Raw genomic sequence first — 144179 nt, 5'->3', positions numbered from 1 at the left:
ACTAATGAAAACATCCCTAAAAGTAGCTTGAACTTACTAAAAACTACCTAAAAACAATGCCAAAAAGCGTATAAATTATCCGCTCATCACAACACCAAACTTAAATTGTTGCTTGTCCCCAAGAAACTGAAAATCAAATAGGATAAAAAGAAGAGAATATACTATAAATTCCAGAATATCAATGAATATTAATTATAATTAGAAGAGCGAGACTTGTAGCTTTTTGCTTCTGAACAGTTTTGGCATCTCACTTTTTCCTTTGAAGTTTAGAATGATTGGCTTCTCTAGGAACTTAGAATTTCAGATAGTGTTATTGAATTTCCTAGTTAATTATGTTGATTCTTGAACACAGCTACTTATGAGTCTTGGCCGTGGCCCTAAGCACCTTGTTTTCCAGTATTACCACCGGATACATAAATGCCACAGACACATGACTGGGTGAACCTTTTCAGATTGTGACTCAGCTTTGCTAGAGTCCTCAGTTAGAGGTGTCCAGATCTCTTAAGCACACTCTTTTTGCTTTGGATCATGACTTTAACCACTCAGTCTCAAGCTTTTCACTTGGACCTGCATGCCACAAGCACATGGTTAGGGACAGCTTTGATTTAGCTGCTTAAGCCTGGATTTTATTTCCTTGGGCCCTTCTATCCATTGATGCTCAAAGCCTTGGATCCTTGTTACCCTTGCCTTTTGGTTTTAAGGGCTGTTGGCTTTTTCTGCTTGTTTTTTTTTTCGCCATTTTCTTCTTTTTTTTTTTCGCAAGCTTCTTCTTTTTCACTGCTTTTTCTTGCTTCAAGAATCAATTTCATGATTTTTCAGATTATCAATAACATTCTCTTTGTTCATCATTCTTTCAAGAGCCAACAGTTTTAACATTCATAAACAACAAGATCAAAAATATGCACTATTTAAGCATTCATTCAGAAAACAAAAAGTATTGTCACCACATCAATATAATTAAATTAAATTCAAGGATAAATTTGAAACTCATGTACTTCTTGTTCTTTTGAATTAAAATATTTTTCATTTAAGAGTGGTAAAGGATTTAATGGAATTATTCATAACTTTAAGACATAGTTACTAACTACTAATGATCATGAAGTAGAGACACAAAACATAGATGAACATATAATATAAAAACCGAAAAGCAGAGAGAAATAAGAACAAGGAATGAATCCACCTTAGTGGCGTCTTCTTCTTGAAGGACCAACAATGTCCTTAAGCTCTTCTATGTCCCTTCCTTGCCTTTGTTGCTCCTCCCTCATTGCTCTTTGATCTTCTCTTATTTCATGGAGAATGATCTTCTCTTATTTCATGGAGAATGATGGAGTGCTCATGATGTTCCACCCTTAATTGTTCCACATTGTAGCTCAAATCTTCTAGGGAAGTGTTGAGTTGTTCCCAATAGTTGTTGGGAGGAAAGTGCATCCCTTGAGGCATCTCAGGAATTTCTTGATGATGAGCTTCCTCATGCATCTTTTGAGATCCGTGGAGGGTCTCTCTTGCTTGCTCCATCCTCTTCTTGGTGATGGGCTTATCCTCTTCAATGAGGATGTCTCCTTCTATGATAACTCCAGCTGAGTAACATAGATGGAAAATAAGGTAAGGAAAAGCTAGCCTTGCCATGGTGGAGGACTTATCGGCTATTTTGTAGATTTCATGGGAGATGACTTCATGAACTTCTACTTCCTCTCCAATAATGATGCTATGAATCATGATGGCCCGATCCACAGTAACTTCAGATCGGTTGCTAGTGGGGATGATGGAGCATTGAATGAACTCTAACCACCCTCTAGCTACAGGCTTGAGGTCCAGTCTTCTCAGTTGAACTGGCTTGCCTTTGGAGTCTCTTTTCCATTGAGCTCCTTCCACACATATGTCCATAAGGACTTGGTCCAACCTTTGATTAAAGTTGACCCTTCTAGTATAGGAGCGTTCATCTCCTTGCATCATGGGCAAGTGGAATGCCAACCTCACATTTTCTGGACTAAAATCTAAGTATTTCCCCCGAACCATTGTGAGATAATTCTTTGGACTCGGATTCACACTTTGATCATGGTTCCTAGTGATCCATGCATTGGCATAGAACTCTTGAACCATTAAGATTCTGACTTGTTGCATGGGGTTGGTTAGGACTTCCCAACATCTTCTTCGGATTTCATGTCGGATCTCCGGATACTCATTTTTCTTGAGTTTGAAGGGGACCTCAGGGATCACCTTCTTCTTTGCCACAACATCATAGAAGTGGTCTTGATGGCTTTTGGAGACAAAAGCTTCCATCTCCCATGACTCGGAGATGGAAGCTTTTGTCTTCCCTTTTCCTTTTCTAGAGGATTCTCTGGCCTTAGGTGCCATTGATGGTAATGGAAAAACAAAAAGATTATGTTTTGACCACACCAAACTTAAAATATTGCTCGCCCTCGAGCAAGAGAAGAAAGAAGAGAAGGAGAAGAAGAAGAAAATATGGAGGAGAGTGAGGGAAGGTATTTCGGCCAAGGTGTAGAAGAGGGGGTTTGTGTTGTGTGAAAATGAAGTAGAATGGAAGGGTATATATAGGGAGGGGAGTGGGTGTAGTTTCGGTCATATAGGGTGGGTTTGGGTGGGAAAGATCTTTGAATTTTGAAGGTAGGTGGGGTTTATGGGGAAGAGTGGATGGATGTGAGTAGAGGGGAGAATATGTTAGGTGGGAATCCTGTGGGGTCCACGGATCCTGAGATGATCCTGTGGGGTCTACAGATCCTGTGGTGTCAAGGATTTACATCCCTGCACCAATTAGGCATGTAAAATGCCTTTGCACACCATTCTGGCATTTAAACGCTGAAGTGATGCACACTCTGGGTGTTCAACGCCCATGTGTAGCATGTTTCTGGCGTTGAACGCCAGTTCCATGCTTGTTACTGGCGTTCAGCGCCAGCTTTCCTCAAGGCACATTCCTAGCGTTCAAACGCCAGGATGTTGCTTGTTTCTGGCGTTCAGCGCCAGAAACATGCTCTGTTCTGGCGTTGAACGCCAGCCAGATGCACCTTACTGGCGTTTAAACGCCAGTAAGTCCTTCCTCCAGGGTGTGATTTTTCTTCTGCTGTTTTTGATTCTGTTTTTAATTTTAATAATTTTTTTTTCGTGACTCCACATGATCATGAACCTAATAAAACACAAAATAACAATAAAATAAAATCAAAATTAGATAAATAAAAATTGGGTTGCCTCCCAACAAGTGCTCTTTTAATGTCACTAGCTTGACAGTGGCCTCTCATGGAGCCACAAAGGTGATCAGGTCAATGTTGTATAATCCCAACACCAAACTTAGAGTTTGGTTATGGGGATTCAACACCAAACTTAGAGTTTGGTTGTGGCCTCCCAACACCAAACTTAGAGTTTGACTGTGGGGGCTCTTCTTGACTCTATACTGAGAGAAGCTTTTCATGCTTCCTCTCCATGGTTGCAGAGAAAGGTCCTTGAGCTTTAAACACAAGGTAGTCCCCATTCAATTGAAGGACTAATTCTCCTCTGTTAACATCAATCACAGCTTCTGCTGTGGCTAGGAAGGGTCTTCCAAGGATGATGCATTCATCTTCTTCCTTCCTAGTGTCCAAGACTATGAAATCAGCAGGGATGTAAAGGCCTTCAACCTTTACTAACACGTCCTCTACTAATCCATAAGGTTGTCTTACTGACTTGTCTGCCAATTGTAATGAGAATAAGGTAGGCTGTACCTCAATGATCCCTAGTTTCTCCATTATAGAGAGTGGCATAAGATTTATGCCTGACCCCAGGTCACACAGAGCCTTATTAAAGGTCATGGTGCCTATAGTACAGGGTATTAAGAATTTACCAGGATCTTGTTTCTTTTGAGGTAAAGTTTTCTGAATCCATGTATCTAGTTCACTAATGAGCAAGGGAGGTTCACCTTCCCAAGTCTCATTACCAAACAACTTGGCATTCAGCTTCATGATAACTCCTAGATATTGAGCAACTTGCTCTCCAATCACATCTTCATCCTCTTCTGAGGAAGAATAGTCTTCAGAGCTCATGAATGGTAGAAGGAGATTTAGTGGAATCTCTATGGTCTCTATATGAGCCTCGGATTCCTTTAGGTCCTCAATGGGGAACTCCTTCTTATTTGAGAAACGTCCCAGGAGGTCTTTCTCACTAGGATTTTTGTCCTCCTCCTCCCTTGTGCATTCGGCCATATTGATTACATCAATGGCCTTGCACTTTCCTTTTGGATTCTCTTCTGTATTGCTTGGGAGAATACTGGGAGGAGTTTCAATGATTTTCTTACTCAGCTGGCTCACTTGTGCCTCCAGATTCCTAATGGAGGATCTTATTTCACTCATGAAACTTAAAGTGGCCTTTGACAGATCAGAGACTAAGTTTGCCAAATTAGAGGGGCTCTGTTTAGAATCCTCTGTCTGTTGCTGAGAAGATGATGGAAAAGGCTTGTTATTACTGAGCCTATTTCTTCCACCATTATTAAAGCCTTGTTGAGGCTTTTGTTGATCCTTCCATGAGAAATTTGAATGATTTCTCCATGATGAGTTATAGGTGTTTCCATAAGGTTCACCCATGTAATTAACCTCTGCCATTGTAGGGCTTTCAGGATCATAAGCTTCTTCAGAAGCTGCCTCTTTAGTACTGTTGGATGCATTTTGCCATCCATTCAGACTTTGAGAGATCATGTTGACTTGCTGAGTCAACACTTTATTCTGAGCCAATATGGCATTTAGAGAATCAATTTCAAGAACTCCCTTCCTCTGAGGTGTCCCATTATTCACGGAATTCCTCTCAGAAGTGTACATGAATTGGTTATTTGCAACCATGTCAGATAGACCATAATAGAATGGATCCACCTGCAGAATGGTCCAATGACATTTTCGAAAATTCAGATAGACCATAATAGAATATATCTAATATGGTCCATTCTGAAAACATGTCAGATGGACACCTTTTGGTCAGCTGCTTATATCTTTCCCAAGCTTCATAGAGGGATTCACCATCTTTTTGCTTGAAGGTCTGAACATCCACTCTAAGCTTGCTCAGCTTTTGAGGAGGAAAGAATTTATCCAAGAAGGCCGTGACCAGCTTATCCCAGGAGTCCAGGCTATCTTTAGGTTGTGAGTCTAACCATGTTCTAGCTCTGTCTCTTACAGCAAAAGGGAAAAGCATAAGCCTGTAGACTTCAGGATCTACTCCATTCGTCTTAATAGTCTCACAAATCTGCAAGAACTCAGTTAAAAACTGGTAAGGATCTTCAGATGGAAGTCCATAAAACTTGCAGTTTTGTTGCATTAAAACTTGCAGTTTTTGTTGCATTAAGTCCAATGGCAGGAATAGAGATGCTTCTTCCATCAAATTTGGACGTGGGTTTAGTAAAGTCACCCAGCATCCTCCTTGCATTATTATTATTTTCGGTTGCCATCTCCTTCTCTTGTTCGAAAATTTCTGAAAGGTTGTTTTTGGATTGTTGTAATTTAGCTTCTCTTAGTTTCCTCTTCAGATTCCTTTCAGGTTCTGGATCAGCTTCAACAAGAGTGTCTTTTTCCTTGTTCCTGCTCAAATAGGGAAGAAGAGAACAAGAAAAGAAAGAGGAATCCTCTATGTCATAGTAAAAAGGTTCCTTATTGTTAGTAGAAGAAGAAAGGGAAGAAGAGTGAAGAAGAATGGGTAAGAATAGAGGTGGTGATCTGAGATGAAGAGAGATGTGTTAGTGAATAAATAAATAAATAGAAGGAGAAGAGAAATAGAATTCGAAAATTACTTTAAAAAGAAGTTAATAATTTTAAAAATTAGAGATAAGATATAATTAAAATTAAAATTTAAAAGAATTTTTTTGAAAAAGAGAGAGGTATTTTCGAAAATTAGAGAGGGATAGGTAGTTAGTTGGTTTTGAAAAAGATAAGAAACAAACAAAAAGTCAAATAGTTAGTTGAAAAAGAAATTAAAATTAAATTTGAAAAGATAAGAAGATAAGAAGTTAGATAAGATATTTTTTTAAATCAAATTTTTGAAAAAGATAAAATTTTGAAAAAGATATGATAAAAAAATAAGATAAGAAGATAAGATAAAAGATATGATAAAGAGATAAGATTTTTAAGAAAAAGATATTTTGAAAAAGATTTAATTTTTAAAATTAAAATTAATTGCTTAACTAACAAGAAACTAAAGATAAGATTCTAGAATTTAAAGATTGAACCTTTCTTAACAAGAAAGTAACAAACTTCAAATTTTTGAATCAATCACATTAATTGTTAGTGTAATTTCGAAAACATGATATAAAGATAAGAAGACGATTTTGAAAAATATTTTTGAAATTTTTCGAAAATAATAAAAAGGATGAAAAAAATATGATTTAAAAATTTTTTTTAAAAAGATAAGATTTTTAAAATTGAAAATTTGACTTGACTTGTGAGAAACAACTAATTTTTTAAAAAATTTTGACCAAGTCAACCCAAAATTTTGAAAATTTGAAGGAAAATAAGGAAAAGATATTTTTTTGATTTTTTTGAATTTTTAATGATGAGAGAGAAAAACAACAAAAATGACTCACAACATGAAAATTATGAATCAAAACTCATGATGCATGCAAGAACACTATGAATGTCAAGATGAACACCAAGAACACTTTGAAGATCATTATGAACATCAAGAACATAATTTTGAAAAATTTTTGATGCAAAGAAAATATGCAAGACACCAAACTTAGAATTCTTTAATGCATGTACTCTAACAAACGAAGAATGCATATGAAAAACAACAAACAACACAAAACAAGAAAACATCAAGATCAAACAAGAAGACTTACCAATAACAACTTGAAGATCATGAAGAACACTATGAATGCATGTAATTTTCAAAAAAAATAATGCATAAATTTTAAAACATGCAATTGACACCAAACTTAAAAATTGACTCAAGACTCAAACAAGAACACAAAATATTTTTGGTTTTTATGATTTTATGATTTTTTTATATTTTTATTAGTTTTTTTCGAAAATATTCTTTAGGAAAATGAAAATAAAGAAAATTTTTTTTGAAAACTTTTTGAAAAGAAAATTACCTAATCTGAGCAACAAAATGAACCGTCAGTTGTCCATACTCGAACTATCCCCGGCAATGGCGCCAAAAACTTGGTAGACGAAATTGTGATCATCAATGTTGTATTCTTTGTTGTTGTATGGAATAATTATAATAGCTCTTTACTATGTGTGGTCACAACTCCGTTCAACTAACCAGCAAGTGTACTGGGTCGTCCAAGTAATATGGAGATTTTTGTGAGTAAGGGTCGATCCCACAGAGATTGTTGGTATGAAGCAAGCTATGGTCATCTTGTAAATCTCAGTCAGGCGGATTATAATTGATTATGGATTTTCGAATAATAATAAATAATAAGCAGAAAATAAAGATAAATAACATAGGATAGAAATACTTATGTAAATTAATGGTGGGAATTTCAGATAAGCATATGGAGATACTGTGCCCTTTCTTTTTCTACTTTCCTACTTCTTCCTTCAATCCTTCTTACTCCTTTCCATGGCAAGCTGTATGTAGGGCATCACCGTTGTCAATGGCTACATCCCATCCTCTCAGTGAAAAAGGTCCAAATGCTCTGTCACAGCACGGCTAATCATCTGTCGGTTCTCAATCAGGTTGGAATAGAATCCCTTGATTCTTTTGCGTCTGTCACTAACACCCAACTTTCAGGAGTTTGAAGCTCGTCACAGTCATTCAATCCCGGAATCCTACTCGGAATACCACAGACAAGGTTAGACTTTCCGGATTCCCATGAATGCCGCCATCAATCTAGCTTATACCACGAAGATTCTGTTTAAGGAATCCAAGAGATATGCGCCTGATGAGCGGATATTTTATACGCTTTTTAGGGGTAATTTCATGTAGATTTTAGTATGTTTTAATTAGTTTTTAGTAGAATATTATTAGTTTTTAGGCAAAAATCATATTTCTGGACTTTACTATGAGTTTGTGTGTTTTTCTATGATTTCAGGTAATTTCTGGCTGAAATTGAGGGAGCTGAGCAAAAATCTGAGTTAGGCTGAAAAAGGACTGCTGATGCTGTTGGATCCTGACCTCCCTGCACTCAGAATGGATTTTTTGGAGCTACAGAAGTCCAATTGGCGCGATCTTAACGGCGTTGGAAAGTAGACATCCAGGGCTTTCCAGCAATATATAATAGTCCATACTTTGCGCGAAGATAAATGACGTAACTTGGCGTTGAACGCCAAGTACATGCTGCTGTCTGGAGTTAAACGCCAGAAACACGTCATGATCCGGAGTTGAACGCCCAAAACACGTTATAACTTGGAGTTCAACTCCAAGAAAGGCCTTAACTCGTGGATAGCTTTAGTCTCAGCCCCAGCACACACCAAGTGGGCCCCAGAAGTGGATTTCTGCACCAATTATCTTAGTTTACTCATATTCTGTAAACCTAGGGTACTAGTTTTCTATTTAAACAACTTTTAGAGATTTATCTTGTACCTCATGACATTTTCAGATCTGAATTACATACTTTTTGACGGCATGAGTCTCTAAACTCCATTGTTGGGGGTGAGGAGCTCTGCGGCGTCTCGATGAATTAATACAATTCCTTTGTTTTCCATTCAAACACGCTTGTTCTTATCTAAGATGTTCATTCGCGCTTAATTATGGAGAAGGTGATGATCCGTGACACTCATCACCTTCCTCAATCCATGAACGTGTGTCTGACAACCACCTCCGTTCTACATCAGATTGAATGAGTATCTCTTAGATTCCTTAATCAGAATCTTCGTGGTATAAGCCGGATTGATGGCGGCATTCATGAGAATCCGGAAAGTCTAAACCTTGTCTGTGGTATTCCGAGTAGGATTCTGGGATTGAATGACTGTGACGAGCTTCAAACTTCTGAAGGCTGTGCGTTAGTGACAGACGCAAAAGAATCAATGGATTCTATTCCAACCTGATTGAGATCCGACAGATGATTAGCCGTGCTGTGACAGAGCATAGGAACGTTTTCACTGAGAGGATGGGAAGTAGCCATTGACAACGGTGACACCCTACATAGAGCTTGCCATGGAAGGAACCTTGCGTGTGGAAAAGGATTTCAAGGAAGACTTGAAATTCAGAGGACAAAGCATCTCCAAAACTCCAACATATTCTCCATTATTAAAGTAATAACTATTTATTTTATGCCCTTTTCTTTATTAAAATACGAGGCTAAAGAACCCTATTGGTATCCTGACTAAGATTAATAAAATAAACATTGCTTGCTTCAATCCAACAATCTCCATGGGATTCGACCCTTACTCACGTAAGGTATTACTTGGACGACCCAGTGCACTTGCTGGTTAGTTGTGCGGATTACAAATTCGTGCACCAAGTTTTTGGCGCCGTTGCCGGGGATTATTGAGTTTGAACAATTGAAGGCATATTTTATTTCTTAGATTAGGAATAATTTATTTCTGTTATTATAGAGTCATTAAATTCTGATAGGATAATTTCTTTCAAAAAAATTTTCAAAAAAAAATTATTATTTTTCTTTATCAATTTTTTATTTTTTTCGTAAGTTTAGTGTCCTGTTCTAAGTTTGGTGTCAATCGCATAAATTGTATGCACTTGAAAATTTTTAAAATCAACATTGAAGTTGCTGCCCATTTTTGCTGGAGCTTTAGTAGTTGTTCTTGATAATTGGGTATCTTCTTTAAAATCTTTTTCAAAAAATAATTTTTCTTGATTTAATCTTGTGCCAAACTTTAAGTTTGGTGTTTTCTTGTTAATCTTTCCATAATTTTCGAAAATTTATGTTGGTTTTCTAAAAATTTTAAGTTTGGTGTTCTTTATTTTGTTCTTGGTGTTCTTGAGTCTTTTTTATGTTTTGATCTTAAAATTTTTAAGTTTGGTGTTCCTTGGTGTTTTCCCTCCAAAATTTTCGAAAATAAGGAGCATTGGATCTAAAAATTTTAAGTCTTGTGTCTTTTGTGTGTTTTTCTCTTTCATCAAAAAAAAAAATTTTTCAAAATTCAAAAAATATCCTTCCTAACTAATTTTTAAACTATTTTTTTCGAAAATTTTATATAAAGATTCAGATTTCAATTTCAAAATATTTTCAATTTCTTTTATTTGTTTCGTTTTTATTTTATTTTATAAAAATTAATTTTTATAAAATAAATAATATCAACATACATATCATCTCTTTTATTCCATCATGGAATTAAGGGGGAATGAACAGTCCAGGAGGACTCTGGGGTCATATGCTAACCCCACTACTGCTTCATATGGGAGTAGTATCTGTATCCCCTCCATTGGGGTTAGTAGATTTGAGTTGAATCCTCAGCTCATTATCATGGTGCAGCAAAGCTGCCAGTATTCCGGTCTTCCACAGGAAGAACCTACAGAATTTTTGGCACAATTTTTGCAAATTGCTGACACAGTACATGATAAGGAAGTAGATCAGGATGTCTACAGATTATTACTGTTTCCATTTGCTGTAAAAGATCAAGCTAAGAGGTGGTTAAATAACCAGCCTAAGAACAGCATAAAAACATGGAAACAGCTGTCAGAAAAATTTTTGAATCACTATTTCCCTCCAAAACGGATGACACAGCTAAGGCTAAGCATCCAAGGCTTCAAACAAGGAGATAATGAATCCCTTTATGATGCCTGGGAAAGATACAGAGAGATGCTAAGAAAATGCCCCTCTGAAATATTTTCAGAGTGGGTGCAATTAGACATCTTCTACTACGGGCTTACAGAAAAAGCTCAGATCTCTCTAGACCACTCAGCTGGTGGATCTATACATATGAGAAAAACAATTGAAGAAGCTCAAGAGCTTATTGATACAGTTGCCAGAAATCAGCATCTGTACCTAAGCAGTGAATCTTCCATGAAAAAAGAAGCTAAAACAGTAACTGTTGAACTCAGTCCTGTAGATCAGGCTAATGAATTCAATCAGCAATTAGACTTTCTAACTCAGCAGCTAGCCGAATTCAAGGAAATACTACAGGAAACAAGAATGGCTAACAGGAATATGGAAGTACAGTTAAGGCAAACAGAAAAGCAACTGTCAAAACAAATAGCAGAAGAATGCCAAGCAGTTCAATTAAGAAGTGGGAAAACATTAAATACCTCACTTCAAAGCAGCAGGAAGCCAAGAAATGAACAAATGGCTACTCAAAATCCCTCTGAGGACAATCAGAGCCCAGAGAGGAATAATGCTGGCGCTGAACGCCCAGCCCATGCTCATTCCTGGCGTTCAACGCCAGAAACAAGCATGAATCCGGCGTTGAACGCCCAAAGGGAACATAGTTCTGGCGTTCAGACGCCAGCAACAAATGGGGAGATGGCGTCTAACGCCACTCCAGCTTCCACCCCTGGCATTCAAATGCCAGTGGGAGATCAGTCACATACAGGTGCTGATGACAACCCTTCTAAAAAGGCTTCCCAACCCAATTCTGTAGGTAATAAACCTGCAGCAACTAAGATTGATGAATACAAAGCCAAAATGCCTTATCCTCAAAAACTCCGCCAAGCGGAACAGGATAAGCAATTTGCCCGCTTTGCAGACTATCTCAGGACTCTTGAAATAAAGATTCCGTTTGCAGAAGCACTTGAGCAAATACCCTCTTATGCTAAGTTTATGAAAGAGATCTTAAGTCATAAGAATGATTGGAGGGAAACTGAAAAAGTTTACTTCACTGAAGAATGCAGTGCAGTCATTCTGAAAAGCTTACCTGAGAAGCTTAAAGATCCTGGGAGCTTTATGATACCATGCACATTAGAGGGTACTTGTACCAAGCAAGCTTTATGTGATCTTGGGGCAAGTATCAACCTAATACCTGCATCTACTATCAGAAAGCTTGGTTTAACTAAAGAAATCAAACCAACCAGGATATGTCTTCAACTTGCTGATGGCTCCATTAAATACCCATCAGGAGTGATTGAAGACATGATTGTCAAGGTTGGGCCATTCGCCTTTCCTACTGACTTTGTGGTGCTGGAAATGGAGGAGCACAAGAGTGCAACTCTCATTCTAGGAAGACCTTTCCTAGCAACTGGCCAAACCCTCATTGATGTCCAAAAAGGGGAAGTAACCTTGAGAGTCAATGAGGAAGAGTTCAAGTTGAATGTTGTCAAAGCCATGCAACATCCAGACACCCCAAATGACTGTATGAGTGTTGATATTATTGACTCTCTGGTAAGAGAAGTCAATATGGCTGAGAGTCTCGAATCAGAGCTAGAGGACATATTTAAAGATGTTCAGCTTGACCTGGAGGAATCAGAGAGAATAGTAGAACCTCTGAAAATCCCTCAGGAAGAGGAGAAACCTCCTAAACCCGAGCTCAAACCATTACCACCATCCCTGAAATATGCATTTCTGGGAGAAGGTGATACCTTTCCTGTAATTATAAGCTCTATCTTAGAGCCACAGGAAGAGGAAGCACTAATTCAAGTGCTAAGGACACACAAGACAGCTCTTGGGTGGTCCATCAGTGATCTTAAGGGCATTAGTCCAGCCAGATGTATGCACAAGATCCTATTGGAGGGTGACGCCAAGCCTGTGGTCCAACCACAAAGGCGGCTGAACCCAGCCATGAAGGAAGTGGTGCAAAAGGAGGTCACTAAATTACTAGAGGCTGGGATTATTTATCCTATTTCTGATAGCCCCTGAGTAAGCCCTGTCCAAGTCGTCCCTAAAAAGGGAGGCATGACAGTGGTTCACAATGAAAAAAATGAACTGGTTCCTACAAGAACAGTTACAGGGTGGCGTATGTGTATTGATTATAGAAGGCTCAATACAGCCACCAGAAAGGATCATTTTCCTTTACCATTCATAGACCAAATGCTAGAAAGACTAGCAGGTCATGAATACTACTGCTTCCTGGATGGATATTCAGGTTATAATCAAATTGCAGTAGATCCCCAGGATCAGGAGAAAACGGCATTCACCTGCCCATCTGGAGTATTTGCATACAGAAGGATGCCATTTGGCCTGTGCAATGCACCTGCAACTTTTCAGAGGTGCATGCTCTCAATTTTCTCTGATATGGTGGAAAAATTCCTGGAAGTCTTCATGGATGACTTTTCAGTATTTGGAGACTCATTCAGCTCCTGCCTTAACCATTTAGCACTTGTTCTAAAGAGATGCCAAGAGACTAACCTGGTTTTAAACTGGGAGAAGTGTCACTTTATGGTGACTGAAGGAATTGTCCTTGGGCACAAAATCTCGAACAAGGGGATAGAGGTGGATCAAGCTAAGGTAGAGGTAATTGAAAAATTACCACCACCTGCCAATGTTAAGGCAATCAGAAGTTTTCTGGGGCATGCAGGATTCTATAGGAGGTTTATAAAGGATTTTTCAAAAATTGCCAAACCTCTGAGCAACCTGCTAGCTACTGACACGCCATTTATCTTTGATAAAGAGTGTCTGCAGGCATTTGAGACTCTGAAAGCTAAATTGGTTACAGCACCAATCATCTCTGCACCAGACTGGACATTACCATTTGAATTGATGTGTGATGCCAGTGACCATGCCATTGGTGCAGTATTGGGACAAAGGCATGACAAGCTCCTGCACGTCATTTACTATGCCAACCGTGTTTTAAATGACGCACAGAAGAATTACACAACCACAGAAAAAGAGCTACTTGCAGTGGTTTATGCCATTGACAAATTCAGATCCTATTTAGTAGGATCAAAAGTGATTGTGTATACTGATCATGCTGCTCTTAAATATCTACTCACAAAGCAGGATTCAAAGCCCAGACTTATAAGATGGGTGTTGCTTCTGCAAGAGTTTGATATAGAAATAAGAGACAGAAAAGGGACAGAGAATCAAGTAGCAGACCACCTGTCCCGAATAGAACCAGTAGAAGGGGCGTCCCTCCCTCTCACTGAGATCTCTGAAACCTTTCCGGATGAGCAACTCTTTGCCATCCAGGAAGTGCCGTGGTTTGCAGACATTGCAAACTACAAGGCAGTGAGATTCATACCCAAAGAGTACAGTAGACAGCAATCAAAGAAGCTGATCACAGATGCAAAGTATTATCTTTGGGATGAGCCATATCTCTTTAAGAGATGTGCAGACGGAGTAATCCGTAGATGTGTGCCTAAAGAAGAAGCGCAAAAGATCCTTTGGCATTGCCATGGATCACAGTATGGAGGACATTTTGGAAGTGAGCGAACAGCCACAAGAGTCCTCCAAAGTGGCTTCTACTGGCCTACTCTCTATAAAGATTCCCGAGCGTTTGTGCTTAATTGTGACAGTTGCCAAAGATCAGGCAATCTACCTCACAGTTATGCCATGCCTCAACAAGGGATCTTGGAGATTGAGTTGTTTGATGTATGGGGCATTGACTTCATGGGACCTTTCCCACCATCATACTCGAACACTTATATTCTGGTGGCAGTGGATTATGTATCCAAATGGGTGGAGGCTATTGCAACACCCACTAATGACACTAAAACAGTGTTAAAATTCCTCCAGAAACACATCTTCAGCAGATTTGGTATCCCTAGAGTATTAATCAGTGATGGGGGCACTCATTTCTGCAATAAACAGCTTTACTCTGCTCTGGTACGTTATGGAGTTAGCCACAGGGTAGCCACTCCATATCACCCACAAACTAATGGGCAAGCTGAAGTCTCAAATAGAGAACTCAAAAGAATCCTGGAACGGACTGTAATTAACCGTAGAAAGGATTGGGCAAGAAGCTTGGATGATGCTCTGTGGGCATACAGAACAGCATTCAAGACCCCTATAGGGACCTCTCCATACCAGCTTGTGTATGGAAAGGCATGTCACTTGCCAGTGGAACTGGAACACAAGGCCTATTGGGCAACCAGATTCCTGAACCTTGATGCCAAGTTAGCTGGAGAAAAACGTTTGCTCCAGTTAAATGAGCTAGAGGAATTTAGACTCAATGCTTTCGAGAATGCAAAAATATACAAAGAGAAAGCGAAAAGATGGCATGATAAGAAATTGTCATCCAGAGTCTTTGAGCCAGGGCAGAAAGTTCTGCTATTTAATTCTAGGCTCAAATTATTCCCTGGGAAATTAAAATCCCGGTGGAGAGGTCCATATGTAATTACAAGTGTATCACCATATGGATACGTAGAGCTTCAGGATAATGAATCTAACAAAAAGTTCATTGTTAATGGACAGAGAGTTAAACATTATCTTGAAGGCAATTTTGAGCAAGAATGCTCAAAACTGAGACTTGATTAAAAGCTCAGTAATAGTTCAGCTAATGACATTAAAGAAGCGCTTGCTGGGAGGCAACCCAGCCATTCACAAAATTTAATTTTATTTGTTTTTTTCTAATTGATTAAGTTTTACAGGTAGATGCCAGAGTATCTTCAAAAGGTGAAATAGCAATTGATTGAAGTCACAGAGTTACAGGGAAATTTGGAAAGCTTACTGGCATCAAAAAGCCAGTAAGAAACGTTTTGAGCGTTGAACGCCCAAAAGAAGCACCCACTGGGCGTTCAACGCCAGTAAGGGTAGCCACATGGGCGTTAAATGCCAGAAGGGAGCATTTTCTGGGCGTTGAACGCCAGAAAGAAGCACCTTCTGGGCGTTTAACGCCAGATTGATAGCATCCTGGGCGTTTAGAAAAACGCCCAGTGACAAAGGACTTCCTGGCGTTCAACGCCAGAAAGAAGCAACAGCCGGGCGTTGAACGCCCAGGAGAAGCATCAATTGGGCGTTAAACGCCCAAAACATGCAGCATTTAGGCGTTTAACGCCAGAATGGTGGGGAGGAGGTAAAATTCGTTTTTCTTCACAAATTTTCTAATTTTTATGTTTCAATTCATAATTTCTTGCATAAACATGTTTTAAAATATCATCCTTCAATTCCAAAAATTTTAATCCTAATTTCTAAAAACACTAATTTCTAAAATCCCTTTTTCAAAAATATCAAATATATCTTAATCCATAAACCCAAATCTTTTTCCAATCCAACTCTTTTTCAAATCTTTTGCAAACTCATCATATCTTTTGAATTTCGAAATTGCCTCTCCCTCTATTCCTCTCCTATCCTTTCTTTTGCTTGAGGACAAGCAAACATCTAAGTTTGGTGTGATTTGCCATGATCACTGAGCTAAAACTCATCAAGATCATGGCACCTAAGGGAACAGGAAGAGCAAGGATGTGACTTGAAGGAACTGAAGCGCCAGAAGCTATTCCTTGAAGGACCAAGCACCCCACAGACTAGAGGAACATCCACTTCCCAAAATAAAGGTCGTTGAGTTCAAATCTTTGCCTTAACTCTGTGATAACTGTTCTTATTAGAAATTTACCTTATAAGTTATATATTAGTAGTAGTAATTATTATCTCTACCTTGATTTTAATTCCAATTAAGTTATAATTTATTTTTCTCATCATCATCAAACATGAATAAAATAGTATATTTTTAGAATAAAGAGGCAATATTTTTTTCGAGTTCTTAATAAGAAAAATTCTAATTATTTATATGTGGTGGCAATACTTTTTGTCTTCTGAATGAATGCTTGAACAGTGCATATTTTTTATATTGAATTTTATGAATGTTAAAATTGTTGGCTCCTGAAAGAATGATGAACAAGAGAAATGTTATTGATGATCTGAAAAATCATGAAAGTGATTCTTGAAGCAAGAAAAAGCAGTGAAAAAGCAAAAGCTTGTGCGAAAAAAAAAAGGAATAAAATAGAAAGAAAAAGAAAAAGCAAGCAGAAAAAGCCAATAGCCCTTAAAACCAAAAGGCAGGGGTAAAAAGGATCCAAGGCTTTGAGCATCAATGGATAGGAGGGCCCAAGGAAATAAATCCATGCCTAAGCGGCTAAATCAAGCTGTCCCTAACCATGTGCTTGTGGCATGCAGGTCCAAGTGAAAAGCTTGAGACTGAGTGGTTAAAGTCGTGATCCAAAGCAAAAAGAGTGTGCTTAAGAGCTCTGGACACCTCTAACTGGGGACTCTAGCAAAGCTGAGTCACAATCTGAAAAGGTTCACCTACTCATGTGTCTGTCGCATTTATGTATCCGGTGGTAATACTGGAAAACAAAGTGCTTAGGGCCACGACCAAGACTCATAAAGTAACTGTGTTCAAGAATCAACATACTACACTAGGAGAATCAATAATACTATCTGAATTCTGAGTTCCTATGGATGCCAATCATTCTGAATTTCAAAGGATAAAGGGAGATGCCAAAACTGTTCAGAAACAAAAAGCTACTAGCCCCGCTCATCTAAATTAGAATCTGAGCTTCACTTAAAACTCGGAGATTTTATTACTCCTTAAATTCTTTTTATCCTATTTTATTCATCTAGTTGCTTGGGGACAAGCAACAGTTTAAGTTTGGTGTTGTGATGAGCGGATATTTTATACGCTTTTTGGGGGTAATTTCATGTAGATTTTAGTATGTTTTAATTAGTTTTTAGTAGAATATTATTAGTTTTTAGGCAAAAATCATATTTCTGGACTTTACTATGAGTTTGTGTGTTTTTCTGTGATTTCAGGTAATTTCTGGCTGAAATTGAGGGAGCTGAGCAAAAATCTGAGTTAGGCTGAAAAAGGACTGCTGATGCTGTTGGATCCTGACCTCCCTGCACTCAGAATGGATTTTTTGGAGCTACAAGAGTCCAATTGGCGCGCTCTTAATGTTGTTGGAAAGTAGACATCCAGGGCTTTCCATCAATATATAATAGTCCATACTTTGCGCGAAGATAAACGACGTAACTTGGCGTTGAACGCCAAGTACATGCTGCTGTCTGGAGTTAAACGCCAGAAACACGTCATGATCCGGAGTTGAACGCCCAAAACACGTTATAACTTGGAGTTCAACTCCAAGAAAGGCCTTAACTCGTGGATAGCTTTAGTCTCAGCCCTAGCATATACCAAGTGGGCCCCAGAAGTGGATTTCTGCACCAATTATCTTAGTTTACTCATATTCTGTAAACCTAGGGTACTAGTTTTCTATTTAAACAACTTTTAGAGATTTATCTTGTACCTCATGACATTTTCAGATCTGAATTACATACTTTTTGACGGCATGAGTCTCTAAACTCCATTGTTGGGGGTGAGGAGCTCTGCGGCGTCTCGATGAATTAATACAATTCCTTTGTTTTCCATTCAAACACGCTTGTTCTTATCTAAGATGTTCATTCGCGCTTAATTATGGAGAAGGTGATGATCCGTGACACTCATCACCTTCCTCAATCCATGAACATGTGTCTGACAACCACCTCCGTTCTACATCAGATTGAATGAATATCTCTTAGATTCCTTAATCAGAATCTTCGTGGTATAAGCCGGATTGATGGCGGCATTCATGAGAATCCGGAAAGTCTAAACCTTGTCTGTGGTATTCCGAGTAGGATTCTGGGATTGAATGACTGTGACGAGCTTCAAACTCCTGAAGGCTGGGCGTTAGTGACAGACGCAAAAGAATCAATGGATTCTATTCCAACCTGATTGAGAACTGACAGATGATTAGCCGTGCTGTGACAGAGCATAGGAACGTTTTCACTGAAAGGATGGGAAGTAGCCATTGACAACGGTGACACCCTACATAGAGCTTGCCATGGAAGGAACCTTGCGTGTGGAAAAGGATTTCAAGGAAGAGTTGAAATTCAGAGGACAAAACATCTCCAAAACTCCAACATATTCTCCATTATTAAAGTAATAACTATTTATTTTATGCCCTTTTCTTTATTAAAATACGAGGCTAAAGAACCCTATTGGTATCCTGACTAAGATTAATAAAATAAACATTGCTTGCTTCAATCCAACAATCTCCGTGGGATTCGACCCTTACTCACGTAAGGTATTACTTGGACGACCCAGTGCACTTGCTGGTTAGTTGTGCGGATTACAGCACCAGCGCTCGGCCTAAGGTAGAACGGAAGTGGTTGTCAGTCACGCGCGTTCATAGGTGAGAATGATGATGAGTGTCACGGATCATCACATTCATCAAGTTGAAGTGCAACAAATATCTTAGAATAGGAATAAAGAGAATTGAATAGAAACAGTAGTAATTGTATTAAAACTTGAGGTACAGCAGAGCTCCACACCCTTAATCTATGGTGTGTAGAAACTCCACCGTTGAAAATACATAAGTGAAAGGTTCAGGCATGGCCGAATGGCCAGCCCCCAAAACCTGATCAATAGTCTCCTAAGATGAAGAATAAAACAAAACTGAGACCAAAGATGTCTAATACAATAGTAAATTATCCTATTTATACTATACTAGCTACTAGGGTTTACATGAGTAAGTAATTGATGCATAAATCCACTTCCGGGGCCCATTTGGTGTATGTTTGGGCTGAGCTTGATCTATCCACGAGCTGAGGCTTCTCTTGGAGTTGAACGCCAAGTTATAACGTGTTTTGGGCGTTCAACTCCGGGTCGTGACGTGTTTCTGGCGTTTTACTCCAGACAGCAGCATGGAACTGGCGTTGAGCGCCAGTTTACGTCGTCAATTCCCGAATAAAATATAGACTATTATATATTGCTGGAAAGCTCTGGATGTCTACTTTCCAACACTGTTGAGAGCGCGCCATTTAAAGTTCTGTAGCTCCAGAAAATCCATTTCGCGTGCAGGGAGGTCAGATTCCAACAGCATCAGCAGTCCTTTGTCAGCCTCCTATCAGAATTTTGCTCAAGTCCCTCAATTTCAGCCAGAAATTACCTGAAATCACAGAAAAACACACAAACTCATAGTAAAGTCCAGAAATGTGAATTTAACATAAAAACTAATGAAAACATCCCTAAAAGTAGCTTCAACTTACTAAAAACTACCTAAAAACAATGCCAAAAAGCGTATAAATTATCCGCTCATCACAAATCCAAAACATAAATTAAAATAGAAAAAGTAATAAAATCAATCCATACAAATAGACAGAGCTCCTAACCTTGACAGTGGAGGATTAGTTGCTCATGGAATGTAGAATGTAAATTTGTATAGAATTCCCTAATGGAATCCCCCTAATGTAATCTAATGTCTGAATAGAAGAGAAGTCTCCCCTATATATAACTAATCCTAATTAATTGAAAATCTAATTATCTAAAAATAAAAATAATATCTTTCCCTAAAAGATAAGATTTGAATTTAAATTCGAATTAATTTACAGATCTTCAGTTGATGGGTGGGGACCACTTGCTTTGTCCATTCTGCAGCTTCTAATCTTTGTTTTCTGGGCTAGAAAGTGGGTCAAAACAGCCCAGGAATCACCCCCAGCATTTTCTGTATTATTGCAGATCGCGTATGTGACGCGTCCGCGTTGTCCACGCGCTCGCGTCATTTGTGCAGATTCCAGTCCACGCGTTCGCGTCAGGCACGCGATCACGACATTGCGATTTCTCCATTCTGCGCGGTCGCGTGAGCTATGCGTCCGCGTCGGTCTTCGCTGGTCATCTCTTTGGTTTCTTTTTTTCCTCTGTAGCAACTTCATAAAATCCCTCCGAATGCTACCTAAAATAAATAAAATTGCACAAAACTCAAAATAGCAGCCATAATGGCTAAAATATAATTAATTCTTAATTAAACTCAACAATATTAGATGCAAATTCACTAGAAAAAGATAGACAAGATGCTTACGCATCAGTTGCAAGAATGAGGCGAGAGATATGTTCATTGGTGCGACAACATCAAACACCCCCAGTGGGTGTTGGCATTTGACGAGGGGCATCGATGGGGTCACATGACGATGAACCTTGTCGAGTGCGTCAATTTGGTGTTGAAGGGTGCTCAAAATCTTCCTATCTTGGCACTCGTCTGAGCAACATATAATCGATTGAACGAGTTGTTTACGCGGAAGAGTACTGCAACTTACTAGTGCAAGGGTGTTGGATTTACTTTCTCTGAGTTTGCCACTCAGCGGATAGAGGCAAACATGCAGCGTGCAGGAAACATCATTGTGCACCAATTTGATAGAAGAAATGAGGTGTTTGAGGTGTGCAAAATGCCTAGTGAAAAAGTGTTAGTTGTTGAACTTGGGAACGGAAGTTTGATTGTGGGCATTTTCAGGTGGAGCGACTTCCATGTCACCATGCTATTGCTTGTTGTGCTAACTAGCAACTAGATTGGTAGGTGTATGTCAGTTATGTATACAAGATGTTAGAGATTTACAAGGCCTACAAAGTTGAGTTTGTCCCGTTGGGCAACTTGGAGACATGGCCTAATTACCCGGGACCGACGATGGCCGCGAATCCTACCTTGAGACGAAAGTCAAAAGGTCATCCTAAATCGACTCGCTATCTGAATAAAATGGATTCACGGAAAATGCGTGGTCCCCGGGTATGCCGTCTTTGCGGGAGACAGGGTCATAGTCATAGTAGATGTCCTCAACGTGCTAGACCAAGTGGGGTTGGTGGCAGTGGTGGTTCGTAGGGTTTTGTTTCCAGTGGTGGTTCGTAAGGTCATAGTCGTAGTAATTTTAATATCTATGTAATTCGAGTTAATGTATTTCAATTCTGAATTTCAATGTAGTAATTTTTAGTTAATGTATTTCAATTTTGAATTTCAATATCTATGTAATTTTAAGTTAATGTATTTGATTTAATGCATTCAATTCTAAGTTTGACTCAAATTGAAAGTTAATACAACAAATAGAACGATGAAATCAACAAAGTTCAACTAACTGAAAATTAAAACATGAATTACAACGATGAAATAAACAAAGTTTAACTAAACTGAAAACTAATACAACAAATGCAATGATGAAATCAACAAAGTTTGACTAACAGCTTATGACTTCTTCTTAAAATATCCCATCGCCTTGTTTACTATCCCTTTAACACTTGACGGTGTTAACCTGGTTGGTGGACAGACACCTGTCCGCCGGTTGTACTGATGGCCCGACCAACTTCCTGTCCCTCTGTTGGACCAAACCCAACTCCCTCTGCCTGTCCCTCTACTGAATCGGACCCACCTGTCGGGGTGGAAGGACCAGGGACATACTCGCCAACAAGCTCCTATGTCGGCTCATTTAAGTCCAGACCGATCGGCGACTATCTGCGAGCATTCATACGACCCTGATCGATCCCAATATGCGACTTGATGCATATACTGGCTCGACTATTAGATGTCTCCGGTTGATGGGTTTGATGAGACGAACCGTCTACCAATGCCCAGTGGGATTGCGACAACTACTGTGATGGGATGGCTAGGATGAAAACATCATCAAGAACAAGACCACCGCTATCAAAGAATCGATGGATGATGTAAGGACCCGCGTTTTCATGTAAAACCGTTTTAAAAATAATTTGAGTGCCCGAGATGGATTCAAAATTTAGAAGTTTTAATTTGAAAATATAAAGGTGAAATTTGGTTTCAATGAATTTTTCTGAGTCAGAAAATGTATTTTCTGAGAAAAACCGAGAAAAGCTGCGAACCGCAGCCGAACCAGTTGAATCGGTTTAAGTCTGTCCGGTGCTATGTTTTTAGAAAAATAAGATTTTGGAAAATTGTTTTATTGTTTTAAAAGGACAAAAATAATTTTTGAATTGAAAACCGGACACTAATCTTAAAGGTGTTGGCCCAAAGTGGGCCAAACGGACAAAAAACGCTAACGAGTTGGACCGAACCCAAACCGGGCTCAAGGTCCAACATATATAAGATCACTTAATGAGCTTTTCAGCTCATTCATGCCCTAATTTGATGAGAGGGGCGCAGCTGCCACGAGAGAAGAGGGAGAAGAGAAAACACTATTCACTCTCACCTTCTTTTGCTTGTAACTTGAGCTATGGACCTCCGATTGACGAGCTGTTTGTGGCCACGCAAAGCTCTTGACGAGCTCTTCCTTTCTATCTAAAGAAATCTGGTAAGGGCTCGCACCTCAATCTCCAGTTTTGTGCCCTAAGTTTCTGCACGTTTTTTGTCAAGAGTTTTGAGTAAATTTTGTGGTTTTGCTTGTTTAGGTGATCTCTAGTAGCGGGTAATTATTGGATTTTATCCCTACTCTCGTTGGATAAGGTAAGGTTTCACTAAACCCTTGTGTTTAGTTGTTTTATGTATCTTGGGTTGTGATTTTGGTGATATATGTGTTGTTAGTTTGAGCCTTGGTGTTTGTTGGTGTTGGTTGAGGCTTTAAATCAAGTTTGGTGGCTTCATTTTGGTGTTTGGTGCGTTTGGAAATCAACCAAGGTATGGTTTCGGATTTCTTTATGTAATATGTAATGTTCATGGATACTTAGACTAGTGGCCCATAGGATAGGATTGAATTGGAAATGTGGTTGTTGTGGTATATGTATTATGATGGTGATTGTTGAGGATTATTGGTGATAATGATGTATTATGATGTTGGTTAATGTTAGTTATTGTTTGGTGATAAATTGTTGGAATTGATGAGGATTTATAGTGGTTGTTGATGTTGGTTGTTTGATGATGCTTGATGAATTGATTTTTGTAAATGTTGTTAAATAATGATATTGAGGTATGAGGTATATTGAATTTTGATGAGTGTTGAAGGGGTTGATAATTTGAGATATTAAATGTTGGATGTGGTATAGTTGAATGATGATGAAAGTAGTGAGAAGTCATGTTGATGTTAATAAGGTTAATTGGAATTTGGAAAATGTGAATTAGATTGGATTTAGAATTGTTGGATGGTTTAGAAGGTTATGTGAGTAAGAAAATGGTTGAGGTAGTGTTTGTATAAAATTTGGACTATTTTGGTATAGTTGGTATGTGATTGAATTGGTATTGGACTGAGGTTTGGTTAAAATTGAGGTTATGTGGTTTTTGGATAAAAATGGATTTTTGGTGAACTTTGTCTGATCATAACTTTTGCCTCGGTTTTCAAAATTTGTTGAATTTGGTTTAGAATTAAAGACTATTGAAAACGCTTCGATTTGATATAAAGTTTGTAAAATTTGGAATTTTTTAGAGGAAGTAATGATCATTCAAAGTTGGTGTTGACAACTTGAAATTCTGCAAAGTTACAGAATTCTGAGTTTTCTAGTATGTGCGCACGCACAGCCTTGTGCGCACGCACACTTTGCGAAAATTGTGACCTGTGCGCACGCACAGACCTGTGCGTCCACACACGCAGAGGCAGGCAATTTGCTTGCAGTGCTAGCACAGCTGGTGCGCGCGCACACCAATGGGAAATTGCAACCTGTGCGTACGCACAGACCTGTGCGCATGCACACGTTGGGAAGGCCAGTCTGTTGGGGGCGCTAGCAAACCTTGTACGAGCGCACATACCTTATAAAAATTTGTACCTATGCATACGCACACCCCTCTGCGTATGCACACTTTGAAAATTTTCCTGGACGTGTGCACGCACACACCCTATTTCATAATTTTAAACCTTGTTTTCAACTATCTCACCTTCCCAACAAGGTTGTAAGCTTTTATAACACCATTTTTAAGACTTTTGGGCTTAGATTTGAGTATGAGAATAAGGGAAATAGGTTAAGGGCTTTAGTTGATGATTATATTGAAATGTTAGAGAACGGAGGTTTAGGTTTCTGATGTATTGATGTTGAGTTTGGTTGAGAGAGAAGGAAGAGTAGTGAACTTGGTGATTGCTGATGATGAATTGAGAAACTGATGAACCAATGAGTTCAGAATGGAATATTTAAGATATTGATGATGGTTGTGAAGAGTTGAAAACTTGGAAAGGAATGATTATGGTTAATGGAATGAGTATGAGTGAAAGGGTGCTATGAGCACTAGCCTCTGAGATTGAATATGTGATTATGATATGCATTGTGTCCCGTCGTAGGGGCTATGGAAATATCTTACCTACGTTCGGATATGAGGCGTGAAGTTGGGCTTCTCACTCATATGTGTTGCTCAAGAGGAAGGTGGTAGGGCACTCTCCCTTGGAACGTTTTCCTCTGAAAGGAGAAGGTGGTAGGGCACTCTCCCTCAGAATTTTCCACCTGAGCATGGGTTATTTGTAACACCCTACCATACAGAGTCTTATGCTTAAGTCATAATTCAGAGATGGCAAGGTATTACGACCTCTAAAATAAAAATTTAGTACGAATAGTATTGTGAAAAATGATTATAACTAGGAGCCTTTTTAAGAAAAAGGGGTAAACAAAAATCGTAACTCGAAAAGGGCAACACTCCGATTGATAACGTAGCAAACAAGAATAAACTAACGTGGGGTTATATATATACAAAAGAGTGCCAAAAATAGGAATATCAAAACTCAAAATCCGGTTGCGAAGATAACCGGTCCGAGTATAGCAACATATATATACAAGTAAATAAAATAAGGAAACCCCAAGGAAACCCAAAGGGACACAAAGACAGATAACCTATTCTCCAAAATCTCCTATAAGAGGAGTCATCACAGTTTGTATTATTCAATGGAGATAAAGTATCTAAGAGAAATCATAAAATCAAAACAGAGTCCCGAGAACAAAGGATCTTCGCTAATCCAAAAGTCTCCAGCATGCCTCAGCGAGAAACCTCACGTCCTGCATTTGAAAAACCATAAAATCCGCATGGGTGAGAACTAGAGGTTCCCAGCATGGTAACAGCTTCCACATATACAATATATAATAATAGAGAAAAGCCGAAGGCAATCCTAGAACTCCCTCCAGATAAAATCAAAGCTTATAAACAAGCTAAACCATAAAGGGCATCTGACTAAAGATTCTTCAGTCTAACTAATACTTCCCTTTCCAATTCCTTCAGACCTCCTAACCACCAGCAGGAGTATAATATAGCAAACACAGCTATATCAGACAAGAGATATACAAATAGGAACAAATAAGGCATTTAGACAAATAGCAAGTAATATGCAGTCAAATAGGTAATCTCAATCAATTCACATAGTATGCATATGATGAATGCTTCAGCCTATTCTTGTTCTAAGATATTCATTCGCACCCAAGAACATGACGAATATGATGATTATGTGACACTCATCATCATTCTCACTTATGAACGAGTGCCTGACAACCACTTCTGTTCTACAAGCAAACAAGGCTTGAATGTTTATCTCTTGGATCCCTTAATCGGAATCTTCGTGGTATAAGCTAGAATTGATGGCGGCATTCAAGAGAATCCGGAAGGTCTAAACCTTGTCTGTGGTATTCTGAGTAGGATTCAATGATTGAATGACTGTGACGAGCTTCAAACTCGCGATTGTGGGGCGTTAGTGACAGACGCAAAAGAATCACTGGATTCTATTCCGACATGATCGAGAACCGACAGCTGAATAGCCGTGCCGTGACAGGGTGCGTTGAACATTTTCACTGAGAGGATGGGAGGTAGCCACTGACAACGGTGAAACCCTACATACATCTTGCCATGGAAAGGAGTAAGAAGGATTGGATGAAGATAGTAGGAAAGCAGAGAGACGGGAGGGACAAAGCATCTTCATACGCTTATCTGAAATTCCTACCAATGAATTACATAAGTATCTCTATCTTTATCTTTACGTTTTATTCATCATTCATAACCATTTGAGTTTGCCTGACTAAGATTTACAAGATGACCATAGCTTGCTTCATACCAACAATCTCTGTGGGATCGACCCTTACTCGCGTAAGGTTTATTACTTGGACGACCCAGTACACTTGCTGGTTAGTTGTGCGAATTTTGTGATAAAAGAGTTGAGATTACAATTGTGCGTACCATGTTGATGGCACCATTGATGATCACAATTTCGTGCACCAGCTTCATACCAACAATCTCCGTGGGATCGACCTTTACTCACGTAAGGTATTACTTGGACGACCCAGTGCACTTGCTGGTTAGTTGTGCGGATTGCAAAAGTGTGATTGCAATTTCGTGCACCATATATAACTACATATATCTTGTTATCTTACATAGTGGATCTTGCCGTTTACGCTTGTGGCTTCGTGTGAATGTTCGCGCTTTGTAATTTCGTATTTGAGCTTATTTTCTTCATCGGGCTTCTAGAATTATTATTTCTTTCTATATATATTTATGTATAAGCTTTAGGATTGTCGTAACCTCTTATTAACCATTGCTTTACGGCTAGAAGTAAGGCCTAGGATAATTAGGGTGTTACATTTAGTGGTATCAGAGTGGTTTGTCCTCGTGAGTCTGAGAGATGGACCGATTGTGCTTTATTACATACTCTGGGTCATTTCTCTTTCATTCTATTTAGGTTATCTACTTGATATTGCATAGCATGCTTGTTTGTGAGTGCCTTTTCGGATAATTGAAGCACTAGGCTTTTGATATTGAGACTGATCACCTTGATATCGATTGTGTGGTGTTGACAGAAACCCTAATGGCTACTCACAAACAAGGTCGTACTCGTACCCAGGGAGGAACTAAGAATGACCAACCAACCGATAACCATGCCGAGTTTATGGCGGCGATGGCTAACTTGCCTAATACCATGGAAGCGAATGCTGCTGCAACTTTGCAAGCTGTGCAGAGATTGGGTCAATCGGCGGGAAACGGAAACAAAATTGGGGATGGAAATGGAAATGGAGACAGAAACGGTAACAACTTAGGGGTGCTCCAATGACCTTGGCTCGTTTTTGAAAGTTCACCCACCGACTTTCAGAGGTTCAAACAATCCTACTGAGGCGGATAATTGGTTCCAAGCTATGGAGTGTGCATTGCAAGCTCAGCATGTCCCGGCTAACCAATTGTGGAGTTTGCGACATATCAACTTCTAGGAAACGCTCAACATTGGTCGCAAAGAGAAAACCGCTTACAGCAGCTTCAGAATACTGACATTACTTGTAATATTTTCCAGACGGCCTTCTATAAGAAGTACTTTCCTAAATCAGCAAGGGAAGCAAAGGAGATGGAGCTTATGCAGCGGAAGCAAGGTTCCTTGTCTATGGTGGACTATACTAGCCAATTTGAGGAGCTCTGTAGGTTCTCTAGGGTGTGTCAGGGTGCCCCGGAAACCTATGAAAGCTGGAAGTGCATCAAGTATCAAAGGGGCTTGAAGGATAACATCATGACTATTGTGGCTCCTTTGGAGATTCGGATTTTTCCCGATCTAGTGAATAAGGTGAGAGTTGTTGAGGAATATGCACAGACGGTAGCCTCGTCAAGGGACACTCGTGGAGGAAACACTAATAGAAAATGTGACGATTACCTTGGACCAAGGGGACAAAACTTCAACAGAAATGGTGAAGGGAAGCGGTCAAGAGCTTACTCCCCTGATATGAAATGCCAGGAGTGTAGGAACTACCATCCGAATAAGCCATGCCGGTTGGGTATGAAACTATGTTACAAGTGTGGCGCACCGGGACATTTGGTTAGAGATTGTCCACTGGTGCACGAAATTGTGATCTCTAATAATGGCATTCAACTTGGTATGCGCATCTACTAACTCAGCAGTTTCTTCATAACTTCGCACAACTAACCAGCAAGTACACTGGGTTGTCCAAGTAATAAACCTTACGTGAGTAAGGTCGACCCACGGAGATTGTTGGTATGAAGCAAGCTATGGTCATCTTGTAGATCTCAGTTAGGCTGATTCAAATGGTTATGGAGTTTTTGAATAATAATAATAAATAAACAGAAAATAAAGATAGAAATACTTATGTAAATCATTGGTAAGAATTTCAGATAAGTGTATAGAGATGATGTGTTACTTTTTGGATCTCTGCAACATACTGCTTTCATACTTTCAATCCTTCTTACTCCTTTTCATGGCAAGCTGTATGTAGGGCATCACCGTTGTCAATGGCTACTTCCCATCCTCTCAGTGAAAAAGGTCCAAATGCTCTTGTCACAGCACGGCTAATCATCTGTCGGTTCTCGATCATGTCGGAATAGAATCCATTGATTCTTTTGCGTTTGTCATCACGCCCAACAATCGCGAGTTTGAAGCTCGTCACAGTCATTCAATCCCTGAATCCTACTCGAAATACCACAGACAAGGTGTAGACTTTCCGGATTCTCATGAATGCCGCCATCAATTCTAGCTTATACCACAAAGATTCTGATTAAGGAATCCAAGAGATATGTGTTCGGTCTAAGGTAGAACGGAAGTGGTTGTCAGTCACGCGTTCATAGGTGAGAATGATAATGAGTGTCACGGATCATCACATTCGTCATGTTGAAGTGCAACGAATATCTTAGAACAGGAATAAACTGAATTGAATAGAAAATAGTAGTAGTTGCATTAAAACTTGAGGTACAGCAGAGCTCCACACCCTTAATCTATGGTATGTAGAAACTCCACCGTTGAAAATACATAAGTGATGGTGGTCCAGGCATGGCCAAATGGCCAGCCCCCAAAACATGATCAAAGGATCAAAATACAATCCCCGATGTCTAATACAATAATAAAATGTCTTATTTATACTAGACTAGCTACTAGGGTTTACAGAAGTAAGTAATTGATGCAAAATCTACTTCCAGGGCCCACTTGGTGTGTGCTTGGGCTGAGCTTGAGCTTTTCACGTGCAAAGGCTTCTTTTGGAGTTGAACACCAAGTTGTAACGTGTTTTTGGCGTTCAACTTTGGTTCGTGACGTGTTTTTGGCGTTTGACTCCAGAATGCAGCATGGAACTGGTGTTTAGTGCCAGTTTGTGTCATCTAATCTCGAATAAAGTATGAATTATTATATATTGCTGGAAAGCTCTGGATGTCTACTTTCCAACGCCGTTGAGAGCGCGCCATTTGGAGTTTTGTAGCTCGAGAAAATTTATTTTGAGTGCAGGGAGGTCAGAATCCAACAGCATCAGCAGTCCTTTGTCAGTCTTTTATCAGAGTTTTGCTAAGGTCCCTCAATTTCAGCCAGAAAATACCTGAAATCACAGAAAAACACAAACTCATAGTAAAGTCCAGAAATGTGAATTTAGCATAAAAACTAATGAAAACATCCCTAAAAGTAGCTAGATCCTACTGGAAACTATCTAAAAACAATGCCAAAAAGCGTATAAATTATCCGCTCATCATTCACACCGAGGAACACATGAGTCAGGTCGATCAAAAGAACAGGGTTGAGGTAATTATGAAGCCGGTAACCAAACCTTAACTTATTTTCATAGTATAGACTTTCGCCATTCATGTTGAAAATTTTTTAAAGCTTAGAATAATTTTTAAATTTGGTTTGGAACTTCGGTTTAAAAGATTTAGTTTTGAAACTAGAATTGGAACTTTTGATCAAATGATACGATTTAAAAAGAAAAGTGAGTTCTATGATTTTGTTAACTTGTGAACTTGGTCTGTAATTTAACTTATCGAAAGGGATTCAAATTGAAAGGTCCTGATTTAAGGATTTCAATGAATCTAGAAAAATCATGCTTTAAAGTGATTAATTTACAAATAAATAATTTTTGATTCTTTTGAGAAGGTTTTAATAATGGACTCATATAGATTGAACTTGTTTTAAAGGTTTTGAAAATATTACAAAATTAGTATTTGGTCTAAGAAAATTTTCGGATTCTTAATGACGATAATCAGAGTGAGGCAGGGGAAGGCGAGAGAGAACATCGACACGGCAGGATAATGGTAAATGAGATGCTTTGGCAACTTGTTGGGTTGATAACGTTGATAGTAGAATCCTTCGTGGAGAATATTTATATATATATATATATATATATATATATCGCGTGATTCGAATTTTTTAGGGCAAAAATTTTATTAGGAGGGGAGAATGTAAGAATCGGAGTTTTTCATGTAAAACCATTTTAATAAAAAAAATTTTAGTGCCCGGAGTAAATTCAAAATTTAGAAGTTTTAATTTAAAAATATAAACGTGAAATTCGATTTCGATGAATTTTTCTGAGTTGAAAAATCTTTTTTGAAAAGTTTTTATAAAAATGCGTATTGGCGCTTAAGCTGGCAGTACCGGCTCTAATCTGTCTAGTACCATGTATTTTGGAAAATAAGATTTTAAAAATTTTATTTATTGTTTTGGGAAAGACAAAAATAATTTATAATTAAAAACCGGACACTAATCTTAAAGGTTTAGACCCAAAGTGGGCCAAACGAACCCAAAATCCAATGCGGTTGGACCGGGTCCAAGTTGGGCCCAAGCCCAATATATAAAAGCACATTCTAAGGAGCTTTAAGCTCATTTTCAGCACACACACAAAGAAAGGGGCGCTGGTTTTGAGAGAAGAGAGGAGGAAGAAGAGCACTATTCATCTCCTCCTTCTTTTGACCATATCTTGAGCTACAAAATTCCGATTGATGAGCCGTTTATGGCCACGCGAAACTCTTGTTAAGCTCTTCATTTCTATTTAAGAAAGTCTGATAAAAAATCGTGTCTCAATCTCCAGTTTCTAGTCCTAGAATTCTGCATTTTTGGGGTTATAGTTTTGAGTAGATTTTGTGGTTTTACTTGTTTAGGTGATCTCTAGTAGTGGGTAATTGTTGAATTTTACTCCTAATCTCATTGGGTAGGGTAAGGTTTTACTAAACCCTTGTGTTTAATTGTTTTGTGTATTTTAAGTTTGATTTTGATATATATATATATGATGTTAGTTGAGCTTTGGTGGCTTGTTGGTGAGTTGAAAGCTTGTTGGATTCCAATCTTGGTGTGGTGTGCATTTTGGGGAGCGTCCAAGGTATGGTTTTGGTCTCCTCTATGTAATATGTAATATCTCTGGTCACTTAGGCTAGTGTACCATAAGATAGGATTGAAATTGGATGTTGATGAATATGATGTATGATGACTTTGAGTATATGTAGCATGATGATGGATTATTGATGTTGTGTTGAGATTGGTGTTGGGTGATTATTATGATGATGATGGATGGTAAGTGATGGATCTATGTATGAGAAATTATTGATGTGTAATGTTGTTGTGAAATGTTTGGGAGCTTAATGATTTGATGATGAATGTTGAGAATTATTATAGTTGTTGAGAGTTGTTGGTATTGTTGATGATTGATGATGAGTTGTGAAAATGTTATTGGTGAATGAGGAGAATTATGAGTCTTTATGATGATTTTGGATGTTGTTGAATAATGATTATGAAGTGTGATGATATATGTTGATGCTGATTTTGGGGTTTTGAATCTTGTGGTTGGAAATGATATTGAATGGTGATTGAAAAATTTGGATGTGATATTAGGTTGAATTTAAAGTCAGAATGAGGTGAGCTATAAATAGTTTAATGATTGAGAAGGTTGTGTGATTGATAAAATGGTTGAAGGAGTGTTTGGTATGAATGTTGGGTTGTTTTGGTATAGTTAAAAATGGGTTTGAGTTGGTCTTGAATTGAGAGTTGTGGCAAAATTGAGTTTTTAGTGATTTTGGTAAAAATAGATTTTTGTTGAAATTTGACGGATCATAACTTGAGTCTCAGTTTTCAAAATTTTGTTGAAATTTTCTTTAAATTAAAGTCCATTGAAAAATCTTTAAATGGATATAAAGTTTGTAGGAAATGGGTTTTTGTAGAGGAAGTTATGATCTTTCAAAGTTTGGTGTCAAAATCTGAATTCTGTGCATGCTGCAGAATTTGTGATTTTTGGTTTGTGTGCGCACGCACACCCCTGTGAGTTTTTGAACCTTTGCACACGTACTGCGTTGTGCGCATGCACACTCAGGGGAAGGCTAGCTATTGAAAGCACTAGCACGACCTGTGCGCACACAACCAACGAAGTTTTGCAACCTGTGCGTACGCACAGCCCTGTGCGCACGCACGCATTGGAAGATGCCCTCTGTTGGCGGCATTCACACGCCTTGTGCGGATGAACAGAGTTGAAATTTTTACTACCTGTACGTACGCACTCCTCTACGCGAACGCACACATTTAAAAACTTTCTTTGGCGTGCGCACGCACACCCTTGTGCGTATGCACATGCCCTGTTTCTCAACTAAAATTTTGTTTTTAATTGCTTCACCTTCCCAATAAGCTCGTAAACTTCTGTGATACCTATTTAAGAATTTTTGGCTTATTTTTGGATGTTAAAATAGAGAATACTATAAGTAAGTTTATCCAGATATTTTTGGCAAAAGTTTAGAAGACGAAGACTTAGGTTTCTGGAATACTGAGGGTGATTTAGATGAGTGAAGTGGTAGAGTGCTGTAAAGACGATTGGTATGATAAAGTTATGGCATTGAGGATTTGACGATGAACTTGAGACATCAAGGATGAATGATTGTGGACTATGAGATGGATATAAACGGACTTGTGCTATGAGCAGTGATCTCTGAGAGTGAGATTGTGATTATGATATGCATTGTTTTTCGTCGTAAGGGTTGTGGCAGTCTCCTGCCTACGTTCGGATGTGAGGGTTGAAGCTGGGCTTCTCACCAGGCCTCACGGTTTTGCCTTTGACGATAAGGATGATAGCCGAAGCCCCCAACACTCACTCGTCAAAACGCGTCATGCTAGGGAGAGGTATCCACACCCTTATAGAGCATGCTTCGTTCCCCTCCCCAATTAATGTGGGACCTTACAAGAATTATATTGAGAAGATTTTAGAAAGGTTTAACATGAGTGATTCCAAACCTATTAGTACTCCACTTGATAGTCATTTCAAGCTGATTCTGCAGCAATGTCCTACAAGTGAGAAAGAAAAAGAAGAAATAAAAAAGATTCCATATGCATCTGTGGTTGATAGTTTGATGTATGTTTTATAGTCTGCACCAGGCCGGATATTGCTCATGCTGTTAGAGTTGTTAGTCGATTTATTTCTAGTCCTAGCAAAGAACACTGGCAAGTAGTAAAGTGGATTCTCAGATACCTCAATGATACTTTAGAGTATGCTTATGCTTTGGGAGTGGCTAACCTATGTTGGATAGTTACACATGCCGATATGGTTGGAGATCTTGATTCAAAAAAAGTCTCCTTCTGGTTATATGATGACTTTTGTAGGGGAGCATGTCGTGACAATACCGACTTCAGAAATGTGTTACTTTATCTACTACAGAGACAGAATACATTACTGTTGTTGAAACTTTTAAGAAAATCTTGTGGATGAAGAAATTTCTACAAAAGTTAGGCATTAATCAAGAGAAGTTTGTGTTATTTTGTGATAGTCAAAGTGCTATTTGTCTCAGCAAGAATCCGACGTTTTATTTTAGATCAAATCACATAAAGGTGAGATATTATTGAATATGTAAGCGCTTGAGATGAAGTCATATGCACTTGAAAAGATCTATACTAATGACAATAAACTTCAGATATGATAACTAAGAATTTACCTATTGCTAGACAAAGAAAATATTATCTAAAAAAATGATTTATCAATTAAGTTGATTTTCTGGTGATATTTGGAATATACTCATCGACTTATGCCAAGGTCTTTTAATTTTCAATTAGAATGATTCACAGTAGGTTGTAACTGACACGATGTTATTAGACATATTTGGTCAAAGATGTAACTAGTAGAGGTAGAATGCAAAGCGTTAAGAAAAATATAGCGAGAATAGTTAAATGATAATGTTTTGAAAATTCAAGTGGCCTTTAGGAATAATTGTCAATTAGGCATTGGGTTAGTCTATAAATAAAACTTTAAGCAAATATTGTAACGAGTTAAGTTCTTATTGGAAAATATTTAGAAACCTAAAAATACTCTCAGCCTCCGTGGCATTATGAAATAAAACTAAAAATCTTAACTAATTCCTCTAAAGTTTGAACTCAAAATTGTACTCTACTTTCTATTTTTAATTAAAGTTCTTTACTTTTATTTGTTCTTCTTCGTCTTCTTTTCTTTCTTTCTCTTTTAATTTCTACATTTTATTTTGCCTCAAATACCTTGTATTTTTTATTTTCTAATTCTATTTTTTAATTTCTGTTAACACTACAATTGTGACATTGAGATATCCACATTTTCAGTGAAAATAGATTAAAATTTGAATAAAACACCTGTAATAAAGTTTAATTCTTGCAAAGAAAAGACAGATTTGGTGGAATAACCTCGCCTTACTTAAGTTGATGAAAAAGAGATTTGTCAGTAGTTCCAACTCAATTACGGCCCATAATTTAAGAGAGAGAGAGAGAGAGAGAGTTCATTTTGAAAAAGAAAGAAAAGAGTCCGGGGGAGAAAAGAGAAAATCAACGAGGAGAAGAAGAAAAAGGGAAAAAAGAACAGTGCTATTTTGATCTTATTAAACTCATAAACTTGTTCTATTTCTTATAAAATTTGAGTATGTTGTTTCTGGTGTAGAAATAAACATTAAGATATAACTTATTAGTTGTATTCTTTTTTTTTGTATGATTTGAGATATCTACTTTATGGAGAGTTTATGTTGATTTCATCAATTTTGATTATGTATGTGTTTTGAGATACCCTAGTGCTACTAGAAAGATTGATTGTGTATTCATTATTTGAGAGTGAAAGATTATACTAAAATGAGTTTCGTGAGTTTTTTTTCCTTCTTTTGAAAATTTTTTCACGATAAAAATTTTGATGTCTGATCTTTTAATTTTTGCTATTATATTTTCTGCTTAGAATATTTTTAATATTGCCTATTTAATTGCATAAATTATAAAAAATTATTTTTAATAATTTTGTTGTCAGATAGATTCTTGTTCGAGTTTCAAATTTTTTTTCCAATAGTTATTAATTCATAACTAAGCCAATATTACTCATCATTAAATATTATTAATTTAAACTTTAAACTCAACAAGATTACGTAGGCAACTACCACCAAAGTCTCATGGTACGCAACGCATCCATAAGTATTACTTCTTCAATTTAATCTTATTGGATTCCATTTTGAATATTTTCATTGTTTTACATGCCGTCATCTTGAGCCTATACTGCATTCACAACACCTTTTTTATATATCTCTTTCTTAAATTTTTATTTTGATTCTTACATTTTGTTTTTGCTTATTGTGAAACATAGAACTAGTGAGATGGTTGGTTGCAGAACTTCCTTTCTCAAGGAGTTGAAAGACATAACAAGCTTGAGGTTGACCTCAAGTATGCTCCTCTTAATTACATCTAACCTTGCTAAAACATCTTATAGTTGATCTCCACATTTCCCCTTTGCTAAACAATTGGTTTTTCAGCTTGTTATATTATTTGTAATGGCAATTTCTTAAATGTTTATTATATACTTATCCATGGTATGATTGCTCTAGATTAAAAATTTAGCAATAAAGCTGTCCATTCTCTTCGCATATCCGCTAAATTCCCTTGAAAGTAGTGTGTTAGTGGTGAAATGGCTAATCGTAAAACCACTTTTAATTATCAACTATATTTGGTGTACACCAAAATTAATTATCAGTATAGAATACATATTAAAATATAAAATATGTATTAAAAATAAATTAAAATATATATATATATATATATTTGAATTATTTTAATAGCTGATTTTAATATACAAATAGCAGTTTTGTTTAATTTTTTATGTATCAAATTTAACTATTTTTTACTTATCTTGTTTATTAGTAATCTCTTTCATGATATTTAAAAAAATAAAATAAAAAATAAAACCTTTGTCTAAGGACTCTCTAAAGTAGCGTTTGAAAGAAAAACTGAGACTAGAAGACAGAGATTAAGAGACAAAAACTAAATTAAATTTCTGTATTATGTTTGGTGTAGAGTGTATAATACTGATGAGCGGATAATTTATACGCTTTTTGGCATTGTTTTTATATAGTTTTTAGTAAGTTTGAGCTACTTTTAGGGATGTTTTCATTAGTTTTTATGTTAAATTCACATTTCTGGACTTTACTATGAGTTTGTGTGTTTTTCTGTGATTTCAGGTAAATTCTGGCTGAAATTGAAGGACTTGAGCAAAACTCTGAAAAAGGCTGACAAAAGGACTGCTGATGCTGTTGGAATCTGACCTCCCTGCACTCGAAATGGATTTTCTGGAGCTACAGAACTCCAATTGGCGCGCTCTCAACGGCGTTGGAAAGTAGACATCCAGGGCTTTCCAGCAATATATAATAGTCCATACTTTATTCGAAGAATGACGACGTAACTTGGCGTTAAACGCCAAGTTCATGCTGCTGTCTGGAGTTAAACGCCAGAAAAACGTCATGATCCGGAGTTGAACGCCCAAAACACGTCATAACCTGGAGTTTGACGCCAAGAAATGCCTTAGCTCGTGGATTGATCAAGCTCAGCCCAAACATACACCAAGTGGGCCCCGGAAGTGGATTTATGCATCAATTACTTACTCATGTAAACCCTAGTAGCTAGTCTAGTATATATAGGACATTTATCTATTGTATTAGACATCCTGGATCCTGGATTGTATTTTGAATCCTGTGATCACGTTTTGGGGGCTGGCCATTCGGCCATGCCTGAACCCTTTGCTTATGTATTTTCAACGGTGGAGTTTCTGCACACCATAGATTAAGGGTGTGGAGCTCTGCTGTACCTCAAGTATTAATGAAATTCTATTGTCTTTTATTCAAATCTCTCTTATTCTTATTCCAAGATATTCATTCGTACCCAAGAACATGATGAATGTTATGAGTCAGATTACCCTCATTATCATTCTCACTTATGAACGCGCGTGATTGACAACCACTTCTGTTCTACATGCAACAGAGCTTGAATGCGCATCTCTTAGATTCCCCAACAGAATCTTCGTGGTATAAGCTAGATAGATGGCGGCATTTATGAGGATCCGGAAAGTCTCACCTTGTCTGTGGTATTCCGAGTAGGATCCTGGGAATCCGAAAAGTCTAACCTTGTCTGTGGTATTCCGAGTAGGATTCCGGTAATGAATGACTGTGACGTGCTTCAAACTTGTAACCTGCTGGGCGTTAGTGACAGACGCAAAAGAGGGATTCTATTCCAGTAGGGGAGGGAACCAACCGGTGATTAGCCGTACTGTGACAGAGTGCGTGAGCATTAGTTTTCACTGCGAGGATGGGATGTAGCCATCAGCCATGGGTGATGCCTCCAGACTGGTTAGCTGTGCGAGTGACAGCCGCATAGGATATTTCCCCGAGAGGAAGAAAGTAGCCACAGTTGATGGTGAACCCCTATACAAAGCTTGCCATGGAAAGGAGTAAGAAGGATTGAGTAGAAGCAGTAGGAGAGCAGGCGTCCCTGGGCTCTACAGCATCTCCATCCGCTTATCTGAAATTCCAACCAATGAATCTGCATAAGTATTCTATCCCTTTTTATTATTCCTTTTTATTTATTCATTCCAATAATCACAATTACCCTTTAATCTCCCTAACTGAGATTTGCAAGGTGACCATAGCTTGCTTCATACCAACAATCTCTGTGGATTCGACCCTTACTCACGTAAGGTTTATTACTTGGACGACCCAGTACACTTGCTGGTTAGTTGAACGGAGTTGTGAAAATAAACAGTGCCCTAAGAGTAAATATATGCTAAAGCTCAAAAGATAGTAATCACAATTTCGTCCACCAAGTTTTTGGCGCCGTTGCCGGGGAATTGTTCGAGTATGGACAACTGACGGTTCATCTTGTTGCTCAGATTAGGTAATTTTCTTTTCAAAAATCTTTTTTAAAATTTTTCTTTTATTTTTCGTTTTTCTAAACTTTATTTTCGAAAAAAATTAATAAAAATACAAAAAAATTAGAAAATCATAAAAATCAAAAATATTTTGTGTTTCTTGTTTGAGTCTTGTGTTAATTTTTAAGTTTGGTGTCAATTGCATGCTTTTAAAAATTTTTCTTGCATTTTTCTAAAATCCATGCATTCATAGTGTTCTTCATGATCTTCAAGTTGTTCTTGACAAGTCTTCTTGTTTGATCTTGATGATTTCTTGTTTTGTGTCTTTTCTTGTTTTTCATGTGCACTTTTGCATTCATATTTTTCATGCATTAAAAATTTCTAAGTTTGGTGTCTTGCATGTTTTCTTTGCATCAAAAATTTTTCAAAATAATGTTCTTGATGTTCATCATGATCTTCAAAGTGTTCTTGGTGTTCATCTTGACATTCATAGCATTCTTGCAGGCATTCATTGTTTTGATCTAAAAAATTTCATGCATTGAGTATTTTTGTTGTTTTTCTTTCTCATAATTAAAATATTCAAAAAATCAAAAAAATATCTTTTCCTTATTTTCCTCCAAATTTTCGAAATTTTGGGTTGACTTGGTCAAAAATTTTCAAAATTAGTTGTTTCTTACAAGTCAAATCAAAATTTCAATTTTAAAAATCTTATCTTTTCAAAATCTTTTTCAAAAATCATATCTTTTTCATTTTTTTTATTATTTTCGAAAATTTCAAAATTATTTTTCAAAATATTTTCAAAAATCTTTTTCTTATCTTTATATCAAATTTTCGAAAATTAGCTAACAATTAATGTGATTGGTTCAAAAATTTGAAGTTTGTTACTTTCTTGTTAAGAAAGGTTCAATCTTTAAGTTCTAGAATCTTATCTTGTAGTTTCTTGTTAGTCAAGTCAATTTTTAAAATTAAATCTTTTTCAAAATATCTTTTTCAAATATATCTTTCTATCTTTTATCTTATCTTTTTCAAAAATTTTATCTTTTTCAAAATTTGATTTCAAAATATCTTATCTAACTTCTTGTCTTCTTATCTTTTTTTAAAAAAAAACTTGATTTCAAATCTTTTTCAATCAACTAACTAACTTTTTGTTTGTTTCTTATCTTTTTCAAAACCACCTAACTACTTTTCCCTCTCTAATTTTCGAAAATTCTCCCTCTCTTTTTCAAAAATTCTTTTTGTTTTAATTTTTAATTTTAATCTTATCTTATCTTTAATTTTCGAAAATTACTAACCCCTTTTTCAAAATTATTTTCGAACTTTCTCTTCACCTCTCTTCTTCTATTTAATTATTTAATTACTAACACTTCTCTTCATCTTTCTTCATCCAAAAATCCGAATCCTTCCCTCTTCTTCCTTATACCCCTATCTTCTTCTACTAACATAAAGGAATCTCTATACTGTGACATAGAGGATTCCTCTTTCTTTTCTTGTTTTTTTCTCTTACATATGAGCAGGAACAGGGAAAAGGGCACTCTTGTTGAAGTTGATCCAGAACCTGAAAGGACTCTGAAGAGAAAATTAAGAGAAGCTAAATTACAACAATCCAGAAATAACCTTTCAGAAATTTTCGAACAAGAGAAGGACATGGCAGCCGAAAATAATAATAATAATAATGCAAGGAGAATGCTTGGTGACTTCACAAAGCCAACGTCCAAGTTTGATGGAAGAAGCATCTCCATTCCTGCCATTGGAGCCAATAACTTTGAGCTTAAGCCTCAACTAGTTGCATTAATGCAACAAAACTGCAAGTTTTATGGACTTCCATCTGAAGATCCTTATCAGTTTTTAACTGAGTTCTTGCAGATCTGTGAGACTGTAAAGACGAATGGAGTTGATCCTGAAGTCTACAGACTCATGCTTTTCCCTTTTGCTGTAAGAGACAGAGCTAGAGTATGGTTGGATTCACAACCTAAGGATAGCCTGGACTCCTGGGATAAGCTGGTCACTGCCTTCTTGGATAAATTCTTTCCTCCTCAAAAGCTGAGCAAGCTGAGAGTGGATGTTCAAACCTTCAAACAAAAAGATGGTGAATCCCTCTATGAAGCTTGGGAAAGATACAAGCAGCTGACCAAAAGATGTCCATCTGACATGTTTTCAGAATGGACCCTATTAGATATATTCTATTATGGTCTCTCTGAATTTTCGAAAATGTCATTGGATCATTCTGCAGGTGGATCTATTCACCTGAAGAAAACGCCTGAAGAGGCTCAAGAACTCATTGACATGGTTGCAAACAACCAGTTCATGTACACCTCTGAGAGGAATTCCGTGAATAATGGGGTACCTCAGAAAAAAGGAGTTCTTGAAATTGATGCTCTGAATGCCATATTGGCTCAGAACAAAATGTTGACTCAACAGGTCAACATTATCTCTCAAAATCTGAATGGATTGCAACATGCATCCAACAGTACTAGAGAGGCAGCTTCTGAAGAAGCTTATGATCCTGAGAACCCTGCCATGGCAAAGGTTAATTACATGGGTGAACCTTATGGAAACACCTATAACCCATCATGGAGAAATCATCCAAATTTCTCCTGGAAGGATCAACAAAAGCCTCAACAAGGCTTTAACAATGGTGGACGCAATAGGCTAGGCAATAGCAAGCCATATCCATCATCTTCTCAGCAACAGACAGAGAATTCTGAACAAAACACCTCTAATTTAGCCAATATAGTCTCTGATCTGTCAAAGGCCACTTTCAGTTTCATGAATGAAACCAGATCTTCCATTAGAAATTTGGAGGCACAAGTGGGCCAGCTGAGTAAGAAAGTTATTGAAACTCCTCCCAGTACTCTCCCAAGTAATACAGAAGAAAATCCAAAAGGAGAGTGCAAGGCCATTGATTTAATCAAAGTGGCCGAATGCATAGGGGAGAAGGAGGACGAAAATCCTAGTGAAGAAGACCTCCTGGGATGTCCTTCAAGCAAGAAGGAGTTTCCTATTCAGGATCCTGAAGAATCTGAGGCTCATACAGAGACCATAGAGATTCCATTAAACCTCCTTCTGCCATTCATGAGCTCTGAAGACTATTCATCCTCTGAAGAGGATGAAGATGTGACTGGAGAGCAAGTTGCTCAATATTTAGGAGCTATCATGAAGCTGAATGCCAAGCTGTTTGGTAATGAGACTTGGGAAAGTGAACCTCCCTTGCTCATTAGTGAACTAGATACTTGGATTCAGAAAACTCTACCTCAAAAGAAACAAGATCCTGGCAAGTTCTTAATACCTTGCACCATTGGCACCATGAGCTTTGAAAAAGCTCTATGTGATCTTGGGTCAGGGGTAAATCTGATGCCACTCTCTGTAATGGAGAAGCTAGGGATCATTGAGGTACAACCTGCCTTGTTCTCATTACAACTGGCAGACAAGTCAGTGAGACAAGCTTATGGAATAGTAGAGGACGTGTTAGTAAAGGTTGAAGGCCTTTACATCCCTGCTGATTTCATAATCCTAGACACTAGGAAGGAAGATGATGAATGCATCATCCTAGGAAGACCTTTCCTAGCCACAGCAGAAGCTGTGATAGATGTCAACAGAGGTGAGTTAGTCCTTCAATTGAATGGGGACTACCTTGTGTTTAAGGCACAGGGCCATCCCTCTGTGACAAAAGAGAGTAAGCATGAAGAGCTTCTCTCAGTTCAGAGTCAAGAAGAGCCCACACAGTCAAACTCTAAGTTTGGTGTTGTGAGGCCACAACCAAACTCTAAGTTTGGTGTTCAAACTCCATACCCAAACTCTAAGTTTGGTGTGGAGACCACACACTAACATTGACCTGATCATCTTGTGGCTCCATGAGAGCCACTGTCAAGCTATTGACATTAAAGAAGCGCTTGTTGGGAGGCAACCCAATTTTATTTATCTAATTTTATTTTATTTTGTTTCTTTGTTATTTTTGTGTTTAATTAGGTACATGATCATGAGGAGTCACGAAAAAATCAAAAAAATTAAAAACAGAGTCAAAAACAGAAGAAAAAAATTTTTCACCCTGAAGGACGCACGGGCTGGCGTTCAACGCCCAGAAGGTGCATCTGGCCGGCGTTTAACGCCAGAACAGAGCACCATTCTGGCGCTGAACGCCCAAAACAAGCAACAACCTGGCGTTAAACGCCAGGATGGTGCACAGAGAGGACAAACTGGTGCTGAACGCCAGGAACAAGCATGAAACTGGCGTTCAACGCCAGAAACATGCATCACATGGGCGTTGAACGCCCAGAACATGCACCAATGGGCGTTTGAACGCCAGAATGATGCATGAAGGCATTTTTCATGCCTATATGGTGAAGGAATGGTATTTCTTTTCACCTCAGGATCTGTGGACCCCACAGGATCCCCACCTCAGGATCTGTGGACCCCACAGGATCCCCACCTACCATATTCCCACCTTCCCTCCTAATCCTATTTTTGTGATTTGAATTCCCCATGTCACAATTCCCAATCTTCTTCATCAATCACCCCATTCACCATTCACATCAACCTCCTCTTTCCCACCCAACCCCACCCATATAGCCGAATCCATCTCCCCTCACTCACCTCCATCTTCTTCCTCTTCTCTTCTTTCTTTTCTTGCTCGAGGGCGAGCAATATTTTAAGTTTGGTGTGGTAAAAGCATAGCTTTTTGCTTTTCCATTACCATTAATGGCACCTAAGGCCAGAGAAACCTCAAAGGAAAGACAAAAGCTTCCACCTCTGAGTCTTGGGAGATGGAAAAACTCATATATAAGCTGGAATAGCTCAGTTGGTTAGAACATATGGCTGCAAATCAAGAGATCCCTGAGATACCTCAGGGAATAAGTTATCCTCCACACAAATATTGGAAGCAACTAAGGGTAGAAACACCAAAATTACTAGGAATCATTCAACAGAAGCAAGGAAGAGACATAGAGGAGCTCAAAAAGCACCATTGGACCTTCAAGAAGGCGCCACCCTCACTCAGGTGGATTCATTCCTTGCTCTTTATTTCTTTCTGTTTTCTATTTTTAATGTTGTGTTTATCTATGTTTTGTGTCTCTACTTCATGATCATTAGTATGTAACCATGCCTTAAAGATTATGAATAATTCCATGAATCCTTCACCTTTCTTAAATGAAAAATGTTTTAATTCAAAAGAACAAGAAGTACATAATTTTCGAAATTATTATTGAATTTAATTTAATTATATTAATGTGGTGACAATACTTTTTGTTTTCTGAATGAATGATTGAACAGTGCATATGTCTGTTGATATTGTTGTTTATGAGTGTTAAAATTGTTGGCTCTTGAAAGAATGATGAACAAAGAGAAATGTTATTGATGATCTGAAAAAAATCATGAAATTGATTCTTGAAGCAAGAAAAAGCAGTGAAAAAGCAAAAGCTTGAAAAAAAAATGGCGAAAAAAAAATATAGAAAGAAAAAGAAAAAGCAAGCAGAAAAAGCCAATAGCCCTTAAAACCAAAAGGCAAGGGTAGCAAGGATCCAAGGCTTTGAGCATCAATGGATAGGAGGGCCCAAGGAAATAAAATCCAGGCCTAAGCGGCTAAATCAAGCTGTCCCTAACCATGTGCTTGTGTCATGAAGGTCCAAGTGAAAAGCTTGAGACTGAGTGGTTAAAGTCGTGATCCAAAGCAAAAAAGAGTGTGCTTAAGAGCTCTGGACACCACTAACTGGGGACTCTAGCAAAGCTGAGTCACAATCTGAAAAGGTTCACCCAGTTATGTGTCTGTGGCATTTATGTATCCGGTGGTAATACTGGAAAACAAAGTGCTTAGGGCCACGGCCAAGACTCATAAGTAGCTGTGTTCAAGAATCAACATGCTTAACTAGGAAAGTCAATAACACTATCCAAAATTCTAAGTTCCCAGAGACGCCAATCACTCTGAACTTCAAAGGAAAAAAGTGAGATGCCAAAACTATTCAGGAGCAAAAAGCTACAAGTCCCGCTCATCTAATTAAATTAATATTCATTGATATTCTGAAATTTATAGTATATTCTCTTCTTTTATCCTATTTGATTTTCAGTTGCTTGGGGACAAGCAACAATTTAAGTTTGGTGTTGTGATGAGCGGATAATTTATACGCTTTTTGGCATTGTTTTTATATAGTTTTTAGTAAGTTTGAGCTACTTTTAGGGATGTTTTCATTAGTTTTTATGTTAAATTCACATTTCTGGACTTTACTATGAGTTTGTGTGTTTTTCTGTGATTTCAGGTAAATTCTGGCTGAAATTGAGGGACTTGAGCAAAACTCTGAAAAAGGCTGACAAAAGGACTGCTGATGCTGTTGGAATCTGACCTCCCTGCACTCGAAATGGATTTTCTGGAGCTACAGAACTCCAATTGGCGCGCTCTCAACGGCGTTGGAAAGTAGACATCCAGGGCTTTCCAGCAATATATAATAGTCCATACTTTATTCGAAGAATGACGACGTAACTTGGCGTTAAACGCCAAGTTCATGCTGCTGTCTGGAGTTAAACGCCAGAAAAACGTCATGATCCGGAGTTGAACGCCCAAAACACGTCATAACCTGGAGTTTGACGCCAAGAAATGCCTTAGCTCGTGGATTGATCAAGCTCAGCCCAAACATACACCAAGTGGGCCCCGGAAGTGGATTTATGCATCAATTACTTACTCATGTAAACCCTAGTAGCTAGTCTAGTATATATAGGACATTTATCTATTGTATTAGACATCCTGGATCCTGGATTGTATTTTGAATCCTGTGATCACGTTTTGGGGGCTGGCCATTCGGCCATGCCTGAACCCTTTGCTTATGTATTTTCAACGGTGGAGTTTCTGCACACCATAGATTAAGGGTGTGGAGCTCTGCTGTACCTCAAGTATTAATGAAATTCTATTGTCTTTTATTCAAATCTCTCTTATTCTTATTCCAAGATATTCATTCGTACCCAAGAACATGATGAATGTTATGAGTCAGATTACCCTCATTATCATTCTCACTTATGAACGCGCGTGATTGACAACCACTTCCGTTCTACATGCAACAGAGCTTGAATGCGCATCTCTTAGATTCCCCAACAGAATCTTCGTGGTATAAGCTAGATAGATGGCGGCATTTATGAGGATCCGGAAAGTCTCACCTTGTCTGTGGTATTCTGAGTAGGATCCTGGGAATCCGGAAAGTCTAACCTTGTCTGTGGTATTCCGAGTAAGATTCCGGTAATGAATGACTGTGACGTGCTTCAAACTTGTAACCTGCTGGGCGTTAGTGACAGACGCAAAAGAGGGATTCTATTCCAGTAGGGGAGGGAACCAACCGGTGATTAGCCGTACTGTGACAGAGTGCGTGAGCATTAGTTTTCACTGCGAGGATGGGATGTAGCCATCAGCCATGGGTGATGCCTCCAGACTGGTTAGCTGTGCGAGTGACAGCCGCATAGGATATTTCCCCGAGAGGAAGAAAGTAGCCACAGTTGATGGTGAACCCCTATACAAAGCTTGCCATGGAAAGGAGTAAGAAGGATTGAGTAGAAGCAGTAGGAGAGCAGGCGTCCCTGGGCTCTACAGCATCTCCATCCGCTTATCTGAAATTCCAACCAATGAATCTGCATAAGTATTCTATCCCTTTTTATTATTCCTTTTTATTTATTCATTCCAATAATCACAATTACCCTTTAATCTCCCTAACTGAGATTTGCAAGGTGACCATAGCTTGCTTCATACCAACAATCTCTGTGGATTCGACCCTTACTCACGTAAGGTTTATTACTTGGACGACCCAGTACACTTGCTGGTTAGTTGAACGGAGTTGTGAAAATAAACAGTGCCCTAAGAGTAAATATATGCTAAAGCTCAAAAGATAGTAATCACAATTTCGTCCACCAAATACTGAATTATGTCTCAATATCTTCTTTGATTTAAAACAAATACAGATACTGAAACAAATAAAATTACTTAAATATCCTAATTAATTAAAACAATGAAAACAATAACTTAAACCCTACTCCCTCTTTTTTTTCGTCAGAATCATCATCAAAAAATTTTAAAATGGCTATAATTACAATTTATGCGTTTCTTCATTCAATTGTTGGTTTTCTAAGGTTCGTAAGTTAGGGCTTTATGCATTGGGATAGTGAATTGGTGAAAAGTTTGAATCTTTCTGGGGATTTGGGTATGGTGGGTGGTGATGCGGAATTTAGTGACGGTTGGTCTGACAAAATGGCATCGCAGAAGACGTGCCAGGGTTGGAATAGAGGCGGCAAAGCCACAAAAGTCGTCATGGTGAGCCTTTTCGGTGGGAACTGAGAAGCATGACAGTACGAACGATGACGGTGTCACGAAGATCAGAGAGTGGTGGGTGGTGGTGATGAGGAGTTGGAGAGGAGATATTGCCGACGAGGAAAGGACCTTTGTTTGCCGCTGTCATTGGGAAGAATGATGGAGAAGGTTGTGGCAAAAGAGATGGAGGGTGTGCAGAATGAGGTGAGGGAAAATTGGAGAGATGAAGATGGAGAAGGATAGAATAAAAATTTAAAAAATTAAATGAGGATATTTTTGAAAAGAAATCCTATTAAAATTTCGGTCTCCATCCTCAAACACAATACTGAGTCTCGGTCTCCCCTAGTCTCAGTACTCCAATCCAAAACAAATGCTACCTAAGACTGTGTTTGGATGTACTACAGAGTCAGAGACAAAGGACAATACCACATTTTGTAATATGTTTAGTTTAGGAGACAGAGACAAAATACATATCTTTGTACATGTCTCTTAGTCAAATTTATGTATTAGACTCCACTTGGAACATCTGGAGACACTGAATTTAGAGACCATCTTAATAATTGTTTTCCTTCTTTACCCCTAATATATTTCACAAATACCAGATCTTGTTCTTCTTTTATCAAAACCCTAGCTTTATCTTCTCCTTCATTCTGTAGCTACGCAACCAACAAAGAAGAAGAGAAGCTCGTGCCTCTTCCTCTTCTTCTTCTTCTTTTCATTTCTAACCTTTTTCATTTCTCTCCTTTTTTTATCTTTTCTAAGATGAAATTTTCAACTATTTTCCCTCCCAAGGCATCATATAACTACAAATATGTAGAGTTTATTGTTTGTATTTGTTTGTTAACTCAATTATTTTTCTTTTTCATTTTTATTTGTAAATTTGGTAGTTTTAATACATTTGTCAAAAAAATTTTACTTTAGTTAAGATATTTTATTTTAGATAGTACTCTATTTTTAATTTGTATTGCTTCTTCATTTTTTGAATATGTAATCTTTTTCATCATGGATTCTCTTCATTTTTTCTTATAAACCAGTAATTTTTTGGATTTTAACAACCATGTAAATACAAGCATTTCAGATATATGATTCTTTTCTTTTTCTGAATCAGTAATGCTTTTATCATGTTTTTCTTGTTATATTATTTGAAAAAAAATAGTTTATATTAATTCAACTTCTAAATAGCTTTTTGATCTATTGATACTATTTTTTTATAATCTTATCTTTATTTTACTTTTCATAGATTCTAATACAACTCTTATCCCTGAATTTGGCTATTTGAAGGAAGAAATAGACCGTAATAAACAAATTAGCTAATGTGTTAGTTATTATATTCAGATGAGGAAGCAACTTCACATAATGTTGCTAATTATTTTTTAACTATATTTTTGCATGTAAAAAAGAAAGTAGTGGTCGTCATTTGCTTGGACTAAGGACAAATACAATTCTATTAAGACGAGATATATTAGATCGGATTATTGGAGAGAGGGGCAATGATATGAATTGCATATAAAAGTTGAGAATGAGTATCAATATATTTGTATTATTGTGTGAGTTACTTCAAGTTTAGGGTGGGTTAAGTGAAGATGGATTTGTTTATATTGTTTAACAACTAGCAACTTTTTTAACTAATTCTAGCTCATTATACTGAAAACTGTAGCATTCAAATTAGATTTTATAGGTCAGGTGAAACAATTAGTAAGTATTTTTACAAAGTATTATATTCGAGTATACGTGTCCAAAGCATTTTATTTGCGAAGGCAGATCCGGTCCCAAATGACTGCATAGATCCTAGATGAAAGTGGCTCAAGGTACTATGATACTCCACGTGCATTGCCCGTAAGTTTAGACAACAATCTCAATTGAAGGACATATTTTGGAGCCTTGAAGATGTGCAAAAAACTGTCTATGTAAAAGCAATTATGCATAATTAGTTGCAAGCTCTATGATGTAGTATTTTTTGGGTACAATGGTACTATTTTTGGGTATAAGTTTTCATGGACACATAGTCTGTTACTTTAAACTTAGAATGAATGTTATTTTGGTTTGGATTAGCTAATGTAACTGAATTATGCAGTAAGTAGTATAAATGTTATTTTGGATTGGATTATGTAATGTAACTGGTTATGTATGCAACCATAGTATGAATGTTATCTTACATTATTTGTAGCAAAATTCTTAGGAGGTGGAGATTACATTATGCAACCAGATGTTTTTATATACGCAATGCACAATATATCTTCTTATTTATGCACTATTTTTTTATTTTGAAAATATATTTGACAACCAAGAAATAGTAATGCAATAGTAATTTTATGAATTTTTTTTGTTTAATTACTTGACTACTTTTATGAGTTATTAAAACTTGATTAATGAACGTGTGAGAAATGCATGATTTTGACCTTAGTTTGAGTAAGCATCCTTTGTGAAATAGATTTTTTATGAGTTGTATTATTGTTGTACCCAGGTGACATGCAAGTTCTTTAATTAAGGATACTTTACTATTAGATGAGGAATATTGCTTTATCCAACATTACTACCTTGATAGCAAAGACAATGCTATTTTTTTCTTGGCATTTGGCGATGCTAGAATGTTCGGCAATATGCAGATAGAAAAATGGTTAAAACCTTATGAAAATGCGCTTAATGAAGATAGACTTGTGAAACACAATAAAAATAAAATAGACATGTGAATAATGAGAATAATGATAAACCTCAGAGTAGTCAAATTGATGTCCTTTGCTTTGGACTTTTTAAGTACATGAAATAACCTCTTTGAAAAATGGAAATAATGATAACCTTAGAATTAAGTGCATGTTACAATAATTACTAAACTAGAGTATTCATATTTTGCTGCATAAATACATTACAAATCCTGCTAGAGTAGGCATATTTTGTTGCATAATTGCATAGGTTGTTGCATAATTTATATTTGTTCTTCATAAAGATACACATTCAACTAGAGTTTTCCAAAACAAAAGTGTCTATTCATTACTCTAATACAATACAAAATAACAACTCCTATTAATAATTCCAAGCAAACAATCACCACCATTTGACAAAGGTCTTTTTCCTCTCAATATGAAGTTTCTTCTTAATTCTCATATATTTTTTGTGCATGCTTCATGTAAAATGGCATGTGCAGTAGAGGGATCATACACTTCTTCAGCCTACCTAAAACAACTACAGCTTTATGACTTGTTCTTCTAAATTAGACACGTCCAAAATTTTCTACCAAAAATATGTGGCTTTAAAGACTCTAACAATATTGATTTAAAACCGCATCTACAATAATAGCTACTTGCATATGCATTTGATGATAAAGATAAGGACCTGAAACACAAAATTTTCAAAAAAAATAATCATAAAAATTAGATAAAGTAAAGTTATGCAATTAGCCAACTAGTATTCAGTAGGGGAATAACATATAATATTCGTGAAAAAAATATATGGTTGTATTAAAAATCCAATATCAAATTATGAAATGAATGAAAAGTGCAATATTAGGTAGAATCTAAAAAAAAATCTGTTACATTTTTTCTAGTAAAAGAGCAAGAAACATTACATTTTGCTTGATGTTATTATAGCATTAACTATCAATCGAAACAAAATTTTAGTAACTCAAACCCTATTCAAGAATCAACAAACCCTAAACACAAAAAATTACCCTCTTAAAGTCAACAAAAATTTTAAAGAAATGTAGAAAATTAATATTTACCTTGCTGCCATGACAACCTCCTGCTACTTGGTTGTCGTCTATGTTATCTTGGCTTTATCGTCTCCGAAGTTTGACTCCATCCCATGCATATTGGTATCGTAACTGGAGAAGTAAGAGTGAAGAAGATGAAAGGGCGAAGAAGATAAAGGAAGAGTATGAAGGGGGAGTAAAGAAAATGAATGATTAGAAAGATGAAGGAAGAGTATAAATGTGAAGTAAAGAAGATAAATGTTGAACTAGCTGGAATTTGATCGAAATAGATCAAGAGGACACAGGGAAAGGAAGTGATTTCTTTTATTACAAGATGGGATTTGATTGAAAAAGTATTTTAGTTTTTTGAAAAAAATTAAAAAGATATATAATGTCTTTTGTTATGTATTTAGTAAACCGTATCTATCTTTCTAAACCATAGTTCTGAAAATTAGATCGGATCGGCCGATCGAATTGGTTAAACCAAAAATCGGCGATGTAAGCGGTCTGGTCCAATACTTAAAACCACCAAATTGAAAATCGTTGAACCGGCCGGTTACTGGCTAGTTGGACCGGACCGTGAACCGACCAGTTCTTATAAACAACGCCGTTTTGATTAAAAACAACACCAAATGCGTAATGCGTCAACCCCTCTTCCCCTAACACCCTCCCCCCTTCGTTACTCATTCAAAATCAGAGTCAGAAAGCAAATCTTCAAAGTTCAAAACTTAGGGTTCTACCGGCGCCGTCCGTTGTTGTCGGCGCCTCCGCAGCCTCTTTCTTCCCTCTGTCTCGAACCCAGCCCCTCTTGTAGCTCAACACGTCATCCCTATCGTCCTGTGGCTTCTCTGGTTGAGGGTTGAAGCTGCTCGCTGTCGTGTCGCCGTCGTTTCCCTGCTCGCCGTCATCTCGCCGCTCGCCGTCGCGCTCAAATAGAGGAAGAATCATTGCAAGCGTCGTCGTTTCCTCCTCCTCTCGGTCAAGCCGTCATCTACTTCTCAGCCGTCCTACTTGCCGCGGTCCTTATTGTCTGTGACCCTCAGTCACGCCGCGTCCTCTATCCTAGGGTTTGTACCTTCTTTTAATTTCTTTGTGTGTTTTGGTAACTTCTGATGTGATCTATGCTGCTATTTTGTATGTGTTGTGATTTTATTATTTTAATTTACTGACTATTGAATGTGTTGTGATTATTGATTAGCTTTGGTTCTTCTGCTGTTTTTTGTCATTGTGTTGCTGATTGTTCCAGATTTCTAAATGTGAAATCATTAATTTTTTATTGTTATGCTATTGTTGCTATATTTTTTGTGGCTCATTGTTCTTGATTTCTGAATGTGAAATTATTTGATTTTTGTGTTGCTAATTAGAATTTTTGTAAGTAGTTATGACCAAACCAAAAATAATTAAGCAGTTAAGAAATACTCATCTTATAGAAAAGTCTCATCTTTTGGGACCGAAGATTCTTGTTGTGCAGTAGGAATGAATGCTTGATCCCCGTCTCTTGATTTTGTACCCTATTAGCCTAGACATGCCATATTGTATCAAGTTTGTAACTAATAAACCTTCTAGTTTATATTTATCAACTTGCATTGTCGTCTTTTTAATATGTAGACAAATTAGAATTGTTTTTTAATTTCTTCACATCCCAGACAAACAAATGTTATGTTTGCAGTAGGAGACTCTCTTTCAAATTCAAATAATAAATTATTCTTCTCTCGGTTATTTTTGCTTTGATTTCACTTAATACATGCATACATCTCAAGTTTTAATATATTTTGAGCCTTAATATTAATGTTTTTGAATTATCTACTTGAAACTTTATTAGGGAGCAGCTCAAAATTGGGAGTGGAGTAACTTGCAGCATTGAAAACCATCAGCTTAATGAACTAGTAATGGAGGCAGTCGTCATAATAATAAATAACATGCCAATAGACAACACTGAGTGTTTTAGGAAGTATGATAATAAAACAGAAGTTTCTTAACAAGTCTCTTGAATTTTATGTTTTAGAAGTCAAAGGATTGATATTTGATATTATCAATGTATTAACTATTAAACAAACATGTTCTGTAATTTTATATTATAGCAATAAATATGTTGTGTAATTTTTATTGTGTTGATGATTTATTGATTGTTTTTTATTGTGTTGATGAGAGTTATTTTATAATTTATTTATTATTTTATTTTAAAACAGTTTTTTTGGTTAGATTACGATTGGACTAGTTGAATCAATAAATCAATAAATAAAATGGTTTGATAATCGGTCCGGTTCTCAGAATCTTATTCTAAACACAATCTGTCTCTATATTTTTGTTTTAGGTACAACATTCAAACATAGCCTAAGAGTCAAAAGGCTTGATCTACTTTTATGATTGAGCTATTTGAGCCTATTATTTATCTTCTTTTTGATCTACCAATACAATTCAAAAATGTCTAAAAATATTCTAGATAAAAAAAGAGACTAAATAGAATTATATATTAACATTATGATTGTTAATAATTAATTGCATATTTAGATTACTTTGAGTTTGAGTATGTTAGTTGTTAATAAAAATGAATTTCAAAATATTGTCGTTGCCTATACAATATAAACATCAAAATTGTTAATGAATTATGTTAATAAATTTTACATAGTCGTCCAATCACATTGCTCTTTTAAATATCATTCACACAATCGTAGTTATTCTTGCTGATATGTAGTTATGTAATTAGATACACGTAAAAACTACTTTATATTGTCATTGCATCAAAATTAAATTTATATTTTGAGATCAAAAGAAAAAGTTTTAGATATTATTCATTTTTTTCTTGAAAAATAACAAACTTTATCCTCATGATATTGATATCGAGGGCGTAAAATATAGACAATTGAAGTTGTACATATAACTCAAATTATGTTGTCAAGTTTCATTCAAGGCTTCCCTTTGTAGCCCCACGGGTTGTTCTTCGCCCAATTCCATTGGTCCCTGCACATCTCCTCTACGCCATATTTTGCCCTGAATGTAAGAGTAAAATAATAAAAACCAAGAGCGTAAATTGAAAGGTAACTGCGAGTTGTTTAGTGCAATGATGCTAATCTTTTAAATATAATGATTTCAGCCAATAAACACAACCTCGATATTTACCAATTTCACCATGTTTGTTACTTGTAAAAGATAAAAGAAAAAGATTGCAATTGACTACTTACTTCCAACCAAGTTCTTTCTCAGCCTTCGCTGTAGATGCATATACCTCAGTAGCATCTCCCGGCCTTCTTGGACACAATTTTATGGGAATTTTCTGAAAGATTAAACATCCAATGGAAAATGAGAAACCTGTGAATGCGATCCAATGACTTCATTCATTTGAATATTCATGAATGTATGTGGGGAAGCCCCACAATTACCTTGCCAGAAGCTTTTTCAAATGCTGCAACCATTTCGAGCACAGATGTACCTTGGCCGGTTCCCAGGTTGTAAGCAGTACAGCCTGAGTACAAATTTATTTACATCAGCATACAAAAATGCAAAACAATCAATCTATAAAAAAACAAAACACTTGAAATGTCAACAGTACTGCAGGGAAAAGCAATATGTAAGGGAAGAAAAGGGGGACAAGTTGACCTATGTTATCCGATGTGAACAGCTTTCTCAAGGCAGCAATGTGGCCATCAGCTAAGTCCATCACATGGATATAGTCCCGTACCTAAATTCGTATATGGAAAAAGAAAGAAGTTGGTTAAGGTTTTTAAGGGAAAATACATATATTTCTCCCATGTAATTTGGTTTATTCACTATTAATTGCTTCTATTTACGCTTTTCAACACAAATAGCTTGTCCAGTTTGTGAAGAAAAATTATTCTTATTCTTGTTACAATATTATAACATGAAAAAGAAGTTGCAACGTTTGTGTGAATTTTACGAACCGCAGAGCCATCGTTTGTGGGATAATCATGACCGTATACATTGAGTTCGGGCAGCCTTCCAACAGCAACTTGTTGAATGTAAGGCATGAGGTTATTTGGGATACCCCTGGGATCTTCACCCAGTCTACCACTTTCATGGGCTCCAACTGGATTGAAGTATCTCAGTAAAATGATCTTCCACTCTGGCTCAGCCTTTTGGATATCTCGAGCAATTTCTTCAAGGAAAACCTACAATTAATTTATTAAGTTCAAGAGAGCAAACAATTAGGCCTAAAACAAACAGTACGCATTTTCAACTCAGTAGTTTATAATTAATATTATGTAGCTAATACAGTAACTACCTTGGTCCGTCCATAGGGATTCATAGCCTGTAACTTGAAATCCTCCATGCAAGGTATCTTTTCAGGTTGGCCATAAACAGTTGCAGATGATGAGAAAACCATCTGTCCAAGAGCATACACATGCTAAGTAATAATCTTTGGTACCACAAGATCCAAATAAGATATTAAACAGAAACCATCCCAGTTATTAGGGGCCTAAACCATTTGCAATCGCTTATATTTTAATTCAAAAACGGTGAAAGATTAGAAAATAGAGATAAACAAGTGATCAAGTTGAGCGTTCAGGAGTTTATGTTAAAATATAATAAATCTAAAACCGAACAAGTAGTAACTAGTTTTGTTTGATTCCAAGAAATGATTTGAATGACCCAACTAACCAAACTAAATTCTATTAATTTTTGAGTAAAGTGACAAGTAAACCCCAGATGATTTATGCTTCGGACAAATTAGTCCCTAAAGGAAAAAAAAAAAGTACCAATACAGTCTTCTAGGATAGCAGATGTGAACACACTACCTCCAAATTAGCCCCTATGATTAAGGTAGAAGGTCTTAATTTAAACTAACTTGTCCACGTTTGCTACCGTAGAAGCCTTCATTGATACTCTTTTTTTCTTTTCCTTTAGGGATTCATCTGTCTAAGATGTATTTTTCACTTAAATCTTATAAATTTTTATCTTCAGCTTGTTTGATGAATCCAATCCCGACATTCCTATAAGTTTGATATATAATTCTCAAATATTATATGCAGAAACAGGGAAGGGAAGACCACATGTGATGAACCACTATTCATTGTTTCAGTTACACTCCAGCAAACAGATTCAAGATATCTTTGGCTTACATGAGGACATGAGGTTTAAATTGTGGATAAGACCATGTTTTAACGAAAATGACAACGAAATAATTGGCTAAGAAAAGATGAAAATCTAATACTTCATCACTTGGTACAGACGTACAGTGATATATGTATTATATATGTCTTCAATTATTGAAATCATTTTAAACATATATTTTATTTTATTTTTTGAGCTTCTTATATTATTCCAAAGAATAAAAAAAATAATCCCGATTTTAATGGTTCCTCTCAATCTTAATCCAAAGACTGACCTCACTTAGCTTGTATTCATTTCTATCCCAATTTGTTCCAAAGAAAATAGAAGACGCACCTTTTTGCAATTATACTTGGCCATAACTTCATATAGATTGATGGTTCCAACCAGATTGAAATCAAAATAGCGACGAGGCTTGGCAACGCTTTCTCCAACAGCTTTAAGAGCAGCAAAGTGGATAACAGCATCAAACCTGTGACATATGAAAAATGAAAAACAACGCTTCCACATATACTTCCGAAGAAAAACATCAAAAAAAAACAGAGTCCGAATTCTAATGTTTCACTAACTTTGTTTTGGAGAAGAGTTTCTCCAAGTCATCCTTATTCCTGAGATCGCCCTGCGAAAAAGGAAGGAAAGGAAACATAAAAATTCAGTTGAAGGCAACGCAGATTAAAAAAAAAGAGCTTTGCTCGAAGAAAACGATTGAAATTGGAACATACGAGGTTGAATTCGAGGTTCTGAGAGAGGTGAGGACCGACGAGCTCTCTGACCCTGTCAACAGCTTCCATGACGGAATTGTCGAGATTGTCAATGATTGAAACCCTAAAACCTCCCTTGAGGAGTTGAACCACAGTGTGAGTGCCGATGAAACCGGCACCACCGGTCACCAGTATCGTTTGATTGGACGACACCATAGTCTCTCGGAAAGAGAGAAGAAAGTGTTTTACTGTTTTGAGCGAACAGAGAGTGACTAATGAGGGCGATGGAAAAAAGAGAGAATGCGATTGAGGTGTGAGAAGTACGGGTTGTTTATATAGGATAAGTTAGTAATGGGTACTGGAATCTTTAATTTGTGTGAAAAACAGTTTCTATTGTGTTCACTGTATCCCTATTAATCCGTTTGATTAGTTGGTTTGGCGCCTTTTCTTTCCTTTTCTTTTCTTTTCTTTTCTGGTTTGTAATTTAATTCAGTTTAGGCTTCGCGGATTGGGTTTACACGTCAGGTCCCACTATTAAGTGCAACTCATTAATGAACTGTGACTACAATCACACTCCCATTCCCATTGGGATCGTTCAATTACAGCTGCACGATGCAAAAGCTTAGGATTACGTTAGATCCGCAATTATTGAAAGATATAAAACTAAAAATAAGTTTTTATTATCACATAAAGGATAAATAAATAAATTTGATTTAGATAAATTTTTTCTATAGAATACTCTCTTTTTAATTTTATTCTTAGATAAATTTTAAAGTTTACATGATTAAAATAAAAAAATTAGTATTTATAATAGCGAAAAAATATATTTAAGCCACTAAATTTAAATATTTTTGTAAATGACAAAATTAAAAATTCATTTACTATATTATATTTGTTGGTGATTGGTTAAAAAATTTAATTGCTGATAAAACTGTTATTAATATGATTGTGATCCGAAGAAAAGAGAAGGGAGTCACCGCAACACAAAATAACAGAAGAACATGGGCATATATAATGAGTTGAGCAATTGACCGGCACAGCTGAATGCCTGAATCCTTGCTGAAGATTCGAATATGAATATGTACGAGGTGACGTAAAACGGCCAGCAAATGATATGGATAGGATAATCAATAGAAAGAAAATGGAACGGATAAACATTTTAATTAAATAAATACATATATTATTGGAATTAGTATAGGCATAAAGATAATGGCATATCTGTAATGTGTCCCTACATGAGTTTTTAGCTTCGAAATGATGGGTATCGAATATCGGCTACCTTAGCCCATTCCCAAATCCCAAGAGATATTGTTCCGTGAACGAAAGCCTTTTCCCTTTGGAGAAAAACAATAACATATCTAAGAAAACTTTGTATTTGTCTGCCCTGTGTTTTCAGAGGTAAAAATAGGGCAACAAAGTAATTTAGGTGATTTATAAGCATATAATAGGCTAACAGCGACCCCTATCAAAGCATGTATCTGATCTTGCAACGCTATATGAGACGACAAACCATGGCATGTGAGGAAATAGGCCATATATACAGCATCTAATTATCCTCAGAAGAGGTGAACATGGCGCTAATTGGTAGGGACCATATTATTTGGTGAAGCTTTTATGAATTTTTTTTTTGTCTGGAATATAGCTGATTATTTCATTTGGTGCATTTATCTTAAACTTAACGGCCCATTTTCATAGAGAAGAATATTTTCTTTATCTGAATACAGAAGAAACCTGTGATGGAAGATTTTTGTTTTTCCTAAAGTCTATTCGGCTTAGCCCAATACATATTCCCCCATCCCCTCCTGTCTAACAACAGCTTGAAAAAAATTTTTACAGTGTCAGAAATTTTAATAAAAAATTATATAACAGTATTTATATTAAAATAAAATTTATAAATATAATTATTTTATTTTTAAATTTATTATTAATATATAGGATTATATATAGTTAAGATTAACAAAAAATAATTATGATTTTGATTAATAAAAAATTTTATTTAAATTAATAAGTTAATTTGATTTTAAATAAAAAATCAATTTAAAAAAATCAGTTTTTATATGAAAAAAATTTAGTTTTTGCACGAAAAAATTTAATTTTTGCACATAAAAATTTATTTTTATTTAGAAAACTATTATTTTATCTAAAAATTGATTTTTCTTTTTAAAAAATTAATTTTTTATTTAAATTATATAAAATTAATTATAACTTATAAATTAACTTTTACTATTTTAAAAAATTAATTTTATTTTTAATAATATTTATCTTTCAAAAGTCTCAAAATTAATTATTTTTATTATTATTTTTATTATAAATTAAATGATATAATACAACAAAATAAAGTCTTAAATTTTTAATAAAATAAAAATATCAAAATTTATTAATATAAACAGTGTTATACTATAATGGTATTAAATTTATAAAGTTGATTTAAAAATAAAATAATTACCTTTTATTAATAACTGATATTATACTAGTTATATTATAATTTTATTATTCTAAAAATAAAATAATGCATGAAACTATATGAAAAACTAAATATAATTTAGTGTTAATTCTATAATGATATTTAATTTGTAACGTTGATTTAAAGATATATTATTTATTGTTTATTTAAAGATATGCTATTTGTTATGTCAAATAGAATAGAATAAAAAATTTAAAAAATGGTAAAAATAGACATAAAATTCAAGTATATAAGTTAAAAATATATCAATTTAATCAAATAAATTAATTTTATTTTTTTAAAATAAAATTACTAATATTTTTACAAAAGCTTTTGGAAACAAGACCTCTCCTTATCCACACAAAACTCTACCACTGATAACAACACCCCAAAAAATACAAGACTCTTAGAGTGGTATCTTCAGCCACTAATTTTTTTTTTCTTTAAATCGTTCTTACAAATTCGACTCTAAACAAGGAGAAAAACAAAGAATTTGTAATTCATTTACTTTGATATTGCCAACAAGGACATACCAAAATTCACGAGTGTTTAGCCACAACAATTATAACTTAAAATACACCAAACATAACACACTAAAATAATCCACACCAACCATGCAACACATCATTAAGATCATAAGAAAAGCATTGTACACAATTATTTAAAAAAAAAAACTATTTGTTGTAAAATAAATAAAAGATATAAAATAAAGATGTATAAATAGAAGAACTCTAGTATTAAAATAATTAGCTCAATAATATTTATATATATATAATAATATTATATGTTGTATTGTGTATATATATACAAAGATAGAAAGAAGTATTAAAAACAAAAAGAGCGAGAATTGCATTCGTTTATTGTTACTATCTCAATATAATAAAGATGATTAATATTGCTATTAATATTATATGTAAAGAATAATAGAAAATAGAATTTAAAATATTTATAAAATAAAAAAAGAGAAAAAATTGTAGTAGAAATATAAAGAAAAAAGTATTTGATTATAACATAAAGAGGGAATAGGTTTTTTTTTATTACTTGCTTATGTTGCTACTTAAAGCCTAAGATCATTCCTCTATTTATACAAATTCAAGGTTCATATTTTCAAAAGTTGAAAAGCATGCACCGCACATTCTTAAATGCATGTATTTTTCAAGAGTGCTTGCTAAGTAGATATAAAATGGATATGGACATCCATATCGTAACACTATTGAAATTAGGCAAATTCTCTGGTATGGATATTGAGAAACATCTATACCTATGGATTCTGATGTGTATGGAGAAGAGAGTGACGCGTAGAACAAATGCTCCTGCACTTCTGCTTTGTACGAGGGCCCGCATTCCGAAATGCCTGGCAGCACAGTAACTCAAACAGAAAAGATCATGTGTTGTCGGAGGTTTATGTTAAAGATCAATGTTTGGTTAATGTGAATTTGGTGATTAAGATTTGAGAATGATTTTTGATAAATGGGCTGAAGTTATTTGGGCTCATTTAGGGTTGTTTATTTTTTATGCTGCATACTAATTGGACGAAAGAAAAAACCTATATTATATGAAGACATAAGCCATTATAAAATAAAGGAGAAGGAAATGATACACTGACACAGTATTGTAACTAAGAAGTTACAGTCTCCTCCACCATAAGGACTAAAATGTTTCATTAATTTATATTGTAATAATATTTTTTATTTTTGAATCGATGACAGTTATTTTGTTGTTCTAAAAAAAGAAATAATAATTAACACGGTACAAAAAAAATGTAATTTTTTATTTAGCATATATTATGTGATTAGTAAAAAATATAAAAAATAATTAAAATTTAAGATATTAATAAAAAAATATTTGATGTTACTATAATATCATTATAATAATAAAGATAATAATAATATGAGGTGTATGTATTATTATAATATATTTAAGTTACTTTATTTGTTATGGAAACATGAGGAATGTTAAATTTTTTGGGTCACGAGGGGCGTCTGTTGGGAATGACTTGGATCTGTATCTTTCTTTTTTTTTTTTCCAAATTAAAAACCGGCATCGTTTTATCCGAACCAGCAAGTTACCGACCCGGTCGAACCACCCGGTTCAACATTTTTCATCACCATGACTCTTACGGATCTGAAATTGTTCTTTGGTTATGGATCTGAGTACTAGCTATCGCTTGGGTTACTATCTCATTTAAAATAAAGGCCAACACAATAATCATTCACAAAAAAATAAGGCCCAACTAGCAAAGCCCTGCACTGCCGAAAACTTTGATTGCCCACCAACTATGTTATCCCAAAAAATTGTTTAACATCATCTTTCCATTACCAACATACTTAACAACTAATTCTCTGCGCCCCTATATCATCTACATCTGAAAAGCCTCTCTCTTTCCATCTTGTGTCGGGAACATTGATTGACCAAGTCTATCCAACACAACAGGTGTCGTCCAACGAATGCATGCACGTGGTATCCACACCTCTAGATATTCCTTTCAATCCATACCACAGCCTTTGCCTTGAAATTATGGAGCGCTGCCAATGCAATCAAAATCAACACCACCATATTGCCATGAGCTTATTAGATTTAAGCACACCATTTACCTATGAGATGCATGTCTCGGTCTAGCTATAGCCACTGGGCCCACTGCACCCAATTGTTATTATTGTCTCACTAGAAGGAAAAGAAGTTTGATCATGTAATTGGGGCTGGCTGGCCTCCTAGAGTTGTTTCTTCTGTGTAGTCTCTTTGTTTGGGCCTCTGTCCCTCTGTTTATAAAAAAAAATAGTAATCAAATAAACAAGAAAGACTATGAAGGTGACACTATTCTAAGTCATAGTTTACACTTTACACGGCATTGGATAATGAATTAAACGAACGAAACTTCCCTGTCAAAAAAAACGAATGAAACTTCCAAGCAATCTTTAATTCTAGAAGAGCTCGATGAAAAGGCGTCTCTATACTTTTATCCACTTTACTTGTTTTCAATTGAACAAGATATTTTACGTTTTATCTGTCCAAAATTTTTTTTCAGAATAATTTTTAACTAGAGAAGTAGAGATCTTTTCTTTCTTTTTTTTTCTTTCTTTAAAACAAATTAAAAAACCTCGCCTCGTGCGTCTATATTTTTAAGTGAAAACAAACTCGCATTGTGAAGACTGGCGTTTACATTTGTCATAATTTTTTTTATGACTAAACAGAAAAAAAAATAGAGACAAAACTAAATTAATTGATTAAATTCATATCTAAATCTATTAGATGTTGAAACTCATTTCATGGTTGACTCCAATTCGAGTGAATGTCCGAGCCAAAAACAACTGCTCTAACCATATAATCTGCAACACTATTTACATTCTTCTGAATTAAAAGAATAGAGACTCTCCAATTTCAATTCATAACCTCATGTATATACTTTGCCAAATTCTATTCTAGAATATCCTTACCAAGCATTATTTAGTTTACTAAGAAAAGAGTTTTTAAGCAATTTGTTTCACAAATAACCTCACGAAATACACTATACCAAACTAGAAGTAAACCTCTCCAAATCGCATACAATTCAGCAAAACGAACACTGCACACTTCAACTTTCCCAGTGCAACCTTTCAACCAACATCCATCAGAATTGCGAATGATACAACCAAAACCAACATAGCCAAAAGGAGCAAAACAACTAGCATCACAATTTAATTTAACAGAATGAACTGGAGGTGGAGCCCAATGCAAACAAAGCGAAGGAGGAGACAAAGATTGATGCATAGCAAAAATAGTGTGGAGCTCCCTTACTAAACTATGAATCAAACTCACCACTTTATTAGCACTCCAAGAGTCATCTGTATTGAATAAGTAATGATTCCTGCTTCTCCAAATCCACCAGATGGTCGAAAAGAAAAGAAAAACATATCCACTCCTTGTACCTCTGTAGAGCCAATCACGTAAATCTGAGTTATTTGAATATAGGCCTAAAATGTTCCAAACCTCCTTGGCACTAGGACACTCCTGAAGACAATGAATAATGGACTCAAAATCATTCTGATACCGATGATAAGTGCTAGATAAAGCTAAGCTACAACCCAAACGAAACTCTACCGTAGGAATAGCATTATTAATACTGAGCCAAATCAAGAACTTGTACTTCTCAAGAATATGCAGTCGCCATACCCACAACCAATTATCACGCTCATTCTAGTCAAACTTTCTTTTGGCTAGACAATTGTATCCACTCCTAGCTAAGTAAAGTCTAGAAGATGCCACACCCCACAACCAACCCGAACTCTCTTCGACATTCAAATCCGGATTATAAGCATTCAAACGCTGTTTTACATATTCTGGAATGTTAGAGAAAATATCATGGAGATTTCATTCACCATCTTTTTAAATGTCTCTAATAGTTAAATTAGAGTCAGATATATGTACAAAAGGAACATCTTGAGCAATTAGGCCCTCAATACTCCAATTGTCAAACCAAAAAGATTGATCAAGTGACCCAACGCACTAAGAGAAGGCATCCTTAGAAGCACCAAAAGCTTTTGAGATACTCTTCCAAACATGAGAAGCATTGCAAGGGACAGGACCATCTAAAACTCCCTTATTCCTTAGATACTTCAACCTCAATAGAGCAAACCAAGGCTTATCCTGACAATGAAAAAGTTGCAAAACTAATTTACCAAATAAAGATATATTAACACATGCAGGATCTCTAACATCCAGGCCACCAAATTTTTTTAGAATGACCACGGTCCTCCAATTAACAAGAGAAAGACCTCTGCCATCAACTTGACCCTTCCAAAAGAACTGTCTCATCATAGAAGACAATTTATCGCAAACCCAATTTAGAAAAAAAGATACCTGCATATGATAGACAGGAATGGATGCTGCAACAGAATTGATCAGGCAAAGTCTCCCTACTTTATTTAAAAGCCTTCCTTTCCAATTAGCTAATCTTTCCCTCATATTTTCAATCACCGAATGAAAAGAAGCCCTACTGGTATGGGAATGATTAAGGTTAACTCCAAGATATCGTCCTAAGTCTAAAGCAAAACGTATTGAAGAAACACTAGTAAAAATATCTCTTCTACGAGCAGTCACATTTTTAGAACAAAAAGTTTTAGACTTTTCAAGATTTACTTTCATGCCAGATGCCTTGCAAAAAATGTTAAGAGAATGTATGACCATTTGGACCTGACTCTTTATAGCCTGACAAAAAAAGTAAGAGATCATCTGCAAACATCAAATGAGAGAATTTCGGACCACCCCTAGTGACAGAAACTAGTTTTCACACACCCTCGACCACCTTATGAGATATATAGCAAGCCAGTCTTTTCATACAAAGCACAAATAAGGAAGGAGACATTGGATCACCCTGTCTAAGCCCCCTTCTAGGAGCAAAACTATCCAATCTATTCCCATTCCACATAATAGAAATAGATGGTGCACAGACACAATTCATAATCAAATTAACAGTGATGATAGAAAAACCAAAAGCAATGAGAGTACTCTCCAAAAACCTCCAATTCACCCTATCATAAACTTTTTCAAGATCAATTTTAAAAGAAAGAGTACTTTTCTTAGATTTTGTGTGCTTCATGAAATTCAGAATTTCTTGGGCTATAATAATATTATCAGAAGCACCACCACCCGGAGTAAAACCTCATTGTAAAGGACTAACAATATCTGAAAGAAAGGGCTGAAGTCGATTAGTCAATATTTTTGTGATAATTTTATAAACAACATTACACAAGCTAATAGGTCTGAAATCCTTCATAAAGGTAGGATTATCAATTTTAGGAATAAGTACAATCAGAGTTTCCATGATGCTAGGATTTAAGTATTCTCCCAAAAAAGCACTCTGGACAATATTTCAAACCTCAGTGCCTACTATCTCCCAATATTCTTTAGAAAAATAAGCTTGAAAGCCATCTGGATCAGGAGCCTTAAAAGGGCTCATACTAAATACTGCTGACTTGACTTCCGCAAAAGAAATAAGGTCAATTAACTTAGCACAAGTCTCGGTACTTAGAGTAGGCATCAGAACATCCCCTAAACAATCAACCTCAACCTCTTCCGTTGTACCAAAGAGATTCTTGTAAAAAGAGAGGGCTTCTTCTTAGAGAATATCTGGATCAATAGACTAAGATCTATCTCTAACATATAATCCATGTACTCTATTATGGTTTTTACGCACCAAAGTCTGAAGATGAAATAATTTAGTGTTTCTATCCCCATACTTGACCCACTGCTCTCTAGATTTTTGGTACCAAAAAAGTTCCTCTTGTAATAAAAGCCTATTGTAATCTTCCCTCAGTTCAGCTTCTTTAATTCTCAGAGACAACATATCGGTAACCTCCAAACGCCATTGAATCTGATCAATCTGATATTCCAGCTTACTTTTTTCGCACAAAAATATTTCCAAAAACCTTTGAGTTAAAGTCCAAAAAAGCCTGTTGAACCATCTTAAGCCTTTCAATAACGCTTCCAAACTCTTGATTCCAAGCCTTACTAATAGAAGAGAGAAACCAAATGCCACCCCTATGTCCTACTGCTTTCTCAACACCAACACAATGAAAATTCAACTTATCTTAAAAATTCTTCAAATTATGAAACACAGTATGGTCTCAAAGAGAAAGAAGAAAGATGGTGTATATATTCTCACCAAATTTTTGCAATATACACGGGCCATCTTGTTAGACGCACCCTTCACATTTGAGGCTATGATATTAAAACTATCCATAAAAAACAGCAAAAAGAGAATTCTACTAATACACCCGAGACTCAACATGATGTCCCTATCTTCGACGATCCCACCTTTAATGGACTTTCAAGTTGCAACTCAATTTTCTCCATCGAAACTTGCACCACACCACCGCCAATGCTCCATCCTTATCTGTCGGCGAATTCTGCAAAGAGTTTGGGCGAGGGCGCTTCCGCACAGCATCATTTGTTGTCTCACCTTGCTGCTGATGATGTACATTGTGATGGGTCTCCGAAGAAGCCACACTAACCGGCTTTCCAATATTGATACCCCTGCTTAATTTTACTTTGGATCCAATAGCATGTGTTGAACGTTAATGATTAAGCCTTATCCAAGTATTGGTAGCCTTGTTAAGAGTCTTCTTTGCTTTTGGTTGGACCTGATGGGTGCTAAAAGAAGGCTTTTGACCCATTTTATATTTTTCTTTCCTAATTACTTGAGTCCAACCTTCCAAATTCTCATGTTGTGCATGGTCTACGTGAACAGCATGCAAATCACTCTCCACCAAATCCGGGACAGCAACATTTACTGTCTCACCTCCAAAATTCTTGCCAAAATGAAAACTTGCCGCCGTTTCTACATGCATTAGATGTTTTGAATTTGAGCTTTCTGGCTGCTTTGCTACATCGCCGACCACCTTGGCATTAGTTCCTCCTCCCACGTTGCTGTCAGTCTTGCACACCTTTATATCATGACCAAACTTGAGACAGAAGTCACAAATAAGGTGAAGACTTTGATATTCAACCTCATATTCAACACCTTCAACAAGAATCTTTTTAGTCACTGGCAATCCTAAATCTATCTGAACACAGGCATGAGCATATCGTCCTCTTTCAGCTAATTTTGTTGTCAAATTAGCCTTGACAGGGATGTCAACTGCAGCTGCAACACGAAGCATTGTATCTTCTTGGTAGCACCAAATTGGTAATTCAGAAATTCTAATCCACACTAGAGTTGCTCCAAAACAGTTTTCACTTGATCTGAACTCTTGATCCCAAAACTTCACTGCCACATAATTTCCCTCAATCATCCATGAATCTCCTAAGAGAACCTTTTCTCGCTCCTCAGCCACATCAAACTTCACAAGAAAATAGTTAAACGCCACGTCCAACAAATCAAAACCTCCCTTAATTCGCCATACCGTTCGGAGTTTATGAGACAATGCAGTGTAGCTATAATGTTTACCTAGCACCTTAATCACTATAGCATCCTTATAAGGTTCTATCAAACAATTCTTGGCCTCTTGGATAAACGTTATACTCGGTGACAAGAGATTTCCTTGCTTTTCAGAAACTACCGCAATGTTATCTCCACGTAAAGTTTCAACGAATAAAAAAACTTTAGCAATCTTAGATCCCACAACTTTATCCCTAAAATAAACCTTTAAAAGTTTAAAAATTCTTTCCGAAATATGATCTTTCTTTTCTGTTGATGCAAGTCCTCCCCACTCTCCCCCTTATCTTTTCTGCCAATATTATCGAGTTCCTTGTCGTATTTCACCTTCAAAATCTCTTCCCCACTTACTCTACCACTTATCTTCTATTTTTAAAATTATACAGAATACGAAATACGTACCCCACTAAACCCTAATCCTACATTTGTCATATTAATCATGCATATTTTGAGTGATTACTTAATTGTTTAATACAGTACTACTTGTTCATTTATACGTGTTGAGCGCACATGATTTGACCACGTCTGAAAATGTGTTTAGACTTTAGCCGTGTGTAGATTTTCCAATATAGTTGATTGTATCGCCGGTGAATAATTTGGTTGATTAATATTGCCATCTCTTCTTTTTTCAACGGTAATGCTGGAAAAAAATTAATAATAATATCACCATCCAAGATTCACTATAGAGCAACAATAAAATGTTCAACACACGAATTTCTCAGCCTTGGCTTTGGCTAAATTAAATAGTTTGCGATAATCACGGCAAAACCCCTTTCGTAAATATATAAATTCAACAGTTGATTAAATATGTATTTTATTATTGGAAATTAAAGTGAAGTACATTTTTATACACTAACTATGGTGGCCTATATGTTGAACTTTCCAATTACATTGCTTGTTGACTAGTCTATGATTTCATCATATTATCTCATTCAAGAACACGGCATCGATCGTCACAAAAAAAAAATCCTATATATAAAGCACAACCCTCTTGCACTCAACTGAAAGCAAACTCAACAATAATAATGGCCATAACCAAAACCCTCTCCATCTTCCTCGTCCTCGCCACCACATACCTCGCTGCCGCCAGGGCAGCACAGTTTGACATAATCAACAAATGCTCCTACACCGTCTGGGCCGCCGCGGTGCCCACCGGAGGCGGCCGGCAGCTTAACTCTGGCCAAACATGGACCATTCAGGTTGCCGCCGGCACGACCGCAGCACGGATTTGGGCCCGAACAGGATGCAGCTTCGACGGTTCAGGAAACGGACACTGCAACACCGGCGACTGCGGCGGTCGGCTCCAGTGCAGCGCATACGGCCAACCACCAAACACGCTGGCAGAATTCGCCCTAAACCAATACAACAACCTGGACTTCTACGACATATCCTTGGTGGACGGTTTCAACGTTCCGATGCAGTTCAGCCCCACCTCAAACGGATGCACGCGCTCCATTAGCTGCACTGCCGACATCATCGGACAGTGCCCTAGCCAGCTGAAGACTAATGGCGGCTGCAACAACCCTTGCACTGTTTTCAAGACGGATCAGTATTGTTGCAATTCTGGTAGCTGCAGCGCCACTGATTATTCAAAATATTTTAAGACTAGGTGCCCTGACGCATACAGTTACCCTAAGGATGACCAGACAAGCACGTTTACTTGCCCGGGAGGAACCAACTACAAGGTTGTCTTTTGCCCTTGAACCTCCCCTACACCGCCGCTAATTAATTATGTTAATTAGCACCTCCAAATAAAGGGCCCACTTTGTACGTCTTGGGCGTATATAAATCTCTGTCATTAATATAATAATTAACAAATGGAGTGTTCTTAATAAATTATTCATGGTGACAATAAAAGATTAAGGCTGTCAGGCTGTGTGTACATTTTCATTGTCATTACAGTTAGTATTATTAACATCCTGTCTTATAGGCCTTCAGATAATTAATTTAGATTGGTCTAATAGTTAACTTTTTAATCCGTTTTTAAGTAAGTGTTAGTTCGAATCATACAGTAATTCGTTAGCTAAGGACAAGCCCTTAAATCGATACTTTCAAAAAGAGTAAGTGAGTATAGCGTTTTGTAATTCAATTTCATGGACTATATGGAGAGTAGTGATGGGTGCATGCGTGGAGTCCACTAATAATGAGGAATTCTTTCTATATATGGCTAGAAGTGATACTGTAAGGGCTCCCATGGAAAATTATGTTGGATATAGTGGAGTGAGTGATAACATTTTCCATAGAGAGAGAAAGGAAGAAACAATAAAAGCTTTATTGAAGGGGACGATAATAAGTTATACATTCTTGATGGATGTGCGAAATCCTCTTTGTTAGTACTTGGTGCTTTATTGAAATAATGAGGTTAAAGCTTGCCGTCAACGTTGCTTAGCTTGATTGCTTTGCATCCGGATGGATCGGAATCGATAGTCCAGAGCCATCAATTATGGGTAGGAAAAATCATAATGCTATTTGTTGAATTAAACGTTAATGGACGTGAATGTCCCAAACTTTAACTAAAGAATTAAATGGCAAATATGGAAAAGCAAATAATAGAGCCTCGTTCGTTCTCATTAACATCACATGATGATTCCTAATCACTCGCCTTGGAAACCGCTTAATGTGTTGTTAGCAGGCACAAAATAAATAATAATTTGCGCCATTTTATCTTCCCAGATGATAGTCTCTCTCCCCGGAAGCCCATAATGCCGCAAGGAACCCTTGAAGTCCTTCTTGTCAGTGCCAAGAAACTTGAGAATACTGATTTTCTTTGTAAGTTCATCATGCACAAACATACATATATAATTATTACATTTATTATATTTACACATATATGAAATAATGATGGAGCAGGTAAAATGGACCCCTTCGTGATTCTCACATGCCGTACTCAGACGCAGCAAAGCAGTGTTGCATCAAGTATGTATGCATGTGTCTACTACTTGTTAGTTCGTTTTCATTCTAATTACTTACACTATTGATCATGCAGACCAGGGAACGAATCCAGAATGGAATGAGACGTTTGTGTTCACCGTGTCTGAAGGCGTTAAAGATATCCATTTGAAGATCATGGACCAAGATCTCGGCACACGTGATGACTTTGTTGGAGAACTTACGTGAGTATAGCATGCAATAACATACATTTTCTTTTCTTTTCTTTTAGATAATTGTTAGTGGGATTATTGATTCAAATAACATCCCTGTTATTACAAGTTTAACTCTAGTTTTGATAATTTTTTATAGCATTCCACTGGCTTCGGTGTTTGCTGAAGGAAGAGTTCCACCCCATTCATACACCGTTGTCAAGAATGACCACTATTGTGGGGAGATTAGACTTGGCCTGAAATTTACGCCCGATGTATATTCTTATTCTGCTTTCTCTCTCATATCAACCACAAGAAAATTTCAATTTAAAACATCGTAAAAACAAACCCTTTGTTACTTGATTATTCTTCTTCTATTGACTTACATTTGTTCACTAATGCAGCAAAACCGTAATCGAGGTATGGACGAAAGTTTTGGTGGTTGGAAGGAGTCTGCTGCTTATTACTGAGACCAAATATTTTTGAATTCTTTATTAACATTAACATAATTTAATTTCTAAACTTGTACCACATGAGGATCTTGATATTAGTTGGCCATTGTAGGAACTTTATTTTGAGTAGAATTAGTACTATACACGCTAAATTAGTTATAATTTGGTTGCTTCATGTATGTAAATCTCTATATCACCAATGAAGTTATAATTTTGAAAATGCATGCATCCATTCTAAATGAGGCCATGCCCATCATTGCATATTTTCATTTGACTTTTTATGTAATAATCGAGATTACAACAGTGGACATACCGAGACCAGTCACTTAAATCTGCAATGCAAAACGACATTGCGATTTGGGAGGCACGATAAGACCAAATGTGAGTTTGATTTGAAAGAGGGAGGAGGGATTTGAAATATAAAGGTTATACTTAATTTCATCTTAATCTTTCCCATCTCTCTCTAACACAGTAAGTCAGTAACACTCCAATAAAACCTCACAACATACCCTTAGATAAGAAAGTGGTAGTAACACTCTAAACAAGCAGAGTGAGATCTTAGGATGGAGGCAATAAGCTTAAGGATTTGACAGCATTTGGTAGGAGAAGTAAACAATACTACACAATACAACATAGATACAATAGTTAGATGGCTTAGCGAAGGATGACAAGATCGGAACCTGCCTGCTTTACCTACCTACCTGCCTAGACATTTTCCAGAAACAATGCAGAGCACCAACCAAACTAGGTCTTATGTTCATAATGTATTCACAAATGTCACCATCAAAACTAAGAAAATATGGTGACAATCTATAAAGTACAATCAGTAGCAACATTTCTGGGGCATGTATCAAATCTTTTACTAGTTTACCTTGGAAAATGATTGTGGAACTGAGAATATTGATTTTGCGGATCAACTTCAGGATAACCTCGCTGGCTCGCCTTGTCTAAGGGTGGAATTGGATTGCTACGTGATGATTGTTGCCCCGGCATGGAATTCACTCCTATGTCATGGTAAAATGAGAAATTGCTCTGAGAAAAGCTGGAAGATCCAAAGTCAGGAAACAATGAGCCACCATCGATCTGGTTATGGAAATTTGGAGGTTGCTGTAAATTATTGTCCGCTGATGTCGCACCTGTAAGAGTCTTAAATGCAAATTCAAGGCATGGATCAGACCAAGAATTTGCAAAGGAGGCACAGAACTGTGACTTAGAGTTATCATGGTTTACAGTTCCAGTTTCAACCAGAGGTGGCCCCATTATAATGGATTCACCCTTATGAACCTGTACACCTTCCTTCAATGGATCTTGGTGTATCACTGTATGATGCATGAGTGGCATTACGTTTCCAACTTGACTATGTAAAGATTCTCCAGCTAAATTCCTTGTGTAGCCTTCATCACCATAATGTTCACTAGTTGTAAATTTAGGAGCAATCTCTAGTTGCCTTGGGAATGGTTCTGAGGGGTTAACCATATTAAGCTCTTTCTTGCTCTGGGGTTGGTTCGAGTTATCATGAGCTTCTTCACTGGTTATCATCACTCCATGCAATTCCGTATTTGGTAGGTAATTAAGATCGGGAGTTATAACAGGCAAAATGTCAGTTGCAGGATGAAATAGCACATCATCAGTAAGAGTCTTGAATGCAAATTCTAGGCATGGATCTGACCAAGAGTCCCCCCCGAATGGCACTGGAAGCTGTGGCTCTGATCTCTCATCACTGGTATTTTCAGCTTCAATAACTTTCTGCAATTGTTCCTTGGGAACAGTTGGGGCATCGCATGACTTCTCACTTTGGTTTGATGATTCTCTTAGTACTTCTGTTTTCAAACTATGAGATGCATGACATGTAAGCTTGGTTTCTTCCTCAAGGTTAAGATGGTCAGATGCCCCATCAATTGAAATTTGAGTAGCAGTTGCAGGTGGTGGTTCTTTTCTTGATTTTCTAGTGGCATATTCAAGAGCTCTTCCGGAAGGCTGTACCTCAGGTTCAAGGCCAGCAAGTCGCTTTGATACTCGCATAGGCACTTTAAGCTCTTTCTTCTTTTTGGATTTATTTGAACGTACCTGTGGGTATCCATCCTCGCTTCTTCCAGTAACACTGTCAACCGATTTCTTTTGAATATCAGTTTGAAGAACTGTAGCAATTCCAGTAGTATTAGGTCCATTCTCAACTAGTAACATACTCTGCAGATTATTAGTTGCATTTCCTAAGCTTGGGTCAGACGAAGAGTAGTTGAATGCCGATGACACTTGGGGTTCTGATTTCTCATCATACATTTCTTTACCTCTCGGTTTCTCCAGTTGATCACCTGTAATAGGTGGGGTTTTATAAGATTTCCGTTTTTTATTTGCTGACTCTCTTTTTAGCGGTGCAGAATCTGCAAGCTCTGCAGCTGACACACCCTCACTTTGTTGCAAGTCTGCACTGATCTCAACTTTTGACCTTTTGCGACCATGTTTGGGGGTCTTTTCACAGGACATGGAATTATTCATCTTCATGTCATCATCAAATCCACCAAGTTGCTTCAAAACCTGGGAAGGACTGTGCAGCTCTCTCATATTATGGAGTTGTGGTGAAGATTGGCGATGCACATTGAACTCCCCCTCTTTGGATCTGCTAGGGTTACTGTGATTCTTTTTATTACCATTCTCCATCCTATTCCCAACATGCTCCTCTTGCATATCATCTGCAGAAATTCAGTCCAACTTCAGCAAGGAGCAAATTTTACGATTCTTTGGAGAATTCATTTTTTTTTTTAATCTTTCTTTTTCTTTTTAGAAAAATGCGTCAAAAAATATAAAAGAAGCAATGCTGAGCTACCTGGATCAGATATTTTCTCAATTTCAGAAAGGTCTTCAGCCCTATCCTCTAGTGAATGCATCTTTACAACAGAAATAGGAGCAACCATCATCATTCCAGATTGGATGTTCACATCTTGTCCTTTTCTTGAGCTGTTGTCATCTATCAGTTCTAAGCTGCTTTTATCAAATGTTGCTCCACCTGAAGTTAGAAATGTATACAAGTGGGTTTCATATGTGAATGACATAATTCTCCACCCTATTAGCATTATGAATTTGTTGAGCAATTGATCAAGAAATCCAAATATATGCATGCATGACTTCTTACCAGCAGAAAGCTGTTGTTCAGGTGCAGACTCATTCAGTTTGTGTCTTTTACCAGCAGGTGATGGCTAGATCCAATGAAAGCAGAGAAATAACTAAGAATTATTTTCAACTTGATTTCTCACATGCAAAAGTCAAACAATAAAATAACTGATTGGAAGACCAACGTTATATAGCATGCTTAGATTTTAGACAATTAACGGCAAAGGAAATATTTGGAACATACATATGCAAAAGGGAAACACTTCATGAAAGAAAACATCATTGTTATCTAACACTAGAGACGTAAATTTGTCACTAAAATGTCAATATGGTTGAACTCTTGCAATATGTCACATGTCTGACATGATTGAAGAACCCTTATATTCTTTTTAATCTTTTAGCAGTTCAGAGTTGGCACCAATAGAAAACGGGAATCCTAATAACAGAAATAATAGTAAGGTGGTAATCATAGTGATTAGCCAAAAAGCCTTACAGTTAACTTGTCTCCATCCTGGATTCTTTTTCTAGAAGGCCTAATATACCCAGATGCAAGATAACGCTGTACATCCCTCTTGGAACGGAAAGCATGGCCACTTACTGGATCTTTATATACCTGTTGGAAGTATAAATATAATGTATTCATAATTTATATAAGCAACACAATTTTGGAATATTATCCAATCATAATTTACATAATACATGGGACTTTTTGCAGCCCACCTCTTCAAATGGGAAAGGAGATAGTTTTTTAAGGGGAAGAAAAACGTTGATTTGAAGCAAAAAAAAAGAATGTGGTTGTACGAATATCCTAGCTTGTATATACTTAAATAAGATGTCTTTAGGGCAGAGAGGGACAATGAATCTTGAATCTCTACCAATCATTGAATGAAATGTCATACCGGATCTTTCCTGATGCCGTTGTGGTTTTTTCTAATTGTTACTTCTTTTATCCACCCAGGTGGTAGATCCTCTGCAATGGATTTCTCAATCGCAACCTAAAAACAAAGCAAAACTATGAAATTATATTTTTTAAAAGGAATTTTCCAGATACAAGTACACATCTTATTTCTTCTAACAGTAATCACTGGATTAAATTGAGGTCATTCAGTAATCAATATCAAGAAACTTACTGTGCCTTTTGTCTAAGACACGTGCACCAAACGGCACCAACGGCAGATACCCCAAGTGAAGAAGAGTAACGAAATCACACAAAATGTGATGCAATTTTAGAGGCAAATACCAACCAGGGGCTAATTGTCTTACAGTTCATAATATATAACACATAATCTTAAGGCCTAAAGCTGATGCAGCCATTTCCAGTAACAGAATAGCTTTTCATTATGTGTTCTACATTCTTCCATGATTTAAATTTCCTTGATTATGGTTGTATGTTCATGTTATTTATCATGTCCTGGCACAAAGCCCAAGTAAAGAAGAATCACAAAACACTAAAACTTATGCAACTTTAGGGGCTAATTCGTAGCATGAAACATATAATTGTAATTTGTAAGGCTTCAAGTGGATGTGACCATTCTCATTATCCGACTAGTTCTTTCACTATGGGTTCTGCATTCTTTCATGGTTTCTTAATGTATAACTTTGTCTTTATTTTGGTTGTACTTTTATTATTTACAATGCCATAGTCCTTTGTACAGAGTTAGACACACACAAGAAGAAGAAGAAAAAGAGATTCTGTTAAGTGTACTTGACACTGGCTCCATTGTTTCATGAATAGTTCTTAATTATGAAAATTATAACTCGTGCGTCTCACAGCAACATAATGAATGATTTTAAGAAAGAAAATATGATAAATTGATGGTAGAATAATAGAATTCACCCGGAACCAAACTAAGGATATAGGGATACTAACGATGCTTGGGGACCCTGTGGCAGGGGATTTCGCTTTCTTCTTCTTCGGAATGCATGTACTGTCCTTAGGTTCCAGATATCGTAATACCGCAGGTTTGGAGTAGAATGTGTATCCATTTAATGGTTCAATGTAACACTGCAACAAGAAAACAGTTTAATAGTGAGCAATAAGATGCACTGCTGATGTTGACAGGTACATAACACATTCATTCAGAGACTTCATTAGCAATTTCAAAGAATAATTAATAGATGGGAACAGAATAAGTACAATATGAAGGATAATACTGCATTATAGAATTAATCTATCTAAGCATTAATTGTTAGTCCAACAAGGCAACAACAAAACAACAGAAAATAAATTACCACCATTTGCAAATTATTAGGATATTAATGTCAAAAGATGTCTCTAAATCCAGCACAGCAATTTAGGATGACTATTTGAAGGCAACACTTCAGAATAATCAGATTTCAGAAATTATTCTACTATTATGAAACTTAGTCACGTTTCAAGGCCAGAAACCTAAGTCCTGTCTCCTGTGTAAATAAGAGTTAGTGGCAATGTTTACCTTCTCAAGACGGTCCAGAAAACAAGTATAAAGAAAAAAAAAAATAAAGAAGACGGTCTAGAAGTTGCTAAAGTTTCAGAAGATCTCTGAAAAGAATATCCAAACAAGTAATTTTGGAGAATATATCTACACCTTATATCCAGATCCCGTAAGCGAACCAGTTTTGCGAGTTCTGATATCCACAGTCCACCCATCAGGTAACCACTCAGGGCGATCAATAGCTTTGTCTACAATCTGAAGCTGTCATGCATCAAGCAAGGGAAAAGTGATAAAAGGATAAAAGCTTAGCTGATTGGGGGAATATATTACTTAAAGAAACAATCCAAATTCAAATTCAAAATATATACTAACTTGTTGTTCAGGTGTGCATTCTGCGTTGGTGCTTATCTGGGTATTTGTTTGTTCAGGCGTTTCGGAATCAGGTTCGGCCATCTTCAGAAGGCAAGTTGGATCACCAAAGATTAATTGATATACAACTATTCTACCATCCCAACAAATTAATTCAAGATAACACCAACAGTCAAAGGTAAAAGTCGCCTATATGAATTTTTTTCTTCTTCAGTTAAGAAAAAGTGTTGATGAAAACTGAAAAACATTGAAGCAAGTGATAATTAAAATTGAAAAGACAAGCGGTGAGGGTTAGCGGTGAACTTACGGTGCCGTAGTTTAGGGAATTAGGAATTGGAGGATCTGCAACTGCATGTGAACCTGTTTGTGCGTCTGAAACCAAAAGAGCTTTCAGTTCAAAGGATGTGTCTTCAATCTCTTAGTTGAGTATTGATGCCAAATGCCACTAGTACAATTACAATAATATATCTATCAATTTTAATTTTAATTTTAATTTTAATTTAATATTTAATATAATTTTAGTCCAGCCCACGTGTTCCTCTCAATCAAAGATTGAGGTGCAACTTCCTTCGCACCTCTTTTCTACTTTCCGCTTTCAACCATCTTAATTGATTCAATTAAATTAATAAAAACTCGTGTAGTTGAGTTTCAAAGTCTAGGAGTGAGCTGGTCAACGGTGCGTTTTAGTCACAGTTAATTGTTCCCGAAAAAGGAGATTCTTTTGGATAATTTGCATCAATTACAGCTGAATGTGTTAATTTTATGAATTAATATTCGTTCTTGTTACGTTAAATTAAAGAATTACTCTACTTGCAATATTTTTCCCCTTTTTCATATTTCAGTTAATAAGTTCTGCATATGTTGAAGACTTGAAGTTTTTTCACTTTTTATTGTCCAAAATCGTTGTTGTGTGTAATAAAAATGTAAACTTGTTTTCATCAAATTAATTTGTTTCATTTAACTGTTTCACCGCCAATAAGTTCTCAGTGTGGGCCTTCCACGGTCCTTATTGGGTGTGATGAAATTTTGTTTTTGTTTTCGTAATTCTGGACCCTCATTGCAGTCTTCCGCTTGAGAATTGGTTTAGGGGTGGCAAAAATAGTTCTTCTTCGCAACGACGTAGTCTTCCTCTTGTTAGGGTAAGAAATTTTAAAAAAAAAAATCAAAATACGGGTATCTTTGAAGATATTGCTTCAAATGGGATTCAAAAATATAATTTTTTTTCTGCAGAAATAGAAATAGGAGAGGAAATTCTTTCAAGATAACTGCGAGAATCCGAACCGAATAATACGAATTTATTTAATTATCGTTAATATTTTAGGTATTACTATAAGTATTTTAATAATCTCATGTATTATATATATTTTTTGTATCAAGACTTATTTTAATTTTTTATATTATGTTGTGTTATATTATTCTTTTGGATTTAGAGGTTGAATTTTAATTAATTTAATATTTTAAAATTAAAAAAGATATATTTATATATTGTTTTAATGTATTATATGTTTTTTCTATTTTTAAAAAGTTTTTTGTTACAAATTTTTACAAGAATATGAAGAGATGAAATCACACTTTTAGACCAAAAATATAAAATAAAAAAATGATATTAACCCATTCATTAATGACCATTGACCAAAGATAAGATTAGGTAAACTCCTTTTTTTCTTATTTTAGTTAAAAAAAAAAACATTTTTTTCTTAGAAAGTTTTAACGGGCACACAAGCCCAACTAAGAGCCACAAAGTCACAAACAATGCATCCTGCAATGCCCACTGTTTTTTTAATACTATTCATTTTGTGTAGATTGTGGGCCCAACTTTTCCAATATTTTGGTCCAAATCAGTCAAGTAAAAAATGCTTTGCCCAAAAACTGAAATGTCGAATAGCATCCTTTACAAACATAAGAAGGTGCACCTCCCCTGCTTAAATGAATTTTGACTCGGTGATGAATTATTCTTAGACTAGAAGTTAATGTAAAAAAAAATTACTTGTGTTTTTTTTTTAAATAATTAAAATAGAATATAATTATCATGTATTATTATTTTTTTCATCTTGAAATTGTTTTAGCGAACATTTCATCTAATTTATAAGAAATAAAATTAAAATGAAAAACTTACAAAGTTTAATAAATTAAAAGAAAAATGTATTTTATAGATTTTTTAATAAATAATTTAATTATTTTATTACCGAAATATATAATTTGTAGTGTATTTATCAATTTGTATCGCATAATTTTTTATACTACAAATCATGTGATGCAAATTAATAAATATACTATAAATTATATGTTTTGGTAAATAAAATAATTAAATTATTTATTTAAAAAATCCTATTTTATAAGAACAAGTAAATTAACTAAAACCTAAAATAAAAAATAATTACTTTTGTCCACCGTTTAAAATTACTTATTTATTGCATTTTGAATATGGTGGTTAACTTAGCGATATAAAGTTTAAGATTCACTTTGTTGAGAACAATGATTTATATAATTGTTTTATTACTTTATATATTTGTGGCCTTTTCAGTTCATAGATCTCTGATTGTAATATATTTCTCATAAATTATGATTTTCATTTTTAGTTATTCTTGAATTTTTTATTAACGTTTATGGTGGTTAATTTAGTGATGAAAACTCAAGGATTCACCATTTAAAAAGAAGGGTTTGTATCATATTTTTATTACTTTTTATATAATTTAGAATATGACTATAAATAATTAGTCTTTTTATTTATTAGGATATATAATTTAATATACTAAGAAGATTGGCTCAAAAATATTTATTATTACATAATTATAAAATTTTAATTTTAATTCTTTGATTTGAAAAGTTATAGATGATTTTTGTTAATTTATAGTATTTTTATTATAGTAATAATTTTGTAGATAAATTATTTGTGTGGTCAATATGTTTTAATTAATTTTTTAACTAAATCACTGAATCAAATTTTCATAATGTAAATATTATTCACTCAATATTGTTTAGATAAATTATTTGCTTAATCAATATTATTTAACTTATTTTTTAATAAGTCATCAAATCCAGTTATCAGGTGCACTTAACATTTATATATTTTTTTACAAATATTATATACTATTGTTTACGGTTTATTAACTTAATATATAAGTATATAATGTTAACTTTTTACTATTAGAATATATAATTAATAATTAAATATATTAAAAATTATTATTTATGGTGGTTAGTTTAATGATATAAATTTTAGGGTTCACCAATCGAAAATAAAACTTTGTATTATTATTTTATTATTTTATATATTTGTGATTTTTTAACTTATACGATTTCTGAAGGTAATATATTTCTCATAAGTTACGACTTTAACTTTTAGTTACTAATAAATCTTTTATTAGTGTTTATAGTGATTAGCTTAATAATAAAAACTAAAGGGTTCACTATTTGAAAATAAGGGTTTGTATTTTTTATTTTTTTCTATATAATTTAGGACATATAACTATAAATAATTAGTCTTTTTATTTATTTGGATATATGATTTAATATGCTAAGAAGCATTGCTAAAAAAATATTTATTATTACATAATTGTACAATTCCAATTTTAATTCTTACGTTTGAAAAGTTATACATGAGTTTTATTAATTTGTAATATTTTATTATATTAATAATTTTGTAGATAAATTATTTGTGTTTAATATCATTTAATTATTTTTTTAACTAAATCACTAAATCTAATTTTTATAGTGTAAATATTATTCATTCAATATTTTTTAGGAACAAATTTGCTTCATCAATATTATTTAACTAAATCGCCTAATTCAATTTTTATAGTGCACTTAATATTTATATTTTTTTTACAAAAATTATATAGATTAGTGTTTACTGTTTATTAACTTAATATATAAGTATATAATGTTAATTTTTTACTATTATAATATATAAATAATAATTAAATATACTAAAATGTAAGTCTTATCACTGTTTATGGTGATTAGTTTAGCGATATAAACTTTAGGATACACCAATTGAGAATAAGAATTTGTATAATTATTTTATTACTTTATATATTTGTGATTTTTTTTAGCTTACACTATCTCTGATCATAATATATTTCTCATAAGTTACAACTTTAATTTTTAGTTATTCCTGAATTATTAATTAGCGTTTACGGTGGTTATGTGATGAAAACTTAAAATTTCACCATTTAAAAACAAGGATTTGTATAATTTTTTATTACTTTCTACATAATTTAGGATATAATTATAAATAATTAGTCTTTTTATTTATTAGGATATACAATTTTATATACTAAGAAGCATATTCAAAAATATTTATTATTTCATAATTTTACAATATCAATTTTAATTTTTTGGTTTGAAAACTTATATGGCACTATGTAATCGAACAGTCTATTTTATAAAAAATGTTGGAAAAAAATAATATCAAATCAAAAGATCTGTTTTGTTTGTGTAATTTTTTATTTTGAATTTTATAGATCGGATAGTTCGATTTTTTGTCATTAAAAATCGGAGGGTTCAATTTTTGTTTCTCCCAAAAATTGAAGGGAAGGGTCTGATTTTTACACTTTAAATTAAACAGTGTCACATTTGATATCAATACCTTCATAACCCAATAGCCCATGTCATGAAAAACACCATTCTCATCCCAATATAAAAAAGAGTCATGTTATACATTCAAATTATTTAGACAAACAAGTCTAACCAAGTCATTTACATTCATGGCGGGGCTTTACGTTATCGTCATCTTCTTCTTCTTCGTGTGTTTTCTTATCATCGTCATTCTTTTGTTATTGCTGTTGTTGCTACATTTTTCTTTTTTTTTTCTTCTTCTTCTGTAACAGCCTAGACCACCCGCTAGTATGATATTGTCCGCTTTGGCACACAAGGCCTCACAGTTTTGCCTTTGACGATAGGGATGCTAGCCGAAACCCCCCACACTCACTCGTCAAAACGCGTCATGCTAGGGAGAGGTATCCACACCCTTATAAAGCATGCTTCGTTCCCCTCCCCAACCGATGTGGGACCTTACAATCCACCCCCTAAGGGAGCCCAACGCCCTCGCTGGCACATCGATCCGGGTTCTGGCTCTGATATCATCTGTAACAGTCCAGACCATCCGCTAGTATGATATTGTCCGTTTTGGCACACAAGGCCTCACGGTTTTGCCTTTGACAATAGGGATGCTAGCCAAAGCCCTCCCACACTCACTTATCAAAACGCGTCATGTTAGGGAGAGGTATCCACACCCTTATAAGGCATGCTTCGTTCCCCTCCCCAACTGATGTGGGACCTTACATCATCTCCCTGGTGATTTTGCTTGATTATTTTTTTCTCTTTTCTTGGTTTTACTCCTCCCAAGAGAGTAAAACAAGAAGAATTATAACAAAATAAAACAAGAACAAGAAGATGAAGAAGAAAAAAATAAAAAAGAAGAAAAAGAAGTAGTAGAAGGTGAGGAGGAAGAGTTTTGAATTGTGCAGAACAACGAGACCAAATGCACCTTAATTCACTCAAAAAATGAACCGAAATTATATAATGATTGTGACACATAAACTCAATTTGAAACATAAAGGTCAGAAGTGCACCTTATTTACATCTAGAATGAACCGAAAATTAAATCCAGAATGAACAAAAAATTAAATCCAGAATGTACCAAAATTATTTAATGATTACAATATGAAGGTTGTAATAAGCTTAGAGAAGGGGGGGTTGAATCTATGCCTATCTTTTGAGTTACTGTAATGACCTTTTAAAGTAAACTTTCAAATTTGATTCTGTTTAAACTCAGTAGCGAAAATTTATGAGACAATTTATTTTTGTCTCATGAATATCAGAAAATAGAATAGAGCAGAGAAGAGAGAAGCTAACACAATCATGTATCCTGGTTCAGTTGCATTATGCAATGCAACCTACATCTAGTCTCCACCACAACAGTGATAGAATTTCCACTATAGTTAAAGTATTACATACACTAATTCCACAGGATTGACACAATCCTCTCACATTCAAGTTCTAACCTAACTTGGCATTGGGTATGCTAATATCTAACTCTTCACTCTTAGTGCTCACCTAAATAAGAAAGGGGTACCTCACAGGTATTAGATACAAGACACAACACCAACCTAAAAAAATTTGAAATAACTCTAGACTTTTCACTCAATTGTATCACTCAGCCTCCTTCCACTCATTGGTTTTTACTTGAGCTTTCTCAATATGCCTTTTCACTCAAGAAATTACAGAAAGATAAACATTGGAAAGTAAAATACAATATGTAAAACATGAAGGAGATTGACTCTTCAACAGCTTCTTTGCTATGTGATAAACCATATTTGCATGTCTCTAATTCAGTTCTTCATTTTTTGCGAAATGCTTCTTTGAAAATAAGAACTATCCAAGTAGAGAAACTTCCGTAGAGAACTTCTTCACAGAACAAAAGCTTAATAACACTGGTTTACTCTCCTTGCCTTCTGAATGAACAGAAATCTTCTTTTATCTCCTTGCATGTTGCTGGGTTCTGCTTCCTAGGTCAACTTCTTGAGTTTTGTGCTTCACCAACCCATTCTCTCACTTTTTCCCATTAATCATTAGAAAAGAAACTTTGGTTCTACCCTTCTCTTGTTGACCGAAAACCATAGGAAAGCAAAAAACATGTATCCTTAATGGTAAACCCAGATTTTGGCTATTGAGGAGCTACTTGGTCCCCAAGACTTACTTGTGACCGTAGATGCATAGCAGAGTGGAGCAGAAACTAACTTTCCCTTGTATCCCATATTTCGGACTTGCAGAGAGTTGGGAAGAAGAGAAGAAAGTATTATGCATGTAATAGGAAATAAAAATCACCTTTAGCTTCTGACTTCTTCTTGATACAGATTAATGTCGGTGATTAGACTTCATCCTTTGACTTAACCTTCTCTTTCTTGCTTCTTTGGTGAATAGCTTAAGGAAGAAGCTCTCTCTCTCTCACTTCTGTGATTTTTGACTAAAAGGGAATAGATGAACGTTGCTTTTGGGTGAAAGCAATTTGGAGAGGTTTGAATGAGAGAGGCAATCGGGCTTGGATCGGATTTTTTCATTCAGCCCGTTGCTTTCTATGCTTTGTTTCTTTTGGGCTTCGCTTGCATTTTAGCCCACCAGATTTGTTTCTTATTTTCATCCTCTTGGGCTACTGCAATAATAAGTTTTGACCTGCAACATTTTATAAATAATTAGCAACGTATAATTATTAACAATCAACACTAATTATTTACTTTGCCCAATAAAATAATGTTTGTCATCATCAATTATATTAGTTAATTTCTTAACTCAACAATCTCCCCCTTGATGACAAACATAATTTAAACAATGATAAAAAAATGAATTTGAGTAAAGTTCAAGAACTCCCTTTGATTTTTATTATTTGCTTTTATGTTGCTCCCTCTTTCTTTTTCAAGAGTAGCTCCCCCTGAATTTATGCTCTTCTTTTCTCTCCTGTTTGCATTTACTTATTTGGAACCAAATAAATGCTAAATACTTAGCCAAAGATGTAGCAAACAGTGACAGGTTTAAGTATTTTTACAATCTCAGCAAACAGAGCATTAAGACATTAGGAACAGGGACAAAACGGCAACATCTCATAGAAGCAAGTTTCAAAATTCATGCCAAAAAAATTCACAGCAGAAGAAAACCATTGTGGCATCATCAATAAAAAAGCACAGTAATTCAGTAGTAGCAGTTAAATTAAAAAATTACAACATTCACTTAATTCACTGCATGCACTGCTCATGCCATATATACTCTCCGTTTTGTCATCAAGGGCGGACAACAAGCAAGATCAATAAAAATAGCACCTTAAACCCTGCAAGAAAGTGTCAGAGCACAGTCCAAAATATCAAATAAATTAAACTGAAATGTAGCAGTAGTTATGGTTATACAGTTATGCAGAAATAACAAACATAAGTCCCAAAGTATCAAAAGAGACAGTTTTATGAGACAAAAACAGGAGCAGTCAGCAGCAGCTTGATGAGACAATCCTAAGCATCAGAACCATTTTTCTCCGAGTCAATTTCTTCATCAGCATCAGTGGCAGGGTCTTCATCCTTTTGTAGGTTGTCAATGAATGTCATGAATACAGCTACTCTATCTCTTGACTTCCGGAGGAAATTCTCATGCTTGCTTGCTAGCCTCCTTTGTTCCTTGCTCATGAAAATCATGTGATTTGATTGTGAGACAAATTTCTGGACTACATCTTTGACAACATTCAGCAGAGCAGATTTTTATCCAGTGAAGATGGAAGTACCCTCGGTGGAAGGAGGAGGAGATTCCTTAGGTATAAAGTCATCATCTTCATAATCCAAGACCACTCTCCCTGAACGAGTAAGCCATTTTTGCTGTTTCACTGAACCACCCCTTTTTAGATATGAATTCTTGTTTTCATATTTCTCATTGGACAAGTCAACACCAAAGAGCTCAAAAACACAAGTTAGAAACATGCCATAAGGTAGAGCTTTGTCTTCCTCACTTCTAACAGAATCAAACATGTATCTAACCATCAAATAAGCAAAAGAAATCTCTATTTTTGTGATCAAGGCATACAAAACAAGTATGTCAGTGTAAGAAACCCTTTGATATGAATCGCTTTGAGGAAGTATGATGTGGTTGACAACTCGGTGCAACTGAGCACGTTCATATCCTAGGGCTTTGTGAGTGGGTGCGATACCATTAATTAAAGAAACATGTTCACAAATGTGAGACAAAGCATCATTGAAAAAAATACCAACTCATTCATCCCACTTAACAGAAGTATAGGCACAAGGCCCAACATTAGTATACTTCAATGCATTACTGATTGTTTCATTATTCAAGACAATGTCTCGGTCTTTAACATAGGAGTGAACAGTGCCTTCATGATATGTCAGATTTGCATAAAACTCTTGAACCAACAGAGGTTAAACATGCTTTTTGATGTTAAAGAGATGATTCCAATTCAAAAATTCCATATTTGCAACAAAAAGAAAACCTTTCTTTTTCAAAGTTGGTAAGTCAACAAGAAAAGAGGGACACAGAGTATGGTACTTAATAACTCCTTCAAAGAAATATAGTTCATGCAGATTTAAATCTATATGGATTATAGTTTGAGTGAGATGTTATGAAGTGAGATTTATGAGCAAAAGGATCAATGTCTGGTTCTCTAACATATTTGAGAGGAATATGAGTTTTACCTCTTTGAGAACGCAAGGGGACCGACCTATGTTTAGGCTGAGTTGGCTCAGGAGCTGGTTCTTCAGCAGCAGGGCGTTTGCCTTTGGAAGAGCTTGATTTTGAAAAACTAGGTTTTGAAGGAGGTGCCTTGGGTGGTGGCGTCGACTTGGCAGAGGCAGGATATCTTGGAGTATTCTTGGTCCACGCCATATGATCAGTTCATGGAGGAGAGGTATGAGGAGAATATGAGGGAGTGAAGGTTTGGTCCCTTGAACGATAGAAGGCCTAGGTTTTGCAGGAAGCTTGTGTATCTTTTCTCTAGGAGGCTTTTGTACAATAGTTTTCTTCCTCGTTTGAGTGGTTTCTGGTTGAGAAGAAAGAGAAGTGATAAAGGTAGCGGAGGAAATCGAAGAGTTTGAAGAGGAGTTATGGAGGGAAGAGAAGGAGTATTGGTAATCGTACCAAAAAAACTTTTCTAAAATCATGCAACTGTATCACCTTCTGATTTGACTTCGAAATGACTTGACATCATGAGAAAAGAAAGATTTGATTTTTATTTAAAATGAAAGAAAGTAAATCAATTTTGAAATATAAAGATTAAAATCTTTTTGGACCCAACCGAAAACAAAACAGAAACAACAAAAAATCAAACATGCCAACAAAAACCAAAAAAGATCTAACATTCATATTGGGCCCAGAGGTGGCTTGGATTAAGGAAATACGTTGGACCACCCATTCAGATTTTGAGGTTGGCCCAGATAAAACTGCACCAACAACGAGTCTAGAACACATAGCTTGAAGGGAATGCTCTTCACCTGCTCAGAATTGTCTCATACATGTTTATGAGACAAAACTCCAACAAACATATCAGCAACTTTCAAATAAAGAATCATGGCTTAAAATTCCTAGACTAGTCCTAAGCATACAGAATCTGTCCTCAACAAGTGGTTTTGTGAAAATATTTGCTAATTGTTCTTCCGATTTAACAAATTGAATGCTAATATCCCCTTTTTGAACATGTTCTCTTATTGAGTGAAATCTCACTTCAATATGTTTAGTCATAGAGTGCAAAACTGGATTTTTAAAAATATTAATAGCACTCATATTATTACATAACAAGGGAATATTTTCAACACTTAATTTGTAATCGGCAAGCTGTGTTTTTAACCATAAAAGCTGAGAACAGCAAGAAGAAGCAGCTATACACTCAGCCTCTGTAGTGGATAACGCTACTGTGGACTGCTTCTCACTTGACCAAACATTTAAGAACTTTTCAAGGAAGCAACATAAGCCTGATGTGCTCCTTCTATCAACTCTATCACCGGGAAAATCTGCATCACAATAACTAACTGTAGAAAAATCATTAATCTTAGGATACCAAAGACCAAAATTGGATGTGCCATGAATATATCTAATGGTGCTCTAAACTGCAGAAAGATGAGACTCTTTTGATTTAGATTGGAATCTTGAACACATTCCAACACTTTGCATGATATCAGGTCTAGAGGAAGTTAAGTACATAAGAGAGCCAATCATTCCTTTATACCTAGTCTCATCTACATCTTTCTCAGTTTCTCCCTTGTCTAATTTTGAATTAGGGTGCATGGGAGTTTCCATGGGTTTGACATTATCCATAGCAAATTTCTTAACTAGTTCCTTGGTATACTTCTCTTGATGAATGAAAATATCTTTTTTTTTTTAGTTTGTTTAATTTGCAGCCCAAGAAAAAAATTAAGTTCACTCATCATACTCATGTCAAATTCACTTGTCATGAGTTTTCCAAATTCAATACAAAGGGATTCATTTGTTGATCCAAAAATAATGTCATCAACATATATTTGGACTAGAATGAAAGAATCATTAGAATTTTTGATAAATAGAGTAGTGTCTGTGTGCCTCTTTGAAAATCATTTTTCAAAAGAAAAGAGCTAAGTCTCTCATACCAAACTCTAGGAGCTTGTCTTAGACTATAGAGAGCTTTTGATAATTTGAAAACATGGTTAGAAAGCTCTTTATTTTCAAAACCAGGTGGTTGCTCCACATATACTTATCTATCTATCACACCATTCAAAAATGCACATTTCACATCCATTTGATATAATTTAAAACCACAAAACGCAGCATAAGTTAAGGAAAGTCTTATGGCTTCTATTCGGGCAACAGGGGCAAAGGATTCATCAAAGTCTATCCCTTCTTCTTGGTCATATCCTTGTGCCACTAGCCTTGCTTTGTTTCTTGCAATGCTACCATCCTCTCCTAGCTTGTTTCGAAAGATCCACTTGGTGCCGGTCACTTTCTTTCCATTTGGCCTTGGAACCAACGTCCATTGATTCTTCTCAAATTCAAGAAGCTCATCTTCAATTGCCTTTACCCAGAAAGAGTCATTAAGGGCTTCTTTGATATTCTGAGACTCTATTTAAGAGAGAAAGACAATGTTTGTTCCTTCATTTATTTTTCTATGAATGTGATCATTTTTCTTTGAACAAAGATGGTTGGGTGATATATATATATATATGCACATCTTTTATATATAATTTTATATATTAAAAATAATTGAAAAAAAATTATAGAAAGAGAATATACAAAAAATCTTATATCATTATAATGATTGAGGATCTTAATTTAAATTTTTAATATTTAATTGAATAAATAAAAAAATAATTAAGAGATAAAGAAAATGAGATAAATTTTTAATTATTTTTTATATAATTATATTATTTTACAATAAACTTTCTTTCTCTCTCTTGTTTTTAAAATAATGTTTATCCAGTATATCTATTTTTTTTGTTATTTTTTATGATATAAGAAATAAATTTTATTTTTTTATCAATAATTTTTTATTTTTAATATAAAAAATAAAAAATATACCATCATTAATGGAGAGACGAAATAAAAATGCATAAAGTGGGTAATCATTAATCGGCCAAAAAAGAATGGACCTGTTCATAAATGGACTTAAGAAAGAAATAGTTGGGCTCAATGATTGAAGGAGAGCCCATTTGGGATAACAGGTCCTTTGTTTATAATAAAGCGATCGATCCTCTTGGCTCGAATTAGGGTTTTGCGTGCTCCGTGCTGTTCTTTGCTGCTGTTCGTTCTCTCTGCTGCTTGCACCACGCACCTTCCAGGATTCACCAATGGCGGAACAGGTTCCATCATCGATCCACTCTCTTTTCAACTCGATAATCGCATCAACTTATTATTCTTTTCGTTTCTGAAATCTCACACTTTCTACTACTTGTTCTGCAGACGGAGAAGGCTTTCTTGAAGCAACCCAAGGTTTTCCTCTGGTAATGCTCTTCCCTCTTTTTCCCTTTCAGTTTGTTCATGATCTGTTACTCCATGTGTTCATCTTCTTAGTGGCTAATGAGCATTTTGGAATCTGTGTGATGCAGCTCGAAGAAATCAGGGAAAGGGAAGAGGCCTGGAAAAGGAGGCAACAGGTTCTGGAAAAGCATTGGTTTAGGTTTTAAGACTCCCAGAGAGGCTATTCAAGGTTTCACCTTCCACCTTTTTTTATTTATTATTTATTATCTCTGTTCAACTATTGAGTTTTAATTATTCTTTATTTAGCTGTTAAATCCCTTGTTTATAATGTAATTGCTTCTTGTGAATCACTATTATTAGGCATCACATTGATACATAATAATAGATTGTCCTTTCAATGCTGTAGCATGGTCTTATTTATCTATGCTTGTCTGTGTAAACTATTCATGGTGAAAGTATAGATTATATTCGTTAAGATGGTATCTTCCTTTATGTTGGAAGTTACATAAAGTTTTAAGAGTGCCATTTCAATGCTCCTTATTTGTTGTCTGATCAAAGATGTAATTGATGTTGGAATTGTACATGGAATTTTCAGTTGTTTGTTGGAGTTACATGGACACTTTCACTCGTAGATGTGATTATCTTCTATGCCTCTGACAATAGTGGTTTGTCTGCTTGTTTCTAGGGACTTACATTGACAAGAAATGCCCATTCACTGGCACTGTGTCCATCCGAGGTCGCATTCTTGCAGGTACTTGCCACAGTGCCAAGATGACCAGGACTATCATCGTTCGTCGCAACTATCTTCATTTCATTAAGAAATACCAAAGGTGATCCTTCTTTTTCTACCTAGAGAAATGTTAGGTGACCCAATAAATAGTTTTCCAATTGCTTACTGGAATTTGTTTTGGTATCACCATAGGTACGAGAAGAGGCACTCAAATATCGCAGCACATATATCTCCATGCTTCCGTGTGAAGGAAGGAGATCATGTTATCATAGGGCAATGCAGGTTGGTATTCGATTCTTCAATCTTGTGATTCTTTGTGGCTTAGGAAAGTCTTTTCTGTCATTTATTTTATTGAATTCTTTTAACAGGCCATTGTCAAAGACAGTGAGGTTTAACGTGTTGAAAGTGATTCCTGCTGGATCGTCCTCTGGAGTTGCTAAGAAAGCCTTCACAGGAATGTGAAGACTTCTGCCAATCCCATTTCCCAGATTAGATTTAGGAACTCGCCTGTGTGATTTCCTAAATTCGTTTAGGAGGGATTTATATTTGTATGCTTTTGATTTGATTTTTTATTCCAGTCTCTTTTTTTTCCCACCCTAACAGCTGTGTTATCAGTTTTGACTTTTGATGTTTAAAATATACAATTAGTCCTTTAGTTTCTGGCAAACCTCAGTTATGATGTTTCTCGGGTAAATTTATGGTTTTTGCTATAATGTTCTAAGTAAGTTTTACAAGAAGCATTAAGATGAGAACAAGTAATTAAATATTAAAACAGAAACGTTCTAAATCCAAGTTATTTATCTAACCAGGTTTCTTTATTCTTGAATTTTTTATTCTCTTCCTTGGCTGCTTTTCTCAATTTTAATTCATTGTATTGATATTTTCAGTTTTCAATGTGTTATTGACTATCAATCAATACTTTGAATTGAACTTCAATATGATCTGCTCAGAATTTCAATTCATGTTGAATATTATTGTTCTGTTTTGAATGAATTAATTGTTTGGATCACGTATGAAATGAAATATGGTGTTAGCTGGTAGCTCGAAAGTCTTACCTGTGTCTAGTCGTGTGGTGATTTCCAAACACCTAATTAATATCACACCTTTTAGTTCGGTGGAAAAAAATTTAAATGAGATCTACGAGTCTCTCCCCATATTTTGTTCCCGGTTTTTATTCTCCCAAAAACAAAATCTCAATGTGGGTGTTGCTGGTGGTGTGTGGACAGTGGTTGTTTCTGTATGTTTTCCGTCTCTCTTATAATCCTCTGTTTAATGTTTCCAATTTATCGATGTCTCACTGTCACGTCTTCAGTCATGCGTCTTTTTCACGCTCCTCAGCCGCCTGATGTTTGGTTCTCTACTAGGAGTGGTAAAGTGGGCTAGCTCGCTTTGCCTAGGCCCGTTATATAAACAGGGCAGGCTTAATTAAGAATTAAGATAAGTTTAAAATGTCTATTAGAAGTGGTAAAGTGGGCCAATTCATTTCGCCTAGACCTCTTAATTAAGAATTAAGATAAGTTTAAAATGTCTATTAGAAATGGTAAAGTGGGCCAACTCATTTCGCCTAGACCCGTTATATAAACAGGGCGGGCCTAATTAAGAATTAAGATAAGTTTAAAATGTTATTTTGTCCTGTAACTTGTTTGATTTTAAAAAAAAAAAATTTATTAAAATAAATAAATAATAATTAAAAAATTAAATACAAATAAAAAATAGTCAAATTATAATATAATTTTTTTATTATCCTTTTTTTAATTTTAAACTTCAATAAAATTATTAAAAATAATATTTATCAATAAAATCATCTTTATTTTAAAAAATAAATCACATAATTTGAGCATATATATGAAATTGTAAAATAAAATAAATAAAGTTAATAACTAAAAGAAGAATAAAAACAAAAAATAAAAAGATTTTTAACAATTATATAATTATTAATTTTTATAGTAGTAATCACTCTTTTATTTAATAAAAAAAAGTTTTTGGCCCGGCGGACCAGTCCATCCCGCTCTTCCAAAACCCACAAATTTAGCAGTACAGGTTTGATGGATTTTTTTATTATTTAGTGGGTTTCAAATCCTAAACCGACCCGACCTTTTTAGTGAGTTCGGCGGGTCTGCCCGATGGATTCGACCCATTTTACCACTCCTATTCTCTACCCTTATTCTTGGTATGTTTAAGTTTTTTCACTTATTGTTGTTATGTCTTTATTGCTCTGCTTCAATAATTTGTTTTCTTTACTTTTTATATGGGATATTTTTTTGTTGCATCAGGCTATGTTATTTAGCCACTTTTATGTAGCTACTTTTATGTCGATTCAGCTATTGGTGTAGCCGAATTTATGGAGATTTTATCTGAATATATCAAAACTTTTTGAATACAGTGAATCATATCTGTGTTTGCACAAATCTCATTTATACAGTGAGGTATGCTTGTATGGTATTTCACGATTCATCCATTGTTTTTCTACATAAAATATGAAATATTTTAAATTTGTAAGTATTTGATATCTCGACTTTGAAAAATTTTGAATAACTTAGACATAACAGAATAACTTAGCCAAAATGAAATACATTATGCAAAAAGAGTGGAATAAAAAAAAGATGAAAAGAAATTTAAAAGCTAATCAAATTTTATTTCCTCGGATAAATAACACCTGGTTATCTAAACATAAAAAATTGGCTAAAGAAAAAAAGATGTATCATAGGAAAAAAATTATACTCCTATAACTTGAAATTAAAAAAAAAACATAGATTAAAGATTGTACAAATTTATCAGGATATAAAATAGCTTAATCCATATTTGAAAGAATAATACACTTATTTTCAAAAAAATTGTTTTTGTTAAAAAAGAATTTTCCCCACAATACTTTATGGTTAAACAGTAAGGAAAAAAAAGGTTAAGGAATGAAAATTTTCGTTGTGCTTGTTATTATTATTATTATCCATATATATATACAAGAGGATTTACATTGGAAGTAGATGTCATGATCCAGACATGCTAAAGAGATGGACAAAAACACTAGGTACTTCTACAATATAACCTCGGCACGGAGGAGGAACAATCGGATTGATGCCTTGAGGATCCATGGAAGATTAGTGAAGAATCAATCCCGGATTAGGTTGCTATAAAAGACTTCTATAAGGACTTGTACCATCAGAAAATCTCCCCTAATATAGGTTTTCGGGATGGGCTTGTGAGGCAGATAACTGAGGAAGAGGTAACAGGATAGGAGTTGATGCCAACTGCTAAAAAAAATAAGGAATGCAGTGTGGGATTGTGAGTCAACAAAAGCACCAGGGTGTGACGGGTATAATATGAACTTCATTAAGAAGTGTTGGGACGAAGTTGGGAAGGAATTCATTGAAGCAGTGATGGGGTTCTTCCGGTCAGCTAGGCTACCTAGGGATTTGAATGTTACTTGGGTGGCATTGGCACCAAAGGTTGTTGGAGCTACTGAAATAAAAGATCTTCGACCAATTAGTATGGTGGGTTGAGTGTATAAGGTCATATCTTAGGTGTTGGTTCGGAGGATGTGGCATGTGATGCCAGGCTTAGTAGGCGAGACTCGGAGTGCTTTTGTGCAAGGCAGAAAAATTCATGATGGAGCTTTGATAGCATGTGAAACTGTGCAGTGGGTTAAGTCAAGAAAAATGAGCTCAATGATAATTAAACTAGACTTTCAAAAAGCTTATGATAGGGTCAAATGGAGTTTTGTGGATATAGTTCTACAGAAGATGGGATTTGGCCAAAGGTGGCGGGGATGGATTAAGGAGTGTGTATGCTCTGCGTCTATGTCGGTGCTTATAAATGGGTCTCCATCTAAGCCTTTCAAAATGGAAAGGGGCCTATGACAAGGAGATCCTTTGTCTCCTTTTCTGTTTGTGCTGGTTGTTGATGTCCTTCATAGAATGATTGGGGAGGCGATGAGGAATGGGCGCATCTCTCCACTGTTGGTTGGACGGGATAACATTGAGTTGTCGCACTTATAGTTTGCGGATGATACTATACTGTTCTGTCCTCCAGAGGAAGAGACTGTCAGGAATTACAAGCGTCTACTGCGCTGCTTTGAGATGATGTCTGGGTTGCATATTAATTTTGAGAGGTCCAGTTTCATCCCAGTTAATTGTGAACAGGAATGGACGTGGCAGATGTGTCATTTGTTGGGATGCAAGGAAGCCTCTCTACCAGTCCGATACCTAAACATCTCTCTGGGAGCAAATCCGAGATTAGTTAAGACTTGGAAACCAGTGATTGATAAGGTGGAAGAAAAGTTGTGTTTGTGGAAGGCAAAGACCCTCAATAAAGCGGGTAAGCTAGTTCTCATTAAACCTGTTCTTAATAGCCTGCCTATATACTATCTCAGCTTGTACAAGATGCCCAAGGCAGTAGCGGAGAAGTTGATCTCGTTACAAAGACGGTTCTTGTGGAGTAATGAGGATGAGAAGGTTGGGATGCCACTAGTGAGATGGGAGGTAGTGATGGCTCCTAGAAAGGCGGGTGGATTAGGAATGGGAGATGCAGTGATCAGGAATACAGCTCTTCTATTTAAGTGGTGGTGGAGGTTTTCGAAAGAAGATTGCCCCTTGTGGAAGAGAGTTGTATGCTCTTGTCATAGTATGAATCCTTCTGAGATGACGTGTGGTCAGCCTGTCCCTACAAGAGGGGGTCCTTGGAAGGATATTTATCAGCTTTAAATTAGAGAGCCACAAATTAGAGAGAAAATTATCAGAAGCTTGTCTATGGATGTAGGGAATGACAGAACAATCCAGTTCTGAGAGGATGCCTGGTTGCCTAGTGGTATGTTGAAAGATAAGTTTCCAAGACTCTTCTCGGTCTCAAACCTTAAAGGATCTGTTATAGGGGACTGTGAATTTTGGGATGGGTTAGAATGGATATGGAGCTTCTAGTGGAGGAGAGAGTTATTGTAATGGGAGTTAGAACTTTTACACCAACTCCATGAAGTCTTGCAGTCTGTAAGGCTAACAACTGAGAGAGAGGACAAGGTGGTCTGAAAATTTGATAAAACTGGTATTTTTTCTACTAACTCCTTTGTGCAGGTGTTGCAGGAAGCAGTTCTTTCAGAGGAAATAACAAGCTATAGTTTCACTAGTGCTATTTGGAGGGGTTTTGTCCCGCCAAGGATCGAGTTATTTTCTTGGTTTGTATTGGTTGAAAGGGTGAATACTATGGAACGACTATGCAGATTAGGTGTCATTGACCAGCATGATAATATGTGTGTTTTATGCTGTAAGTCTGTAGAGTTTGCTTTTCATCTGTTTATTGCCTGTGAGCTCACGTGGCAGGTGTGGTGTGTTTGGCTTTACGCTTTTGGAAGGACATGGACTATGCCAGGTACACTAAAGCAACACTTTGAGAGCTGGACGAATGATTCACAGAGAAAGAATGAGAGGAAGAGATGGTTCATGGGATTCTTTGCTGTCCCTTGGACAATTTGGCTAGAAAGGAATGGTAGAGTCTTCAATAATCAAGCCTTAGGTATGGTGGAAATTATAAACAGGTCCTTTAAGCTATCAGAGGAGTGGTTTGGTGGTGAACCTTTTGGTTATTTATGGCAATGCCGAAGATGACTAGAGGGTCCTTTACTTTTTGAGTTGTTCGATGCCGGTGTGTACTTTGAGTTGTCTTTTACTACTAGACTTCTTGTTGCTCCACCCTTGATGTGTTGAGCACTTTTTACTTCAAAAAAAAAAATATATATATACAAGAGGATTAGCACCCTTACTCTAACGGACACACTCTAGCTAACAATCTATATACAATAGAATATCTCAGGAGTATTAAGTAGTACCTAACAACATAGCATGAAATAATATTTTATTACAAAGTAATTTGGTGTGTAAAGATGTGAAGTCATATCATGGCAACTTTTTAATTTTGAGACTTATCTCTTTTGGTATTGTTTGATAAAAAAAATTATTTATTAATATCAATTGTTATACATATTAATAGTGTAAATTGACTATTTAATTGAATATAAAAATAATAGACATTCACAAAAATTAATAGTCAAATAGAAAAAATACTTGTAAATGAAAGATTTGGTAAATTCACATAGTAATAATAAAGAAAGCATCTAACGGTATTTTTTTTGAATAATATAATTTTATCATTGGTGTAAATTTAACAGAATATTTAATTCAAAATACAAACAAATCAGCAGACAAATTATTTGTTTTAATGGATTTTAGTAAACAATATTTTATCACATAGAAAATATTTAGTTGAGTTTTATAAACAATATGTTATCACATGAAAAAATATTGATTGCAAAAGATTATTTTGTAGAATGAAAATTTTCTAAAGAAAAATAGTAGAGATAAAATGGTAAATAGTATATAGAGTTTTTTTAACAGAAGTAATGGTAGTGAACATTTTACCAATAAAGAGTAAAAGTAAGTAATAGATTGAATTATCTCTGAGTTGAGGTGACTGGAGTCATTTATTAAAAAAAATAAAAGATCTATAAGAATATAAATGAAAGAGTAGGTTGGGTAACTTTTTTTTCTTACTCAACAATTTTTTGCCTTTAAGCAAGTTGTGATCATCAATGTTTTTCAATAACCTATGTATGATCTGAAGTAAGCAATAAAATATGGTATAAAATAAGATAAACAGATGATAGATTAGATGAATCAGGTGGTCAAAAAAAGGTAAGTTGTGCATACAAATAACAAATAAGGTAATATATTAAGTTGCTAGAATGAATCTGCTTTATCGCCATAAAAATCTTAAAGATTAAATTATTTTGTTTGCAAAAGAGTAAAAGTACATTGGATTAATTGTTGTATTATATCAATAGAAAATTCAAGCAGCATGAATTAATGCTAAAAAATAGAAATGAAATTAACCAAATGAAAAGAAATCTCATTAGGAGAAAATAATCATAACAATCACATGCAATTGCTATGGAAAAAAGAAACGCATTTATTAAAAGACAATATTAGCAAAATAATAACTGCATGAATTGATTGGTGGTAGTTAGCTTTACATTTGAAAGATGGCTGACAGTATAATCATTCAGAAGAAATAAACATAGAAACAATTAGATTAGATAAACAAAACATTAAATTGGACGGAAATTTATAAGCTCATTTTTTCAGATATTGTAAAAGATTTGGTGTAATGCCTTAATATTGGAAGTGAGGGTGTTTTACAAAATTCTGGCTGCAATACAATTCGCAGAGGACGAATTGTCAGGGCTGGATTCCAGCTTAAACATTCATGACGACAATACACAAAGGACGGATTCTATTTTTTTAATATTTATACAGCAATACGCAGAAGGCGTATTGTGTTATTTAATATTAAAGTGAGAACACACAGTCTGCGTATTGTCAATACACAGATTGCGTATTGTCAATGCACATATTACAAATTGAAAAGACATAGACTGCGTATTGTGAATTCACATATTGCGTATTGTCATTTCCTGAGTAAAAAATTATAATTGAAGTATGCGTGCATGATAGGTTGTGGTTGTGACTGTGGCTGTGGAACATAACTAGTTAAACGCAGGTGAGCCCCATATTCGTCATTATACCATTGCATATACACTTAAGATGCTTGATAGTGCACTACGAGATCACCAACCAAAACGAAGGTCAAACGGTTTGTCCATCTCATAATGTATGCACGCATAATGCTCATCTCTCCAATCTTTGTTCTTTGGTCCAGTCAGGACCACGTTATAAGCTTCTGCAAGCATCATAGGTTCACTAGGAACTTCCCGCTATAAACCAAATTGCCTTTGACCCTATCTGATGCATGCCATTCAATGCACTCAAATGATATCAGTGGCACGATTGCACTCCATGTTAAGCGATGTTGCAAGATTTCATTAGGAACTACAATATTTCCCATATGTTCATGACTGTACGCGTTCCACACAAACTGCAAAAGCATAACAAAATGAAGATATAAATATAACTACAAAACAATGCACAATAATAATAAAACTAATAAACGTAATAAAAAAACTTTCCCCATCTGTAGGAATATCATCTATTAACTGCCTAATATGCGAGATGATCCACTTATTACAGCCATGAAATTGCGAGCACCAAACAATCCAGCTGAAATAAAATGAAACTATATTATACTAAACCAATATATTTAAATAATATATTTGAACAATATATATTAAATAATTCATAGTAACATGTTATATTAAGATTAGTAACTTTACCTGCATGCAAGCGGAAAGCTTGGCTGCGATCGCACAGGTGCTAGGAACGGTAACCGTTCCCAAGCCTATACATAAAGCAGCGCCAATGGACCATCCACATTTTTACAATTATAACGTGATGCTCGACATAATATCCTATACAAATGTACCAGGCAAGCAGAACCCCAACTAAAGTCCCTAATCTCAGCAAAATTACGGAGCAGAGGCAAGAACTTCTAGTGGACTGTCATTCCAGACTTGTCACAAAATAAATTTTTGCCAAACAACAATAATATATTAATCTTTACATACATTTGTCTGCCTAGGACAATATCTAACTGCATACGCCACTTTAGGGTGTGGAGCCATGCAAGTTTGACACCACTTTCTTTGTGATCAGCTGCAGTAGGTACTGTCGCAAATTGTATTAATAATTCATTTTCGAGGCTACTACTACTGCTATCTGTAAATCCTAACACCGGTAAATCATCTGTGTGGAGTCCAAAAATCATTGCAACATCTTCTAAGGTAATCCTGCATTCATCGTGTGGAAGGTGGAATGTGTGAGTTTCTGGGCGCCACCGCCCAATCAAGGCATTGATAAGTGCATTGTGCAAAGTAAGTCTTCCTAGTATCTAAGATATGTGATAATATCCACTATCCCGTAACTCGATTTCAATTCGGGGATCATACACATCTTGGTGGAGATATCTTGATCCTAAATCTCTTGAATTTTGAAACAAATTGAAAAATATAATGGGTATCAACAACAACAACAACAACACCAATAACAACAATAATAATAACAACAATAATAATAAATGAACAAAGATAAAAAATAATTACATATGGTGGACGATCAAGATATTCAACAATATGATCTTCAGAACGTGTAATGCCACGAACCATATTCTGCGTTTATTTTTTTCCTGAAAAAATATATTATATAAATTTTATTAAATCTGAATTTAAATATTGATATTTAAATTAAATTCGAATTTAAACATTCATATCTTATTTAAATTTATTATATTTAGATATTTATAAAAAATATAAAATATATTTAATATGTTTAAAATATATTTAAATTCATATTTAAATATATATTCAATTAACAACTAAAAATATTTTCAATTTTAAATATATATTTAAATTATAAATATATTTAAATTCAAACTTAGATATATAGTTAAATTCGAAACATGTTTAATTTATATCTAAATTCAAATTATAAATATATATTTAAATATATTCACATTCAAATTTAAATATATACCGGAAACCAAAATATAATTAAAGACATATGTCTTTAATTTCGAAAAATATTTAATTTTAAATTATAAATATGTATTTTTATATATTTAAATTTTGTTCAAATACTTAAAACCAAAATATATTTAAAGTCAAATTTAAAGTCAAATTTAAATATATATTTAAATATATTTAAATTTAAATTTAATTTTATAAACAAACATGAGATATATTAATGACAAATTTACATACATATGTAAATTCAAAATATATTTAAATTTAAATTTTAATATAAAATTAAAACTGAAATATATTTAAATATCTATTTAAATTTGAACTTTTAAAATATAAATTAAATTCACAATTATATTTTATTTTCAGATTTAAATAACTTAAATTAAAAATTATATTTAAATTTAAAATATATTTAATACTAATCACTAATTAACATCATCATCATTCATCTAAATATATAATAAAAGTATAATCTTTAATTATGTATTTTTTTTATCACTAATAAATAAATACTATTCAATTTAAATAATAACTATAAATATTATTATCACATTATTTCTATTTCAGAATAAAAAAATAGACACAATTAATCTACTAACTACATTAGTATTATCAAAATAACTTGTTAATTTTTGGAAGAAAAAAAGGCTTGGCAAATAAAGATGGAAGTCTCATGCAGGAGGAACTATGGAAGTATGGAACCAAGGAAGCATTGAAGAGTAGAAGGAAAGGAAACCAAAAGTATGAAACTGTGGCTGTGGCTGAAGGTGTATGCAAATTGGAGAGAGAGAGAGTGTGTAATTATTCACCTTATTCACGGACTTGTAGGGGTTTGACGCGTGTCGACCATGCAAGCAATACGCGTTTTGCGTATTGTCAAAGGAATACGTTCTTTGCGTATTGTGTTTCCTGAAGAACACGCTCCCAGAGTCCTGTGAAACACCATTTTTTCTAAAAACTTGGTAAATCTCACTTTCTTCCTCAATAATGAAATAAAAAATCCAATTTTATATACATAGTAGGAGAAACTAAATGAAAAAGCATGTAGAAAATGTTATTTTAAGTAAAACCGGAAATGAGCCAATCAAAGTAAGCGTTATTCAAAAGACAAACATATATTCATAAATAGAAAGTGTATATAACATTTTTCAGCAAGGTTGGACATAAGGAAACATTGTATTCATTGCAGATAACATGGTTAACATTGTCTTAATAAAAAAGGGAAAATAATAGACCATTACATAAAAAAAACTTAGACGCGACAAAAGAGACAACATGAAATAGTAAAGATAACATAAACAATAAGGCAAAAAACATTACATCAAATAATAAGTGCAAATATCACTAAAATCTGCGATAGCCATAAACAACTTTGAAACAAACAACAGATTTCCATTGCATGCTACCGTCATATCTTCGAATCCAATCAATCGTTGATATACTACGAAAATGAATCAGAGAGAAAGAGCTCCCATAAAACGGATCGAAGAAATCAACATCTTGAATGGAATGAATCATGCCAATTAGGTGAGATCCCAACAAGATAGATGGAGTGTCAGTTAAATAAACATCAGAAATGTAGAATTGATAACCCCATGACATTTCACCAGATGCTCCAATGTTGATAGTTGTAACATGCAACCCATACCTTGAAGAACACTGTAAACAATCAGCAGTGAATACCAAAACAAAATTCTCAACACATGCTGAATTAATAAGCTCAATTTGATCCCAAGAATTTCTTGCAATGGAATAACAAACAACAGAGAAGGGTTTCTTGAAGAATTTGCACACACTATTTAGTATTTACATAGAAAATTGTGTTATCATACACAGCATATTGATCAGAAATCCTATCAACAGACAAGGGTGTGTGACGAGGATCACTCCAGTGAAAACTCCTCAAATCATATACATGCATATCATACCCCTTAGTTAGTAAGCTACTCTTTATCAAACAAACGAAGTGATAATCATAGTTTTGAATACTTGTAACATAAGCATACACCGAAAAACCAGGACGGTGATTTAGGGGAAAACCAAAATATCCAGGATTGACGACCTCATTCAGAATAGCAGAAAATGGCTTCCATACGAACAACAAACTACTTCTACAATCAAATGAAACACATAACGACAGATGACCTTGGGCAGAACCAAAAAGCGATAACCACTAACATTCAACGGGATTGGCCTAAGGGATCTCGCTGCGAGTTTGTAGATCATATAGAGAAAGCCTACAATGATCATCATCATTCAATGGATTATGAAGGTGGATGACAACTGCATCACCTCTCTTGATAACATAATGCTGGCGCATATTTTCTTCAAAAGTAAGAAAGTGGTACCAATCTCTAGACATGCATCTTTCTCTCCCTATGGTTGCACCGTCAGATAGCAAAAAGATCTTCAATATAATATCCATTGGAAGAACACGAACCACATTATCAAATCGATGAGTTTTCTATGTTGGTGTCAGGAGTGTTTAATAGAGAACCAGTACTGGAAGAAGATGCACTTCCATCGGAATATTTGTTACCGGAAAATGTCAAAGGGATTTTTTGTGATGATGAAGAATGAGACATAATAGGAGGATAATTTTTGGGTATGTAAAAAAGAGAAAAAAACAACTAGGGTATTCTTTTCTGTGTTGGAAGACAAGTTTGGAGAAAGAGAAACTATAGGCTTCAGACAAATAATCTGAACAAAGATGAGAGACTCTAACAACACTGATGAACTCTATTAAAAAAAATACATGGAGACAATCATTTTAACATGTAGTTATGGCCATAAATAATGAAACGCAACCAAACTTTGAAAAATGAGCAACGATGGTTCTATTTTTCGTTTTCCAAGGTAGTAAAAAAATAATGATCTAAATATAGAGTCAAACATTTTACCAAACAAAGACCCGAGAAAATTTTAATAAATGCTTTAAAAAAGATGAGTTAATTATTAAATAAAAACAAAAATTTTATAATAATTGTGAGCATACATTGGGGCATGAAAAAAAAATATAGCTATGCATCAAGATGTTAAATAATTTATGAATCTAAGATATCAAAGCGGGGCTATAGCCTATACTCTAAATACGATAGATTTCAATATGCTCACAATAAAAAAATTATTTCACTTTACCAAAGCCTATAAACGATCTGAAGTCAGCTGACTTAACCAAAGTAGTTTATGGGAAAAATGCCGCACACCGTTTTCAATATATTGGGAGAAGAATATGGAGAATCGAAAACTTAGACCATCTCCAGTAGAGAATTCATCACGGTCTCTATTTATGACCTACTAGTCATAAAAAGTAATTCCATATCAGTTTTTACGTCATAAACAGTAAATAGGAAATCAAACCATTTCTCTCTTTTCCATTAGGAGGAACTAACTTTAGTCCATGTTATGGTCCCACTTAATTAATTAATTAAAGTAATTAAAATTAATGTAGTTACTATTTTTTTTCAATAATATTATTTAAATTTATAAATTCAAAAATAATTTACTATTAAAAAATGTTAATATTAAAAAATTTCATATATAACAATAATACACAATATATAATTTGAGATTACACTAATTTGAAAAATTACTTAATATAAAAAAATATAGTTAAGCTCTATAGTTAACGACAAGCATTATAAAATAGCCATATATGTTCAATAAAACCACTAGTAGGGATACTGATGGAGTCTCGCTCAGTAAAGAGAGTTGTAGATTCGTAAAAGAGAAGTGGAGCCTTGACTCTTTCTATGATGTTATTAGTCAAGAAGCGCTAAGTAACGCTGCAATCTTTCTAAAGCGAGAAGCGAGAAACTTGACTTTGAGAAAGTGAGAAAGAAGGTGCTTGTTGCCGCTTTCCTTTTTTTAGTAAGTAAACTTGTTTTGTTTTATAAGGCGAAAGGTTGCTATTTTTATAATTATTATAACGTTAGCGCTTTAGTTTTCAATAAGTTTAGGCTTGAGTAATAACATAGAAATTTAGAATCAGGGTGCACAGGTTTGAAACCCTATACAAAGGGCCTTTCCTTTCAAATTACAACCGCCTCTTCCTGCTGCGAAGGCCTTGCATGAGACCAACCCCCACCCCCTACCCAGAATCTTTCAACTGTCTATGTTGCTACCTATTTTGAAGTTGGGCATTTCTTTGGAGAAATTGATAGTATAGCGCAAAATCTTCCTTTCCCAACTGAGGTCGTGATAAGCCATTTTCGACACCGTCGTACTCTAAGCCTTGAGAAAAATTTCCTGCATAAGTATCTCTTTCATCCTCAACAATCATATTATGCAATATAATACAAGCTCTTATTATGTTTACAAGCTTCTTCTTTTTCCAAAAGCGCGTTGGACCACGTATAATTGTAAAGCGTGCTTGCAATACTATGAATGCTCGCTCCACATATTTTCTTTTCCCTTCCTGTATTGTGCAAATAACTTGCGTTTCTCCTTTTGCGGCTTTGAGATTGATTTGACAAATGTGGCCCATTCAGAATAAATACCATCTACTAAGTAGTATCTCATAGTATAATTATTACCATTAATAGTATAATTTACCTCCGAAACACGGTCATTTAGAATATCATCGAACACTGGTGAATGGTCTAATACACTGATATCGTTATTTGAACAAAAAACTCCAAAAAATGCATGCCATATCCAAAGGTTTGAAGATGCTACAACTTCAAGTACTATGGTTGCAACCCCACGGTAACCACTCATGTACATACCTTTTCATGCCTTTGGACAATTTTTCCACTGCCAATGCATGCAGTCAATGCTACCCAACATGTCAGGAAAGCCACGACCCTCTGCCATTTGTAGCAGGCGTCGTACATCATTTGAATTTGGTTTTCGCAAGTATTCATCCTCGAACACCGAAATGACACCTTCAACAAATTTTTCATGCATTCAATTGTAGTAGGGGTGCACATGGGTCGGGTGAAGCCGGGTTTGATGGGACCCAGACCCAACCCGAAATATACACCGGATCTATTTATTAGACCCGAACCCGATCCTAGACCCAATGAAACCAATACACTTTTGGGCCACAATTATACCGGGTGAAAACCGAGTGAAACCGGGCCATTAACATTACATTACGTTGATACCTTCTTGTAAGCTAACATGTAAAAATATCCAAATTTCCAAGACTCCAACCATTATTTAACATGGTAAAATTCACTTAGAAAAATATAACAAGAACCAACCCTTCTTTAAAATTAAAGCATAACCACAATCAATACTAAAGCAAAATCACAATCAATACTAATATCGTCTAATAATACCAAATATTTAAATCAATACAAATAACACAATATTATGTATTAGTCTAAAGTCTTATGCATTCTAAACATAAAACATTAACTTATAGTCTTATAATGACTAATAACACAAAATATTAAGGTTTACAATACTTAAATTTCACATAAGAATAGTCATGATCCATCACTAATAACACAAAATATTAATTGTGTATGATGACCGGGCCGACTTCGGGTGACCCGAGCTATGGCCCGGACCCGACCCGAAATAATGACTGGGTCTATTTTTGAGACCCTTACCTGACCCTAAACCCGATGAAATCACACCAAATTATCCCCTAAAGTGTTTGGGATCGGGCCGGGCCAGGTCTGTGCACCTCTAAATTGTAGTGCTCTCGCCTATGCACACATAATAATCAACAACATCAGCTGCTACGCCATATGCTAATATCTGTATCTCATTTTTGGAGTGGTGACAAGCCTCTTCTTCTAGTTGCATCGACCCTTTGTTGGAAATATGGATAGACATTTGAGAGAGTGTCTACTATTTGAAGGAACATATATCTTCTCATTCGAAATCTCTGTAGGAAAATGTCAGCATTATACATCGGCTCATCTATAAAGTAATCTTGGAAAAGGCAATCATGTCCTGCTTCTCGATCTCTATTGATCCATCTATGATGATTTGGGATAGAGCTTCTATCGATATCTTCTTCTTCTGAATCATCGAATAAACACTCATCGATCCAATTATCCATGAGTGTATTATCTTGTCATCTTCTTTTACCATACAAAGCCTCATTAAACATATCATCAAATTTTCTAGCCATATCTTGAAATGTATTTTTTAGTATTCTTTTGAGATGAGAAACTAGAGTTAAAATGGAGTTGTTGAATCATTGATAGTTGATATTTATAAATGTGTCTGCAACAAGTGGCTACTTCTCAACGGCTAGTTTTCACTACAAAAAAATGCCTATGGTCACGGTAAAGTAAAAAGGGTGACCATAGATCTATGGTAACAGTTTTGGACCCATGGTCACGATTTTTTACCGTGGTCTATTCTCTCGTGGCCATAGGTCTATGGTCACGGTTTTTTGATCTATGGTCACGGTTTTTATGGTCACGATTTTAATTTTTAAAATCTGACACTTTAGGCCACGTTTTTTTACCATGACCATAGCCTCTATGGTCACCCCTCATTAAAACCGTGGCCATAGATAAGGCTATGGTCATGGTTTTCACCGTGGTCATAGCATCTATGGTCACCCTTCCTTAAAATCGTGACCATAGCCCTATCTATGGTCACCCCTCCAAAAAAACCGTGACCATAGCCCTATCTATGGTCACCCCCTTAAAACCGTGACCATAACCTATCTATGGTCACGGTTTTTTACCGTGGCCATAGCCTTTATGGTCACCCCTCCTTAAAACCGTGACCATAGCCCTATCTATGGTCACAGTTTTTCACAGTGGCCATAGCTTTTATGGTCACCCTCCTTAAAATCGTGACCATAGCCCTATCTCTGGTCACGGTTTTTTACCGTGGCCATAGCCTCTATGGTCACCCCTCCTTAAAACTGTGACCATAGCCTTATCTATGGTCACGGTTTTTTAAAACGGTGACTATAGCCTGTTGTTGTTTATGAGATTCAATTTTTTTAAATTACAATCACATCCCAAAATGATAATAATCACAAAATAAATCTAAAAATAAGAAATTCAAGAAATCTAACTCATAAAAGTTTCATTATAAGAGAGATATGTTTAATTTTTAGTCTAAATAACACAAATCAAAATAGAGTGTAATTTTTCCAATTACATGTAATACCTCAAAAAGTACATAACACATCAAAATATTACATTTACATAACTAAAGTCATTGTAAGACCCATCCCATGTGATATTTATATGAAACATATTTTCTTCATCACATCATGTCTTCCTGCACATAAAAAATTAAACATGTTAGATATCTTGCAAAAATATTTTTGATGATGCAATACATATGCAGCAAAAGAAGGGAAACTTTTATCCACAACAACACTCAATAAGTATTCACAACCATCATTCACTTCAAACAGCAGCTATTGCAAGAATGCAGCAGTAGTGATAGCTTAGACTCAGAAATTCATCAAAGTTATCACTACTGCACAAATAATTTAGAATCTGTTCATTCCAGCAGCAACCAACACAAGAATAAGGCAACAATAATACTATGCAGCAGCATCATATAAACTAGTTTAGCACAAAAGTAAATCAATGAGACAGCAACATAGGATCAATAACAGTTTAAACCTAACCAACAGCACCAAGCAAACTAATTTAGCACAGGGCAGATCAATGAAGCAGTAGCAGGAAACTAAATTAGAACAGGGCAAGTCATTACCAGCACAGGAAAACCAATTTCAGCTAGAATAAAAATCAGAGTTCAAACCTAAATCCACTACAAAATCAATTGACTACTTAACCACCTAATTCAACTAAACTAACCTAATCAAACAGCAACCTAATCAACTAACACTAACATGGAGTTTAAACCAAATTTTGAGTTAAATAAAATTAAGTTGTTTTTTGATTAACCTTAACCGTGTATAGCATGTATTCCCTACTTATATATGCTAAGTACTGTATTTTAGGTCGAGTGTTACAGATAATCAGATTGAATCCAAAGAAAAGAAAAACAAAATAATTTTACTTAAGAAGTTATATAATTACATATATAGTTCTTGTAATATATTGCAAAATTAGAATAATGGAAACTCTACTTCTTTTTTTTCTCTTTTAAATTATAAACTTACACTTCATTCCCTTTCAGATAAAAACATATTTTATTTTGTCCAATCGTTACTTAGAAGATACTTCAACCTAAAGTAGAAGATTGAATGTTACCCAGAGGATTTTGCTTCAAATAAGACTTGCTCACATAATCAGACTTGCTCTTGTGATAGAAAGCTTGCAGTGAAACTGAACGGGGCACAACTTAACGGCGGACTCCACCCGTGGTAACAGCAGCAGCGGCTTCCCCTGGCGATGGCTCAGACGGCAGCAGCAGCCGCAGCAGAGCTTCAACGGCGGCGGTGACGGCAGTGGAGGCGGTGACGGTGACGGAGACAGACACGAGCTCAGCTATTGACCCCTCTCTCTCATCTTCATGCGCTTTCTCTCTCTCTCTTCGAAGTTCCACAGTAGCTGGATAGTGGAGGAGCGCGACACCTACTCTTCTTCCTCGCGGTGATAGGAAGCTCGCGGTGAGACGCGCTAGAGGAGCTTAGCGATGCTAGGGTATCTGCCTTCTTCGATCATGGGGGCTGTGACAAAGTAGGGGTTGGAAGGAAGGTGAACGACAATGGTAGGGGCTGGGAGGAAGGGAAACGACATATGATGGAGAGGGTTGGGAGGAGCTCGACGAAGGTAGGGGCGGGCTCGAAGGAAAACGGTGAGAATGGGGGGGCTGTGACGAAGTGATGATTGTTTTTTTTTTCTAAGTTACTAATTAGGAGGGAATGGGGATTTTGTTGGGAGGGAGGAGAATTTTGGGATTTGTGGGCAGGGGGGGTGGTAGAGGGAAAATGACGGTGTTTATGGAGGGATGCTTAAAAAATAAAAAATGAATTTTAAAAAATAAACCGTGACCATAGACCCGCCTTAGGCCACCCCTAATAACCATGACCATAGATACTCTATGGCCACCTCCAAAAACCGTAACCATAGATATCTTTAGGTCACTTTCCAGAACCGTGACCACAGACCCTTTTAGGTCACCCTTTCAAAAAACTGTGACCATAGACCCTTTTTGGTCACTGTAAAAAACTGTGACCATAGACTCTTTTAGGTCACTTCTAAAACCATGACCATAGACCCTTTTAGGCCACCCATCAAAACCGTGACCATAGACCACTTTAGGTCACCCCCCAAAACCGTGACCATAGACCCTTTTAGGTCACCCTTTTTTGAAAAATCGTGACCATAGACCCTTTTAGGCCACCCCTCAAAACTGTGACCACAGACCACTTTAGGTCACCCCCCAAAACCATGACCATAGACCCTTTTTAGTCACTGTAAAAAACTGTGACCATAGACCCCTTTAGATCACCCCACAAAACCGTGACCATAGACCCTTTTAGGCTACTCTTTTTTAGAATCCGTGACCATAGGTACCCTATGGTCACTCTTTCTGTAAAAACCGTGACCATAGCTTTTTTTTGTCAGGGTAAAAAACCGTGACCATAGAGGGTCTATGGTCACGGTATGGTCACGGTTTTTTACCGTGACAAAAAAACCCGTGGCCATAGACCCAAAATGTTGTAGTGTTTGCAACAACCACTTAACAGCTAGTTTTTTCTTGTCTAAGTTTAAAACGGCTAGTTTTGCAACGGCTACTTAATGGCTAGTTTATTTTTGTCTAAGTTTAAAACGACTAGTTTTGCAACGGTCACTTTCTTAAAATTAACGGCACAATAATATTGACTAATTTAAAAAGTTACATCACAAATAAATAAAATAGACTACATCACATACCAGTAATATGCAATAAAAATAAAACATACTACTTAACTCTACGAATACAAGAACCATTAAGTAAACCACTTATTGATTATTTTCTCACATGCAATCTCATGAAGAGCTTGTTGTTTTTCACTCATTGTAGACGTAACAGCATTAAATATTTGCATATCTATTTCTTTTTCTCTTTTCCTATCCATTAGTTCTTTTTCTCTAACTTTCTTAATATCTTCCATGAGAGATAATTTCTTAACAACTGATTATTTTCTTTTGCCAAGCTTTTCAGACATTTTTGCTTTTTCCTTACTCTTTCTCTTGCTCTTCTTTGTTCCTTGTGGGCAAACGGGAGAGTCCACACTAGTTTTGTCAGCCAATGGTATTTCTAAATTTGATGATGATGAGTATGCTCCAGTTGCACTAACCTTGGTTCTATTTGAGCCTCCACTTTGTGTAGGTAGTTGGCTTCTCCATTTTTGCTCCAAACGAAGCATATGCCAATGCCTCTTAAAAGTAAAATTTTTACCATAATTTGTGGAATAAAGTTTACAGACCAACTCCTTTATATCTTCAGCGTCCGAACCACTCCTTATGTTTCGACTAACTTGATTGTAACAACCAGCAAATTATGCAACAGTCTTATTGATCTTATACCATTGTTTTTACATGCAACCGCCCCCTTTTTATGTCGGAGCTGAATTCCACACAATATCTGTGAATTATACTCCAAATATTTTGCCCTTTTGGTCGGTACCAACTATAGTGTCGATTGAAACATTCAACCATGCACTAATAAACATCTCATCATCTTCCCATTGCCAGTGTTGAATACCATCTTATCTACGATTTTCAATGTTATCATTGAAGTTGATAGCATCTAATTCATGAGGGTTGACAAAATCTGAATATTACGAATTTAGACTAGATTATATCAGAGTCTGAGGGGATAGGTCAGAAGAGCCACCAACATCAGATGACCTATGTCTTGATGCACTGAATTGAGTTGAAAACGGTAAGGATGTTAGAGTAATATTTCCAATAGAAGGGTTAAATATGGATAAAACTGAAAAATATGGTGTTTGTGAATTTTGATTCTGTGGCTGGTAGATAGGAAATTGATTATTATAAGGAGTTTGAAAATTGAAATTAGGAAGATTTTATGGATTTGGATTTTGAAATATATTTGGTATTGTGAAGTTTTGATTTGGAATTTGAGAGTTTGAAGTTTGAGATTTTTGAGTATTCAGAATTTGAGAAAAGTTTTGTAAGTAATTGAAAAAAGAGTGGAGTTAGTTTGGATTCATTTTTTTGAACAAAAAAAATCAATAGAACTTTGATTTTGTAAACTTTGAAAGAAGATGAAGAAAAATAGAAGAAAGTGCGAGAATAGAAGTGTATGTAAGTAGTATATATAGAATAAAAAAATATTAATTTATTAACAGTAACGTTAACATAATAACGACTAGCTTTCAATGGCTACTTTTGTAACGGCTAGTTTTGTAATGTAGTTAGCATTCCAAAGTTTATAAATAAAAATAAACAACTCACTAAAAAATTATTTTGTAATATGTATAAAATTAAATTAATTTTTTTATTTAAACAAATTTAATTGATTATAATTTATTATCACAATATAAATAATATTTAATATTACTTTAGCATAATTATTTATATTAATTATGATTTAAATAATTAATATAAATTATTAATTAAATAGAGATATAATTATTTAATATAATTAATTATTATAATTATTAATAAATTAAATATGATTTAATTATTTAATTAATTATTATTTAAATTATTATATTAAATAATTAAATCATATTTAATTTATTAATAATTATAATAATTAATTATATACATAAAGTATAATATATATAAAGTTAGTACATATTATGTAATAGTCATCCTATATATATGTAATAAGTATTTTTAATTTTATTAACAAAATATTATTTACTTTTTTTTAATTTAACTAACACATGTCTATATATTATTGGTTATAGTTGAAAAAAATCAAGTCCTTTTCAGCAGGACTTCTACCACTTCGAATCACGTGAAGAAACTCTCTTCTCTTTTACTCTAATGCTAAAGTATCACCTTTTTTTGATACACAGTGAATGAGGTTCCAATTTATTTTATCATTGGAGTTGCTCTTATATACCAGCTGCAATACACAAGGAAAAAAAGAAGAAAAAATGGAAAGATTCGATAACCATAAAATCAATTCAAAGTATTAAAAGCAACATAAAATCAACTATGTATATTCAACGGAAAAAACTTCGATTCTTAATTTTAATAATGAAATATATATATATATATATATATATATATATATATATATATATATATATATATATATTAAACCATTTTTTCACCGACAATAATAAAGAAGTCTCACGACCCACAAATTCAGCCTAACAAATTTAGTCTTTATTATCTTATCTTATCTTATCTTTATGTTATCTTCTTATCTTATTTCTTTTCTTATTCTTTCACAATTTTATTATGGTATCAGAGCGGCTTTAAGTTCTGCTGATATCGATGGATAAACCAACCAATTTAGATCTTCTTTGAATTGTGGAGCTGCCTCTCTACTCTGTCCTAGGTCAAGGAGAAATGGCACATCAGCAACTTCATGAGGAGCCTCTTTTGGACCTCTCGTCAACCCAATACTCTTCTTTCATGGCACTTTCTTCCAATAAAGAAACTCGTCATTCAAACCAACTTAGGCTTTTGTCAAGTCCAACTACTCATTATTTTTGTTCTTTTAGTAATTTTTCTATTATTAACAATTTTTCAAATCGAGATTCATTCTTGAACACTTGGACGATTTTGGTGCCACAAATCACGTTGCATCAAATTTTTCTTGGTTCATCTCTTACACACAAATTTCTTCTATTATTGTTTATTTACCAAATGGTTCTCAAATTACTATTTCTTATAAAGGGATTGTTCAAATTTTACCATTCTTGGTTCTTCATGATGTTCTTTATTTACCTCATTTCAACTTTAATATTATCTCTACCTCAAAAATTACTTCAGCACTCAAATGTGAACTCACTTTTTTATCTTCTTCTTGCACTCTGCAGAGCAACAATTTGGGTACGATTGATTTTGGCAGAATGAGAGAGGGATTATATCTTCTTGAACCCAATTTTGGTAAAAATTTATCCACTACACATTCCATAAATTCCATCCAATCCCCACCCATTACACCTTCAAATATATGGCATTTTCATTTAGGACACCTTTCAGGACAAAGACTTAATCATTTACATAAACATTTTTCTTTTATCTCTATGCATCATGATGAGGCTTGTGACGTTTGTCATCTTTCTAAGCAAAAGAAACTTTCATTTTCTCAAAGTTTTAACAAAGCTAATGCAAGTTTCGATTTATCACATTTTGATATTTGGGGTCCGTTTCGACAAAATTCTGTTCATAATCATAAATATTTTTTTTGCTATTGTTGATTATTTTAGTCAATTTACATGGATTATTTTATTAAAATCAAAAGGAGAAGTGCAAAATCATCTAAAAAAATTGTATTACTTTAGTTGAAACACAATTCAACTCTAAAGTCAAAGCTATTTGTTCTGATAATGGATCAGAATTCATTTTACATGATTTTTATGCTTCAAAGGGAATTATTCATCAACGTAGTTGTGTTGAAACTCCTCAACAAAATGGAAGGGTGGAATGTAAGCATCAACATATTTTGAATATAGCTCATGCTCTTATATTTCAATCTAATTTACCATCATCTTTTTGGTCTTATGTTGTTAAACATGTTGTTTATTTACTTAACATAGTTCTATCATCCGCAATTAATTTTAAAACACCATTTGAAATTTTACTTAATCATCCACCAAATTATCATGATCTTAAAGTTTTTGGATGATTATGTTTTGTTTCTACCCTAATGACAAACAGATCAAAATTTGATCCAAGAGCCAAAAAGGCTGTGTTTATTGGTTTTCAACATGGTTTTAAAGGATATATTGTTCATGTTTTAGAAGATAAAAGAATTGAGATTTCTAGAAATGTGATTTTTTATGAAATGATTTTGCCTTTAGTCATAAAAAATGTCTAATTCCATACACTCAGCCCAACATTGCCAAACACACATTCTCAAAAACAAGATTTAGTTAGTCTTCCAGTTGGACCTTCACCCATACTCATTGACCCACTTCCATCAAATTCTTTCTCTTCTCCAACAATCCCTCTTTCTTCTTCACTGCCGTGTCCTAACCAACTTGAACCCATGACCCCCCGATAAGAAAATAGATGCAATCAATAATAAGCTAGGGAAAACGGCAGAGACAAATCACAAAAAATTAGGGGATGGTGGCAAAGAAGAAGCGAAGTAGAATAGTCAATTGAAGAGACGAAAAATTGAAAGACGACACTCCTCTACCAGCCACCACCAGCAAATGAGATAATCCAATTTTAGATTTCAGTGTAGAAGAAGAACAAAGATACATATATGGATGGCAACCATACACAATGACATTCAAACCCATGGAGTAGTAGTAACCAGCACTAATACTGTGAGGAAAAGAAGAATGCAATTTGTGATAATGATTTCCCATTCAATAGAGATTTGAATCCGTTAGTAATAACAATTGAAAATGTTTCATATGTCTAAATATGAAAAAATACTAATATTTAAAACCTGCCGGAGATACCCATATAAAACATAAGACATAAATATAAACCCTAGAATTGTTATGAAACTTGCAAAAGTGAACCAAAAGAAATCAGTTTAGTGGCAAACAGTAGTAACTTACACACACTATAACTGAATATGATCCATATCATGAAAAACTAATATTTTTTGCACTTTTTATATCTAACCAAGTCATAACGATCAAGTTTCATAATGAAAAATCAAAAGAAAGAAGCAGAAAAGATGGCTACACTGGACAAAGGAGACATAGAGACATGACAAGGAACCCACAGCGACAGGATGCACCACTAGCAACTCCAACACCCAAATTTTGAATTCGGGAGAAAACGAACTTAGGCCTAATGAATCAGTGAGTGATTTGCCAACCTCATTTACATATCTTTTTTGCATTGAACTAACAGGTGCATATTAATTAGATGTTTAAAGATTACCACATATCACCAGCTGTGCATAAGAAATTGGAACCTCCACCCACCACCACATTTCACATCTGACTCAAAGAGTTAATTATTTTAATACAGAACAATAGTGGTCGAAATTAGAGAAGCATAAATTTTCAGCATAAAATATCCCATAAAAACAATGAGGAAAACAAAATAATAAAACAAAAACTCAAGAAATAACAATAGTAGAAGAAAAAACTTATAACATACCAACCACGATGAGGAGCCTAAAATAGATGCATGGATGAAAAAGTGAGACAAAGACGTAGATACGAATAAAAAAATCAAGGGATGCTAGCAGACAAGAAGAGAAACAGAGTAGTCGATTGAGGAGTGGAGAAACCAAAAGAGACGGAGCATAGAAAAATCAGGGGATAATGGCAGAGAAGAAGCGAAGAATATCAGGCGATTGAACAGAGGAGAAACCGAAAAACGCAACTCCTCTACTAGTCATATGTGCCAACAACGATAACACTCAATCGAAATCAAGAAATATTTGCCTCTTAAAATCCAATGTCAATGAAATCAGTGACAACATAATCTGAATCGACTAAAAACCAACACAAAAACAAATATAAATAAACATATGGATTAATAATAGAGCCTGATGTAGCAAATAATCCTATTCAAAACAACAACGACAACAAGAAAATAAAAATTACAATAAATTACAAATAATGATAGATAACATTCTCAAAACAAACACAATAGCATACATCCTAACAAAATACCAATGGCAATAATCAGATAAAAAAATAGAAGATAACATAAAACTCCTAAAAAGGATGATCACATGATTTAAAAAATTGGAAATCACCAAAAAGAATAATCCAACAAAGATAATGAAGATTAGAGCCTAAGATGAGACCTAAATTAACAAAGAACAACCCCAAACAAATATAAAGGTAACTAAATAATCAGATACAAATAGACCACAAACACCACCAAGAAAAACAAAGCTTAACAGTAAACCGTAGTGAACAACAAAGAGAAATTAAAAAAAATTTAACAAAAACTAAGGAATCAAAGCAGAATAATAAGAGCCAGCAAAATTAGGAGAACACAATTGCATGTCTGTATCACACAGCCTCAAATTCAAAGGATTTGTACGAATCATTAAGTGTAAAACACCAAAAAGAAAAAAGCAAAAAAAATATATAGTATAAGAAGATTACACGCATAAAAAATGAAGAGAGAATCCTCCATCTTATTTACCTAAATTATTCATTAAAAATATAAATTTACAATATCGTAGTGATGATGAATGAAGAGGGTGACTGGAGAAGAAAGATGTTCGAAGAGAGAAGAGAAAATTTAGAAACCCATGAATAAGAATCAGAAAAAGGGACCAAAAAATCAGAGAGGATGGGAAGAGATACCAAAATAAATTGAATTTGTCGAAGATGAAGGTGGAGCATATGTGTTGTTGAACAAAAGGGAACACGTGGTTTGAAAATAGCGACAAAATGCATACAAGGAAAGATTGAACATTGAAATAAGGGTTGAACAAAAAATAAAGAGTAAAAGACAAATAGGTCTCTGACCTTTTTAAATGCGTACATTTTAATCCCTCAAGATTGAAAAATACATTTAAATTCCTCACCTTATAAACGCGTGACAATTATACCCCTCTGTAGAATTGGAGTGCAAAACAGTAACAGAGAATGCTGGCCTAGAGGGGTGAAGACTGAGGTGTCCGTTTTGGTTGATGATGTGGATGGTGAACAAATTTTTAATGGAAAAATTGATCCTTGTACTTTAAAATGATGATGTTACCACCCCCACCTTACTTCACCCCTTCGTAATCCCCATAACACCCAAAAGCCACTCCAGTTATTACAGAAAACCTTACCAGAAGACAAACAACATTTTTCTCCCTAAAAAGAATGTCTTCCTCCAGTCGAGAGTGGTGTTGTGCTAAGTGGATGTTGTGGTTGGCGAAGGTAACGACAAGCTTCGTCTGCCAAGAAGCTGCCATCTTCTACAGAGGTAAGGATAATAGTCAAGGCTATGTGTGTTCTTTTTTAAATATTTGTGACAATATAATACTTGGGGTTGGGTTTAGAGGTGATTGCATGTTTTATTTCGTGTAAAAAAAAGAAGAAAAAGCTATGTGGAGTTTAGTGATTTTAAAATTTCAGGCACTTGATCTAGGGTTTAATCTCTGATTTATGTATTTGTTGATAATGCAGATGGAAGATATATATGCAGTTCTTGTTTTTCATCACAGGGGCCATTTTAGTAGAACACCTAGTGGAACTCTTGTGTATGTTGATAGGAAAGTTGAAAAATTTCTAAGGATGGACTTAGACTTCGTGAATTTTGGGAACTTGGTAATATTTTTCAAGGGTTTGGGCTTTGGATCCTATAGGGCAGTTTATTGGTATGACCCAATAAGCAGTGATATTGAATCTGGACTGCACATTCTGAGAGAAAATGCAGGAATTAATGAACTTCGAGAGAATAAGTTGAGGATTTCAACCATTGATGAGCTAGAGATAGTAGATAATGCAAGGAAAGAAGATGCTGTTGTAGAAAAGGGGGCGAAAGAATTTGATGATCCCTTTGATGTTGATAGCATCATAAGGGAGCTTTAATCATCATCATCAACAGAAGATGATGCGTATAAAAGTGGGGAGGACGAACTGTATAAATCTTCTCCGACTATCTCTGAAACTATTTTAGATGAGGATTATTCTAGCTTTGATGAGAAATATGATGGGATGAAGAGAAAAAGAATTTTGAAAGGAAAGGAGAAGGTTTTGCCAAAGAAAAAGGTCATTGTGAAGCAAGTAAAAGGGGGCAGAATCAGGTGGAAGTAAAAAAGTAGCTGGACCAAGGAGTGCAAGTGGGAGTGATGTCAAAAGAACTAGGCCTACTGTGAAATCTAAAAGAACTGGGCCTACTGTGAAGTCCAAAGGAACTGGACCTACTGTAAAGCCCAAAAGTACTAGGCCTACTGTACATCCCGAAGGAGCTGTGCCAACTGTGCAGCCCAATGATAGGCCTCCAATCGGCCTTTATGTGAATGAGGAGGATTTAGATGATGACGACCCTATTTATGAGTATGAATCAGAGGATCTTCACACACCAGTGTCTTCAGAAGATGAGGGACACAAACATGAATTTCCAATATTTAATTATGAGTATGGGTTTGGAGAGGGTAGATTTAAGATTGACTAACACATCTTTCCTACAACAAGACACTATTATGCTTTCAAGTAAAGACTTACAAGCCAGAGCATATCTGTGCAAGAGATTTGGGTAGTAATGCTACTGATCAACATTGGATCAGTAAGAAAGTGAAAATGAGAATGACAACTCAACCTCATATAACAACTAATGAGGCAATTGACTTCCTTAGAGAATAATTTAACTTGGTGGTGCATTCGAAGATGGTTTATAGGGCAATGAAAGAGACCAAAGAGAGGAATATTGGAAATGAAAAAGATCAGTATGGGAAGCTGGTGCACGAAATTGCAATCACACCTTTGCAACCCCGCACAACTAACCAGCAAGTGCACTGGGTCGTCCAAGTAATACCTTACGTGAGTAAGGGTCGATCCCACGGAGATTGTCGGCTTGAAGCAAGCTATGGTTATCTTGTAAATCTTAGTCAGGATATCAAAAATTATCAGGGTTGATTGTGAAAAGTAAAAGAACATGAAGTAAGTACTTGTTTTGCAGTAATGGAGAATAGGTTGAGGTTTTGGAGATGCTCCATCTTCTGAATCTCTGCTTTCCTACTGTCTTCTTCTTCAAGCACGCAAGGCTCCTTCCATGGCAAGCTGTATGCAAGGGTTTCACCGTTGTCAGTGGCTACCTCCTATCCTCTCAGTGGAAATGTTCAACGCACCCTGTCACGGCACGGCTATCCATCTGTCGGTTCTCAATCAGGCCGGAATAGAATCCAGTGATTCTTTTGCGTCTGTCACTAACGCCCCGCCCTCAGAAGTTTGAAGCTCATCACAGTCATTCAATCATTGAATCCTACTCAGAATACCACAGACAAGGTTTAGACCTTCCAGATTCTCTTGAATGCCGCCATCAGTTCTAGCTTATACCACGAAGATTCTGATTAAAGAATCCAAGAGATATCTACTTAATCTAAGGTAGAATGGAGGTGGTTGTCAGGCACACGTTCATAGTTAAGAATGATGATGAGTGTCACGGATCATCACATTCATCCGGTTTAAGAACAAGTAATATCTTAGAATGGAAGCAAGCATGATTGAATTAAAAAAAACAGTAGTAATTGCATTAATCCATCAAGACACAGCAGAGCTCCTCACCCCCAACCATGGGGTTTAGAGACTCATGCCGTGGAAGGTACACAAAGAAATGTGTAAAGTGTCATGAGGTACAGATACAATGTCAAAAGATCCTATTAATAGTAAGCTAGTAACCTAGGGTATACAGAAATGAGTAAATGACGTAAAAATCCACTTCTGGGTCCACTTAGTGTGTGCTTGGGCTGAGCATTGAAGCTTTCATGTGTAGAGACTTTTTCTGGAGTTAAACGCCAGCTTTCATGCCAGTTTGGGCGTTTAACTCCAAGTTTTATGCCAGTTCCAGCGTTAAACGCTGGAAATTCTGAAGCTGATTTGCAACGCCTGTTTGGGCCATCAAATCTCGGGCAAAGTATGGACTATTATACATTGCTGGAAAGCCCAGGATGTCTACTTTCCAACGCCGTTGAGAGCGCGCCAAGTGGGCTTCTGTAGCTCCAGAAAATCCACTTCGAGTGCAGGGGGGTCAGAATCCAACAGCATCTGCAGTCCTTTTCAGTCTCTGAATCAGATTTTTGCTCAGGACCCTCAATTTCAGCCAGAAAATACCTGAAATCACAGAAAAACACACAAACTCATAGTAAAGTCCAGAAAAGTAAATTTTAACTAAAAACTAATAAAAATATACTAAAAACTAACTAGATCATACTAAAAACATACTAAAAACAATGCCAAAAAGCGTATAAATTATCCGCTCATCACAACACCAAACTTAAATTGTTGCTTGTCCCCAAGCAACTGAAAATAAAAATAGGATAAAAAGAAGAGAATATACTATAGACTCCAAAATATCAAGGAAACTTAGCTCCAATTAGATGAGCGGGACTAGTAGCTTTTTGCTTCCGAACAGTTTTGGCATCTCACTCTATCCTTTGAAGTTCAGAATGATTGGCATCTATAAGAACTCAGAACTCAGATAATGTTATTGATTCTCCTAGTTAAGTATAATGATTCTTGAACATAGCTATGTCATGAGTCTTGGCTGTGGCCCAAAGCACTCTGTCATCCAGTATTACCACCAGATACATACATGCCACAGACACATACTTGGGTGAACCTTTTCAGATTATGACCCAGCTTTGCTAGAGTCCCCAATTAGAGGTGTCCAGGGTTCTTAAGCATACTCTTTTTTTGCCTTGGATCACAACTTTATTTCTTTCTTTTTCTTCTATTTCTTCTCTCTCTTTTTTTTTTCGTTTTTTTTTGAATCACTGCTTTTTCTTGCTTCAAGAATCAATTTGATGATTTTTCAGATCCTCAATAACAGTTCTCTTTTTCCCTCATTCTTCCAAGAGCCAACAATTTTAACATTCTCAAAACAATAGATTCAAAAGACATATGCACTGTTCAAGCATTCATTCGGAAAACAAAAAGTATTGTCACCACATCAAACTAATTCAACTAGTTTCAAAGATAAATTCGAAATCCTGTACTTCTTGTTCTTTTGTGATTAAAGCATTTTTCATTTAAGAGAGGTGATGGATTCATAGGACATTCATAGCTTTAAGACATGAATTTTAAATTTTATTAATTATGAATTAAGAACAAGACTCAAAAATAGATATAAGATGAGATTAAAAAAAAATTAAAAAAACTAGAAAACAAAAAAAATTTTAAATAGGCTCCTAACGATAGAGGTTTTCACAGAGTTAGAACTCAACAACCTTGATTTTGAGAAGTGGATGCTCCCTCAAATTGAGAGGAGAATTTCTGGCGTTTCAGCTCTTGGAGTTCACGCCCCTGCTTCTCTTGTTCCTTCAGCAATTTACAGAGCATGCAGTTCTGATTCTGCTGTTCTTCCTTAAGTTGCTCCATAGTCTCTTGCAACTTGGTGATAGATGCTTCTAGGCTGGCCCAGTAGCCAATTTCAGGAAATTCAGGGAGGAACTCCTGCGCCCTCCTTTTGATAGAGTTGTCTTGCATTTGTCCTTCCATTGACTTCTTGGTGATTGGATGTTCAATGGGTATGAATTCATCTACTCCCATCTTTACCCCAGCCTCTTTACAGAGCAAGGAGATCAAGCTTGGGTAAGCCAATTTGGCTTCAGTGGAATTCTTATTTGCAATTGTGTAGATCTCACAAGCAATCACATGATGAACTTCCACTTCTTTTCCAAGCATAATGCAATGAATCATCACTGCTCTCTTGATAGTGACCTCAGAACGGTTGCTAGTGGGCAGTATGGAACGCCCAATAAAGTCTAGCCAACCTCTTGCAATTGGTTTGAGGTCTCCCCTCTTGAGTTGGTTTGGGACACCCTTTGAATTGGTTATCCACTTAGTTCCAGGGAGGCATATGTCCTCTAGAACTTGATCCAACCCTTTATCTGCTCTCACCATTCTCCTATTAAAGGATTCAGGATCATCCTGTAGTTGAGGCAATTTGAAGATTTCTCTTATTTTGTCCAGATGGAAGTACATAACTTTCCCTCTGACCATGGTTCTGTAAGTATGGTAAGCAGTTCCAGTCATTCTCTGCTTATCTGTTAGCCACAGATTTGAGTAGAATTCCTGAACCATATTTCTTCCAACCTTTATCTCAGGATTGGTTAGAACTTCCCATCCTCTATTTCGAATTTGCTCTTGGATCCCCGGATATTCATCTTCTTTCAGATCAAATTTAACTTCCGGGATCACTGACCTCAGACCCATTATTTTGTGATAATGGTCTTCATGTTCTTTGGTTAAGAACTTCTCTTGATTCCAAAGATTCTTTGGATTATTCTCTTTCTTTCCTCTTAAATTAGTTTGTTTTCCCTTAGGAGCCATGATCTTGATGAATCTTGGCTTAGTGATCACGGAAAAGCACACCAAACTTAGAGGTTTGCTTGTCCTCAAGCAAAAGAAAGGAAAGAAGAGAGAGAGGAGAAGAGCAAATTCGAATGGTGTGGGGGAATGAGGAGGCCGAACATGTTTTTATAAGGGGGGGAAGGAGATTTCGAAAAAATTGAAAGGAGATTTGAGAAGATATGAAGAGAATTTGAGAGAAGGGTGAGTTTTTGAATAAGATTTGGGATTGATTTGAGAGAGATTTGAAGAATGATTTTGATTTTTGAAGATTTGAAAGTGAATGATGAAATGTTGAGATGTGTTTATGTAGAAAAGTATGGGTAAGAAAAGGAAAGTTTGAAAAAAAAAATTTGATCGGAAAGCAAAATCTTGGTCCCCCACCTTTCTGGCGTTAAACGCCCAGAATGGTATCCATTCTGGCGTTTAACGCCCATTTGCTAGCCAATGTGGGCGTTTAACGCCCAGCCAGGTGCCCTGGCTGGCGTTAAACGCCAGAATCCCCTTTGTCACTGGGCGTTTTGCTAAACGCCCAGGATGCTGCACACCTGGCGTTAAACGCCCAGAATGGTGCTCATTCTGGCGTTTAACGCCCAAAATGGCACCCTTACTGGCGTTAAACGCCCAGAATGGTGCCCATTCTGGCGTTTAACGCCCAAAATGCCCCTTACTGGCATTTTTTCGCCAGTAAGCTCTTTTTCTCTGCTTTTTGCGCTGAATCCTTCTGTAACTCTGTGAATTCCTTCAATTTTGATAATTGCCTCTGTAGAAATAAAACCTATAACCTGCTAATGACTGGGTTGCCTCCCAGCAAGCGCTTCTTTATTGTCTTTAGCTGGACCTTTACTGAGGATCATTCCAGCCTCAGTTTTGAGCATTCCTGCTCAAAATTGCTTTCAAGATAATGCTTGATTCTCTGTCCATTAACAATGAACTTTTTGTCAGAATCAATATCCTGAAGCTCAACATATCCATATGGTGATACTCCTGTAATCACATACGGACCCCTCCATCGGGATTTAAGTTTTCCTGGAAACAATCTGAGCCTAGAGTTGAAGAGCAGAACTCTTTGTCCTGGCTCAAAGACTCTGGATGACAACTTCTTGTCATGCCACTTCTTTGCCTTTTGCTTATAAATTTTTGCATTTTCAAAGGCATTGAGTCTGAACTCCTCTAGCTCATTTAGCTGGAGCAACCTTTTTTCACCAGCTAACTGAGCATCCATGTTTAGGAACCTGGTTGCCCAGTAGGCTTTATGTTCCAGTTCCACGGGCAGATGACAGGCCTTCCCATACACCAGTTGGTATGGAGAGGTTCCTATAGGAGTCTTGAATGCTGTTCTGTATGCCCACAGAGCATCATCCAAACTCTTTGCCCAATCCTTTCTTCGGGCCATCACAGTCTGTTTTAGGATTCTTTTTAGCTCTCTGTTAGAGACTTCAGCTTGCCCATTTGTCTGTGGATGATACGGAGTTGCCACTTTGTGGCTAATTCCATATCTGACCATAGCAGAGTATAGCTGTCTATTGCAGAAATGAGTGCCCCCGTCACTGATTAGTACTCTGGGAACACCAAACCTGCTGAAGATGTGTTTCTGGAAGAATTTCAGCACGGTCTTGGTATCATTAGTGGGTGTAGCAATTGCTTCTACCCACTTAGATACATAGTCCACTGCTACTAGAATGTAAGTGTTTGAGTATGATGGTGGGAATGGACCCATGAAGTCAATTCCCCATACATCAAACAATTCTATCTCTAATATCCCTTGTTGAGGCATGGCATATCCGTGAGGCAAGTTACCAGCTCTTTGGCAACTGTCACAGTTACGCACAAACTCTCTGAAATTAATTTCTTTCTTTGCACTCTGCTGTACTCCTGGGGTATGAACCTCACAGCTTTATAGTTTGCAATATCTGCAAACCATGGAGCTTCCTGAATGGCAAAGAGTTGCTCATCTGGGAAAGTCTCAGAAATCTCAGTAGAAGGGAGGGACGCCCTAGCTACTGGTTCTATTCGGGACAGATGATCAGCTACCTGGTTCTCTGTCCCTTTTCTGTCTCTTATTTCTATATCAAACTCTTGCAGAAGCAACACCCATGTTATTAGCCTGGGTTTTGAATCCTGCTTTGTGAGTAAGTATTTAAGAGCAGCATGGTCAGTGTACACAACCACTTTGGATCCCACTAGATAGGATCTAAACTTGTCAATGGCATAGAGCACTGCAAGTAACTCTTTTTCTGTGGTTGTGTAATTCTTTTGTGCATCATTTAGAACACGGCTGGCATAATAAATGACGTGCAGAAGCTTGTTATGCCTCTGTCCCAACACTGCACCAATGGCATGGTCACTGGCATCACACATTAGTTCAAATGGCAATGTCCAATCTGGTGCAGAGATGACTGGTGCTGTGACCAGCTTAGCTTTCAGGGTCTCAAATGCCTGCAGACACTGTGTGTCAAACACAAATGGTGTGTCAGCAGCTAGCAGGTTACTCAAAGGTTTTGCAATGTTCGAAAAATCCTTTATAAACCTTCTGTATAATCCTGCATGCCCCAGAAAGCTTCTGATTGCCTTAACATTGGCAGGTGGTGGTAATTTTTCAATTACCTCTACCTTTGCCTTATCCACCTCTATTCCCCTGCTTGAAATTTTGTGTCCAAGGACAATTCCTTCAGTCACCATAAAGTGACATTTCTCCCAGTTTAAAACCAGGTTAGTCTCTTGGCACCTTTTCAGGACAAGCGCTAGGTGGTTAAGACAGGAGCTGAATGAGTCTCCATATACTGAGAAGTCATCCATGAAGACTTCCAGGAATTTCTCCACCATATCAGAGAAGATGGATAACATGCATCTCTGAAAGGTTGCAGGAGCATTACACAGACCAAAAGGCATCCTCCTGTAGGCAAACATGCCAGAAGGGCAAGTAAATGCTGTTTTCTCTTGGTCCTGAGGATCTACTGCAATTTGGTTGTAACCTGAATAGCCATCCAAAAAGCAGTAATAATCATGACCAGCTAGTCTTTCTAGCATTTGGTCTATGAATGGTAAAGGAAAATGATCCTTTCTGGTGGCTGTATTGAGCCTTCTGTAATCAATACACATACGCCACCCTGTGACTGTTCTTGTAGGAACCAGTTCATTTTTTTCATTATGAACCACTGTCATGCCTCCCTTTTTGGGGACAACTTGTATAGGGCTCACCCAGGGGCTGTTAGAAATAGGATAAATAATCCCAGCCTCTAGTAATTTAGTGACCTCTTTCTGCACCACCTCCTTCATGGCTGGATTTAGCCTCCTCTGTGGTTGGACCACTGGTTTGGCATTATCCTCCAACAGGATCTTGTGCATGCATCTAGCTGGGCTAATGCCCTTAAGATCACTTATGGACCACCCAAGAGCTGTCTTGTGTGTCCTTAGCACTTGAATCAGTGCTTCCTCTTCCTGTGGATTTAAAGCGGAGCTTATAATCACTAGAAAAGTGTCACCCTCTCCCAGAAATGCATACTTCAGGGATGGTGGTAGTGGTTTGAGTTCAGGTTTGGGAGGCTTATCTTCCTCCTCAGGAATTTTCGAAAATTCCTTTGTTTCCTCTGGTTCTTCTTGATCTGGTTGAGCATCCTTGAAGATGTCCTCAAGCTCTGATTCTAGACTTTCAGTCATATTGATCTCTTCTACCAGAGAGTCAATAATGTCAGCGCCCATGCAGTCATTTGGTGTGTCTGGATGCTGCATAGCTTTTACAGCATTCAACTTGAACTCATCCTCATTGACTCTCAGGGTTACTTCCCCTTTTTGTACATCAATAAGAGTTCGTCCAGTTGCTAGGAAAGGTCTTCCTAGAATGAGAGTTGCACTCTTGTGCTCCTCCATTTCCAGCACCACAAAGTCAGTTGGAAAGGCGAATGGCCCAACCTTGACAATCATGTCCTCTATTATGCCTGATGGATGTTTAATGGAGCCATCAGCAAGTTGGAGGCATATCCGGGTTGGTTTGACTTCTTCAGTCAACCCAAGCTTTCTGATAGTGGATGCAGGTATTAGATTGATACTTGCTCCAAGGTCACACAGGGCTGTCTTGGTGCAAGCACCTTCTAATGTGCATGGTATCATAAAGCTTCCTGGATCTTGAAGCTTTTCTGGTAAGCTTTTTAGAATGACTGCACTGCATTCTTCAGTGAGAAATACTTTTTCAGTTTCTCTCCAATCTTTCTTATGACTTAAGATCTCTTTCATGAACTTAGCATAAGAAGGTATTTGCTCAAGTGCCTCTGCAAACGGAATCTTTATTTCAAGAGTCCTTAGATAGTCTGCAAAGCGGGCAAATTGCTTATCCTGTTCCGCTTGGCGGAGTTTCTGAGGATAAGGCATCTTGGCTTTATATTCTTCAACCTTAGATGCTGCAGGTTTATTCCTTACAGAAGTGGTTGAAGAAGCCTTTTTAGAGGGATTACTGTCAGCACTCCCAGGTGTCTGATCCTCCCTTGGCGTCTGAACGCCAGAATTGGGTGAGGGTTGGGCGTTTAACGCCAACTTCTCTCCCTTCTCTGGCGTTTGAACGCCAGAAGTGGGCAGGGAATGGGCGTTTAACGCCAGCTTTCCCCCCTTTTCTGGCGTTTGAACGCCAAAAGTGTTCCTCTCTGGGCTCTTACTGTCCTCAGAGGGATTTTGAACAGTGGTTTGGTTATCCTCTGTCAATTGTTCCTTATTTGGCTTTTTGCTACTTTGAGCAGTGTTATTCAATGTCTTCCCACTCCTCAGTTGAACTACTTGACATTCTTCTGTTATCTGTTTAGATATCTGCTGTTTTGCTTGATTCAACTGCAGTTCTATGTTCTTGTTAGCAACTTTAGTTTCATGGAGCATCTCTTTAAATTCTGCTAACTGTTCTGTCATCAGGAGCAATTGTTGATTAAGCTCAATCATATGTTCTTGAGGATTAGGATCAATGGCTACTGCCATGACTTCCTCTTTTGGAGAGAACTCATTACTAGAGTACAAATATTGGTTTCTAGCAACAGTGCCTATAAGCTCTTGAGCCTCTTCAATTGTCTTCCTCATGTGTATAGATCCACCAGCTGAGTGGTCTAAAGACATCTGAGCTTTTTCTGTAAGCCCATAGTAGAAGATGTCTAACTATACCCACTCTGAAAATATTTCAAAGGGGCATTTTCTTAGCATACCTCTATACCTCTCCCAGGCATTATAAAGGGATTCATTATCCTCTTGTTTAAAGCCTTGGATGTCCAGCCTTAACTGTGTCATCCTCTTTGGAGGGTAAAAGTGATTCAGGAATTTGTCTGATAACTGTTTCCATGTCTTTATGCTTGCTGAGGTTGGTTATTCAACCACCTCTTAGCTTGATCTTTTACAGCAAATGGAAATAGTAATAGTCTGTAGACATCCTGATCCACCTCTTTATCACGTACTGTGTCAGCAATTTGTAAGAACTGTGCCAGAAACTCAGTAGGCTCTTCCTGAGGAAGACCGGAATACTGGCAATTTTGCTGCACTATGATAATGAGTTGAGGGTTTAGCTCAAAGCTGCTTGCTTTGATGGGAGGTGTACAGATGCTACTCCCATATGCAGCTGTAATGGGGTTAGCATATGAGACCCTAAACCCAGAGTCCTTCTGGACTGATCAATCCCACTTAGGTCCATAATGGATAAAGGGAAATGATATGGATTGCAAATAGATAAATTTTGTTTTTTTTTTTTGAAAATGACCGAAAAAAATAAATTAAAATAAATGGAAAATAAAATAAAATTTCGAAAATTTAAAAGAAAATAAGATCAAAGCAAATTGAGAACTGAATCAATTAGTTAATTAAAAAGATTTTGAAATTATCAATTAAAAAGATATGATTGAAAAATTTTTATGAAAAAGATTTGATTTTTGAAATGAGGAAAGAGAAAAACAACAAAATGACACCAAACTTAAAATTTTTAGAAAGTCAAACACTAATTTTCGAAAATTTTAAGGGAAAAACACAAGGAAGACACCAAACTTAGAATTTTTACGGATCAAAAAGGGACTAAAGACATGCAAATTCGAAAATTAGAAGAAAAACAAAAGCATGCAAGTGACACCAAACTTAAAATATGAAACTAGACTCAACTAAAAGACTCTAAACCAACAAAAATAAAACAGTCCTAATCTAAGCAACAAGATAAGCCGTCAGTTGTCCAAACTCGAACAATCCCCGGCAACGGTGCCAAAAACTTGGTGCACGAAATTGCAATCACACCTTTGCAACCCCGCATAACTAACCAGCAAGTGCACTGGGTCGTCCAAGTAATACCTTACGTGAGTAAGGGTCGATCCCACGGAGATTGTCGGCTTGAAGCAAGCTATGGTTATCTTGTAAATCTTAGTCAGGATATCAAAAATTATCAGGGTTGATTGTGAAAAGTAAAAGAATATGAAGTAAGTACTTGTTTTGCAGTAATGGAGAATAGGTTGAGGTTTTGGAGATGCTCCATCTTCTGAATCTCTGCTTTCCTACTGTCTTCTTCTTCAAGCACGCAAGGCTCCTTCCATGGCAAGCTGTATGCAAGGGTTTCACCGTTGTCAGTGGCTACCTCCCATCCTCTCAGTGGAAATGTTCAACGCACCCTGTCACGGCACGGCTATCCATCTGTCGGTTCTCAATCAGGCCGGAATAGAATCCAGTGATTCTTTTGCGTCTGTCACTAACGCCCCGCCCTCAGGAGTTTGAAGCTCGTCACAGTCATTCAATCATTGAATCCTACTCAGAATACCACAGACAAGGTTTAGAACTTCCGGATTCTCTTGAATGCCGCCATCAGTTCTAGCTTATACCACGAAGATTCTGATTAAAAAATCCAAGAGATATCTACTTAATCTAAGGTAGAACGGAGGTGGTTGTCAGGCACACGTTCATAGTTAAGAATGATGATGAGTGTCACGGATCATCACATTCATCCGGTTTAAGAACAAGTAATATCTTAGAATGGAAGCAAGCATGATTGAATGAAAAAAACAGTAGTAATTGCATTAATCCATCAAGACACAACAGCGCTCCTCACCCCAACCATGGGGTTTAGAGACTCATGCCGTGGAAGGTACACAAAGAAACGTGTAAAGTGTCATGAGGTACAGATACAATGTCAAAAGATCCTATTAATAGTAAGCTAGTAACCTAGGGTATACAGAAATGAGTAAATGACGTAAAAATCCACTTCTGGGTCCACTTAGTGTGTGCTTGGGCTGAGCATTGAAGCTTTCATGTGTAGAGACTTTTTCTGGAGTTAAACGCCAGCTTTCATGCCAGTTTGGGCGTTTAACTCCAAGTTTTATGCCAGTTCCAGCGTTAAACGCTGGGAATTCTGAAGCTGATTTGCAACGCCTGTTTGGGCCATCAAATCTCGGGCAAAGTATGGACTATTATACATTGCTAGAAAGCCCAGGATGTCTACTTTCCAACGCCGTTGAGAGCGCGCCAATTGGGCTTCTGTATCTCCAGAAAATCCTCTTCGAGTGCAGGGAGGTCAGAATCCAACAGCATCTGCAGTCCTTTTCAGTCTCTGAATCAGATTTTTGCTCAGGACCCTCAATTTCAGCCAGAAAATACCTGAAATCACAGAAAAACACACAAACTCATAGTAAAGTCCAGAAAAGTGAATTTTAACTAAAAACTAATAAAAATATACTAAAAACTAACTAGATCATACTAAAAACATACTAAAAACAATGCCAAAAAGCGTATAAATTATCCGCTCATCAGAAGCTCAGGGACTATAGCATGGAGATAATTAAGAGTAATCCCGGGTCGACAACAAGAGTAGATGTGAAGCCTATCCCACAATCCCTCCTTGTTTTTGAGAAAATTTATATCTACTTTGAGGGTTATAAGTAAGGCTTTAAGATTGGATGTAGGCCTTTCATCCATCTAGATGGAGCTTTTCTTAAAACATACCATGGAGGCCAACTACTTTTAGCAGTGGCACAAGATACGAACAATCAATTATATGTAGTGGCATATGGTGTTGCAAGATCAGAGACCAAGGAATCATGAAAATGGCTCCTCATACTACTTCAGGAAGATTTAGGTGATGCCAGTCAATTTGGTTAGAACTTTATGTCCGACCAACAAAAGGTCAGACTTTTATACTATTTATTTTGAGTAGATTAGGCTAGTATGCATTGGTTAGAATATTGCATGATTCTGGACTGTTGTGTCAATAATATGTCTTTGCAATCATATGTTTGTAGGGTGGTGTACGAAATTGTGTATGCCAATATTAATGGACTATTTCTCACAGTTTCGCACAACTAACCAGCAAGTGCACTGGGTCGTCCAAGTAATACCTTACGTAAGTAAGGGTCGAATCCCATGGAGATTGTGGGCTTGAAGCAAGCTATGGTTATCTTATTATTCTTAGTCAGGATACCAATAGGGTTCTTTAGCCTCGATTGTAAAAGATAAAAGAGCATGAAATAAATACTTATTATGCAATAATGGAGAATATGTTGGAGTTTTGGAGATGCTTTGTCCTCTGAATTTCAGCTTTTCTCTTGTCTTCCTCTTCACACACGCAAGGCTCCTTCCATGGCAAGCTGTATGTAGGGCGTCACCGTTGTCAATGGCTATTTCCCATCCTCTCAGTGAAAATGGTCCAAATGCTCTGTCACAGCACGGCTAATCATCTGTTGGTTCTCGATCATGTTGGAATAGAATCCATTGATTCTTTTGCATTTGTCATCACGCCCAACAATCGTGAGTTTGAAGCTCATCACAGCCATTCAATCCTCGAATCCTACTCGGAATACCACAGACAAGGTTTAGACTTTCCAGATCCTCAAGAGTGGTCGCCAAAATATTCTAACTTATACCACAAAGATTTTGATTAAGGAATCTAAGAGATACTCATTCAATCTAATGTAGAACGGAGGTGGTTGTCAGGCACACGTTCATGGATTGAGAAAGGTAATGAGTGTCACGGATCATCGCCTTCTTCATAGTGAAGCGCGAATGAACATCTTAGATAGGAACAAGCGTGTTTGAATGGAAAACAGAAATAATTGCATTAATTCATCGAGACGCTGCAGAGCTCCTCACCCCCAACAATGGAGTTTAGAGACTCATGCCGTCAAAGAATATAAAATTCAGATCTAAAAAATGTCATGAGATACAAAATAAATCTCTAAAAGTTGTTTAAATACTAAACTAGTAACCTAGGTTTACAGAAAATGAGTAAACTAAGATGGATAGTGCAGAAATCCACTTCTGGGACCCACGTGGTGTGTGTTGGGGCTGAGACTTAAGCTTCTCATGTGCCTGGGCTGTTTCTAGAGTTGAACGCCAGGTTGTAACCTGTTTCTGGCGTTGAATTCCAACTTGTAACCTGTTTCTGGCGCTGAACGCTAGACTGCAACATGGAACTGGTGTTGAACACCAGTTTACGTCATTTATTTTCGCGCAAAGTATGGACTATTATATATTTCTGGAAATCCCTGGATGTCTACTTTCCAACCCAATTATGGGCGTGCCAATTGGATTCCTGTAGCTCCAATAAATCCATTACGAGTGCAGGGAGGTCAGAATCCAACAACATCAGTAGTCCTTTTTCAGCCTAAATCAGATTTTTGCTCAGCTCCCTCAATTTCAGCCAGAAAATATCTGAAATTACAGAAAAACACACAAACTCATAGTAAAGTCTAGAAATATAAATTTTTCCTAAAAACTAATAAAATTATACTAAAAACTAACTAAAACATACTAAAATCTACATGAAATTACACCCAAAAGCGTATAAAATATCCGCTCATCACAACACCAAACTTAAATTGTTGCTTGTCTCCAAGAAACTAGATAAATAAAATAGGATAAAAAGAAATTAAGAAACAATAATATCTCAGAGTTTTAAGTGAAGCTCATATTCTAATTAGATGAGCGGGGCTAGTAGCTTTCTGCTTCTGAATAGTTTTGGCATCTCACTTTATCCTTTGAAATTCAGAATGATTGGCATCCATAGGAACTCAGAATTCAGATAGTATTATTGATTCTCCTAGTTTAGTATGTTGATTCTTGAACACAGCTACTTTATGAGTCTTGGCCGTGGCCCTAAGCACTTTGTTTTCCAGTATTACCACCGGATACATAAATGCCACAGACACATAATTGGGTGAACCTTTTTAGATTGTGACTTAGCTTTGCGAGAGTCCCCAATTAGAGGTGTCCAGAGTTCTTAAGCACACTCTTTTGCCTTGGATCACGACTTTAACCACTCAGTCTCAAGTTTTTCACTTGGACCTGCATGCCACAAGCACATGGTTAGGGACAGCTTGATTTAGCCGCTTAGGCCTGGATTTATTCCCTTGGGCCCTCCTATCTATTGATGCTCAAAACCTTGGATCCTTTTCACCCTTGCCTTTTGGCTTTAAGGGGTATTAGCTTTTTCTTTTTCTTTATCCAATGATTCCTTGTTTTTTTTCACTACTTTTTCTTGCTTCAAGAACTAATTTCATGATTTTTCAGATCATCAATAATATTTCTCTTGTTCATCATTCTTTCAAGAGCCAACAATTTTAACATTCATGAAATTCAATATAAAAAATATGCACTGTTCAGGCATTCATTCAGAAAACAGAAAGTATTGTCACCACATCTGAATAATTAGAATTTTTCTTATTAAGAACCCGAAAAATATTGCCTCTTTGTTCTAAAAATCTACTATTTTATTCATGTTTAATGATGATGAGACAAATAAATTATAACTTAATTGGAAATAAAATTAAAATAGATATACTAATTACTACTACTCATTATAACTTCTAATGTAATTTCCTATAAGAACAACTATCACAGAATTAAAGCTAAGATTAGGACTCAACAACCTTTATTTTGAGAACTGGATGTTCCTCTAGTCTGTGGGGTGCTTGGTCCTTCAAAAGATAGTTTTTGACGCTTCAGTTCCTTCAAGTCACGCCTTTGCTCTTCTTGTTCCCCAAGCAGTTTGTAAAGTATGCTATTTTGATTATTCTGTTCTTCCTTTATTTGGTCCATAGCTTCTTGCAACTTGGTAACAGATGCTTCAAGATGCTCCCAGCATTCAATTTGAGGGATTTCTGGGAGGAATTCCTGTGCTTTCCTCTTGATGGGGTCATCCTGCACTTGTTGTTTTTCCATTGATATTTTGGTGATTGGCCGCTCAACTGAGATATACTCAGTTGTTCTCATCTTTACTCCAGCATCTTTACATAGCATAGAGATTAAGCTTGGATAAGCCAATTTGGCGTCTTTAGAGTTCTTGTTTGCTATTATGTAAAGTTCACACGAAATTAACTGATGAACTTCTACTTCTTTTCCCAACATAATGCAGTGGATCATCACTGCTCTTCTAACGGTGACTTCAGAACGATTTCTGGTGGGCAATATAAAACACCCAATGAAGTCCAGCCAGTCTCTAGCTACTGGTTTGAGATCTTCTCTCTTGAGTTGATTTGGGACGCCTTTGGTGCTGGTGGTCCACCTGGCTCTAGGGATGCATATATCCTCTAGAATCTTGTCCAGGCCCTTGTTTGTTCTCATCATTCTCCTATTAAAGGAGTCTGGGTCATCTTTTAGCTGAGGCAGCTTAAAGATCTCCCTGATTTTGTCAGGGTGGATGTGAACAATTTTTCCTCTGACCAAGGTCTGATAGTCATAGAGGGCAATTCCAGATATTCTCTGCCTGTCTGTTTGCCACATATTAGCGTAGAATTCCAGAACCATGTTTCTTCCCACCTTTGTTTCAGGATTAGCTAGGATTTCCCAGTTCCTGTTTCGAATTTGCTCTTAGATCTTCGGATATTCATCTTCTTTCAGATCGAATTTGACTTCCGGGATCATTGACCTTAGACCCATTATTTTGTAGTAATGGTCTAAATGTTCTTTGGTTAAGAACTTCCCTTGATTCCAAAGTGGTTTTGGAATACTCTCTTTCTTGCCTCTTGGAGTGGGTTGTTTTCCTTTGGGAGCCATGATCTTAGTGGGTATGGTTTAGTGATAACGGATAAACACACCAAACTTAGAGGTTTGCTTGTCCTCAAGCAAAAAAAGAAAAGAAAAGAGACGGATTGAAGGAGAGCTAGTGTCGAATGGTGGACGAGAGGAGGGAGGCCGAATGTGGATTTAAAGGGAGGGGGGTGGGTTTTCGAAAATCTTGAAGAGAGATAAGATAGAAGATATGATTTGTAAAAGATCAATATGATAGGAAAAAGATATAATTTAAATTTAAAAGTTGTGAAAGATATTTGAAAAAGATAAATCTAAATTTTTATTTTAAAAAAAAGATTTGAAAAGATAATTGAGTTTTAAAAAAAGAATTTTGAAAAGAAGTTGGATGGGATTTGAAAAGGATTTGTCTTTATGAATTAAGATACATTTGATATTTTTGAAAAAGGAATTTTAGAAATTAGGATTAAAATTTTTTTGAATTGAAGGATGATAGTTTGGAACATGTTTATGCAAGAAATCATGAATTGAATGATGGAAATTGGAAAAAAATGTGAAGTAAAAACGAATTTACCTCCTCCCCACAGTCCTGGCGTTAAACGCCCAAACGCATGTTTTGGGCATTTAACGCCCATGTGTAGCTTCTTGATGATTGGATTTTTGACGGTTTAGAATTTCACTAATGAAATCTCGTTGTAAAGTATAGTCTCTAAACCAACAATAATCCTTTCATACAAAAATTTTGTTTGTCACAAGTACAAACCCCTAAAATCTATAAACCGAAGTATTAAAACCTCGGGTCGTTCTCCCTAGGAATTGTAATGAAGTGTTTTGTTATTGGTTAGAAATGTGTTTTGGGGTTTTGGATAAGAAGCATGAAAAGTAAATGGCAATGAAAATAAACTAACAACTATAAAAAGGCTCTTGGCAAGGTATGAAAATTAGAAGTCCTATCCTAGTTATCCTCCTCAATTGTGATGAGAATTGTTCATTGCTACCACTTAGTTAACCCTTACTAAATAAAGGAAAGTCAAGTGGATGAATTGACTTGAGCCACAAGTCCTAGCCAACTCCCAAGGAAAGACTAGCTTTAGTGCACTCCAAACCAATTAGCAATCTCTCCAATTACCAATCAACAAAGGAATTAGATAACTCAAGTGTCACTAATTACTCTACCTAGGCCAAGAGGAACAAAATCTAACTAATAGCTATAAGAGACATTTCATTAAACACATAGAGTGCAATACAAGTAAACACATGAATTTGCAAGAATTAAGGAGAGATCTAACTACAAAGGCAAGAGGTCCACAATAGAAAACCAAATCAATCATAAAACAACAAAAAACTTACCAATTGCATTGAAGGAGAAATGTAGATCTACAAATGAAAATTCACAAACTACAAACAAAGGAATTACATTAGAAGAAGAATTCTACAACTACAATAGAGGAGAGGAACAAAAATTGGAAGAGAGAAGAAGAAGAAATAGATCTAGATTTAAGAACTAACCTAATCCTAATTCTAGAGAGAAGAGAGAGCTTCTCTCTCTAGAAACTAACTAAAAGCTAAAATAAAACTAATTGGTAACTAACTTGTGTTTCCCTCTTCATTCCTTGGGTTAAATAGCATCAGAAATGAGTTGGATTGGGCCCACAAGGCTTTAGAATTCGCTGGCCATGTTTTGCTTTAAGTGAACCAGGTGGCAGCAACAGTGCGTGCGCGTACTATGCGTGTACATGTCACCATGCGCGGTTCAACTATAGCAAATATTATATCGTTTCGAAGCCCCGGATGTTAGATTTCCAACCCAACTGGAACCGCATCATTTGGACCTCTGTAGCTCAAGTTATGGTCGTTTAAGTGCAAAGAGGTTAGCTTGACAGCTTTCTGGTTCTTTCATTTCTTCATGAGTTCTCCAACTTTTCATTCTTTCTTTCTTCATTCCCTTTATCCAATCTTTGCCTTCTAAACCTTAAATCACTTAAAAAACATATCAAGGCATCTAATGGAATCAAGGAGAATTAGATTTAGCTATTTTAAGTCCTAAAAAGCATGTTTTCACTCTTAAGCACAATTAAAGGAGAATATACAAAACCATGCTATTTCATTAAATAAATGTGGGTAAAAGGTGATAAAATCCCCTAAAATTAATACAAGATAAACCCTACAAATGGGGTTTATCACTTCTCCTGGGCGTTCAACGCCCAGCTGTTGCTTCTAGCTGGTGTTAAACGCCAGGAACTCCCTTGTCACTGGGCGTTTTTCTGAACGCCTAGGACGCTGTAAATCTGGCGTTGAACGCCCAGAAGATGCTTCTTTTGGGCGTTTAACGCCCAAAACAGCTCTTATTGGCTTTTTCGCACCAGTGAGCTTCTTTTTGCTGTTTTTATCCTCTGAATCCTTCTATAACTCTGTGAACTCAAGCAATTGCTATTTTACCTTGAAGATAATTGACATATACCTATAAAAATCAATTAATTAACAAATAAACTTTGTAAATGGCTGGGTTGCCTCCCAGCAAGCGCTTCTTTGTTGTCTTTAGCTGGACTATTACTGAGCTTTAATCAAGTCTTAGTTTTGAGCATTCTTGCTCAAAATTGCCTTCAAGATAATGTTTGACTCTCTGTCCATTAACAATGAACTTTTTATTAGAATCATTATTCTGAAGCTCCACGTATCCATATGGTGACACACTTGTAATCACATATGGACCTCTCCACCGGGACTTCAATTTTTCGGGGATTAATCTGAGCCTAGAATTAAACAGCAGAGCTTTCTGCCCTGTCTCAAAGACTCTGGATGACAGCTTCTTGTCATGCCATCTTTTTGCTTTCTCTTTGTAAATTTTTGCATTCTCGAAAGCATTGAGTCTAAATTCCTCTAGCTCATTTAACTGAAGCAATTGTTTTTCTCCAGCTAACTTGGCATCAAGGTTTAGGAATCTGGTTGCCCAGTAGGCCTTATGTTCCAGTTCCACTGGCAAGTGACAGACTTTTCCATACACGAGCTGGTATGGAGAGGTTCCTATAGGAGTCTTGAATGCTGTTTTGTATGCCCATAGAGCATCATCCAAGCTTCTTGCCCAATCCCTTCTACGGCTAATCATAGTTCGTTCCAAGATTCTTTTAAGTTTTCTATTAGAGACTTCAGCTTGCCCATTTGTCTGTGGATGATATGGAGTGGCCACCCTGTGGCTAACTCCATATCGAACCAAAGCAGAGTAAAGCTGCTTATTGTAGAAATGAGTGCCCCCATCACTGATTAGTACTCTAGGGATACCAAATCTGCTGAAGATGTATTTTTGGAGGAATTTCAGTGCTGTCTTAGTATCATTAGTGGGTGTTGCAATAGCGTCCACCCATTTGGATACATAATCCACTGCCACCAGAATATAAGTGTTTGAGTATGATGGTGGGAAAGGCCCCATGAAGTCAATACCCCATACATCAAACAACTCAATCTCCAAGATCCTTTGTTGAGGTATGGCATAAATGTGAGGCAGATTGCCAGATCTTTGGTAGCTGTCACAATTAAGTACAAACACTCGGGAGTCTTTATAGAGAGTAGGCCAGTAGAAGCCACATTGGAGGACTCTTGTGGCTGTTCGCTCACTTCCAAAATGTCCTCCATACTGTTATCCATGGCAGTGCCAGAGAATTTTCTGTGCTTCTTCTTTAGGCACACATCTACGGATTACTCCGTCTGCACATCTCTTGAAGAGATATGGTTCATCCCAAAGATAGTACTTTGCATCCGTGATCAACTTCTTTGATTTTTGCCTACTGTATTCTTTGGGTATGAACCTCACTGCCTTGTAGTTTGCAATGTCTGCAAACCATGGCACTTCCTAGATGGCAAAGAGTTGCTCATCCGGAAAGTTTTCAGAGATCTCAGTAAGAGGGAGGGACGCCCCTTCTACTGGTTCTATTCGGGACAGGTGATCTGCTACTTGATTCTCTGTCCCTTTTCTGTCTCTTATTTCTATATCAAACTCTTGCAGAAGCAACACCCATCTTATGAGTCTGGGTTTTGAATCCTGCTTTGTGAGTAGATATTTAAGAGCAGTATGGTCAGTGTACACAATCACTTTTGATCCTACTAAATAAGATCTGAACTTGTCAATGGCGTAAACCATTGCAAGTAACTCTTTTTTCTGTGGTTGTGTAGTTCTTCTGTGCGTCATTTAGAACACGACTGACATAATAAATGACGTGCAGAAGCTTGTCATGCCTTTGTCCCAACACTGCACCAATGGCATGGTCACTGGCATCACACATTAATTCAAATGGTAATGTCCAGTCTGGTGCAGAGATGACTGGTGCTGTGACCAGCTTCACTTTCAGAGTTTCAAATGCCTGCAGACACTCTTTATCAAAGATAAATGGCGTGTCAGCAGCTAGCAGATTACTCAGAGGTTTGGCGATTTTTGAAAAATCCTTTATCAACCTCCTATAAAATCCTGCATGCCCCAGAAAGCTTCTGATTGCCTTAACATTGGCAGGTGGTGGTAATTTTTCAATTACCTCTACCTTAGCTTGATCCACTTCTATTCCCTTATTCAAAATTTTGTGCCCAAGGACAATTCCTTCAGTCACCATAAAGTGACATTTCTCCCAGTTTAACACCAGGTTAGTCTCTTGGCACCTCTTTAGAACAAGTGCTAGATGGTCAAGACAGGAGCTAAATGAGTCTCCAAATACTGAAAAGTCATCCATGAAGACTTCCAGAAATTTTTCCTCCATATCAGAGAAAATTGAGAGCCTGCACCTTTGAAAGGTTGCAGGTGCATTGCATAGACCAAATGGCATCCTTCTGTATGCAAATACTCCAGATGGACATGTGAATGCTGTTTTCTCTTGATCCTGGGGATCTACTGCAATTTGATTATAACCTGAATATCCATCCAGGAAGCAGTAGTATTCATGACCTACAAGTATTTCTAGCATCTGGTCTATAAAGGGTAAAGGAAAATGATCCTTTCTGGTAGCTGTATTGAGCCTTCTATAATCAATACACATACGCCACCCTGTAACTGTTCTTGTAGGAACCAGTTTATTTTTTTCATTATGAACCACTGTCATGCCACCCTTCTTAGGGACGACTTGGACAGGGCTTACCCATGGGCTATCAGAAATAGGATAAATAATCCCAGCCTCTAGTAATTTAGTGACCTCCTTCTGCATCAACTCCTTCATGGCTGGATTTAGCTGCCTCTGTGGTTGAACCACTGGCTTAGCGTCACCCTCCAATAGGATTTTGTGCATGCATCTGGCTGGGCTAATGCCCTTAAGATCACTGATGGACCACCCAAGGGCTGTCTTATGTGTCTTAGCACTTGAATTAGTGCTTCTTCTTCCTGTGGCTCTAAGGTAGAGCTTATGATCACAGGGAAGGTATCACCTTCTCCCAGAAATGCATATTTCAGGGATGGTGGTAATGGTTTGAGCTCAGGTTTAGGAGATTTCTCCTCTTCCTGAGGGATTTTCAGAGGTTCTATTATTCTCTCTGATTCCTCTAGATCAGGCTGAACATCTTTAAAGATATCCTCTAGCTCTGATTCGAGACTCTCAGTCATGTTGACCTCTTTTACCAAAGAGTCAATAATATCAATGCTCATGCAGTCATTTGGGGTGTCTGGATGCTGCATAGCTTTGACAACATTCAACTTGAACTCATCTTCGTTGACTCTCAGGGTTACTTCCCCTTTTTGAACGTCAATAAGGGTTTGACCAGTTGCTAGGAAAGGTCTTCCTAGAATGAGAGTTGCACTCTTGTGCTCCTCTATTTCCAGCATCACAAAGTCAGTGGGAAAGGCAAATGGCCCAACCTTGACAATCATGTCTTCAATCACGCCTGATGGGTATTTAATGGAGCCATCAGCAAGTTGGAGACATATCCGGGTTGGTTTAACTTCATCAGTCAACCCAAGCTTTTTGATAGTAGATGTAGGTATTAGGTTGATACTTGCCCCAATATCACATAGAGCTTGCTTGGTACAAGTACCCTCTAATGTGCATGGTATCATAAAGCTTCCAGGATCTTTAAGCTTCTCAGATAAGCTTTTTAGAATGACTGCACTGCATTCTTCAGTGAGGTAAACTTTTTAAGTTTCCCTCCAATCCTTCTTATGACTTAAGATCTCTTTCATGAACTTAGCATAAGAGGGTATTTGCTCAAGTGCTTCTGCAAACGGAATCTTTATTTCAAGAGTCCTGAGATAGTCTGCAAAGTGGGCAAATTGCTTATCCTGTTCCGCTTGGCGGAGTTTCTGAGGATAAAGCATTTTGGCTTTGTATTCCTCAACCTTAGTTGCTGTAGGTTTATTACTTGCAGATGTGGGTTGAGAAGCCTTTTTAAAGGGGTCGCTATCAACACTTGTATGTGTCTGATCTCCCACTGGCGTTTGAATGCCAGGGGTGGAAGCTGGAGTGGCGTTAGATGCCAACTCCTCACCTGTTTCTGGTGTCTGAACGCCAGAACTGTGCTTCCTTTGGGCGTTCAACGCCAATTCCTTGCTTGTTTCTGGTGTTGAACGCCATGACTGAGCATGGTTTGGGCGTTCAACGCCAGCTTTCCACCCATTTTCTGGCGTTTGAGCTCCAGAATTATTTCTCTCTGGGCTGTTACTGTCCTCAGATGGATTTTGGGTAGTTTGCTCATTTCTTGGCTTCCTGCTACCTTAAAGTGAGGTATTTAATATTTTCCCACTTCTTAATTGAACTGCTTGGCACTCTTCTGTTATTTGTTTTGATAACTGATGTTCTGTTTGCTTTAACTGTACTTCCATATTAATATTAGCCATTCTTGTTTCTTGTAGTATCTCATTGAATTCGGCTAGCTGTTTTGTTAGAAAATCCAGTTGCTGATTGAATTCAGTAACTTGTTCTGCAGGACTGAGTTCAGCAGTTACTGTTTTAGCCTCTTCTTTCAAGGAAGGTTCACTGCTCAGGTATAGATGCTGATTTCTGGCAACTGTATCAATGAGCTCTTGAGCTTCTTCTATTGTCTTTCTCATGTGTATAGATCCACCAGCTGAGTGGTCTAGAGAAATCTGAGCTCTCTCTGTAAGCCCATTGATGGGGCAGAAATTGGTGAATTAAAAATTATTAAAATATATATACGTTGCAAGTATAGTTCTTAACTCACCAGAAATCCACTTATCAATTTAGAAAGGTGTCACAGAAATCTAAATTTAAAATACTGGGAGTATGAATCCCAGGTCGTCTCCCAACGAGTTGTAGAAAAGTGTGCTATTTTATTAATCAGATGTTTTCAAAAAGGTTTGAGTTGAGTAAACAGGGAATTAAATTGGAGAATTTGAATAATGTAAATAAAAGTCTTGACTGGGAGTTGATTAGTTGAAGCCCCATTAATGTTGGGGAACTCTCTAGATTAATTGATAATTAAAGGTTATCCTGGTTAGTTATCTCTTACTAGGTAAGGGAAAGTCAAACAAATTAGAATGCTATGTCCGTTCACAAGTTGCAATCCACTTAATAAAAAGGGATTGGTATTAGTGAATAGAGGACAAGCCAACAATAAACCATATTATAATCTTTCCTTTAAGCTTTCCAACTCAAGGGTTCCTTTCAATCAACTCCCCATCAAGATAGGGAACTACTCGCTCATTGTGAATGTAAAATTCATAACATATGAAAAGGAATTAAAGAAAGACATTGTAAATAAAAATCAAAATAATCAATAAAAAATAAAAGTAATCCTTGTATTAAATAATCCTAATAATATTCCAATGGTAAAATCAACAAAGCAAAGGATACGGAAGAGTAAAGCCAAGTAAAGAAAACGAACTGGAATGACGAAGTCTTGATGAGGTAATAACTTTTCTCAGTATCCCAATGCAAAAAAGTGGTAGAAAAATAAAATCCTAAGAACTATCAATGTGTAGAGGGAAAACCTAGAGGAGGAATAAAAACTAGATCTAAAACTAAACTGTGTAGAATGAATTGTTGTTCCTGGTTTCTGCATGTTCTCTGGCTCTAGTCTGCTGTTCTGGGCCGAAAACTGGGTCAAAATAGGGCCCGGAATCGCCCCCAGTGAATTCTGCAGATTATGCAGATCGCGCACGTCACGCGATTGCGTCATCCATGCGGACGCGTCATTCACGTTTTTTCTTGCCACGCGTTCTTGTCGTCCACGCCTCCGCGTCACTTATGCTTTTCCATTCCGCGCAGTCGCGTGAGCCATGCGGCCGCGTCACTGCGATTTCTCCTCTTTCGCGCGAACGCGTGAGCCATGCGGCTACGTCACTTCTCGCTGGTTGTCTCCTCAATTTCTTGTGTTCCTTCCATTGTTTGCTAGCTTCCTTTCCACTCTCCAACTCATCCATGCCCTATAAAGCCTGAAACACTTAACACACAGATTACGGCATCGAATGGGATAAAGGAGAACTAAAATGCATAATAAAAAAGTCTCTAGGAAGCAGTTTTCAACCATGTAATAATTTCAGGACGGAAATATAAATGCATGCTAAATTAATGAATAAGTGGGTAAGGATCATGATAAAACCACGCAATTAAACACAATATAAACCATAAAATAGTGGTTTATCAACCTCCCCACACTTAAACATTAGCATGTCTTCATGCTTAATTAAAGGAGATAAGATAAATAAGTATGAACATGTAGAAACTCATGCAATGCAATGCAATGCAACCTATATATATGAATGCAACTATATGATTCTTGCCCACTTGATCAAAAGTAAATAAGCTCTTCAAAACAATTACAAATCAAATTCCACTAATTCTATCATTATACAATAAGACAGATAAAAGTGCAAGAAGATAGCTCATGAAAGCAAGGAACATGGAAATTCAAGCATTGAACCCTCACTGATGATGTATGTACGCTCTAATTTCTCTAGTGTATAGGGTAATCACTCTATCCTTCTCTAATGATGCTCTCTAACTTTTGTTTTTCTCCTAACCAATCAACAATAGTTAATATGCCAATGCAAACATCATGAGGTCTTTTCAAGGTTGTAATGGGGCCAAGGTAAGGGTAGGGATACATATATGGTTAAGTGAGCTTATAAATTAAATCTTTAATTAACCCAAGCTTTAACCTAACCTATATATTTTATATAACCTTAGAATTCATACCTAGCTACCCAGAATTCCCTTTTACATTCCATACTCATGTATCAATTTTATCATATGTGCATTGATCTTTGAATTTTTTAATTTAGCATTGGGGTAATTTTTGTCCCCTTATTTATTTATTGATAAATTTTATTTTATTTTTTTTATAGACATAAAAATAAATATAGCTTATCAATGCACATAGATTTTTAATTCTTATAGTTTCACATGAGTAGGTATCCAAATTCCCATTGTATTATCATGACACATTCCCTTAATAACTTTTGTTCCCACAAATTCTCATACTTAACTAGCATACACAATTCTATCTTAAGCTAACCAAAGATTCAATTTTGGATATACAATTGTTTTTTTTTTGCTTAAGGCTAGTAATGTGGTAAAATATAGAACAAATGGGATTTAAAGGCTCAAAGTGGTTAACAAAGGTAATTAAAAAAAGGGTAGGCTTAATTTGGATAAGTGAGTTTAAACAAATAATGGCCTCAATCACATGCAAGCATATAAACATAATAAATATTGGACATATAGGATGAAACAAAATATAGATTACAATCATAGAGAAGTAAACACACAAGAATAAAATAATTATGGTTAAATAATGTAACCATGCATAAAAGCTCAAATCTTCACAGGTTGTGTGTTCTTTAGCTCAAAAATCATGTTCCAAATACAGATTCAAGCAAATTTATCATAAAAGTTTTGATTAAAATTAGCGAAATTTTGTTCCAAAGATATCTTTTTAGAAGAAACTTATTGTCTTTTCAATCAAGTAGAACATGCATGCAACTAACCTATTACTATGCAATTTATCCTATTCTATAAAAGAAAGAAAATCTAACTAAAATATCCTAATTTATTGGTGCTAGGGAAGAGAAATTACCTCCGGAAGTCAGGTACTGACTGACCTCCCCACACTTAAGGCTTTGCACCGTTCTCAGTGCCATCTGTCAGGAACAATGGTGGGCTAGTGGCAGTGTCTCCACAGTTGGGGCCGTCATGGCTCCCTGTGCTGGTGAAGGAAGTGGAGTCCGGGGTGTCTGAGTCTCTGCAATCTCCTCTAAGCAGTTCCCTGAGGTGTTTGAATCGGCGTTGGTTGCGGTGCTATCGGAGCTTTGCTTTCTTTTCATGTTGGTCCAACCGCTTCAGTATTTGATGCAGCAGTTGACTAGTAGATGGTGGAGGAGCTGAAGCATCCTCTGTGGACTGGCTGGTAGTGGCAAGCTGTAGCCTGAGATATCTCCTGTTAGGGACATACTGATCATCCTGTGGAAGAATGGCTTTGGTGTCTCCAGCTCTGTAGGATACTCCGGCTGCTGAGATAAGATCAGAGACCAATGTGGGGAAAGGTAGGTTGCCCGCGATCTGCACATGTTCCATAGCATTCCGGATATGTCTTGGTAAATTGAGAGGCTGGTCTGTGAGGATGCACCATAGTAGAACGGCCATGTCTGCGGTGAAGGAGGACTCATGAGTACTTGGGAAGACGTAATGGGACATAATCTGTGCCCATACGTGATCCTCTAAGGTAAGTGCGGAAGCCGAGATTCCCTTAGGACGGGAACGATGGTATCCAAAGATCCATTTGCTGCCAGGTTGAGCGATAACTCTGAGAACAGCGTCCCAGTCAAAGGTGTATGCCTGGCGCTTGATTGCGGCTTTCTGAAAAGCGTCCAACCCTTCTGGAGCATGTGGGAGATCTAAGGCTTGCTGTATGGCCTCTTCTGTAATGGGGACTTGCTTCTGGCGTAAATAGACGGACTGCAGAGTCGGCAGGTGGAAGTTGGAGTAGAACTCAACAACCCAAGAAAGATTAACCTGTCGTGGCGGTCTCTGTAAGAATCCCCAATGTCTTTGTGCAATTTGTGGCTCAACAAATTCAGCAATACGAGGCGGAAGGATAAGAAGGTGTTCATTGTTGTAATTTTGAGCTGCCAGAATAGGAAACATCTGCTCACAGTAGCGATTTGGAATCGTGCGGTGTCCTTGTCTGGGAAGGCTCTCTCTTTTTCATCAACCTTGATAATCCTTTTAATTCTTTTTGTTGAGGGTTTGACTGCAGTTGAAGAAGGCTCGGCCACTAATGCTCTCTTTGTTCCTTTCCTTGCTGTGGGTTTAGGGGTAGCTTTCTCTTTGCCTTTCTTGGTGGCCATTCTGAAAAAGGGAAGAGAAAGTAAGTTAAATCCAAAGAATTAAAGCAAGGAAGGGGATGGAGTGAGTGATAAACAGTGCACGGTAAAGAGGAATAAAATAAACACATGGTCATGACAACATGTGAAAAGATCATAAAAGGAAATAGAACAAGTGCATGATAGGGTGAGTAGATGCAAGATGATTATTGGCATGCCGGCAAGGGCATGAGTAGCATAGATCAAGCATCACTTCATAACAAACTAACATGTTTGTACTGGCAATTAAATTTAATTAAGAAAATAGTAAAGAAAATTTGTGAAAAACATGCTTTGAAAGTAGGAAGTATAATAGAGAAGTGCATAATGCCATATGGGCTTTTTCACAAACACATAGCATGTATGGTAAATAAGGTATAGAAAGTATTAAAGCAAACATGCAAGCAACCCTTTAAAGAAAATAATATATAATCGCCAAATAATTTGCAACAATCCACAAGCATATAATGATGAATAATAACTCAAATAAATTTCTAACTCCATGTAAAAAGGAAAGAAGAAGAAAGAAAATAAGGATAATGAAAAGAAAAAGAAAAGAAAAGAAAATAACATATAAAATAAGAAGAATGATAGAA

General features: G+C 36.1%; 6 protein-coding genes and 1 long non-coding RNA gene across 9 annotated transcripts; 5 read left to right on the top strand and 2 right to left on the bottom strand.

Moving 5' to 3' along the window:
- The first annotated feature begins 50830 nt into the window (after nt 1–50830).
- Nucleotides 50831–52294, top strand: LOC112790943 (uncharacterized). The gene is made up of 2 exons (XR_003196982.2): nt 50831–51261; nt 52017–52294. It is a non-coding gene; the product is annotated as an uncharacterized lncRNA (long non-coding RNA).
- Nucleotides 52295–52952: 658 nt separating this feature from the next.
- On the bottom strand, nt 52953–57057 carry LOC112790942 (bifunctional UDP-glucose 4-epimerase and UDP-xylose 4-epimerase 1). Its single transcript, XM_025833573.2, has 9 exons — nt 55984–57057; nt 55831–55880; nt 55598–55733; nt 54435–54536; nt 54094–54321; nt 53792–53873; nt 53575–53657; nt 53377–53468; nt 52953–53185 (listed from the first exon to the last, which is right to left on the bottom strand). The coding sequence occupies exons 1-9, from the start codon at nt 56176–56178 to the stop codon at nt 53101–53103; spliced, it is 1053 nt and encodes a 350-aa protein (XP_025689358.1). The 5' UTR covers nt 56179–57057; the 3' UTR covers nt 52953–53100.
- Nucleotides 57058–67220: 10163 nt separating this feature from the next.
- Nucleotides 67221–68199, top strand: LOC112790940 (protein P21). Its single transcript, XM_025833569.3, has one exon. It carries the CDS (start codon nt 67343–67345, stop codon nt 68018–68020), a length of 678 nt encoding a protein of 225 aa, XP_025689354.1. The 5' UTR covers nt 67221–67342; the 3' UTR covers nt 68021–68199.
- A 670-nt stretch (nt 68200–68869) lies between these two features.
- Nucleotides 68870–70069, top strand: LOC112790941 (16 kDa phloem protein 2-like). Of its 2 annotated transcripts, XM_025833570.3 has the most exons (5): nt 68870–69086; nt 69168–69233; nt 69304–69430; nt 69558–69672; nt 69802–70069. In XM_025833570.3, exons 1-5 carry the CDS (start codon nt 69020–69022, stop codon nt 69865–69867), a joined length of 441 nt encoding a protein of 146 aa, XP_025689355.1. In that variant the 5' UTR covers nt 68870–69019; the 3' UTR covers nt 69868–70069. The 2 variants fall into 2 exon arrangements, with proteins under 2 accessions (XP_025689355.1, XP_025689356.1); XM_025833571.3 differs by lacking the exon at nt 69168–69233.
- A 375-nt stretch (nt 70070–70444) lies between these two features.
- LOC112790938 (uncharacterized) lies at nt 70445–76355 on the bottom strand. 2 transcript variants are annotated; one of them, XM_025833568.3, is made up of 9 exons: nt 76048–76355; nt 75744–75824; nt 75525–75632; nt 74828–74962; nt 73857–73952; nt 73451–73570; nt 72980–73043; nt 72674–72853; nt 70445–72539 (listed from the first exon to the last, which is right to left on the bottom strand). In XM_025833568.3, exons 2-9 carry the CDS (start codon nt 75822–75824, stop codon nt 70717–70719), a joined length of 2607 nt encoding a protein of 868 aa, XP_025689353.1. In that variant the 5' UTR covers nt 76048–76355; the 3' UTR covers nt 70445–70716. The 2 variants fall into 2 exon arrangements, with proteins under 2 accessions (XP_025689353.1, XP_072089378.1); XM_072233277.1 differs by having other exon boundaries at nt 75744–75873; nt 76048–76177.
- An 11525-nt stretch (nt 76356–87880) lies between these two features.
- Nucleotides 87881–89572, top strand: LOC112790937 (small ribosomal subunit protein uS17). Its single transcript, XM_025833567.3, has 6 exons — nt 87881–88057; nt 88158–88198; nt 88304–88404; nt 88861–89005; nt 89098–89187; nt 89274–89572. Exons 1-6 carry the CDS (start codon nt 88046–88048, stop codon nt 89365–89367), a joined length of 483 nt encoding a protein of 160 aa, XP_025689352.1. The 5' UTR covers nt 87881–88045; the 3' UTR covers nt 89368–89572.
- A 4088-nt stretch (nt 89573–93660) lies between these two features.
- On the top strand, nt 93661–94496 carry LOC140183547 (uncharacterized). The gene is made up of 2 exons (XM_072231996.1): nt 93661–93705; nt 93966–94496. The coding sequence occupies exons 1-2, from the start codon at nt 93661–93663 to the stop codon at nt 94494–94496; spliced, it is 576 nt and encodes a 191-aa protein (XP_072088097.1).
- Nucleotides 94497–144179: the final 49683 nt, after the last annotated feature.

Source organism: Arachis hypogaea, chromosome 3, assembly GCF_003086295.3.
Source record: "Arachis hypogaea cultivar Tifrunner chromosome 3, arahy.Tifrunner.gnm2.J5K5, whole genome shotgun sequence".
NCBI lineage: Eukaryota > Viridiplantae > Streptophyta > Magnoliopsida > Fabales > Fabaceae > Arachis > Arachis hypogaea.
This window is presented reverse-complemented; position numbering and strand designations above follow the sequence as displayed.

Bases quoted from the DNA above. Each gene is read 5' to 3' on its own strand.
- LOC112790942 (XM_025833573.2), bottom strand. From the start codon at position 56,178: ATGGTGTCGTCCAATCAAACGATACTGGTGACCGGTGGTGCCGGTTTC. The intron at 54,322-54,434 runs GTAGTTACTGTA...AATTAATTGTAG, and splicing joins ATCCCTATGGACGGACCAAG to GTTTTCCTTGAAGAAATTGC. The intron at 53,874-54,093 runs GTTCGTAAAATT...ATACGAATTTAG, and splicing joins CCACAAACGATGGCTCTGCG to GTACGGGACTATATCCATGT.
- LOC112790940 (XM_025833569.3), top strand. From the start codon at position 67,343: ATGGCCATAACCAAAACCCTCTCCATCTTCCTCGTCCTCGCCACCACA.
- LOC112790941 (XM_025833570.3), top strand. From the start codon at position 69,020: ATGCCGCAAGGAACCCTTGAAGTCCTTCTTGTCAGTGCCAAGAAACTT. The intron at 69,431-69,557 runs GTGAGTATAGCA...AATTTTTTATAG, and splicing joins GACTTTGTTGGAGAACTTAC to CATTCCACTGGCTTCGGTGT. The intron at 69,673-69,801 runs GTATATTCTTAT...TCACTAATGCAG, and splicing joins GCCTGAAATTTACGCCCGAT to CAAAACCGTAATCGAGGTAT.
- LOC112790938 (XM_025833568.3), bottom strand. From the start codon at position 75,824: ATGGCCGAACCTGATTCCGAAACGCCTGAACAAACAAATACCCAGATA. The intron at 73,571-73,856 runs GTATGACATTTC...TACTTCCAACAG, and splicing joins ACGGCATCAGGAAAGATCCG to GTATATAAAGATCCAGTAAG. The intron at 72,854-72,979 runs GTAAGAAGTCAT...TTCTAACTTCAG, and splicing joins TGAACAACAGCTTTCTGCTG to GTGGAGCAACATTTGATAAA.
- LOC112790937 (XM_025833567.3), top strand. The intron at 88,405-88,860 runs GTTTCACCTTCC...GCTTGTTTCTAG, and splicing joins TCCCAGAGAGGCTATTCAAG to GGACTTACATTGACAAGAAA. The intron at 89,006-89,097 runs GTGATCCTTCTT...GTATCACCATAG, and splicing joins TTCATTAAGAAATACCAAAG to GTACGAGAAGAGGCACTCAA.
- LOC140183547 (XM_072231996.1), top strand. From the start codon at position 93,661: ATGACAGAACAATCCAGTTCTGAGAGGATGCCTGGTTGCCTAGTG. The intron at 93,706-93,965 runs GTATGTTGAAAG...TCCTTTGTGCAG, and splicing joins GGATGCCTGGTTGCCTAGTG to GTGTTGCAGGAAGCAGTTCT.